Genomic DNA, 144,179 nt, shown 5'->3' on the forward strand with positions numbered 1-144,179 from the left:
GGTATGAGATTTAAATATGTGATCAATATGATCGACAATTGTGATCGCATTATTGTCGGGGACACTTACTCCAACAATCTCCCACTTTTCCTCGACAAGTGTGCGTCACCAATTCTCTTGTCCTATTACTATCTCCCACTCAATGCAAGGTGTCTTTCAGGTCGTACTTGCAAGTGATCATATCGAGAGTGGTTTCCTCGATCTGGAGAATAACTGATTGACCGGAGTTATCTACCATAGATACCATCCGAGCGTGGCCACGCATTTCCAGTTCATTACTCCTCGAGTGGCCCTGAGATATTGTTTTAACCCTGACAAGGGGGTGGACAATTCTTATCGCACTCATTCCTTCGACTAGCCACGACCATCATAACCCAAAATATGCCCATTTGACCCCATTTACGAAGGTCGTAGTAACACAAATCAAAGTTAATCTGAAACTGTGCCACCTTAGGCGAACGGTCTTTAGTCAAAAGAATCGACTCATTAGAATACTATAGTAGCTCTCGCCACGACCAGGCTATATAAATTTGCCAGAACTCTATAAGCGGTCACTGCCCGACAAAGTGTTCCTAACAGTCTGCCTATGTGATCGACTAGTCATCTCACATGACTCTATGGCACTTGAACTTGCCATCAATCACATCACACTCTAGTCACTTCGAGACGTCACCTCATACAAGTGACTATGGGCGAATACTATGTTAATCCGAGTTCACTTTAACGGGGTTCAATTGTCTCTACAACCCGTTTGGATGTAACAAAGTATAAAAGGAGTTTTCAGATATAAAAACTCGAACGATAAATGTGATTATCATATGAGTAGTCAATACTTGATTACTACTTCATATTCTATAATCCAGCTTGATCTTGAATGTAGTTGTTCATCTCAATTCAATTGAAATGACACGACTCATCATGTTAAGCCTATGAGAAGGCTTTGGTTAGTAGGTTTTATCAACTTGTTGTACCTTACTCAACCTTACTACATACTTGTTTTCCTTTGTAATGTATACATTTGCATTACAAAACTTTCTGAGTACGTGTCGATATCCAATCAAGACATAGGCCCTCTAGCCTTAGAATAGCTCCCACTGTTTTCACAGTGTGCGGGACTCATCCTTATTGCACATCCCATGATTGCAAGTGTACTCAATTTCCGTTGTAAACATTTCTCATTGTTCTTTATTGTCTAGACCGATTCTATAAAATCTATTTCTTAAACAACATAGCCACAATGGTATCTTAACCATCCTAATGTGTTTTGATTATGGTTTTGTCGGAAACCATGCACAATCTCAATTGTCAATTGTCACTTGTGTATCACCCTTACACAAAATTGCATCAAAAACACTTTGCATTACATCCTTAATGTTTCTGCAAGCACTTAAGGGTAATCTTCATGGCTTACTTGGTAACTATTACTTAAATTCGATTTGAAACAATTCATCATACTCAAAGTATATGAAGTGTTATACATCATTTCCTATTTAATTGATTCGGCAGCGGAAGCAAATGGAATCAATCAAATATGCTCGATTGAACTAGTCATGAATCTTATCAACATAAGACTTCTTATTTGACGCTAATATCATGTAGTTTTATCTTCATAAATCCTGATATTAAAGATGTATTATAGTACTCCAAAAGTCTTAAATCATTCCCAATGATCAATATGTCATCCACATATAAGACTAATTAAAATTTCCGTAACTCCCACTAAACTTCATGTATAAACACAACTTCTCGACTTATCGAGAAACATTTTACAACATGATCAAATCATTGATTCCAACTCATGGATGTCTTAATTAAGATCCTCTCTTAAGTTTCACATTATCTTAGGATTGCAAGAATCTACAAAACTCAAGATATGTATTGAATACATTCCTTCTAATTGAAGAAGTGGGTTTTAGATTCACTTGCTGTATGTGTATCCTCATAATGAAACATAATCCCTAAGAAGATCCAAATAGACTTAAGCATTTCAATTAGTGCAAAACCCTTTGCAACCAATCAAGCTTTGAAATTTCTCTTTATTAGTACAAAACCCTTTGTCACTAATCAAGCCTTTTATTTCGGATTTTCATGGCTCTAAGCCTTGTATTGAGTTGTGACTTTAAACACTCTCATGTAAGTCATATGTTCATTACTTTCTAGAAGTAATCAACTTGAATCAAACGATTTCTTTGTAAGTTATAAGCTCTTTACTTTCTTAAAAGTAGCATGAATTCATCATCTTCAACAAGTGATGACTTTAACCTCCTAGGTTTTGAAGAAACAACGTCTTACACAAAACGTCTCATGTAGCCAAGAAAGACCAGTTTCTTGCAACATAACATTCTTTGTGGCTCCAAGAAAGACCAGTTTTTTGCAACATAACATTCTTTGTGGCTCTTTGAATAATTTCTCCCACTCTGTCTTCTAGAAATAAACTTGTATTTTAGAAAAACAGCTTCACGAGCCGCAAACCCGTTGTACTCGTGATAATTGAAAGGGAAAAATGAGCATTTGTTTCTTGTGAAAACTTACAAACATGGTACCCTACCATTTCATATCTCATATGATTTGTTTTAGATTTAGTGGAAAAATATTTTAGACAAAATGATAAAATCCCCAAAAGGATCAAGTAACTCAAAATGACTTGATTGAAGTCCAAACCATATCGAATAGCGTTTGATTTCTTATTCAACCACACATTATCCCATAATGCGTGCAAGAGAGATTAATTTGTGATACTATATCACATTTCCTTTGGCTTATATCAAAGTCTTCACTTTGATAATCCCATCACGACTAAATCGTGGTTCCTTGAACTCTTTGAACCTCTTCAAGGATTTCTCTATTTACCTTATTAAGTGAACATATTAGCGTTAACTTAAATCGTTGGTAAAAGAAAATGATCAACCTATTTTGGATCAATGATTTACAACCTCGATCTCCTTTTTAACCAAAAAGGCACGAGACATCTTGCTTTGAATACAAGATACGCATGTACCATAAGATCTATTGGTTTCAAGAGTACTCGATAACTCTTTGCATTAATCATTTCAGAATTTAAGGTTTAATCTTGGGTTACCAATTTGAGTCTTGCATTATCTACATGATATGTCATCCTAGTTTGGTTTAGAATATAATCACCTTGATAATGGGCTAGCCATACATCAAATCGTGGTGTATAGGGCCACAAAAGTGAAACCTCTTTTGTATCTTAACAAGTTTATATTCTTATTTAGAGTTTATGCACTTAATAGTCATAATTAAGTACAACTATAAACCCAAAACTAGATTGATTACACAATGACTCTATCTCTCAACATCATTGTTGCTAGTCGTCATATTATAATCATCCTATGTATCAAGTACAATGATGAAAACCACCACCGGTTTCTAATATTGACGAAGTAGTACTAGCAAAAATTATGTCAATCAAATAAACATTTAAAGAAGAAGGTCCTATTATATGTCCCACAACTAACTTGTTGATTCTTCAATAATTTGGGGTAGTTTCCTTTCTAGCGTCCAACAATTAAGACAATGGAAACTTTATCGGTCGGGATTGATAGGTTTAGTATTGCTATTCTCAATAACGTTACTTTTAACATTACCTTGTATCAATTCCATTCTATTTTTACTTCTTAGAACCTTATCCTTTTCTTAACGGTTTAAGAGAATGCTCCCACTCATTTCAATGAGTCTTTGCTTAGAGAAGCAAAATTTAATTTCATGAAGACTACTCTTCATTCGTTTGTTTTAGTCTTAAAACTTTCATTGAAGTGGCTGCGGTATTTTGGTCTATTACAATTTCCAACAAATCTAATTACCAAAACAATTTATCGCTTCAAGGTACTTAATTCAATTAAGTATATGAAAAACAATCCATTGTAAGTAGATGTGTTAGTCAAGAATCAAAAACCTGTTTGATAATGAATAACTTTTATCTATACTCTTTACAAGAGATCCTTCCAATGGATAATTCGAGGTCTTTAGAAGAAAATTCAAATTTTGTCTTTAGTTACGATGTTTTAATGGACATTTGAATGAAAAAAACGAAATGATATCGTATATGAATTGTGGTAAAGAAATAGAACAATATAATAACGGAATAGTGGAAAACTTAACATTTATCGTTTTAATAATACTTGTAAATATAATAACAAGTGTAAAACATTTACATAGTGACCTCTACCCAACTATGATAAATGATTCCAAGATCCAAATTCATATTAACTTGGGCACGGTAGGGCCGATTCATCCCTTATCAATATAACTCGGTGGATTAACACTTTAATCGATTCTACTTTTAGAACTCTTGGTCGATAAAATTACATTAACATTTATCTTTAGCCCGGAACACATGCGACTACGGTCACGAATACTTCCGTTGAGCTCAATCCAAATTTCGAATAAATGTGTCCATGATCCAAATCCACATCAACTTGGGCACGGTAGGGCCGATACATCCCTTATCAACATGAATTCGGTGGATAGACATTTATCACCCACTTCCCCTACGTAACAAGTTTTGTACCCCGGTAGGGTCGAGTGCACTCCCTCGCGAAATAGGTTTTCATGGTTTCTACTTTTTGGTAAGGCTATGTCTCAATTGATTATTTTAGCGAGAGGTCATGTCAATTTATTATCTATCACGTTTTAAGTGAACTAAAGCGGTGAACTACGATAATTCTAATTGACACGGTCGATAAACTCGATTAAAAGATGATGCATGTTTTAGTTATGGCGATTTAGCGATGCATGCGACATATAAATAAAATGCAAAGCATAAAATAAATCCTAGTATGACCTTCCTAAAATAGAAAATCTAATTAACTATTACATATTCGGAAACCAACTCCATTGGTCCCTTGAACTTCGGTTTTGGCACGCATCTCGAGGTAACACCGTCTTTATGTATCGCCTTCTTGAGTGACACCGTCTTCAAGGAACTCCGGAATAAATAAATTACATAACAAATTACATAATTTCCTATTATACATTTGTAATTAAAATAAAGTAAATCTATTAAATTACAAAACGGTGATACGAGATCACAATAAATTACAACCGAATCGATATTCCCATACATTTCGGGTAATATCAATTAAAAACTAAGGCCATACTAAGTAAAATTACATAATTCAAAAATTACATAAAATAAAATTATGACAATCATAAATAAAATGCAGCATTATAATATGTATGAACATGCCCAATTTTATGCTAAATCGCCTTTAAGGAGCCAATATCGTATATTAAACGGTTTTTACGGATTTGCGTGATTCAACCTTTTAAAATCACAATAAAATACATAAATTCATATTTATGCACAAGTTAATTACCCTAACCAACTTAGGACTCAAAATTAGTCTCCACTAACCATTTGACTATAATTAACTTATATTTCTTAAAATTGTTCATTAATGGACCCAAAATTACAATAAAATGCTATAAACTTCAAATAAATCACAAAAATTTCAAATAAATTCAAAATTCAAAATTTGAACTCATGAACATTCTGGAAAAATACCATGACACTCATAATGTTCAAAAACTTAGGTTAAAAATTTCGAATTTTATCGGGAAAAACAATGTTGCCGTTTATCGGATTTAATAATTATAATCATTAAAACATGAGAAAAATTATATTCATCAACTTTCCAATTTTAGATCTGAAATGGGTAATAAAATGTAACATGTGACGTTTTTCCTTAGTCATGAAGTATGTTTTAGCAATTATTCACTAATTAAGTCACTATTTATGTTATTTTTCATCAAAAATTCATAAATCATGCATAAAGACTTCATTATAGCCAATTATTTTTCACACATCTTGTAAAATAGCATGTGACAACATACTAAATTTCTATGACCAGATTCGAAATTTATCTCATATTAACCCATTTTACATTTAAATTCGATTTTTATCATGAAAAATCCAAATTTCGAGCATAAGAACTCCAAAAATTATGAAAATTTCCAGATCATCTAAAAATAATATATGTGAAAACATATCCAAAACCATTGGAAAATTCGAAGTTTAGCTAATTTTCGTCCAAAAATGACATTTTTATCATAAAAATCACATTTTAATGCCATTATTATATAAAATGATCAATAAAAACCATAAATTAACCAAAATTTCCTAAATACATTTTAGAATCAGAAACTTTAACATGCATAATTTATTTCGTGATATATCATAATAACACAAATTTTACAAGTTTTATATGTTAATCGTATAACTCGGAAAAACTATAACCGATTTGCATGCAAACAACCAAGGCTCTTGATACCGCTTGTTAGAAATCTATATCTCATTACTCAACATATTCATATATGTTTCAAAATTAATTTATTCATAAAATTAATTACAAATCTTATGCATGCAAACTAAATAAGAAGAGATAAAAAAATCAATTTCTCACCATCTAAATTTCGGTCAAATGGGCACCAACAAGATCTCCTTCTTGATAGTTCTTGAGCTTTCCAATAATGGATGAACATTCATGACTTCAAAATAGAAGCCCTCCAATTAGTAGCACCCAAGACTATCCCTTAATCCCACAAACTAACATGTACTAGATGTTTGTAATGTAGTTTACCTTAAAATCGGTTACTAATACTCATATACTACTACTAGTATTATTAGTGTTTGATTTGTACAAATTAGATTCATAAAAATGAATTTTATGAAGAACAAGAGAGAGAAGGTATTGTTTTTATTAAACATAAGAAGAATGAATCAATTGAGAAAATTAATTCTCTCAATTGTGTATGAAAACCGGTGGGTTAGGAGAACCTTTAGGTCCTTCTCCTTTTTCTTTTTATCTTCACAAGACAAATGTGTAAGTCTTTTGCATAGTCATGTCACTATCAATTGTCATAGACAAATGGACAAGACAAATGAATAAGACAAAACTACTAAAAACCCACCTAATTTTGGTTATCATGTAATATGGAGTCCATTTTATTTTTGTCAATTGTACAATTGTATGTCATGTGACATGTCTTATGTCATGTTTTAATTTAAAATGCATATTTAACAAATTAAATATCATTTACAAATTAAATAAATCACATTTAACAAATTGACTAGTAATACAAAATTACTTTCACATAAAATGGTCATTTAATTACTAGTTAGTATAATTCACAACATCTTGTAATTATAACTAACTCATCATTCTTATCTCGCGTGTTTCGCAAACACCGATTAATTTTAGTAATATAACTTCTTAAATTACTAAATAAAATCTTATTTAATCACATTATAATAAGATGTCATTTTCTCTCTTATGGTAATAATTTGTTCAATTTTAAGGAATTAATTAATCTGTATCGGCATACAATTAATTAACCTTTTCAATTAAGAGAATCGTCCTTTAGGTGTGACCTCAAGGGATCAACTGATCACCACCGTCGCACGGCAGTAATGTCAAACTCTAGCCAGCCAATCATTACCGATATGTGTGGACCAGTTGACTATATATGTAATGTATCATCCCTTTCGTATTCTTGGTATGAGATTTAAATATGTGATCAATATGATCGAAAATTGTGATCGCATTATTGTCGGGGACACTTACTCCAACATGAATGACTCCTGATAACCAACTTAGAGGGTGCCGAGACCCTGGGAGTATTACTCTGGCGCTCCAGCCTTCGAGGCCGACTTTCTCCGGCCTAGGAGCTCGAGTAGGCTGCTTCTTACGACGCCCATGGGACCTGTGTGGTACTTGGGTGAGCGTTTGGCTCGACAGTGTCTCCGTGACGTATTCACGGTTCCCATCGATCCTCCGCGGACGATGTTTAGGGAGCCTTCGGAGGATGAGAGGGCAACTGACTTGGCAGGAGCGAGTGGTGAGGCCCTCTTTATTCCCGACCTCGAGTATTCGGAGTTCGTGCAGAGGAGACTGGCGTACTGGCCGATCGTGGTAAGTATACTTTCTACTTAGCCGCTTGAAACGATAGCTTCCGTTGAAAGTAGCTTAAAAATGACAAATTGTGACACCCCCACATACCAAGGTGCCTTACCAGGACCACCCTAGCATGAGAGACCGTCACCATCTCGGTTGCCCGAGGTTATTATATCAAAGTTACCAATCCAAAACAACATTTATTAAAGTATAATAGTTAACGATTACATGTTCCAATACCAAAACCACAATAAAGATTACTAATGTTCAACAACTACAACTGAAAGGTAAATCTCATGACAGTGGAAGCTAGACTCGAGTGATGACTCCCCATCTTGCCCCAAAGCTAATGACCATCATCACCTGTCTCAATCTGCTCACCACCCCGAATGGATCACCACAGATTTATAAAACAACAACGGGGTCAGTTTACTGCATAATCAACATAAGACAAGTATGATAAGATAAACAGCTGATCATCATCCATCTCCACTCCCAATCACAACATGTAACTGACTACACACTAAAGTGTGTAGCCCCACTAGTGGGGGACCGCAGCCGTACCCTCCTAAGCCCCGCTCATCAACGAGCAATAACCCTGTTCATTAATGTGCACATCCCCTCCTGTGGCGGGTTCCACAGAGGGCGAAACTAGGGCGTGAAGCCACTCCCGCAAGTGACTCCACTCAGCCGAGGACGCACCTCGCGAACATCATCAACACCAACACCATACTCCAATCCACCAACAACAATCAATCACATTATCAATCGTACAAACAATCACAACACATATCTTAAAACCAATTAAATAGTAAGTCGAGTAGGGAAACCCTACTTTAGCACAAACTGCAATGAGATAATCAAACAAGCTATAATGGCTCCTCTATGAAGTCTCCACCTAACAACAATCACATAATTCCAATTACCATACGCAAAAACCCCTTTCCCCCAAATCACAAATTAGGGCAAAACTCTAAAAGATAAATCAATGGAACTTATGAAATCGGAAGCTTACCGACACAATCGACGTAAGAAAAGATGAACTAGACACACGAACGATACACGCACTTGAGAGAGAGATTGGAGAGGATTAGAGTTACGTTGTGCTGTTTAGGTTTTGTTAAAATGATTAACAACTGTAAATCGTGTCTTATATAACTCTAATCCTTTCTAAATCAAACCGCGGAAATAATACCCGTCAGACCGGATACTCGGTCGAGTATAGAGTATACTCAGCCGAGTATCCTCTACTCGGTCGAGTATTCCCATACTTGGCCGAGTATTCCTGGGCAGTAGACTGTCCAGAAACACACGACACACTTACTCGACCGAGTAAGTCATATTCGGCCGAGTAACAGACTTAGAAAACCGTGGTATTACAGTCTTTCCTCCCGAAGTTCACACTATACACACAAAACAAGACCCAACAGCCACAACACAACTCCTCAACAACTACTACCAGAACCAAACAACTCCCACTATATAAAACAAAACACTCAACATAAACTGACAAGATGACACAAACATAGCTAAACCAACTCAACTAACTCAAAACAGCATGCGACCATCTCCTACCCCCCTAAAAAGACAACGGTTACGTCCCCGTAACCAAACATACCTGATAAAAAAGGTGGGGAAAATGCTCTCTCATTGCCTCCTTTGGTTTCCATGTGGCCTCTTCCACATTATGATTAGACCAAAGCACCTTAAGTAAGACGGTCTCACCATTCCTTCTCTTGCGTACTTTGCGATCTCTTTAGGAACCTCCGCATAAGATAAAGACTCGTCAAGCTCTATGTTCTCAACCTCAAGCACATGTGATGGATCACTCACATACTTCCGGAGTTGTGAAACATGAAACACGTTATGGACTCGATCCAAAGCTGGTGGTAAAGCTAGCTGGTAGGCTACCTCACCTACACGATCCAAGATCTCATACGAACTGATAAACTTCTGGCTTAACTTACCTTCCTTTCCAAAACTCATCACCCCTCGCATTGGTGACACTTTCAAAAGGACTTTGTCACCCACTGCGAACTCGATGTCCCTGCGGTGCAAATCTGCATAACTCTTTTGGCGATCCTGAGCTGCTTTCATCTTTTGACGAATCAGTCGAACTTGCTCAATCATATCTTGCACCATCTGTGGTCCTAAAACCACTGCCTCTGCGCTGTCATCCCAACAAACTGGACTTCGGCACTTCATGCCATACAACGCCTCGAACGGTGCCATTCCTATACTGGTGTGATAGCTATTGTTGTAAGAAACTCAATCAAATCCAGCCTTTCCTCCCAACTTCCACCAAAGTCCATGGCACAAGCCCTCAACATATCCTCCAAGGTCTTGATAGTCCTCTCAGTCTGACCATCTAAGGTAGGATGAAAAGTTGTACTCATCTTTAAGGTTGTACCCATCAAATCCTGCAACTCCTGCCAAAACCGTGATATAAACCACGCATCTTGATACGACACTATATCCTTAGGCACACCATGTAACCGAACCACATGCTTTCTGTAACCCAAAGCTAGCTGTATCTTGGTCCAAGTATCCTTCATCGAAATGAAGTGAGCTGACTTAGTTAAGCGATCGACGATCACCCAAATCATATTGTTACCTTGCTGTGTCCTTGGTAACCCCACTATAAAGTCCATAGAGATCGACTCCCACTTCCACTCAGGTACCTCAAGTGACTGAATCTTACCTTGCGGTCTTCGTTGCTCACCCTTTACTCTTTGGCATGTCAGACACTTAGCCACGAACTCGGCCACACATCCTTCTTCATGTTAGGCCACCAAAACGTTTTCTTGATATCCTTATAAAGCTTGTCACCTCCTGGGTGAACTGAATAAGGAGTGCAATGAGCCTCTATCATGATCACTCTCCTCAACTATGCATCATCAGGGACACACCATCTCCCATCAAAACGAACACTCCCATCTGTGTGAATAGAAAACCTGGAAACCATGCCACTGTCCACCCTTGACGTCCATTCTTGGATCTTTGGATCAAGCTCTTGTTTTCTCTTGATATCCTCATACAAATCTGGCTCGATCCTCAAATCCCCGGCGGTATCCTCTTTCCGAATCATATGGATCCCCATCTTGGACATCTCTTCCCTCAGCTTAAGCAAAGACATAGTTGTACACAACGAATGAACACTCTTCCTACTCAAAGAATCTCCAACAACATTAGCCTTACCCTCGTGATAGATGATCTCCATGTCGTATTTCCCAATCAGCTCCACCCATCGTCTCTGTCGCATGTTAAGCTCCTTTTGAGTGTATATATACTTCAGACTCTTATGATCTGAGAACACCTTAAAAGTTGCCCCATAAAGATAGTGCCTCCAAATCCTAAGAGCAAAAACAACTGCACCCAGCTCCAAGTTATGAGTAGGATAGTTCTCCTCATACGGCTTCAGCTGCCTCGACGCGTAAGCTATAACCTTCCCATTCTGCATCAAAACACATCCCAAACCATTCTTTGAAGCATCAGTGTATACTTCAAAGTTCTCACTTCCCTCAGGTAAAGCCAGGATAGGAGTTGTGGTCAAACGCTCCTTTAAGGCCTGGAACGCCGTCTCACAACTCTCATCCCACCGAAAACTGATCTCTTTCCTCATCAAAGTTGTCATAGGCCTCGCGATTGTAGAAAAGTCTTTCACGAACCTCTTGTAGTAACCAGCTAAACCCAAGAAACTCCGAATCTCAGCAACATTCTTCGGTGATTCCCACTTGGTCACTGCCTCAATCTTGCTAGGATCCACCGAAACCCCCTCTTTAGATATCACATGACCCAAAAAAGCCACTTCCTCTAGCCAAAACTCGCACTTGGATAGCTTGGCATATAGCTGATTATCTCGCAAAGTCTGCAAAACTAACCTCAAATGCTCCTCATGCTCCTTCTTAGTCTTAGAGTAGACTAAGATGTCATCAATGAAGACGACCACAAACTTGTCCAAGAACGGGCTAATAATACGGTTCATAAGATCTATGAAAGCTGCTGGTGCATTCGTCAAACCAAAAGGCATCACTACGTACTCATAGTGACCATAACGCGACCGGAACGTTGTCTTAGGAATATCCTCATATGCTATCCTCAACTGGTGATAACCCGACCTCAAAATCGATCTTAGAGAATACCCTTGTGTCGCTCAGCTGGTAAAAAAGATCATCAATCCTTGGCAAAGGATACCTGTTCTTCACCGTGACATGATTCAGCTCTCTATAGTCAATGCATAGCCTCATGCTCCCATTTTTCTTTTTCACAAACAACACCGGTGCTCCTTAAAGTGACACACTAGGCCGAATATACCCCTTGTCTAACAGATCATATAGCTGTTTCTTCAACTCTTCCAGTTCTTTGGGTGCCATACGGTATGGTGCTTTAGATATATGACCTGTCTCCGGTTTAAGCTCCACATTGAAGTCGATATCTCTCTTAGGTGGTAACCCCGATATCTCATCTGGAAAGACATCACTAAACTCCCCAACCACATGTATATCAGATGCTGTCAGCTATTCCACACGCTTATCTCGAACTTGGCAAAGAATCAAGGGACACTTCTTCCTCAAACATGACTTTAAGGTCATTACAGCGATGAACTTACACTTTGGCCTCATAACAAACCCCTTATAAGACACTCTAACACCCTTGGGACCGTTTAAAGACACTTTATTTTGTCAGCAATCTATCTGAGCATCATACTTACCCAACCAATGCATCCCGACGATAACCTCAAACCCATCCATAGTAAACTCTAACAAGTTGACCGGTAGATCTACCTCCCCCACCAACATGGACACATCTCTATACAACTTAACACAAGACACCGACTCTCCCGAAGGTATAAACACACTATCTTTTACAAGCTTATACTCCCCCAAACCCATAGATAAGGCATGACCCTTAGACACAAAGGAATGGGTTGCCCCAGAGTCAAACAAAATGAAAGACGGTGTATTATGAACAAGAAAGGTACCGATAACCACATGAGTATCGTTCTCAGCTTCCTGTTTACCCATCATAAAGAGCTTCCCGCTGTTTTTCTGTCCTCCTCCTTGGACCGAGGTGTTTGAAGTAGTCGGCTTAGTTGCCGAGTTCTGCGACACACTGTTGTTTGGGCGCTGATAGGATCCTCCACTGTTGCGGTTGAAGCTGCCATTGTTGTTGTTCTGCCCTCCATGGTTACCCAAAGACCCAGATGGCCTGTTGCTAGCAAACCTCTAGCTCAGAGCCTGAGAGAAACTCCCCTGATAAGCTCCTGAAAACCCTCCAACTTTGGCACTGGTACAGTCGTGCCTCTTGTGACCCACTCCACCACAGTTGAAGTAAGTAAGGTTGAAGTTGTCACTAACACTCCGACCACCACCTCTTCCCCATGCTCGAGATCCCCCTGAAAACCCATATCCTCCCGAAAAAGCCCTAGACTGCCCATAGTTGCTCTTCTTGTGGCCCGACTGATTGCCACTTTCATTCTCTGCTTTCCTTTTTTCTGCAGTTCTTTCATTAGCCTCCTTGGCCAAATCTACCAACCTCTCCGCATGTCCAGCCCGTGCATAGACCTCTTTCAGGTCGCTAAGAAATCCAGCTGGTAATCTATTCATGATCTTAGGAGCCAACCCTTTTTCGAACCGAAGAGCCAAACCTCGCTGACCCAGCTGCATATCTTATGCATATCGGGACAACTCAAGGAACCAGTGATAGTACTCAGTGACAGTCATGGTGAAAGAATCAAACTCGGCTCTCAACTTGTGGTGGATGTGCTTCGGCATAAACTGTTCCCTCATAGCACTCTTTAGACCTGCCTATGGTATAACATCGAGCCCCTCATCCCTGTAGTATCCCCTTGTATCTTCTTTCACATTCTGCCACCAAACTGCGGCCTCACCTCTCAGGTAGTACACCACCTGCTCAACAACCAACTCCGCCGGACACTTCACAACCTCAAGTAGACTCTCCATCTCTCGATGCCAGCAGCTTAGGTTCTCCGGTACCCTCGTAAGTCGATGGGTTAAAGCGGGCAATGATGGTGCTCAGGTGAGTTGCGTCCACCGGTTTCTCAGCCTCCTTACCCATATTCTTAAGAGCCTCAAGGAGTGCATCATGCTACTCAATCATACGGGCTACCTCATCTGTTGTCATCTCAGATGCTTGGATATACGCTGCTGACCTCTTTGGCGGCATTTTGAGCTGATAGAAGCAAGGAAATGTAAGCACATAGCCTACGGCTCAAAATAAACATGACCCTCCGCCAAAGAAGTACTCGGCCGAGTATGGTGAGATACTCGGTCGAGTATGGACTACTCGGTCGAGTACTACTCATACTCGGTCGAGTGTTCCACTCCAGTAGCCAACGTAAAAAACACAGAAAACATACTCGGTCGATTATGCCTCACTCGGTCGAGTATGCTCTATTACTCGGTCGAGTGATCACAACCAGTAGCTACTGCTACTTATACCCCAAACAACACTCGGTCGAGTGCCTGGTTACTCGGCCGAGTATCCCCTACTTGGTCGAGTACCCGCCCTGCTCGGCTGAGTCATGCCAAAAATGAGCTGTACACTATTGTAAACATGCTTTTCTATCAAGATATATATATATATATATATATATATATATATATATATATATATATATATATATATATATATATATATATATATATAAAAATTGAATCTCGTGAGGCACCCTTCTTAGGGTGCGGCAGCTGAACCCTTTCTAAACCATTAGATCTAACTATTGTAGACTCATCAGATTATGACACGTGTTCCCATACAAAACTCAACTAACTGACATTTCGCCCTCAAATTCACTCATTTCGCACTCTTTTACTTTCTCTCTCTTCAACTCATCGTCATTCACTCTAATTTCGATCGACATTTATCGCTCAGATTTGATCGCCATCGCCATCGTCAATCTAATTTATTTTTCGATCTAAGCAATTTCGATTCATCCTAATTTCGATCATCCTAATTTTGTAATTTCGATTCATCCTAATTTTGATGAATTCAACCTCGATGTTGCTCAATACGGTACACAATTTCACTTATCGATTTCTTCTTTTTTTGCACTATCAGCATAGTTTTTGATGTTCTAGTGAATTTGCATATTCTTGATTTTCCAGAAGTTGACTAGGATGATACATTGACGTAGCTGATTGATAGTTTATGCGATTCGATTTCGATTATGTTCAGTTTTTCGATGTTCAGTTAGTTCTGTATTTGTTGTTGATTTAATTTGCTTCTAATTAAGTTTTAGGTTATGACGTCTTAAAAATTACAATCGCGTGATTTTATTGATGACATATGTTATTCATAGTTTTTGATTGAAAAGGAAATGAATTATGAATGCAAAAGTAGGCGAAAGAGTGAATGTGTGTTAAATTAATTTATGATGTTCTTGAGAATTCCGGATTACGAGTAATTGAGAAGCGGTTCTTGAGTGTTCATGAAAATTGCTAGGTTTAGATGTTCAGCTGTGTTCATCCAGAAATTTAAAATGACAAACTCAAAGCTGTGATAATTGTTAGATTTAGCTGTTCAGCTGTGTTCACGAAAATTGTAATCCTAATATAATAGAGTGCGAACTGTTGCTGAAGAAGTATGAGACTGTATATTTGATGTTTGAACTAAATTTGTAGCTTATGTGAACTCTTTACATACTGGTTGTTGTTTGATGCTCGAAGGAGGAGGGTGCTTTCGAAGAAGACTGAATGTGCTCCCAAAATACAAATTTCATATGTCAAGAAATTTGGAAACGCCAAGTGTTGGTGCCGGGGTGATCGTGCCTATGGAAAAGGATTTTCCCTATGTTAGTTGTATTTTGCTTCAACATTGTCTTGGGGAATGTGAGCTTATGCTACATAACGGTCTCCTTTATGCAGACAATTAAGCCATTTACACCTGCTACAACAGGTTAGTTAGGAACATTGTTTACAGTTTTTCATTTATCAGCATTTGTGAAAAAACAAACAAACTATTTCTCGATGATGAAATACATATTTGGAACAGTTATTTTGCAGTGGTTGGTCTGGAGAAAGCAGTTCGACTGGAAAATCTGGGCTGCATTGGTCCCAATCGTAGGAGGGATTCTTCTAACTTCTATTACAGAGCTTATCTATAACATGTTTGGATTTTTAGCGACATTATTTTGTTGTTTAGCTACTTGTACCAAGACTATTCTAGCTGAATCTCTTTCGCATGGTTACAAATTTGATAGGTACCATCTCTTTCCTCATTCTTGATCACCTTTCTTTACCTTCGAACAGTTTTTTGAATTTTCGGCTTAAAGTTTTTTGTTTTGTTGGTAGTTTTTCTCCATTTGTTTTGGACATGATGGCCTTCTACTCAAATAACTGGAGGGATTATATTTGAATTACATTCCTAAATGATTTTATCTTAGAATAACACCTGTCTGTCTTATATGGCAGCAAAACATGACAACGTTACTGTCATGATAGTTGTCTAACTTATCCGTCCTAGTTAATATTATGATTATAAGACTATGATCAAGGTTAGTTTTTTTTTATTTTAAATGGAAATAGCGAGTCGTCCAAAATGGAAAAATGGTAACTTTTGTAAACGTGGTGTGCGTATCAGCCCATTTGTAGCTTGGTTCTGTCTATACAACTATACCTTTACATTTCTGGCAATTCCCGTTCCTCTGTCTGCTTTTGAGTTTGTAATTTTCTTGCAACCTGATCCCAGTGCGTTCATTTTGTGTAGAGCATAAATACAGTGTTCTACATGGCACCTTTTGCAACTTGTATATTAGCAGTCCCGACTTTGGTACTTGAGGGACCTAGAGTTATAGTATGGCTGAATACATACCCTTCTGTCTTCCATTCCTTAATCATCATCTTTGGTTCTGGGGTGTTGGCTTTCTATCTCAATTTCTCTGTCTTTTATGTCATTCATTCTACTACCGCTGTCACGTTCAATGTCACTGGAAATATCAAGGTATACATTTACAGTTTATGGCTCTTGGAACTCTTACTTGTTATCTTCCACTCGAATACACTTGCTTTTTTGGTAGAAACATTTGTTTTTTTCTGTCCCGTAATTGGGAGACATAATTTCAAACCTTTACGCCTTCTTTTGCTTTCTCTGTATTACTCACTTGCTAATTTAGTAAGGAAAAAGTTTGATTATCCGATATTACCCATAGATTGATAAAATTGTATCAAGTCTCTTCAATTTAAGGTTTATGGACTATGGTAGATAGTTGGTCACTTTTCCCAAAATAGAATAGAAAGAAGACGGTAATCCTAATTTGTTTTTGATTTCTTTTAGGCAGCAAATATTTTCAAGGAAGGTGCGGAACAAGCTATAGGTAGCATATTTTTGTCATTTTTAATTCCATAATAAATTTGTACTCCAATAATGTCTCAAAACAAATAGTTAATTGTCATATAGGAGTAGTATCACAAGAGCACCCTGATGTTCAACATGGTAATTATGGAATTGAGCAAGGGGAACTTTGTGCTATTGTGAAATTTGGTCACAAAATAAATAGTTAATTGTCATATATTGTGAAATTTGGTCACAAAATGGTCGAAATCACCTATTTTGCTCTTTTTATTATTTTGTGAATCATAGACCTTGTTTCGTGAATCCTATGCCTTATATTGTGAAACTTGGTCATAAATGGTCAAAATCGCCTATTTTCCTCCTTTTCCTATTTTGTGAATCATATACCTTATTTTGTGAATCTTAGAGCTTGTTTTGTGAAAATAGAAGGTAATATTGTGAAATTTGGTCACAAAATGGTCGAAATCACCTATTTTGCTCTTTTTCTTATTTTGTAAATCATAGACCTTGTTTCGTGAATCCTAGGCCTTATATTGTGAAACTTGGTCATAAATGGTCAAAATCGCCTATTTTGCTCCTTTTATTATTTTGTGAATCATATACTGTTGAGCCTGGAATTTCGCACTCTCGTGGGATAGAATTCTACCCGGCCGACGATCGGGCAGTCCGTCGAGTAGTCCAAGTTTGGCACCAGTTGATAAGTCTAGACTCCCACATCATCTTCAGGGCCATCTTCAGGGTGTCAGGGCGTCAAGCCATCAGGGTGTCAGGACGTCAGGCCATCAGGGTACAAGAAGACGGGCACCAGGCCGGAGAGGACAACGGTCAAGTGTAAGGTCAACATTTGACCAAGTCATGGATAATTATATATAAGATTTTTACAACATTAATATGGTAATTAAGAGCATATTGATGATGAAGATTTTGTCATAAATAAGGAGCATTAATAGGCATTAATGCACAATAAAGACAGCAATTAAGGAGGAATATTCAGCATTAAGTACAAAGATTTGGCAGCCATTCAGCCTGGTTATATAAGGAGCATTTGGAGATCATTTGGCAAGACAAGACATACTTCAACATACACAACACATCCTACACAAGAATACATACTACGAGCTAAATAATACTTAGAGATTATGTTACAAGCATCATCATTATCATTCTTATATTCTCCCAAATACTTAGTGAAATCCTTTCCTGGCTTGGTGCCAGTGGTTTTTTTCCCATTAAAGGGTTTTCCACGTATAAATCATTGTGTCATGTTTTCTTATATCGTTTATTATATTTACATTCGTTTCCACTTATATTACAATCAACCATGCCTAAGTACGATCATGATAACATCAAAATAGGATAATACTAGTTAACCCCCATACTATTCTACCCTGGTCATATTTCCAGCCTTGCGTAAAATATGGACAAAACAATTGGCGCCCACCGTGGGGCTCGAACCAACGACCACAAGGTTAAGAGCCTTGAGAAAAATTGGTACAATGGTTTTTTATAACTCTCGTTTGGAACGAAGAAATGCTAGATCCGAGGGAAAATTACTAAAAACCAGTCAAAAGTCCTTCCAACGATCATAAGTGTTACAACCTAGCGTGTTGCTTAAGGAGAATTCAAGGGCAAATTTGTCACCAAAGAAATTCAAAGATAAGTTTTTCCTATACCTAATACATGTATTACAAAGTATAAGAAATATATCTTAAAATTTTGGTACTTGCTTTTATTCTACGATGAATTTTCCTAATTATAATAATTTGATGTTTTAGGAAATGTAACCTTAAACCTCAAAGAATTCGAGCCTAGCTGGGAAACTTAGTCCTGACCGGAACAGGCTTCCAAGTTAGTTATGAACAGTATCAGTGCAGGCCTGATCATCATTTCAAGCCTGAATATTCAGTTCAACCTTGAACGGTTTTACCAAAGCCAGATTATTCTTAAGATCTGATCAGGACAGGTCAGTCCTTTCAAGGCAGGGAATGCTAGCCTGATTATTTGTAAGATTTGGTCAAGTCAGGCCAGTCCTTCTACCGCCATAGCGCAAAAATCATAAAGGTATTCAAGTATTCCTGCAATGGTAAGTTGTTATTCTTTGCATAACGTTTAAATAAATATGTCATCATACCACATATTGCAAGGTAGATACGAATCAAATACTTTTTAAGTGACCATGTTACATATGATAGTTTTGGTGTCCGATATATGGGGTTAGTCAAGCTTAGCCTGGCCTGACTGACTTTTTGAAAGATGAATCAACCTGACCTGACTCATCGATCCTGATATACTTAGATCTATTATTATATTACTGTTATGAATCCTTATATGGTTACTCATTAGCTTTTCCTTATTATATATCAAGCATGTCTAGCACGATTTAGAACCTTTGATCAATAGAATTTTTAATATTAACATGTTATACACATTACACAACATGAACGTTTGGAGACATAGTATATCCTGGCCTGCTAGTTAACATGGTTGTGATTTATAATTCATGTGTATCATTTATAACCTACTTGTGATATCCTTGTAAGATATTTCGGTCCTGCCAAGTGCAACTTTATGTGACATGTGGTAAGTTTATGAGTTACATGGTGACCAAAGGAGACATGTGATCAACCCTGAACGGATTAAAGCAATCACGGAGTTCCAATTACCAAAACCAGTCGGGGCATCCAAAGCGACATGCGGATTTCGACTGAACAAAAATCAGCCCCTGGATTGTTATTTTGAAACCTTAAAGCCTTCGAGTCGGGTAAGTTTCTCACCTAGCAATTACAGTACCCAGTTAGAGGCATATGTGTAGCATCATCCTGCATGGAAATAGATCAGGTATGAGTACCCTGACATGCATGTCCTAATAAGGTCTCACTCCCCTGAATCTGTCAGGCCTGAATTAGTAAGTTTTTATAAAATATATATATATATATATATATATATATATATAGAGGTAGGATCCGGTGAGAACGAACATTCGGTGAGAACGGTGAGAACGAACTAACTAATCCACTAATAACTAACGGCATTATTACCCATTTTACAAACAATACGACATACCAACCCATATAAACAAACACACTGCAAAATCCAAAATCTAATTCGTCCCCGTCTAACACCACTACCAGAATCCGGTGACCACCACCATCGCCGACACCGAGCTCCGTCATATACCGCCGTTTTCAAGAGGCCACCACTGTCGCAACTCTGGCGAGTCCACTCACAAATTTCCCGATTTGCACAGCCCGGAAGTGGATTCTCCTTCCTCTGATTATTCTCGTCGATGATGAACATCAGAAATGCCAGCGAACATCAATGATTCCGGCATAGATACAGCGAGACAATTTAGCATCACCAACCTCCAAAATTCCCGATTTCCCGAAGCCCATATTTGGATTGTCCTTCCTCCTCGACCACCCTATCTCTGCCGGCATAACATAGGATAGAGCTCGTCGGCGTGGGCATCACATAGGATAGATTACCAATGGTAACTCAAGCACACCGCCTCTGAACTCCTTCCCTTCGTTGGTTTCACATCTATTTCAATTCAATGTATCTACACTAATATTTGATGTATCTAGCAACTATTTTAATGTATCTTACCATTGATACACAAAAATAGTTACTAGGTACATAAAAAATGGCATGAGATACATCAATTAAGAAACCACATGCACACTAATTTCGTATGCCCGACAACAAGAGCAAAGCTGATGAATCAACTTCTTCGAGTCTTCTCTGATCATTGTCGGCCTCAACACCATCATGCATCTCTGATCATTTTTTAATCACGCATAAAGTTACTGCCGACGTTCCCAATCAACTGGCCCTATTATATCATGCCCCAAAAACCAACTCATCCCCAATCTTCATCTTGTTTAGCCGGAAACCAGATTACGACCGACAATTCACTCGTTCCCAATCAGTTACTGTCGGCGTTTTGGGATGCAGAATAACGGCGATGTGGATGCGGAATAATGGCGACACTATACCACCACAACACCACAAAAATTGGAGAAAATAAGTCGACATTAACATGAATAACATCAAACAACTTAATTTAATTTTACATTAACATTATCTAACTCCATACTTGTCGTCAAATGCTCTTCCTCTTCTTTAAACTTCACTCCAACTCAATTTGATTCAAACGAAAAATAGTGCATCTGATTTCTATATTAGTGTATCTACCTACTAACTAATTTTGTGTGTAATCTTAAAGATACATCAAAATAGTGGTGAGGTACACCAAAATTTAGGGTAGATACATTGAAATAGATGAGTAATCACCGAATGGAGGTGGTGAGGTACAGGTGGCGGGGCCATCGGAGTTCCACCGGCGACGGTACCAGCAGCCGATCGAATGATTCGGAGTACTTCGACCAAGATGATTGAGAGCAGGGATGAAAAGAGAAGTGTTTGGTGGTGGCCGGAATGACACTATGGAAGGCGCCGACACAGTGCGAGCATCATCGTGGCAACGGTGAACGACGGTGACGGAGTTGGTGATGGGTGTGTGAAGGAGTTAGGATGTTAGATGAAGATGTGAGATGTAAATTGTGTGGGGTGAGTTTGTGTGAGGGACCCAGACGAGGGAAGGGATGATACTGGGTCAACGAGTTTGATTTTTTTATTTTTGGAATTAATGAATCAATTATCCGCGTTAATATAAGGGTATAATAAGACCGTTCTCACCGAATGTTCGTTCTCACCGGATCCTAAATCTATATATATATATATATAGAGAGGCAAGATCCGGTGAGTCCACCTATATATTTGAGTCCATGAGTCCATAAAACAATATCACGCACTATAAAAAACAATATCACGAAATTTTTTTTTTTGAATTTTTTTTTTCAAAATTTTTTTTTTTTCAAAAAATTTTTTTTTTTCGAATTTTTTTTTTTTTTTTTTGAATTTTTTTTTTTTTTTTTTTTTTTTTTTTTTTTTTTTTTTTTTTTTTGAAAAATTTTTTTTTTTTTTTTTTTTTTTTTTTTTTTTTTTTAATGTAAGCTGTGATATTTTTTAGTATAACGTGTGATATTGTATTACAAAATAATATCACGATTTTTTTTTTTCAAAAACTTTTTTTTTCAACTGTGATATTGTTTAGTATAACGTGTGATACTGTAAGCTGTGATATTGTGTAGCATAACGGGTGATATTATAATACAAAACAATATCACGAATTTTTTTTTTGGAGTATAAGCTGTGATATTGTTTAATATAACGTGTGATATTGTATCATGGACTCACGGACTCAAAAAGATAGAGTGGACTCATGTGATCCTAATTCTATATATATATATATATAAGAGTCAAGATCCGGTGAGAACGATTACTCGGTGAGAACGACCTACAACCATTGGATTAAACTATAATCCAACGACTAATACAACAAACGAAACAAATAAAAAGAAAATCTACAGCCATCCCACAATCTTTCTCTTCTCTCTCTACCTTTACTTTCTCTCTCTACATTCCAGAAAAATCCCGCGAAGTTTCTCCAGAAAACGACGCAATCCTTTATGAAATTGAAGTTAATTAATACTCATTAATCAACGAAATTTATGTACATTTCTTTAATTTTCTAGTTTTATTACATAATTTATGTATGTATCAAACAATTTTTACTGATTTTATTTTTTTTCTAGGGATTTATCGGAGATTGAAAGTTCTAGTGATTTGATTGTTCCTACTTATGCAATTTTTCCAATTGGTAGCAATATTATTGGAAAAAAACGTCTTTTGATTTAGGTATGTATCTACATTTTAATCGTTTCAAGTTGTGTTCAGTTTGTTTTTGTGTTAATCGTATTTCAATTGTGTTCAAAATCATGTATTTCAATTGTGTATGTATTTCAATTGTTTTCAGTTTCTTGTTTGTGTTAAACGTGTTCAATTTAGCTTTGTTAGTACAATCATACTAACTTTGTTAGTGGAATCAATTCATGTTTTGTCATTTTACGTACTTGATTAGTGTATCTAGGAATATAATTGATGCATATTAATTTTGGGATAACGAGACTATATATAGATACTGTTGTTTTTCGGATTTGATTAATGTATCTAGTAATATAATTGTTGCGTATCAGTTTTAAGAAAAAATAGACGATGAATACGCACTGTTGTTTTTCGTATATGATTAGTGTGTCTAGTAATATACTATAATGGATGAGTATCGGTTTAAGAAAATTAGACGATGAATAGGCACTGTCGTTTTTTCATGTTTTATTTGTGTATCTAGTACGTAATATAATTGAAGTGTACTCATGTGTGACACTTGCTGAACGAAAGCCTGAATATATAGACGATTTCTGACATATTTAAAGGATTCAAGGACAAGTTGCTCTCACAAAGTAATATGTCTGATTATAGTAGTAGTAGTAACACATGTGAAAAATTGAAAAACAAAAATGAAGAACTTGAAATGGTTATAGGTACAAAGATATCGACTGAGGTTGTCGTCTTACCTCCCTAACTATCAAAGACTAAGGGTTCTGGAAAAAGAATGGTATCCTAAAAGGAGAAAGTTGTCCAAGAACATGAGAAACCGCTGAGAAAAATGCAATGCTTGTGGTGAAGTAGGATTCCACGACGGTCAGAATTGTCCGGGAGAGTATGAAGTCATAGAAAGGTAAAATATTCAATCTACTACGGAGTATATTTCAAGGGTCCGACTATTTATTTTTTATATACTTGTATCTATGTATCTAATTAGTCGTGCAATTTACCTCTTTTAGGCTTGGATGAAGGGATAAAGGTTATTGTATGAAGTCATAGAAGACACGAAGGATTGAAGGGATAAAGGTTATTGTCAAAAGGATTGAAGATTTGCTTAGTGGCACAAGATTGAAGATTTTAAAGATTATTGGCACATAAAATTTTTAAGAATAAGAAGTGCATCTACATAGATTATTAGTGTAACTAGATAAGTCTAATAGTGTATCTACCAGAATTATGTGTGGTAACAAATATTTTTGACGCTTTTGAGTAGGAGTCGTGGATGATTATGTCGAGGTTGTGCTTTGTCGGTGTTATGATTGTGCATAGGTTGAACTATCATCTTGTTTCATTGTATTAGTTGGATATTGCATTTAAATTCAAGGACGTATTCAGTTTGCCAATGTCTGAGTTGTCTATACATGATAGTTTTAGTATGCTAATTAGATGAAAAGAAATCGGCACATATATAGCATATAACCTGATATGGCTATAAAAATTAGATTTTTTTTAGTTAATATAGCATTAGTTTTCTCTCTGCTTTGTGCATATGCGGCTTAATTTTGGAAATAACTTGTTTTTTTTTGAAGTCATGATTGAAGAGTTTTTGCGCATATTATTAATGTAACTAGATTAGTTTACAAGAGTATCTACAAGAATTGTGACAATTGAGCTGCCTTATTGATTTTTTTGATGCTCCTGGACACGTTAATGTACATTTGTCGTCATGGTAAATTGAGATGTATAAAATGCACTTGGCGCTAACAAGCTTGAATCACATTCTCATAACATAAATTGTAAATGGATAAAGTTCAAATGCCACAAAAGTCGACATTTTCAATTGCTAACGAATTTGGAACACATTTTCATAACAATCCTAAATGAGACTATTACAAAACAACAACCCTAATTGAACAGTCCTAATTGCCACCATTACACATTCCGAATAGGACGATCAATCTCCTTGCTTGATTGCTTGCGGCCAACTTCCACCATCACGCAATCCCACGCCTACTCAAAATTTCTACATAGAAGACATGTAAATAAATACATTAGAATATAATTTAAGAAATTACGGGAAATAAAAAGGTAAATGGGAAAAAAATTAAAAGTAAATCAATAATTAAAAATACCAACAGTAAGAAATAGTCATAAATTGAATAACCCTTGTAATTGCTCTTAGTTTCACACCGCAATCATACCTTCACCGTCAAAACGAATAAAAAAAAGTCTAAGATGATAACATCATTCAAAAAGAAATAAAAGTGATGTACTTTTACCCATTTGGCTGTTGAGAAACGAGTTCATTCGTAAATTCAGATAGCGCTTGTACCCTTGTAAAATCTGGACAACATTACTAACCTTTAAACAGAAAAATAAACTGCCACAAGTTCCTTTTCAGCCTCAAGATCGTTAGTATGTAACGAGTTCAGAATATAGATTTTCTTTAACTCAAGGTGACACACAAAGAAACAAGTGATTATTTTCGATGATAGGGATAAAACATCTATAAAACATAAAAGAGACATATAAGTTGGAGTACTTTCATGGACCAATGGTGTCAACGCTTCAGTTACGCAACATCGAAGTAATGACGGGTTTTACACAAAGAAAATTGTTTGCATATATATTGAGGATTATTGATTAATAAAACAATCACATATTTGTACCTACATATCTGATGGAATTAATATTGTATATACTGTACATATTAAAATTGTTTGCATATTTATTGAGGAATGAAGATTATTGGTTAAGGGGCATTTGTGAGAGATGTACCTACTAGCCAATTAAATGAATCTAGAACCTATTAGAATGTACCTAATACCTATTTGAGCTCTTCAAGTAGGACGAAAAAGGGACATTTGGGGTAAACGTACCTACTAGCCAATTAGACGTACCTAGAACCTATTAAAACGTACCTAGTAGCTAAAAGGGCTCTAAACCCTAAGTCACAAAACCTAAACACTAGAAGGGAGTGATGTCATGTTAAGTCATTAGTTTCATATAGTTCAATAAATGTCAATGAATACATGTAAAACATGTATTCACCGCAATCATGCCTTCACCATCAAAATGAATAAAAAAATAAACTCTGAGATGATAACATCAGTAAAAAAGAAATAAAAGTGAAACGAATAAAAACTGGTGTCATGTTTAGTCATTGGTCTGTATAGTCTATTAAATGCCAAAAAAATGCATGCTTCTGTGTGTTGAAATTATAACACATGCTTGTAGCCTATATTATATTCACAAAATACACATCGTAGCACATAAGAAAACTAGAATATGTAAAAACATACCTATAAGCTAATTAAACGTAACTAGAACACATTAAAGCGTACTTAGCTGCTAAAGAGTACCTTAAGTATATAATAAGTTAATGAATCTCACAGAATGCCAAAAAAATAGCTATTACCATTTCTTTGTGTTGAAATCAATTCTTAGCAAATGTATCAGATGATTCATTTCATTAAGCAACATACCGACACTACCAACGACAACAATAACATGCATTCAGGGGCAACGAGCAACAAAAAATGACAAACAAAAACCAACTAATGCAACCTCAAGAATATAAAGTCAAAACTAATCAATTCAAACGGAATTAATTGAAGGCGACACGAATATGTAACAGGTAAAAACACATTAAATTTACGGAAAATGAAAGTATAAATGAAGTGCCGAAAAATCGATAAAACTAATGTTGCAAACAACGCAAGCGATAAAACAATTTATGCTTTTAGGCTTTTAGCTACTAGTATATTTGCAGAATACACCACAACACAAAACCAGAAACGTACCTAGTAGCTACGGAGCCCCTTAAGGCCTTAAGTGTATAGAATCAGTGGATCTCACAATATAGCACTAAAAATAGATATTACCACACCTTTTTGTTGAAAAAGCTTGCAAAGAAACGAAAATCTACGAAATTTGCATTGATTTTGAAACAATCTATACCATTCCTATCTCTATTTACAGGCTACATCGTACATAAAAATTTGGACCCCAAATTCATAATAAGAGTACGTACGTTCTACTTCTCCATACTCCACTACGCCTAGCCAAATTCTTAATGCACCTAGATGAGTATAATAATGTATCTACAACATAATTACTCAATTAGATCCTATTATATGAGAGCTGCTAAGTTGACCCCTAACATAGTAAAGATAGATACACATGCTTGATAGATACACATGCTTTTAGTAAGCTCCCACAAAATAATTCATGCTTCTAGACACTAGTATATTTACAGAATACACATAGTAACACATACCAAAGCTATGACTCATTAAACGTAACTAGGAGCTAATTAAACGTAACTAGAAGCCATTAAAACGTACTCAGTTGCTAAACGGCTCCATAAGTATATAAATTAGTGAATCTCACAGAATGCCACCAAAATAACTATTATCACTTCGTTTTGTTGAATTCTTATTCTTAGCAACAGTCTCAGATGATTCATTGAACAACGTACCGCCATTACCAACTACGACAACAACTTACTTTCAGAGGCAAACGAACAACAATAATTGATAAATGAAATAATGCGAAATCGATGAAAATAAGGTTGTAACCAATGCAATTTTCAGAAGAACATAATAATTGTAGAAATAATAAATTATATGGATAACAGCGAAAAATTATCGAAGTACAAAACAATTAGGGTTAAGATAATACCTAATTGAGCAGATATGTCGACAATGTACTTTAACTAGAGCGAAAAAAATAAGGCAATCAGGAAACAACGACGAATACACAAATAAAATAAATGTATAAATCGTACGAAACGAAACGGAAAATTAAATTAATTACGACAATGAAAATATTACCTAATTAACAAATACTCAACGAAAACGCAAAAAAATTGATCCTGCACATGTGAATTCAAGTATGAGGAAGAAAATAAAGTAGATAGTTGAGATCGAAATCATAAAATTGAACAAAATCAAGTAATACAATTGAAAATCAAACTCAAACAAAAAAAAATTACCTACGAAAAATGAGAGAAATTGTTCAATTACGGAATCTAAACTGAAAAATTGCAGTCGAATGATCGTCGTTCTTCATCGTAATCGTTCGATTCACTGGAATTTTGACGAATGATTAAATTGGGGGAAATTATTTGGGGAAATCTAATTTTAGGGGAAAAAGGCAGAGAGGTTGAAATGCAGGAAAAAAAATGAGAGGAGAGAGAAAGAGATTGATCAGAATTAACGTTTTACGCACAAAAGGTAAGGTATGTGGGTTGTGTGTGTTATTCTCAGCCGTTCAATTTACTTTAATCCAATGGTTATAAGTCGTTCTCACTGTTCTCACCGAGTATTCGTTCTCACCGGATCCTAAATCTATATATATATATATATATATATATATATATATATATATATATATATATATATATATATATATATATATATATATATATATAAATATAGCTTTGCTTGATCTCATTTTTTATACAATTGAAGTAAATGCTAATGTTATCACCTATAGGCTCAATATTGACACATCTTTGAAGTCTCGTCTTTGGAAAAGCAGCGCAAATATGCCCCTGAAAGAAATATAAATATCTACGAGGAAGTTAAAAAACTCCTGACGAGGCAACATTATCCAAGGATTAGAAGCTATATTTATCATCGCCTCCATTTTTACTAGCTAAGCCAGGTAAAGGAAAACCCCCTGCCGGTTTATCCCTCTCTCATTGACAATACTGTCAGTGGCTAGTTAAAATACAGGAAGGTCAGCAACATCATGTCTACGATGTAAGTAAAAGTCTACTAGATGCTGAAATGAGATATGATTTACTTGAAAAATATGTTTTAGCTTTAATTATATCGTAAACCAAGTTGCGCCCTTATTTTTAGTCTCACCCTATATTAGTTAAGACTAACCTACCCATAAAGTCTGTCCTACGAAAGCCTGAACTGTCAGGCAGGATGGCCAAATGGTCAGTACAGATTAGCACATACGATATCACCTTTGAACCCAGGACAACAATCAAATCATAGGCCTTAGCAGACTTTGTGGCTGATTTCAGCCCTAACCTAAAATTAGACCTGGCCAAAGAAGTTAACCAATTAGAAGATAAAACCCCATACCAGTAATGGACCTTGTTCATAGATGGGGCATCAAATGCCAGGGGACAGGGTTAGGACTAGTGCTTAAATCGCCACAGGGGGACGTTATAGCTCAGGCCATAAGCTGTGAGTTCAAAGCTACCAACAATGAAGTAGAATATGAAGCTCTAATAGCAGGCTTAAAGGTATGTCTAGACCTCGGTGTTCGAAACCTAAAGGTAAAAACTGATCCACTTTTAATTGCAAATCAAATAAAAGAAATTTATGCAGCAAAGGATTCAAAATAAATTTTATGTTTAGAATACGTTAAAAAGTTTGCGCTAAGTTTCATTCATTTGATATTGAACAAATACCTAGAGACACGAATATCTAGGTGATGCTTTGTGACCTTGATTCAAACTTCACCCGCAATTTTTAAACAAGGTACCTATTCTCGCATTTATTTGAACCTCCATCAAAGCAAGCTTTGAATAGGTGAACCCCATCAATCGACAATGATTCATAGATTAAGCCTTATCATGATTGGTTCCTGCGAGATATACTACCTCAGGCCAGGCATATGGCTAGATCATTTAGAATTAGAGCTTCTATATTTCGGTCCATCCTCCATAAAATGGACTATCATTTTATTTTGTCAATTTGTCAATTGTCACACAATATGTCACATGTACTATGATACATGTTATTAATTAATTTAATGCATATTTATCACATAAATAACATTTTATAAATTAATCAAATTACATACGATAAATTTACTAGTGATACTTGATCACATAAATAAAATGGGTCATTTAATTATAATTCACAACATTTTGTAATTATAATTAACCATTTATTCTTATCTCTATTGTTTCTCAAACAATAAACAATTTTAGTAACAAGTCATTTCAATTACTAAAATAAATCTTATTTAATCCCATTACAATAATATATCAATATTCTCTCTCACAAATGAATTGTTCAATTTTAAGGTGTAACAACCCGGATTATAAAACAAAGGAAAAACTTATATAAAATAAATATCAGAGTACGATACTGATAAAAGGGTCAAGGTGGCGGAAATACCTGACCAATCCGATTCGCTACTAAATCCAAAACTAAACTAATACATTATTCAAAGGTTCTTAAAACATAAAGTAAACTCCTATTTTATTATTAAACTCGCTTCGCACAATCCCCAAGCAAGCATCAACCGGTCAGCAACAGTCTGAACAACCTGAGAATGGGGGTCGACAATCAGTCGGGAGTAACTAGATGCTCTCCCAGTCATGTTTACAACTATTGAATGTAATTAACAATCATTAACAATTGAAAGGCATAAACAGTAAACATGTGAGACCATCTATACTCATGAAAAACCAAATACAACTTACCATGACTTTATCAACCTTAGACGAATGCAATCGTGCAAACCTAGACCATATGCAACCACTAGACCATGACACTTACAAGACTAGTAGCGACAAACGAACCACAATAACTTAAGGCACAAAGCTAGCATTAAAGCATAGCAAACACGGTAACACACAATCCACAGCAACAGAAGGCACAAAGCTAGCAATCAAGCGTAGCGAATAGAGTGAACGCCCGTTAGAGCGTATAACCACTGCCTCTAACTTGCCAGAGCATATAACCACTGCCTCTAGCTGACGGAGCGTATAACCACTGCCTCCATCGGTGTGGAGCGTATAACCACTGCCTCCACGGTACTATGTATAGCGTATAACCACTGCCTATATGTCTAAGACCTGGCCACACTCTCGGTGCAATAACTGTATACCGAACGACACTCGGGAACCAGAGCGTATAACCACTGCCTCTGGCTAGTTCCGAACACAGACCAAAACAAATCCCGCATCAACGGGTGGCGTTGGTTCATTCCGATAGTATATAACTGATACTACCGTCATCTATTCAAACTAGCGACAAACCAATGCACAGTATAACTGACTGTACTAACATGCGTGAACAACATCACGACTCAACCCATAAGATAGTATAACTGACCATCCTACTTATCATATGAACAAGAGTAACCAAATATATATGCAAACACAACGTCGTATAATAACTGAACACAACACAACATGTGAGCAAGTACCAACCATTCAATGTTATAGTACTCCAGCTATAACTTTAACATTTAACCATTCAATGTTATAGTAACCCTAACCATAACATAAAATCTGGATGTGAGGTTATAGTAACCTCTACTATAACTTCAGTATATATAACTTGAAGTTATACTACCTCAACCATAACCTTGACACGAAACTCAAAGTTATACTAGCATTAACCATAACCTTGAGCCATAAATCTCAGGGTTACATTAGTTACAGCTATAACCTTGACTCGCACTTCAATGTTATAGTAGGTTCAGCTATAACCTTGATTCATATTTCCAAGGTTATACCTGTTTCAGCCATAACTAGAGTAACTACCCAAAGTTGTATTAACTTTAGCTATAACACTTGAATCATCATCAAGGTTACACTAGCTTTCGCTATAACTTTGGAGAGAACTCTTGGCCGCCTATCATGCCGCCATTAGGGTTCATTCGTAAACCCTAATTACGCTCATGGCACCCATAATTTAATGCATAAGCAACATATGATATATAATTAATGCACAAAACGTACACAAACATGCGAAACATATTTAATCACGATAACAAATAATCAAACATGTACCAATCATGCAAAACAATCATTAAATCATATTAATTACATCAATTGGCATAAACACAATTAAAAGAAAACACCTAGTTACCTTTTTAGCAATTAACGATGCGAATTAATAATGAAAACCTCTGTGAAAGACACGACCATCAAATCCTTGTCTCCAACACGTGTCAAGGTCCTCAAAATCGACAATAAAGAATATACCCGAATCAAATCCATTAAATCACCATAAAAGACTCTTCTTCTTCTTTACTCATTAAAAATAAGAGACCTTAAAGGTAGGTCAAAAGGTCCATACAAATAATTCCCATAAAATTATTTGGAGATAAATATGATGTAGAGGTAAGAGTAAGGATTGTGGAAATATATTTTGTGTATGAGTTTGGAAGAAGGAAAGATATTCAACAATGAAGTCAAAGGGAGAAAAGAAGAACAAAAGAGAGAAAGAGAGGAAAGCCGTGCGGCACTTTTATTCGTGAAACCAAAATAGGTTGACCTAGTTGCTTGCTAGGTTAATTCTATTTATAAGGAGAATAACTAATGGGCTTTGGGTCCATTAGCTCATACAATGGATTATCTGATTATAAATCCGATTGGACCATATTAAAACATAACGAGAGCTTATATAAGAAAAGTAATTATTAAATTAAAATAATCAAATCATGCTCGGACATTTTAACCCTTCCAAAAGTAGATTAAAATGAGAAATAATAAAATAGAGAACGAAGACGATAAATATAAATATTTCCAAAATACATTAATATACTTCGAAATAATTAATTTAATAAAATACTTTTATAATAAAATATTATCATAAAATACGGGGTGTTACATAAGGAATTGATCAACTTGTATCGTCATACAATTAATCAACTTTACAGATAAGGGCATCATCCTTTAGGTGTGACCTTAAGGGATCAACTGACCACCACCGTCCCACGACAGTAACGTCAAACTCTAGCAAGCCAATCGTTACCGATTAATGTTGATCAGTTGACTATAAAATGAATCATCCCTTACGTATTCTTTAAAATGAGATTTTAAACATGTGATCAATATGATCGACAATTGTGATCGCATTATTGTCGGAGGACACATATTCCAACAATCTCCCACTTGTCCTCGACAAGTGTGCGTCATCAATTCTATTGTCCTATTACTATCTCCCACTCAATGCAAGGTGTCTTTCGGGTCGTACTTGCAAGTGATCATATCGAGAGTGGTTTCCTCGATCTGGAGAATAACTGATTGACCGGAATTTATCTACCATAGATACCTTCCGAGCGTGGCCACGCATTTCCAGTTCATTACTCCTCGAGTGGCCCTAAGATATTGTTTTAACCCTGACAAGGGGGTGGACAATTCCTATCGCACTATTCCCTTCGACTAGCCACAACCATCATAACCCAAAATATGCCCATTTGACCCCATTTACGAAGGTCGTAGTAACACAAATCAAAGTTAATCGATCTTTGTGCCACCTAAGGCGAACAGTCTTTAGTCAAAAGAATCGACTCATTAGAATACTATAGTAGCTCTCGCCATGACCAGGCTATATAAATTTGCCAGAACTCTATAAGCGGTCCTTAGCCCGACAAAGTGTTCCTAACTTGATCTGCCTATGTGATCGACTAGTCATCTCACATGACTGTATGGCACTGAACTTGCCATCAATCGCATCACACTCTAGTCACTTCGAGACGTCACCTCATACAAGTGACTATGGGCGAATACCATGTTAATCCGGGTTCACTTTAACGGGGTTCAATATTGTCTCTACAACCCGTTTGGATGTAACAAGGTATAGAAGGAGTTTTTAGATTTTAAAAACTCGAACGACAAATGTGATTATCACATATGAATAGTTAATGCCTGATTACTATTTCATATTCTATAATATAATTTGATCTTGTATGTAGTTATTCATCTCAATCCAATTGAAATGACATGACTCATCATGTTAAGCCTATGAAAAGGCTTTGGTTAGTAGGTTTTATCAACTTCTTGTACCTTACTCAAACTTACTACATACTCGTTTTCCTTTGTAATGTATACATTTGCATTACAAAACTTTCTGAGTACGTGTCTAGATCCAATCTAGACATAGGTTTTATAGCTCCCACTTTTTTCACAGTGTGCGGGATCCATCCTCTTGCACATCTCATGATTGCAAGTGTACTCAATTTCCGTTGTAAGTATCTCTCATTGTTCTTTATTGTCTAGAACGATTCTAGCAAATCCATTTCTTAAATAACATAGCCACAATGGTATCTTAACCATCCTAATGTGTTTTGATTATGGTTTTGTCGGAAACCATGCGCAATCTCAATTGTCAATTGTCATTTGTGTAACACCCTTACACAAAATTGCATCAAAAACACTTAACTTTCCATTCTTAATGATTCCTCAAGCACTTAAGAATAATCTATATGGCTACTTGGTAACTATTACTTAAATTCGATTTTGAAACTATTCATCATACTCAAAGCATATGAAGTGTTATACATCATTACTTATTTAATTGATCCGGCAGCGGAAGCAAATGAAATCAATCAAATATGTTCAACTCGATTGAACTAGTCATGAATCTTATCAACATAAGACCTCTTATTTGACGCTAATATCATGTGGATTTAACTCCATAAATCCGGATATTAAGATGTATTATAATACTCCAAAAGTCTTAAATCATTCCCAATGATCAATATGTCGTCCATATATTAGACTAATTAAAATTTCCGTAACTCCCACTAAACTCCATGTATAAACACAACTTCTCGACTTATCGAGAAAAGTGTTATAACATGATCAAAACATTGATTCGAACTCATTGACGTCCTACTTAAGACCCTCTCTTAAGTTTCACATTATCTTAGGATTGCAAGAATCTACAAAACTCAAGACATGTATTGAATACATTCCTTCTAATTGAAGAAGTGGGTTTTAGATTCACTCGCTATATATATCTCATAATGAAACACAATCCCTAAGAAGATCCAAATAGACTTAAGCATTTTAACTAGTGCAAAACCCTTTGCCACCAAACAAGCTTTGATATCTCTCTTTATTAGTGCAAAACCCTTTGTCACTAATCAAGCCTTTTATTTCGGATTTTCATGGCTCTAAGCCTTGTATTGAGTTGTGACTTAAACACTCTCATGTAAGTCATATTTTCATTACTTTCCAGAAGTAATCAACTTGAATCAAACAATTTCTTTTTAAGTTGCAAGCTCTTTACTTTCTAAAAGTAACACTAATTCATCATCTTCAACAAGTGATGACTTTAACCTCCTAGGGTTTGAAGAAACAACGTCTTACACAAAACGTCTCATGTAGCCAAGAAAGACCAGTTCCTTGCGACATAACATTCTTTGTGGCTCTTTGAATAATTTTTCCCACTCTGTCTTCTAGAAATAAACTTGTATTTTAGAAAGATAGCTTCACGAGCCACAAACCCGTTGTACTCGTGATTATAATAAGGAAAAATGAGCATTTGTTTCTTTTGAAAACTTACAAACATGGTACCCTACCATTTCATATCTCATATGATTCGTTTTAGATTTAGTGGTAAAATAATTTAGACAAAATGATAAAATCCCCAAAAGGATCAAGTAACTTAAAGTAACTTGATTGAAGTCCAAACCATATCGAATAGCGTTTGATTTCTTTATCCAACCACACATTATCCCATAATGCGTGCTAAGAGAGATTAATTTGTGATACTATATCACATTTTCTTTGGCTTATATCAAAGTCTTCACTTTGATAATCCCATCACGGCTAAATCGTGATTCTTTGAACTTATTCAAAGATTTCTCTATTTACCTTATTAAGTGAACACATTAGTGTCAACATAAATCGTTGGTAAAAGAAAATGATCAACCTATTCTGAATCAATGATTTACAACCTCGATCTCCTTTTCAACCAAAAGGCACGAGACATCTTGCTTTGAATACAAGATACGCATATACCATAAGATCTAATGGTTTTAAGAGTACTCGATAACTCTTTGCGTTCATCATTCTAGAATTTAAGGTTTAATCTTGGGTTACCAATTTGAGTCTTGCATCATCTACATGATATATCATTCTAGTTTGGTTTAGAATATAATCACCTTTGATAATGGGTTAGCCATAAATCAAATCATGGTGTATAGGGTCACAAAAGTGAAACCTGTTTTGTATCTTAACAAGTTTATATTCTTATTTAGAGTTTATGCACTTAATAGTCACAATTAAGTATAACTTTAAATCCAAAAACTAGATTGAGTACACAATTACTCTATCTCTCAACATCATTGTTGCTAGTCGTCATATTCTAATCATTCTATGTATCAAATACAATGATGAAAACCATCATCGGTTTCTAATATTGACGAAGTAGTATTAGCAAAATTTATGTCAATCAAATAAACATTTAAAGAAGAAGATCCCATTAGATGTCCCACAAATAACTTGTTGATTCTTCAATAATTTGGGGTAGTTTCCTTTCTAGCGTCCAACAATTAAGACAATGGAAACTTTATCGGCCGGGATTGATAGGTTTAGTATCGTTATTCTCAATAACTTTACTTTTAACATTACCTTGTATCAATTCCATTCTAATTTTACTTCTTTAAAACCTTATCCTTTTCTTAACGGTTTAAGAGAATGCTCCCACTTATTTCAATGAGTCGTTGCTTAGAGAAGCAAAATTGAATTTTATGAAGACTACTCTTCAATTCAATCGTTTTAGTCTTAAAACTTTCATTGAAGTGGTTGCGGTATTTTGGTCAATTTTGATTTCCAACAAATCTAGTTACCAAAATGATTTAACGTTTCAAAGTACTTAACTCAATTAAGCATATGAGAAACAATTGTAAGTAGATATGTTAGTCAAGAATCAAAAACCCTTTTGATCACAAATAACTGCCATCTATACTCTTCACAAGAGATCCTTACAATGGATGATTCGAGGTTTTAGAAGAAAATTCATATTTGTCTTTAGTTACGATGTTTTAATGGAGATTTGAACTAAAATCGAAATGATATCGTATATAAATTGTGGCAAAGAAATAGAACAATATGACAACGGAATAGTGGAAAACTTAACATTTATCGTTTTATTATTACTTGTAAATAACAAGTAAAGCATTTACATAGTGACCTCTACCCAACTATGATAAATGATTCCGAGATCCAAATTCATATTAACTTGGGCACGGGGTAGCCGATTCATCCCTCATCAATATAACTCGGTGGATTAACTCTTTAATCGATTCTACTTTTAGAACTCTCGGTCGATAAAATTACATTAACATTTATCTTTAGCCCAAAACACATCCAACAAGGGCACGGGGTGGCCGATTCATCCCTTATCAATACTTTTGTTGAGTTCAACCCAAATTTCGAATAAATGTGTCCATGATCCAAATTCACATTAACTTGGGCACAGGGTAGCCGATGAAACCCTCATCAACATGAATTCGGTGGATAGACATTTATCACCCACTTCCGCTACGTAACAAGGTTTGTACCCCGGGGTGGCCGAGTGCACTCCCTCGCGAAATAGGTTTTCATGGTTTCTACTTTTTGGTAAGGCTATGTCTCAATTGTTTATTTTTTAGCGAGAGGTCATGTCAATTTATTATCTATCACGTTTTAAGCGAACTAAAGCGGTGAACTACGATAATTGTAATTGACACGGTCGATAAACTCGATTTAAAATGATAATGCATGTTTTAGTTATGGCGATTTAGCGATGCATGCAACATATATAAAAAATGCAAGGCATAAATTAAATCCTAGTATGGCCTTCCTAGAATAGTAAATCTAATAAACTATTACAAATTCGGAAACTAACTCCATTGGTCCCTTGAACTTCGGTCTTGGCACGCATCTCGAGGTAACACCGTCTTTAATGGATCGCCTTCTCGAGCTTCAAGGAACTCCGGAATAATAAAATTACATAATAAATTACATAATTTCCTATTATACATTTGTAATTAAAATAAAATAAATCTATTAAATTACAAAACGGTGATACGAGATCACAATAAATTACAACCGAATCGATATTCCCATACATTTCGGGTAATATCAATTAAAACTAAGGCCATACTAAGTAAAATTACATAATTCAAAAATTACATAAAAATAAAATTATGACAATCATAAATAAAATGCAGCATTATAATATGTATGAACATGCCCAATTTTATGCTAAATCGCCTTTTAAGAGCCAATATCGTATATTAATCGGTTTTTAAGGATTTGCGTGATTTAACCTTTTATAATCACAATAATTACATATAATTCATATTTATGTACAAGTTAATTACCCTAACCAACTTAGGACTCAAAATTAGTCTCCACTAACATATTGACAATAATTAACTTAAATTTCTTAATATTGTTCATAAAAGGACTTAAAATACCAAAAATTTCCATAAACTTCAAATTAAATCATAAAATTTTAAATAAATTTGAAATTTGAAATTTAAACTCATGAACATTCTGGAAAAAATACCATGACACTCATAATGTTCAAAAACTTAGGTCAAAAATTTCGAAAATTATCGAGAAAAACAATGTTGCGGTTTATCGGATTTATCAATTATTACCATACAAATATGAGAAAAATTATTTTTATTAACTTTTCACTTTTAGATCTGAAATATAAGATAAAATTCAACATGTGACGTTTTTCTTTAGTCATGAAGTATGTTTTAGCAATTTTTACTAATTAAAGTCACTATTTATGTGATTTTTCATCAAAAATTCATAAATCATGCATAAAGACTTCATTATAGCCAATTATTTTACACACATCTTGTAAAATTTCATGTGACAACATACTAAATTTCTATGACCAGATTCTAAATATAACTCATATTAACCTATTTTTCCATTTAAATTCGATTTTAACTTGAAAAATCCATATTTCGAGCATAACAAATTATTTTATTATGAAAATTTACAGATCATCAATTGATAATATATGTGAAAACGTATCCAAAAAATACTGAAAAATTCGAATTTTAGCTATTTTGTTTGTCCAAAAATGACATTTTTATCATAAAATCACATTTTAATGCCAATATTATATAAAATGAACAATAAAAATCCATAAATAAACCAAAATGTCCTAAAAATCACTTAGGACCAGAAAATTTTAACATGCAAAATTATTTCATGATTTATCTTCATAAATCTTAAATAACAAGTTTTATATGTTAATTAAATTAACTCGGAAAAACTAACCCGATTTTGCATGCAACAACCTGGCTCTGATACCACTTGTTGGAAATCATATTTTATATATCACATATTTTAGTTTAAAGTTTTAGTCATAAAAACTTAAAGATCTTATGCATGCAAAACTAGAATAAGAGTAAGGAAAAATCGTTTCATACCATATGAAAATTTCGGCCAAATGGGCACAAATGAAGTCTCCTTCCTCACTTGTTCTTGAGCTTTTCATATATAAGTATGATCCTCCAAATACCTCAAGTATAGAAGTCACTCCTCTTGATTGCACCCAAGATTATCCCTTATCCCCACTAAATAATATTAGCTAGATATTAGTTTAGTAGTTTACCTTAAAATTGATTACTAATACTCATATATTACACTAATAATATTAGTAATTTGATTGAACAATTTGGATCATGACTTCTCTAATTTTAGAGAAAGATGAACAAGGTATATGAGAGAGTTTGCATGTGTTTTGAATGGTTAAGTGTAAGAATCAATTAAGAGAACAAAATCTCTCTAATTAAAAGGAGGAGCACGGTTGGAGTAGTCCAACTAAGGGCATCTACTTTTTTCTTTTTGTCTTCACAATAAATAGATGTGTAAGATGTGTAAGAGTAGGTGTAAGGCTAGTTGTAGGTACGCATCATCATGCCATTTTATCAAATAAAATAAAACAACCAAAACCCACTAATACTCCCTCCATATTTCGGTCCATCCTCCATAAAATGGACTATCATTTTATTTTGTCAATTTGTCAATTGTCACACAATATGTCACATGTAGTATGATACATGTTATTAATTAATTTAATGTATATTTATCACATAAATATCATTTTATAAATTAATCAAATTACATACAATAAATTGACTAGTGATACTTGATCACATAAATAAAATGGGTCATTTAATTATAATTCACAACATTTTTTAATTATAATTAACCATTCATTCTTATCTCTATTGTTTCTCAAACAATAAACAATTTTAGTAACAAGTCATTTCAATTACTAAAATAAATCTTATTTAATCCCATTACAATAAGATATCAATATTCCCTCTCACAAATGAATTGTTCAATTTTAAGGAATTGATCAACTTGTATCGTCATACAATTAATCAACTTTACAGATAAGGGCATCATCCTTTAGGTGTGACCTTAAGGGATCAACTGACCACCACCGTCCCCGACGTGGAACGTCAAACTCTAGCAAGCCAATCGTTACCGATTAATGTTGATCAGTTGACTATAAAATGAATCATCCCTTACGTATTCTTTAAAATGAGATTTTAAACATGTGATCAATATGATCGACAATTGTGATCGCATTATTGTCGGAGGACACATATTCCAACAAAAAGCACGATCATACTTGTGGTAATATCTCCCCTGCATGTTCTAGGTAAAAATTCCAAACTTATTCATCTGAATTATGTGCTATGTCATGCCTTTCCTGAACATGTTACGTGACAATGTGCATTCATTTCCTGCCTACTTGTTTGCATTTCACATGCTGGATGTTCTAACCAAATTTGTTTTACTTGAATCCTGAACAATTATACATGATAAATGTTTATATGCATAAATATTCAGGATTGAGGGCTACTCTACTATATATTTCCGAAACAAAACTTTGCACTTAACTGTGCCTGACGAGTTGGTAACCACCACCAGATACAGTAAATGTCAGGACCAATCAGGCATGAAATAATTGCCACGACTTTGACTAGGTTTCTTGCCACGGATTACAACCTTTGGGACGACGCAGCAAAGAAGACAGTGCAAGGGTGTTCTGTACCAACCACTTAGTCTAAATGCCCTCCTGACAGGCCGAATACCAAGCCCTCCAGCTAGGTAGGGGACATAAGCCCTCCTGACAGGCCAGTTTTCCCACCCCTTCAACCACTATGGCAAAACCCATACATGGTTGAATTACTTACGACGACTTTAATCGCAAGACAGGAGCAAACACTAAAAAAAAAAAAAAAAAAAAACAGGTTAAACAGGTTAACAGGTTTGAAAAGAATGACGGGATTAAACAAAGCAAGCCTGAAAGACGATCTTTATATCATTAATAAAACCCTTACCCTCTGGGGCAAAGGTAGCAAAATGTATATCTATCCTATCAGGGATAATCTCCCTGACTAGGACCAATAAAATATAAAATTGTCTTTACAAGGACATTCCCCCGGGCAAACGTACAAAATGATTAATGATTCTATCAAGGACATTCTCCTTGGTTAGACAAAATACCATTGCTTGACGTTTCTGCGAATGATATCCCTCTTGTCAGGGCTAGATACTAACACCGATCAGAAATTATTCCTCGCCTGACCGAGCGCCATAATTCCTCTTTCTCAAGAAACATACTAGCCTTCATCGGCTCAGGATACTTTTCCAATATAATCCTTGTCTTACCCTGCCTTGTCGCAGCAATGAACATTGACTCAAACACTCCGCGAATACACTTGATAAAAAAGCAAACATTACTGGTTCATATGGTGGGGCAAAGACAAGCCAGGTCAACTGTACGTAGGCTACATGACTGAATCATACGAACAGGGTAACATACTGAATATACCGAGCAGGAATGACTGGGGCATCAGTCATATCAATTAGCTTATCAAGATCAGCTCCAGTACTAAATACAAGCCTACTGCCTGTGAACCTTCTCCTTAACTTTGGCAAGCCTGGCATTTAAAGTCCGCTATGATGAAATTCACAATTCTGAGAAAAGAAAGCCTTACTGCCAGAAGTTGAAGCCCAAGCATCCTTAACATGCTTATGAACCTTGAAGATACCTTCAGCCTGTAAACAACGAAGAAAGCATTCCACCCTATAGCAGAATGGCCACGACTACTCCATAAGAAAAATTGCCCTGAAAGAAGTTACCCTTTCAGAGGGATAATAACTATTTGACAGCTAATCGTCAACTCCAAAGAAGATATATCCTGTTAAATATTTCCTGCTTTCCTTTGTACTAACAAAATTTGTGCAGGACAAACAAAAATTGAAGGGTACTCACCACCAACGCATGCATCGAAATTAAGATACGCCAGGTCAGGCCCAACCAAGTTGGCCCTGATACATATAACCAATCCACCCAAATGGGAGAATTTTCAGGAATCCATACGCCAGAATCAGCAGGAATGATCCCTTCATCCTTCAAAATTTTCTCAAACTTAGGTTTGAGACGATTGAGGAAAAAGTGTTGTTCATCGAGAACCTTCGTCGGCTCAATTTTTTGTAGAAGATGGTGACATTATCAACAACTAGAGCAGGGATGCATCTCCAAGAGTGATGGGTTGATTTCCAGAAGATTCAGGCTTATTTTCAAGGATATTTTCAGGGTTTGGGACGAAAGGTGTGCCAGGAGCCATGGCAACCCTGGTTGATTTTCTTTTTACAGCCATAGTTAGATTTTCTGGTAATTAATGGGAAAATAGACGAAGGTTGAAGACAAAGATCGAAGAAAGATTGGGAGAATTATAGAGGAATTGATCAAGTTTTGGTGGATAATAAAGCATGAAGTGAAGAAATTATTTATAGACGGTAAAGATTGGGATTTACTACAACTAGCCGTTTTCTTAATGATAAAGCACGCTGAATCGTCCTGAAGAAGTTATCCAAATATGAAAAGAGAAGGTTATCTCCTTATTTCTGGCCTGACCCAACGATAATAAGGAGATAAGGGGCAATTGTTGGGCCTGGAATTTCGCACTACTGACAGGATAAAATTCTACCCTGGCCTGACGATTAGGACAGGTCTGTCAGGGTAGTCCAAGTTTGGCACCAGTTGATAAGCCTAGACTCCCACATCATCTTCAGGGTCATCTTCAGGGTGTCAGGGCGTCAAGCCATCAGGGTGTCTGGACGTCAGGCCATCAGGGTATAAGAAGACGGGCACCAGGCCGGAGAGGACAACAGTCAAGTGTAAGGTCAACATTTGACCAAGTCATGGATAATTATATATAAGATTTCTACAACATTAATATGGTAATTAAGAGCATATTGATGATGAAGATTTTGTCATAAATAAGGAGCATTAATACGCAATAAAGACATCAATTAAGGAGGAATATTCAGCATTAAGTACAAAGATTTGGCAGCCATTCAGCCTGGCTATATAAGGAGCATTTGAAGATCAATTGGTAAGACAAGGCATACTTCAAAATACACAACACATCCTACACAAGAATACATACTACGAGCTAAATAATACTTAGAGATTATGTTACAAGCATCATCATTATCATTCTTATATTCTCCCAAATACTTATTGAAATCCTCTCATGGCTTGGTGCCCATGGTTTTTTCCCATTAAAGGGTTTTCCACGTATAAATCATTGTGTCATGTTTTCTTATATCGTTTATTATATTTACATTCGTTTCCACTTATATTACAATCAACCATGCCTAAGTACGATCATGATAACATCAAAATAGGATAATACTAGTTAACCCCCATACTATTCTACCCTGGTCATATTTCCAGCCTTGCGTAAAATATGGACAAAACAATTGGCGCCCACCGTGGGGCTCGAACCCACGACCACAAGGTTAAGAGCCTTGTGAAAAATTGGTACAATGGTTTTTTATAACTCTCGTTTGGAACGAAGAAATGCTAGATCCGAGGAAAAAATTACTAAAAACCAGTCAAAAGTCCTTCCAACGATCATAAGTATTACAACCTAGCGTGTTGCCTAAGGAGAATTCAAGGGCATATTTGTCACCAAAGAAATTCAAAGATAAGTTTTTCCTATACCTAATACATGTATTGCAAAGTATAAGAAATATATCTTAAAATTTTGGTACTTGCTTTTATTCTACGATGAATTTTCCTAATTATAATAATTTGATGTTTTAGGAAATGTAACCTTAAACCTCAAAGAATTCGAGCCTGGCTCGGAAACTTACTCCTGGCCGGAACAGGCTTCCAATTTAGTTATGAACAGTATCAGTGCAGGCCTGATCATCATTTCAAGCCTGAATATTCAGTTCAACCCTGAACGGTTATACCAAAGCCAGATTATTCTTAAGATCTGATCAGGACAGGTCAGTCCTTTCAAGGCAGGGAATGCTAGCCTGATTATTTGTAAGATTTGGTCAAGTCAGGTCAGTCCTTCTACCGCCATAGCGCAAAAATCATAAAGGTATTCAAGTATTCCTGCAATGGTAAGTTGTTATTCTTTGCATAACGTTTAAATAAATATGTCATCATACCACATATTTCAAGGTAGATACGAATCAAATACTTTTGAAGTGACCATGTTACATATGATAGTTTTTGGGCTGTCCTGATATGCCAGGGTTAGTCAAGCTTAGCCTGGCCTGACTGACTTTTTGAAAGATGAATCAACTTGACCTAACTCATCGATCCTGATATACTTAGATCTATTATCATATTACTGTTATGAATCCCTACATGGTTACTCATTAACTTTTCCTTATTATATATCAAGCATGTCTAGCACGATTTAGAACCTTTGATCAATAGAATTTTTAATATTAACATGTTATACACATTACACAACATGAACGTTTGGAGACATAGTATATCCTGGCCTGCTAGTTAACATGGTTGTGATTTATAATTCATGTGTATCATTTATAACCTACTTGTGATATCCTTGTAAGATATTTCGGTCCTGCCAAGTGCAACTTTATGTGACATGTGGTAAGTTTATGTGTTACATGGTGACTGATGTGACCATAATTAGAGCATATTTAGCCCCCGAATTAGCCTTGTTCCCATGCTTTTTAGTGTATATTTGGGTCATTTATTGTCTTTAGTTCTTTGTTTTGCATATTCTTTGAGATTTTGATCCCTTGGTAGGAAAGGAGTATAAATCTTGCATTTTCATGGCAAAATGAGACTAAATTGATTGAATTCAATAACCAAGCATCAAGGAGAGACAAGATTAGAAGGCCTTTGTACATATTATAGTAGATGAGCAATGATGAGGATAGATCCTTGCATCCCCAAGGAAATCCCCAAGGATTTTATGAAAAAAAGGGAAGAAAAGAAGAAGAAACAAGACTGAGCTACAATCCGTGAGGATTGTCCTGAAGACGCCCGTCCCTAGCACCACAATCCGTGCGTCTTCCTTACAAGACGCCCGGGCAGCAGCATCCAGAAGACGTCCGTCTTCTCCCAAAGACGCCCGGGCAGAGACCCCTGAATCCGCACGTCCCGTGCCTAAGACGCACGGATTCCAAGACAGCACAACTTCGTCCCTTCAAGCTTCAAGAAAGATGCCCATCCTTCTAAAAATACCGGCGTTTCCTTAAGTAGGGACTTAATCGTCATTTAAGCCCTTAGTTAACCCTAATGCATCCACCTAATTTCCACTATAAATACCCCATTAGTCTAATTGGAAGAGCATGTTCTTCTTAGCAATCTCTAGTGTAGTTAATATCAATCAAATCTCTCTTTAATCTTGTAATCAACAATTAATCAAGTTTTAATACAAGTTTTATTTCCTTAATCTCTCTCTTGTTCACCCTGTATTTTGGGTAATTGAAGATTATTTGGGTTGTTATTGGGAGATTGACAACCTCTCAATCAAGCATCAAGTACTTCTTTTATTCTTGCTTTATTATTGGAATCATTAGTAGGTATAATTCTCTTAATCCCTTTTTAATTATTGTTAATTACTTTCATTTATTCATCATGTTTCATTTTGTTGGTATGATTGAAAACCTTGCTAGCATGTTCAACATGATAATGAGTGAGTAGTTCCTTAGCTAGGGTTAATGGGTAATTAGGGGAAATCAACATGGGGGATGATTCATGCTTAAATTAATATGCTTTCATAGTTTATTTGCTTGCTTGTTGTGAATCTCGACTCATGCACATGTTATGTTTGATGAAATGCGAGCCTATGAATCCTTGCATTTTTTTACCCATCACCTATCTTTTCAATGAGACTTGTAAGACATAAACCAACTCGAGTCTCATTAGACCATGCATGTTGTTGAGTAGGGAAGACTAAGTCGACTTGTAGGTGTTGTACAATCTAATCGATTCGGCTCCGAGACCCAAACTTTCCTAGGATTGTAAGATATAACCCAACTCGATCCATCACAACAATAATTGCTTGCTTATAATTTGAGAACATGTTTGTATGATCAATTCCCATGATTCCCCTATGACCCCATGACACCCTAGTGCTTTTTATCAATTTTTTACAACCCTTTTACTTCATCTTGCTTGTTTACTTTCATTGCTATTTAGTTTAGTGACCTTCTACCTCAACCCCAATTGTGACACCCCTAAGACACCACTAGTTGCAATAGAAATCTCATCTCAATTCCCGTCCCTTGGGATCCGAACTTTACCTGCCTCTTTAATAATTGTAGAGTGTTTGTGAAGTTATAAATTGTGTTTTGGTCTAGGTGCTCCTAACGACAAGCTACCGAAAAGATTGTGTCCGACCAAAAATGGCGCCGTTGCCGGGGACGGTGTTAACTTGATTTAGATTTTCTTGTATTGTTATTAGTTGTGTCTTTCTTTGCCTTGGGGAAGTAAAACTCCTCAAAGGTTTGTTCTAATTGTTTTCAAGTTGTTCTATATTTTGCAAGATGGACCTTATAGATTGTTTTGTAGAGGACCACTTAAGTATACCTTTCTTCAAAGATCCCATGCAAGCATTGGAAGCCTTGGAAGCAAGTGAGGCTAAAAATATGTATTGGGAATTGGAGGTAGATCTTTTTGAGGCCGCTCTAAATAACAAAGAACTTACTCATTCACAATCCGAATTAGTGCATAACATCCTTGTGGAAGCATGTCAACCCATAGAGGATGAACAATCCATTCTAGAAGATATTTTACAAGCTCAAGAGCAAGAGGAATCCACCATGGAATTCGAATGTGATGAGATTGATGAGAATGAAGAACAAGTTGAATATGCCATGAGAATGGAATGTCCAATGGAGATGGAGCAAATTCTCAATGAAACTCCAAAGGAGGAAAGTGAGGTACAAACTCCTACTTTAAAACCCCTTCCCCCAAATTTGAAATATGCTTACCTTGATGAATCAAAGACTAAACCCGTGATTGTTAATGATAGACTTGATGAGAACCAATTGGGAAAATTGCTTGATGTGTTGAAACAACATGAGAAGGCTATAGGTTATAGTCTAGATGACCTTAAGGGGATAAGTCCCAACTTTTGCATGCATAGAATCCATCTAGAGGAGGACCATAGACCTACCATTCAACCTCAAAGAAGATTAAACCCCCACATGCAAGAAGTTTTCAAAGGAGAGGTTATGAAATTACTTGATGCGGGTATCATATATCCCATATCGGACTCTTTGTGGGTTAGCCCCGTTCAAGTGGTACCTAAGAAAGGAGGTACCACGGTAGTGACAAACGAAAAGAATGAGCTAATACCCACAAGGATGATCACCGGTTGGCGTATGTGCATTGACTATCGAAAATTGAATTCCGCAACAAGAAAGGATCATTTCCCCCTACCATTCATTGACCAAATGCTTGAGAGGTTAGCCTCCAACAAATTCTTTTGTTACCTTGACGGGTATTCGGGATTCTTCCAAATCCCTATACACCCGGATGACCAACATAAGACCACCTTCACATGCCCTTATGGTACTTTTGCATATAGGAGGATGCCTTTTGGTTTATGTAATGCCCCCGCCACTTTCCAAAGATGCGTGATGAGTGTCTTCTCCGATTACTTAGAGACCATAATGGAAGTTTTTATGGATGATTTTAGCGTTTATGGAAAGGACTTTGACTCATGTTTGCATAATCTTTCTCTTGTATTGCAAAAATGTGAAGATGTTAGTCTTGTTTTAAATTGGGAAAAGTGTCACTTCATGGTCAATGAAGGAATTGTTTTGGGTCATTTAATCTCGGAAAAGGGCATCGAGGTCGATAAAGCTAAAGTTGAGGTGTTAGAGAAACTCCCACCTCCCGTGAATGTTAAAGGGGTGAGAAGTTTTCTCGGTCACGCGGGTTTCTATCGCCGTTTCATAAAGGATTTTTCAAAAATAGCGAAACCTCTCACTCAACTCTTGCTTAAAGATGCCCAATTCCTTTTCACTGATGAGTGTGTTGAAGCCTTTAATAGAATCAAGGAAGCACTAATCTCGGCACCGATCATTCAACCTCCAAATTGGGAACTACCGTTCGAGATTATGTGTGATGCTAGTAACTACGCCGTTGGAGCGGTTCTTGGCCAACGGGTAGGAAGAGCTCTTCATGCCATCTATTATATAAGCAAGACTCTTGATCCCTCCCAAGTGAATTATGATACCACCGAGAAAGAGCTTCTTGCCATTGTCTATGCTTTAGACAAATTCCGTTCCTACTTACTTGGATCCAAGGTGATTGTCTTTTCGGATCACCGTGCTCTCCGACATCTCTTGATAAAGAAGGAGGCAAAACCAAGGTTGTTGAGATGGATTTTGCTTCTTCAAGAATTTGACTTGGAAATAAGAGACAAGAAAGGAGCCGAAAATGTAGTAGCGGATCACTTGTCAAGGATCCGGTTTCATGATGAACAAGGAGAAACCCCGATCAATGACTCATTTCCCGATGATATCTTGATGGCCATTCAAACACAACTTGAAAGGCACATCACCCCATGGTTTGCCGATTATGCCAACTACATTGTTGGAAGAGTACTCCCTCCAAACTTGAACCACAACCAAAGAAAGAGGTTCCTATTCGAAGTAAAGAGGTACTTTTGGGATGACCCAAACCTCTACAAGGAGTGTAGTGATGGGCTCTACCGGAGATGCATCCCTCAATGGGAAGTCCAAGGAATCTTGGAAGGGTGTCACTCATCACCCTACGGTGGGCACCATGGAGCGAGGAGGACCATTGCAAAAATTCTTCAATCGGGCGTCTATTGGCCTACAATGTTTCAAGACACAAGGGAATTCATCATTCATTGCGATGCTTGTCAAAGAACGGGGAATATCTGTTGGAGGAACGAAATGCCACAACGGGGCATTCTAGAGGTGGAGATCTTCAATGTTTGGGGGATCGACTACCAAGGTCCCTTTGTGATATCCAATGGGAACAAGTACATCCTTGTGGCCGTAGACTACGTCTCAAAGTGGGTAGAGGCAATTGCCACTCCAAATGATGATGCAAAAACGGTCACCAAGCTCTTTAAGAAAATAATCTTCCCAAGATTTGGAGTTCCTAGAGCAATTATAAGTGACGGAGGAACGCATTTTCATGAGAAGAAACTTGCATCTCTTTTGACCAAATATGGTGTCCAACATAGGACCGGCTTGGGATATCATCCTCAAACAAGCGGTCAAGTTGAAGTTTCAAATAGAGAAATCAAGCAAATCCTTGAGAAAGTTGTAAACAAGACCCGAAAAGATTGGAGCACAAAGCTTGATGATGCTCTTTGGGCCTATAGGACGGCCTATAAGACTCCCATAGGGGCCTCCCCTTACAAGCTTGTCTATGGAAAAGCATGTCATTTGCCAATCGAATTGGAGTACAAAGCTTTTTGGGCAATCCGAGCACTTAATCTTGATCTCAAATTGAGTGGTCAAAAGAGGATGATTCAAATTCACGAGTTGGAAGAATTCCGACTACAATCCTATGAGAATGCAAAGACTTACAAGGAAAGGACGAAATTGCTCCATGACAAGAGAATTAGACAAAAGGCCTTGCACAAAGGGGACAAAGTCCTTCTATTCAATTCCCGCTACCGACTTTTTCTGGGAAAATTGAACTCTAGATGGATGGGTCCCTATGTGATAACCGAAGTTGGAAAATATGGAGATTTTGAAATCAAGGCGGAATATGGAACCAAGTTCAAGGTCAATGGTCAAAGATTGAAGCCATACTATGAGGGAGCATTTATTGGAGAGGTCGAGGTCACCTACCTCGGGCCTTCTCATCCTTGAAAGAACCATCAAAAGGGAGAGTTTGGTGGAGTCCTCCCTAAACCACCACTTGTAAATATACTAACCCTTTAACTTGTATTTATTATTTTATTGCATTTCTTTAATAATAAGCATGAACTCTTTTCACGAGAGTAAGTGAGGGAGGGTTACTAACGAATTTTGAATGAAGGAAGGAACCAATTTTCAAGTGTGGGTGTAGATACCCGTATCCGTCGATATTGGAATTTATAGAGAACCCGACAAACACCCGATGATGATAGGACACATGTATTCTTTAGTTTTCATTGTCATTATTTGGGTTCGTTTTACGATGTAGAATGAGCGTTGTCGACGGAGTATTTTATTAATTTAAATGATATTTAAATTAAAGCTTTTTTTTAGGTGAATTCAATTTATTTTATTTTATTTTGAATTTATTTCCTCAAATTTATTTTATTGAAAATAAAATAAATAATTGATTTGAAAAATCATTTTATGAGTATATTTGATTTGAAAAGTCATTTATTTTAATGTGTTAATTGATTTGAAAAATCGATTTAAAAATCGAAAAAAACTCGTTTCAAACACGAGTTTTGGAGCTCGATTATAGCTCGGTTTTTGAGCCCGTTTTCTTTACGAATTGGCACGAATCTCGAGTACACTAACCAACCTAAGTCTCTACCCATCCAACCCCAGTTTGAACCCCATAACCACGGCCCAAGCCGTCCTAAACATCTCCCCAACAGCCCGCACAAAAGCATGAGCAGCCCCCTGTTTTGCGTACCAAATCCCGAGCCCAAAACCCGCTCCAAATACCACCAAAACCCGTGCCCATTAACCCTAACACATACCCTAATATCCTACCCATATTACCTTACCTTAACCACCAAGAAAACCCCCCATACAAACCCTAGAAAACCCCACAAAAGCTGCTGGACAGCAGCTATGCTCAGCCGAGCCCGTCTGCCTCTCCTCCCTTTTACCCTACCTTAACTCCTTATAAATACCCCCCCTTCACCATACATTCATTCCTCTAAGTTCTCCATACATACTACCTTCACTTACAAGCTTTAAACTTCAGAAACAAACCCTAATTGCCTCTCAAAAACCTCCACAAAACCGACTTACAAACTGAAACAGTTTGTGTGTCCTCTTCGAAAAACAATTCGTTCCTCCATCAAACCTCCATCAAAATTCGAGTTTCTTGTTTCAAATTAACCATACAACATCCATCCACACATTAGACAAAGATTTACGGGCCAAATTGCCCTTGAGAGTACACGAATTCCCTCGAAAAACAGAGTGTTATACACTCTGTTTTCGCGGCTTTTCCTGTCTGTCCAGTTCTGTTTGTGCTCGTTTTTTCGTGCCCAATAACTCAAAACGAGCAGGGGTTGTTTTAAGATCTCTGTTCTCCTCTCTTTCTAGTTTTCAAAACATCTTTTAAATCGAATTTTCACCGTAAAACGAGAGAGAAATCGCTGTTTGAAAGTCACTGTCCAGATTCGATAAAAACGTGTTGTTTGCTTTGTTTCTTCGTCGACGACGGCCTCTCGAGATAAAATCTACCATCGATTATGACCCAAGACGGTGTCAACGATACATGTAGGTTGAGGGTGCATCAAATCCTCCTCTTTCTCCCTTTTATTTCGTTTTTTTATGTTTGCTTTTTATTGTTTCGTTTTATTTCGTTATCGTTTTATTTATCGTTTAAATTAACTATGAAACTAGTTTAGTCCGAGTATGAGTTAAAGTACCACCATGAACACCCGCGTTGACTTGAGATGGGAAAAGAAACCGCTACATCAGTCGGTCGTACACCCCCGTCTCATTTACATATCCTCGTGTTCAAGGTAGGGCATTAATAAAACGGTTTCTGACTTCGTTCTTCGTCTTTTGACCCCTCTCTTCTCTCGTGTGATTCGACCTACCCCTGGACCTTTTACATGTTAATACGACCTCTGATTGTTAACATATGACTTATCTAGACGACATACGATCATTTAAACAACCTAATTAGACACGTTAGGGTGCTTCGACATAGCTTCTAAAATCAATCGACGATTCTGTAACTTAATGAACGCATCTCTCTCTTTCACATAATTTCTCGCTAGTATAAGAGTGCGTGATTAGCACCTTCTTATTAACACTCGATGAGTTAATTTAATTAGCGAGTTTGACCTAATTTGACCCCTTAGGCCGTGTAGAACACCCGGTTTTAGGCGAAGCCTTCTGACCTCCTTTTGTCATCGATTTCTAATGTATTTTTCGCATCGCTTTGCAAATTCATCTAACCTAATGAATCTAACCTAGGAACTAGGATAGCCGTGTATGAGGTCGTGTTTGGCCGTGTCTTTTGTATCCCTTTTCTCGTTTGTTTTATCTTAGTCTCATTGTTTGTATCTTGTAATCAATTTGTGTTTATCGAGTCGCGTTTTGTAACTTGTTTGTAATTAGTTCTCCTTTATCGAGTCAAACGATTTCTAAAAAACCTTGGTCTTGTTTAGTTAGACGGTTGTGCCCCAATGCAAGTGAGAGCGTAGTAAATCGCATGTTGTTTAAAGCAACATGGCCCGATTTATGCTAATGCATGCTTTGGTGTGTGACCCAATGTCTAATTCGATAAGATTAAGTGCAAGCACGCATTACGAGGAGTGACCCAAGGCCGTGGGTCATGTAAGCCGTGGGCCACCCCTCTTGTGCACGTCTCCCTAGGCCGAATTGGCCGTGTAATGTGTCGTGTACGGTTTTGTATTTAGATCGAGTTGTATCTTTAATTTATTGTTGTGTCGGCATGAAATGCCTGGTTTGTAATAGGTAGATCCCACGGCTCCCCCATTCCCCCTTAAGCCTTGTTTGCTTTGTTTTTTATGTTGTTAGATTAATTAACCCACATGCTAAATTACAACTTTGACAAAGTTAGTTTAGTTGCATCTAAATCGACATAGGAACTTCACATGTTAGGGTTAAAACGATGTTTGCATTTCATATATCGTAGTAGCTATGACCTTGTTTGAAATTCGACACTTGACTTAGTAGAGGCCGTTATTGACGGGCGGGGTTGGGTGTCCTTATGGGCTTCCCAACACGTACCCTCACCCCTTACTCAAGATCTATGGTTTGTGGATCCGTCTAAATACCATTGGATTACGAGAGTCATTCAAATCGAGTGATATAGGGTACAAGTCTTTATCTTTAATCACTCGTAGTCGATTGGCTTTATGCTTTTCGATGAAAGGTGTAAAGTTGACTTGAACGGTTCCAAGTTCCCAAAAAAACTTGGTGGCGACTCTAATATGTATTAATTCGATTCGAAAGAACCTCGAGTCGATTATGCCTGGTGTGGATCCCGCGGGACGCAGATTCCCGAGGGCCTTGTCCTGATTTGGCGACTCTTTGGGGAAAAGAGGACTAGTTACACTTTGTTTCTAGGGTCTTTTCCTCCGAGGTGAAACTTGAAAAGAAAGTGTTGGAAAGTAAAACACTACTCATAGTGCTACGATTCATGCATAAACCCTTAAGGACTTGCCCGGGCCGTCCCAGCGTTTCTTCGTGATGCGTGGGGGGCGACGTCCCACTATGCTAGGAAGCTGCACATTGCTCGCTTCCACTTCACCTCGCGTGGTTCTTGATGGTGGGGACGCTCTTCTAGGTACTCTACCTTAAGGCACCTTGCTCTATAAGACCGCAAAAGGATGAAGGGCATAGACCTTCTTGTAGAAGACTTGCCGAGACTTAGAGATGTCTAGGAGCATACATCCTTATAACATGAGAATGACAATGTGCAAATTGTTTTCCCGAGTCTTTTCAAAATTTTCCATGTCCTTTTCAAAACCGAACTTTTGAACAACTTACTTTCAAACTAGCATGGTTTTAAAAACGCGGAATGCTGCCCAAATAGGACTAGAATTTTCGGCCCAAAATGAGCTTTTATAGCCGGCATGCTGCCCATTTCAAATCTCATTTTCGAATCAATCTTTCCTTTTTTCAAAACCAATCCAAAGTGCCTCTCGAACCTCAACCAAGCATGAAATGCGTCAAGTCGTGTCCGGGTCGTGGCCGTGTTAGGCCGGGTGTGGTTCGTTCTAAGAGTCTAGAACACGACCTTGTTGGGTCACCCAAGCTCACCTCTTGGGCCTTGAGTCATGTTGGTCGACCTTTTGGTCTAGGATAGTCCACAGAAACGCCCAAGCTTGGCCATTTAGGGCGTTTCACCCGAACCTATGGGTTATGTTAGTCCAATCACGGGTTTAGTCACACCGAGTCCGGTTTATAACCGATTTATGACAGTTTGAGTCATGTCGTTTTGTCGAGTCTAGGATGAACCAAGGTCTAAATCCAACCGTGAGTCGAACCTTTGGTTAGTCAGTCTCAAGTCGAGTCTTTGTTTGAGTCAAGTTGGGGTCGTGTCCTTAAGTGTGCAGGGGCTCTTACTTTAAATATTGACTCAGTACGGGGTTTTCTTGTATAAAGGCCGCCAAAAACCCGACGTCAAGCAATGGAAGATGCTGTTAACAAGCTCACTGAGGTCGTGAACCTCATGATGACCCGCATGGATGCAATCGAATCTAAGCTGGGTGAAGATTCCCCTCCATTTACCCCACCTCTGACTGATCTGGAGAAACGGTTCAAGTTCATCGAAGACCGTCTGAAACTCTCCCAGAGGAAGAACATCCACTATGAAAATGCTAGGGCCTATGCCCCGGTTCAGGATAAGTTGCCCACGAACATGGTACTCACTGACATCCCAAAGTTCAAGGGCACCGAAGATCCAGTCCACCATGTTAAGGCCTATAAAGGGTACTTAGCACTGAAGGGAGTACCTGCTGACATGCTCTCTGAAATTTTTGCCCAATCTCTGGATTAACACCCGAAGGCGTGGTTCTATAATCTCGACCTGAAAAACTTCCCCACTTTCGAAGATATTACGGTGGAGTTCTGTAAGCACTATGCTGACAATGTCGAGATTCAAACCAACATAAGAACTTTAGAGGTTATGACCCAGAAAGACAAAGAAGGCTTTACGGAATTCCTCACAAGGTGGCGTGCTGAAAGCGTGAAATTAGCCAAGAAGCCTGATGAAGTCGAAATGGTAGATAAGTTCGTGAAGAATTTATGATCTGTTTACCGTAATGCTCTGAAATACCAGAATTTTGGTTCTTTCAAAGAATTGATAAGAATCGGGATAAAGGTAGAGGACGATGTCCGAATGGTCAAGCCGAGAAGCCAAAAGGATACCCAAGGGGCCTCGTCATCTAAAGCAAAAGCACCAAATAGGCCCATTTTGTTGAAACTGTCAATCTCTTAGATGGACAGTCAAAAAGGCCTCCGCGCCAAGCTCCGAGGGTATTCACCGATATCGGGTGCACTTACGCCTACGCTCTCCAAAGGCTCATGGCCCAAGGAACGTTGAAGCCCATTGGTCCAACTCCGGATCCACCTGCTGAACAACAAGGTAAATGGTACAAACCAAATGCCTACTGTGCTTTCCATCAAGGGAAGGGACACGATACTGAAAGGTGCTTTAGACTGAAGCACGAAATCCAAGACATGATTGAGAATGGAACACTCCCGATCCCAACTGTTAAACCCAATAACATCACCAATCCATTTGGCGATCACGCTAACTTTGTTTCTGTCTAAGACAATGTCGATTATTCCCATCTTATCCGCCCATGTCACTTGAAAGGGGTGTTTATCGGGAAAATATTTGTGGATTGCTTTGAATTCTTGCCAAACCCGAAGAATGAAATTCAAGTCGGGAGTCTTGCTCTAGAATGTACTCCTCTCATTAACGAAGTTAATAAAAGGGATCAAGGACCAGAGCCGAGCATCTAAGATGACATCTGAACAAGGGAAAGCTCAAGACCAGATTTGAAAATTATGAGTCGGGATCTGTTTTCTTATCTTAGTCGAGTCGAGTCTAGGACTTTCTTTTCTTGAATTTGAGTCATTTGTTCCGCGATCACCTAGGGTGTGTCCTAGGAATCGTTCCTTCGAGTCTGTTAAGCATGTGTCATTCCAATAAAAGTTGCAGTTTCGTTTCCAAATATGTCTTGTTTTCAATCCTCAATCATTCCGAAAACATGATAAAATGCACAACATACTCAAAGGCATCCCTGGGGTAGAAATATGTCCCGTTTCAAAATTTAAGGTACACTAGGATCCCATGTTTGATTCATTTACTTATTCGATGTCTGGTGGTAGAAAACCTCCATCTGAACCAATGTTTGTGACAAGCTTTTAGATGATTCTATGACGAACCCGGACTAGCTCCTTGTTTCCCCTATCGATGACGGAAGGCAAGCCTTTTCCCTATAGAATCATCCCCTCTCAAAGAGAGAAGAAACCAACCCGTTCTAACAAGGAATTGTTAGTTCTGACCCAAATTAGTTGGCGAAGCCCAGTTTTCAAGGTGTATCCATTTATGACTAAGAGAATGAATAGAAGATCATTTTCAAAGAGAGAAAAAAGATGAAAAAGAATGAAAAGAAGAAAAAAAGAAAAAAGGATGAAAGAAAAGAAAAATGAAAAAAGAAAAGTGATGAAAGAAAAAGAAAAAAAAAAAGATGTTGAAGTTATTGCAGAATGCTTTTGGTTGAATGTCGAAGTTACAGAGGCCAGAAGTGAAGTCAAGTACCCATAGTCAAAGTTCAGAGGGCGAAGCCCAAAAGCTTAAGTAGTAACCTCTTTACCCCTAAGTCCTTCCTGAGACAGTTACAAGGGGATAGTCGGGAATTTTGAGAATCATTCTGCTTGTGTTGTTATACCTAGCCTTTAGGATCCAGACATGGAAATTTGAACCCACGTCGATTCCCAACCCATTTGCACTCGGGTTTCATCAAACCTGAGACACCATTTCCAACCACGTTATAAGCCATAGCCCTTGGCCTTAACACCACAAAACGAACCTTCAGAATGATTGTTTACCTTGCTAACCTATTTTTACCAAGCTCCACATCCCAAAGAACCACAACCTTTTGTACCAACCCTAGACATGGGATTTAACGGTACCTTACAGGCTAGAATGGGATACGACATGATACCTTAGGTGAAACCTTTGAGTGTGTACACACAATCAAAATGCCATGTTTATGCACCTTGATCGAACTACGTCAGATTTGATTTCGCTCCACGCGAATACGTAAGCAGTCCTTCAGAATAAGGGATTCAATCCACTCATCAACCAAGTTGTCGTCTTGTCGGTTTATTACGGGTCTTAACCAAGTCCAAATGAAGCCACCTTTGTTTGAGTCAGTCTTAGCACTCGATGTAGGCTAGGATAAAGATATAGGTTCCGATGAATAGTATCAAGTCTCAGAATGAGCTTTATCTAATGCCTTAGGCAAAGATGCTGAGTCACATAGATGTGGGTTTGTGTTGGGAACAGAAAATATGAAAACCCCGCTGAAAAGAATGAAGGCGTGGAAGAAAAATAGTAAAAGCCCGCTGAAAAGAAAGAAGGCGGTGGCAAGAAATGATGAATACTCGCTGAAAAGAAAGGAGGCGAGGAGAAGAGTGACAGAATGTTCTCAACAAGAGTGATGTGTGATGTCTAAGTGTTCTCTTAAAATCAATCTATGTTTAGTGTCTGGGCGAAGCCAACGTTGTTGCTCTGTGAGTTTAATCCGCCTTGTCAATGTCAAGTGATCTTGACTCCCATGTGTCCTCGGGAGCACGCCCATGATATACGATATCTCCGTCCCAAGTTCGACGACCTTGTGATTCCCATTTGCCATCTTTTGAGCGCCAGAACGGCCAATTTACATTTCTACCCTCAACAAGTCAATATTTGAACTAAAACCCATGCACACTTACGGTTTTAGTTTCTTTTTTTGTTTTACGGTAGCGGACTACGCCCACGTTGTTTACGGGTCATACAGAGTGTCCGTGTCATGTTTCATGCTCACCCATCAAGGTCCGATTTCAAAAAAATTCAAAATTTCAAAATTCCAAAAACTTTTTGCTAATTGTGGATAGATGATCCAAGTAGTAGAAACTTCGGGTCGATGGCCCAATTATTCAAAATTTTCAAATTCAATTTTCAGGTCGATGGCCCAATCATTCCAAATTTCAAATTCAATTTCGAAGGGTCGATGGCCCAACATACCAAGTGATGACAAATTCAAAATTCGGGTCGATGACCCAATTATTCAAAATTTTCAAATTCAATTTTCGGGTCGATGACCCAATCTTTCAAATGATCCAATTTTAAGATTGATGATCCAAAATGTGCTTATGTGATGATTATTGCTAGTACGTTTTTTTGTTTCAATTATAGCAGGATATGCTTCAACTGGGGGCTCTAAAGTCTTCGACTTTAGAGCCATTACAAACTGGGGGCTCTGAAGCCGTTGGCTTCAGAGACCATTATCAAGATGAAAAGGATGACATCCACTCAGAATTCGATTCAATACAAGAGTATGAAATGGAAGAATTCCGTAGCTGAAAGCAAATGATGAAAGCGGCGGCAACCTCCTTGGAAAGTCCCGTCCCATTTGGGCACCTGCCAGCAGATGATAAGCTTTGGGCAAATGTCAACAGATGATGAATTTTGGACATACGCCAACAGATGATAAACTTTGGGCATGTGTCAGCAGTTGCCGAACTACGACGCGGGTTTGATTCCGTCAGAAACGGATACGTAGGCGCCTAAGGATAAGGCTCAATCCACCATATATGCAATTTATGGGTCGACGACCAATGATTATAATTTGGCGCAACAGAAGCAAGAGTTAATCCCCGACGAAGTTTCAGGTATGATCTCTTCTTATGGCTGGCGAGCTTATATACGCAAGTCTAATGGACTATAAACGACCCGCAGAATCCTCAGGTCGAGAGGGACCTGGGGTATACTTTGACTTTCGCCTTGTCCAAGCCTCAGTCAAAGTGGGGGCTATGTAGATACCCGTATCCGTCGATATTGGAATTTATAGAGAACCCGACAAACACCCGATGATGATAGGACACATGTATTCTTTAGTTGTCATTGTCATTATTTGGGTTCGTTTTACGATGTAGAATGAGCGTTGTCGACGGAGTATTTTATTAATTTAAATGATATTTAAATTAAAGCTTTTTTTTAGGTGAATTCAATTTATTTTATTTTATTTTGAATTTATTCCTCAAATTTATTTTATTGAAAATAAAATAAATAATTGATTTGAAAAATCATTTTATGAGTATATTTGATTTGAAAAGTCATTTATTTTAATGTGTTAATTGATTTGAAAAATCGATTTAAAAATCGAAAAAAACTCGTTTCAAACACGAGTTTTGGAGCTCGATTATAGCTCGGTTTTTGAGCCCGTTTTCTTTACGAATTGGCACGAATCTCGAGTACACTAACCAACCTAAGGCTCTACCCATCCAAACCCAGTTTGAACCCCATAACCACGGCCCAAGCCGTCCTAAACATCTCCCCAACAGCCCGCACAAAAGCATGAGCAGCCCCCTGTTTTGCGTACCAAATCCCGAGCCCAAAACCCGCTCCAAATACCACCAAAACCCGTGCCCATTAACCCTAACCCATACCCTAATATCCTACCCATATTACCTTACCTTAACCACCAAGAAAACCCCCCATACAAACCCTAGAAAACCCCACAAAAGCTGCTGGACAGCAGCTATGCTCAGCCGAGCCCGTCTGCCTCTCCTCCCTTTTTCCCTACCTTAACTCCTTATAAATACCCCCCCTTCACCATACATTCATTCCTCTAAGTTCTCCATACATACTACCTTCACTTACAAGCTTTAAACTTCAGAAACAAACCCTAATTGCCTCTCAAAAACCTCCACAAAACCGACTTACAAACTGAAACAGTTTGTGTGTCCTCTTCGAAAAACAATTCGTTCCTCGATCAAACCTCCATCAAAATTCGAGTTTCTTGTTTCAAATTAACCATACAACATCCATCCACACATTAGACAAATATTTACGAGCCAAATTGCCCTTGAGAGTACACGAATTCCCTCGAAAAACAGAGTGTTATACACTCTGTTTTCGCGGCTTTTCCTGTCTGTCCAGTTCTGTTTGTGCTCGTTTTTTCGTGCCCAATAACTCAAAACGAGCAGGGGTTGTTTTAAGATCTCTGTTCTCCTCTCTTTCTAGTTTTCAAAACATCTTTTAAATCGAATTTTCACCGTAAAACGAGAGAGAAATCGCTGTTTGAAAGTCACTGTCCAGATTCGATAAAAACGTGTTGTTTGCTTTGTTTCTTCGTCGACGACGGCCTCTCGAGATAAAATCTACCATCGATTACGAACCAAGACGGTGTCAACGATACATGTAGGTTGATGGTGCATCAAATCCTCCTCTTTCTCCCTTTTATTTCGTTTTTTTATGTTTGCTTTTTATTGTTTCGTTTTATTTCGTTATCGTTTTATTTATCGTTTAAATTAACTATGAAACTAGTTTAGTCCGAGTATGAGTTAAAGTACCACCATGAACACCCGCGTTGACTTGAGATGGGAAAAGAAACCGCTACATCAGTCGGTCGTACACCCCCGTCTCATTTACATATCCTCGTGTTCAAGGTAGGGCATTAATAAAACGGTTTCTGACTTCGTTCTTCGTCTTTTGACCCCTCTCTTCTCTCGTGTGATTCGACCTACCCCTGGACCTTTTACATGTTAATACGACCTCTGATTGTTAACATATGACTTATCTAGACGACATACGATCATTTAAACAACCTAATTAGACATGTTAGGGTGCTTCGACATAGCTTCTAAAATCAATCGACGATTCTGTAACTTAATGAACGCATCTCTCTCTTTCACATAATTTCTCGCTAGTATAAGAGTGCGTGATTAGCACCTTCTTATTAACACTCGATGAGTTAATTTAATTAGCGAGTTTGACCTAATTTGACCCCTTAGGCCGTGTAGAACACCCGGTTTTAGGCGAAGCCTTCTGACCTCCTTTTGTCATCGATTTCTAATGTATTTTCCGCATCGCTTTGCAAATTCATCTAACCTAATGAATCTAACCTAGGAACTAGGATAGCCGTGTATGAGGTCGTGTTTGGCCGTGTCTTTTGTATCCCTTTTCTCGTTTGTTTTATCTTAGTCTCATTGTTTGTATCTTGTAATCAATTTGTGTTTATCGAGTCGCGTTTTGTAACTTGTTTGTAATTAGTTCTCCTTTCTCGAGTCAAACGATTTCTAAAAAACCTTGGTCTTGTTTAGTTAGACGGTTGTGCCCCAATGCAAGTGAGAGAGTAGTAAATCGCATGTTGTTTAAAGCAACATGGCCCGATTTATGCTAATGCATGCTTTGGTGTGTGACCCAATGTCTAATTCGATAAGATTAAGTGCAAGCACGCATTACGAGGAGTGACCCAAGGCCGTGGGTCATGTAAGCCGTGGGCCACCCCTCTTGTGCACGTCTCCCTAGGCCGAATTGGCCGTGTAATGTGTCGTGTACGGTTTTGTATTTAGATCGAGTTGTATCTTTAATTTATTGTTGTGTCGGCATGAAATGCCTGGTTTGTAATAGGTAGATCCCACGGCTCCCCCATTCCCCCTTAAGCCTTGTTTGCTTTGTTTTGTATGTTGTTAGATTAATCAACCCACATGCTAAATTACAACTTTGACAAAGTTAGTTTAGTTGCATCTAAATCGACATAGGAACTTCACATGTTAGGGTTAAAACGATGTTTGCATTTCATATATCGTAGTAGCTATGACCTTGTTTGAAATTCGACACTTGACTTAGTAGAGGCCGTTATTGACGGGCGGGGTTGGGTGTCCTTATGGGCTTCCCAACACGTACCCTCACCCCTTACTCAAGATCTATGGTTTGTGGATCCGTCTAAATACCATTGGATTACGAGAGTCATTCAAATCGAGTGATATAGGGTACAAGTCTTTATCTTTAATCACTCGTAGTCGATTGGCTTTATGCTTTTCGATGAAAGGTGTAAAGTTGACTTGAACGGTTCCAAGTTCCCAAAAAAACTTGGTGGCGACTCTAATATGTCTTAATTCGATTCGAAAGAACCTCGAGTCGATTATGCCTGGTGTGGATCCCGCGGACGCAGTTCCCGAGGGCCTTGTCCACAGTGGGGAAGCATTTATAAGAGGAAAGGAAATCAAAGGAAGGATTCGCAGCTTGAACCCGAGCGACTTCATTGGAATCCGCCCATCCTGCTGGAATCCGGGCATATTGGGAAGAATCCGTCCGTCCTGCTAAGCTGCGAAATTGAAAGATTTGGGACTGTAGAAGAATCCGAGCGTCTCAGGAAGGAAGACGCTCGTCCCAGAGAATCCGACCGTCTTTGCAGAAAGCCGCCCGTCTTTTTGCCTGTGCAATTCAAGAAATTTCGCTGTCTCAGAATCCACCCGTCTATGTGAAAAGACGCCCGTCTCCTTTCAGAAGAATCCGAGCGTCTTAGGGTCGGGACGCCCGTCTTTGTGGCGTCATATTTTTGGAAAGTTAGCTGTGACAGAATCCGGGCGTCTTACCCAGAATCCGCCCATCCCGATAAGACAGAATCTGAGCGTCTTCTGCTCGAATCCGCCCGTCTTCCTGCGGTGATTTGGCTCGACCTTTCTTAATTAAATTACACCCCACCACACATTTAGTGACACATCACCCTTCCTTCCACTTGCATTATAAAAACCCACTTCCTTATGACTCCAAAGCATATCCAAATCACTCTTTTACCCCACAAAATCAAAAAGCCCCAAATTTCTAGGGTTTCAAAGGCAACACTCAATTCACAAGGAGCATCTTTATTCTTTAGCAAATCAAAAAAATTCCAGCTCAATAATCAAGGAATGGCACCAAGGAGATCTTCTTTTAGGAATGGAAGGAGACCAAGGATGAGGGGAAGTTCTTCTACCTCCCATGTCAACACATTAAGAAGGGAGCATGAAGAGATTGTAGATCTTACAAGGCTTGATGACTTCTCAAATGTGGAATTTGTCAATGATGTGCAAATATTAGTCTTCCATCGGCTTCTAAGTAAGAACATTCTCCCCACTAAGTTTTTATGTCATGATACCTTGAGGAAACTTGGAATTTATCACCAAGTGGAAGCTCTCTTTGAAGTATTTGGTCTCTCTACCCTTTTCCGCATGTATGAACAAACTTACCGATCTCTTGTGCTTGAATTTTTGAGCTTTTTGAAGATTACAACCTTGAACAAAACAATATGCATAGAATTTAGGTTGGAGAATGTTTCTAGGATGATGACCCTTGTAGAATTCGCAAATGTGCTTGGTCTCGATGTTTCGCCTACCCGGACATCGAAGCCAAAGAAGTATAGTGTTGAACCTTTGTGGAGGGCCATGACCGGCCGGGATTTCATACACAACAAGGAATGTCTCACTTTTCATATCCAAAATCCTATCTTGAGACTTGCCTATCGATTCCTTTCCGGCACACTACTTGCTCGCCGAGATCCGGCCATTGTGAATCAACTTGACCTTGTATTCATGGAATCCTACCTCAATATTCAAGGAAGGAGTGTGTACCACTTCAATGAGCCCCTTGTGCTACTCGAAAAATGGGCAAAGTTTAGGAATGGCGATGATGATGGGAAGAAACACATTGTAAATGGAGGACTCATTACTAGGCTTGCGAAGCATTTCAACCCGAGATTCAATGAGAATAATGAGTATGCTCCTCTTTCGGGAAACACGAGGATAAATGAAGATCTTCTTCTTATCCATCATCATTGGATAACCCTTGAGGGGGTCGATAAGCGGATCAAGTGGTTAACGAAAGGAAGCGATCCGATTTATCTTCCAATAACCGGCCTACCACGTATCTCCCCAAGAAGAGGACCTTTAGCTCCAATCCCATCCTACCTCATCCCGAATCAAGCAAGGCAAGCACCACCACCTCCGAACCCACAACAACAACAACAAGAGCAACAATCTCAAGATGAGAAGATCAAAGTGCCTCCCTACCCATTTCCTTATCAACCGTACAACCATCCCAACCCCTTCATCCTTCCCCGTGATGACTTTGTCACGGGAATCCTACAAGATTTGCACTACCGACAATACGAGACCTCCGTGGACAATTACTATGCACTTTATCCTCAATTCCACGATATGGTTCGAAGGGGAAAGATTAGTGAGGAAGGAGCATTTCCCTCATGGGCTCAAATGGACTTACTCTTCCCCAATTCGGAAAGGGCAAATGAAGGGGCAAACGGGAGACAAGAGGAAGGGAGCAACAACTCTTGCGGAGGGGACACGATGGAGCTTGAAAGTGAAGAGGACGAGTTCATGGACCCGAATATGAGTGATGCATCAAAGGAGATATGGGATAACGATCTAGAGGGCGATGATGCCGATCTCTAGAGGATCACTTCATGGCTAGGTGGAGCGGGCATGAGGCACCCATCTAAGTTTAAGTGAAGTTTCCTCATCTCCTCTCTTTAATTTTCAAGTTTCATCAAAAGAAGTTTGTGTTTTGTTAACTTGTATTTATTTATCTTGATCATGGTTGGAGTAGTCCTAGGAACATAGAGGACTAACACCTCGACCCCATTGAGGTGTTCTTATTTCATTGTTCCCACTTTTGAAAATCCAAAATGACAAATTTAGCTTCATGCATTACATTTGTGTGCATGAACTACACCCAACCTTAGGACATTAGAAATAATGTCTAACTCGGTTTGGGGAAGTACATGCATACGCAACGGGAGGTAATCTAAATTATCCTCTTCGTCATAAACAATAACCCATGCATCATGTAGTGTAGAGTAGTGTAGCTTGCATTTAGTGTAGAAATCATGCATCATGTTTGCATAATTTCCCATCATTTTTGGCCATTGAGGACAATGCCCATATTAGTGTGGGGATGGGGAATTCTAACTTAACTTTTATTCAAAAACCAAAAAAAAAAATTGAAAAATTTCGAAAAACCATAAAAATTTGAAAAACCCAAAAACAAGTTCATTTCTTTTGTAGTGTAGTCATGTATATATTGTGTTTGTTCTATCCTTGTTCACATTGATCGACTACGCCACATCCGAGACATGAGGATATTGAAGACCGCATGGTATGATCTTTCCAATCTCCTTTTTCCTCTTTATGTTAATGACTATGTGGCTTCATTTTGATTGATGCGGTATAACAATGTGAACTTAGGACTTGCATTTAGTTTATATGGCATATTAGTTGGTAGAAGCATTTGCATTAGGATGTATAAATATTAGTTGCATCATGGCATATAGTTGCATGTTAGAAACATTTTGCGAAACCGTCTACTTGGGAAGCTTGACAAGTGTATATAGGCCCTAGTAGATGCTTTTTGTTCTTAAGACTTTGCTTGTTAGAATGCTTGTAAAACACCCTAGGATGTGTCATGCTAGTATCCTTTGACCCATGGATTAAGGCCTAGTGAAGAATACCTTGTGGTGTGATAACTCCTTGGCTACCGTTTATTCCAAGGTGACCCTTGAAACCATGCATCCATCCATCATCCATGTTCTACCACATTTTTGTCATCAAAGGGAATGTGCACAAAAAGAAATCAATTTGAGTTCAATGAAATGAAAAGTGAAAGAAAGTTTGCAAAATGCATCAAATGAAAAGAGGAGCAAAAATAGAACTCATAAAGCTTCAAATATAAGCCACCCTCCCTACATATGGGGTGACTTTGAAAATGTTCAAAAGAAATGCAAAGAAAAGTTGAAAGTTGTCAAGTATTGAAATGCCAAAAATCAAAAAGAAATGGCAAGAAAGTGTTCTCAAATGTTATATGCCACAAGAAATTGGGGGGAAAAACAACAAACAAAAGCAAACTCCCAAACTGAAACTCAAATTCTATCGATCCCTTTATCCATCGTATCCATTTTTGTGCATGGTAGAGAGGGGACGACCCTTCTTCTTGTCTAGGCAAGAGGGGGAATTCCGCGATCCTCCAGTGTTTCTAACACCATAGGGAGTCTACTCTTGACAAAAGCATTTAACGATTGAGGACAAAGGTACCCTAGCTTGACACAACTTGGAGGTGATTTATTGGTATCCTTCTAGGCTTAGTAGTTTGAAGAAATTGCATCTATGAAGGAGTGTGTACCCTTGAATTGCTTCCCTTGTAGATAATTTCCGCCACTTAGATGAGGAAAGTGGCTATTCTTTTGTAGATGCATCCATTACTTGATTCTGTGTGCTAAATGTTTGGATGTGTCGCCATTTTGGCAAGACCCACCTTGCCTTGCAAGAAGGCATCCTACCTCATGGTTGTCTTGTTGTGAGTTGAAGGGGCGGAGTGAGACCCGCTAATTGTCTCATATCGGCTATGTTATTAGGTTAGTTTAAATAATGGTCCTAGTCTTTGTCACCTCTTTACTCGGGACGAGCAAAGGTTCGGTTTGGGGATATTTGATGTGACCATAATTAGAGCATATTTAGCCCCCGAATTAGCCTTGTTCCCATGCTTTTTAGTGCATATTTGGGTCATTTATTGTCTTTAGTTCTTTGTTTTGCATATTCTTTGAGATTTTGATCCCTTGGTAGGAAAGGAGTATAAATCTTGCATTTTCATGGAAAAATGAGACTAAATTGATTGAATTCAATGACCAAGCATCAAGGAGAGACAAGATTAGAAGGCCTTTGTACATATTATAGTAGATGAGCAATGATGAGGAAAGATCCTTGCATCCCCAAGGAAATCCCCAAGGATTTTATGAAGAAAAGGGAAGAAAAGAAGAAGAAACAAGACTGAGCTACAATCCGTGCGGATTGTCCTGAAGACGCCCGTCCCCAGCACCACAATCCGAGCGTCTTCCTTACAAGACGCTCGGGCAGCAGCATCCAGAAGACGCCCGGGCAGAGACCCTTGAATCCGCACGTCCCGTGCCTAAGACGCACGGATTCCAAGACAGCACAACTTCGTCCCTTCAAGCTTCAAGAAAGATGCCCATCCTTCTAAAAATACCGGCGTTTCCTTAAGTAGGGACTTAATCGTCATTTAAGCCCTTAGTTAACCCTAATGCATCAACCTAATTTCCACTATAAATACCCCATTAGTCTAATTGGAAGAGCATGTTCTTCTTAGCAATCTCTAGTGTAGTTAATATCAATCAAATCTCTCTTTAATCTTGTAATCAACAATTAATCAAGTTTTAATACAAGTTTTATTTCCTTAATCTCTCTCTTGTTCACCCTTTATTTTGGGTAATTGAAGATTATTTGGGTTGTTATTGGGAGATTGACAACCTCTCAATCAAGCATCAAGTACTTCTTTTATTCTTGCTTTATTATTGAAATCATTAGTAGGTATAATTCTCTTAATCCCTTTTTAATTATTGTTAATTACTTTCATCTATTCATCATGTTTCATTTTGTTGGTATGATTGACAACCTTGCTAGCATGTTCAACATGATAATGAGTGAGTAGTTCCTTAGCTAGGGTTAATGGGTAATTAGGGGAAACCAACATGGGGGATGATTCATGCTTAAATTAATATGTTTTCATAGTTTATTTGCTTGCTTGTTGTGAATCTCGACTCATGCACATGTTATGTTTGATGAAATGCGAGCCTATGAATCCTTGCATTTTTTTACCCATCACCTATCTTTTCAATGAGACTTGTAAGACATAAACCAACTCGAGTCTCATTAGACCAGGCATGTTGTTGAGTAGGGAAGACTAAGTCGACTTGTAGGTGTTGTACAATCTAATCGATTCGGCTCCGGGACCCAAACTTTCCTAGGATTGTAAGATATAACCCAACTCGATCCATCACAACAATAATTGCTTGCTTATAATTTGAGAACATGTTTGTATGATCAATTCCCATGATTCCCCTATGACCCCATGACACCCTAGTGCTTTTTATCAATTGTTTACAACCCTTTTACTTCATCTTGCTTGTTTACTTTCATTGCTATTTAGTTTAGCGACCTTCTACATCAACCCCAATTGTGACACCCCTAAGACACCACTAGTTGCAATAGAAATCTCATCTCAATTCCCGTCCCTTGGGATCCGACCTTTACTTGCATCTTTACTAATTGTAGAGTGTTTGTGAAGTTATAAATTGTGTTTTGGTCTAGGTGCTCCTAACGACAAGTTACCGAAAAGATTGTGTCTGACCAGTGACCAAAGGAGACATAACAGTCAACCCTGAACGGATTAAAGCAATACTGGAGCTCCAATTACCAAAACCAGTCAGGGGCATCCAAAACTGACAGGCCGGATTCTGACCTGGACAAAAATCAGCCCTGGATTGTTATTTTGAAACCTTAAAGCCTTCCGAGTCAGGTAAGTTTCTCACCTAGCAATTACAGTACCCAGTTAAAGGCATATGTGTAGCATCATCCTCCATGGAAATAGATCAGGTATGAGTACCCTGACATGCATGTCCTAAAAAGATCTCACCCCCTGATTCTGTCAGGCCTGAATTAGTAAGTTTCTATAAAATATATATATATATATATATATAAATATAGCTTTGCTTGATCTCATTTTTTATACAATTGAAGTAAATGCTAATGTTATCACCTATAGGCTCAATATTGACACATCTTTGAAGTCTGTGCTGCAGAAACAGCGCAAATCTACCCCTGAAAGAAATATAAACATCTACGAGGAAGTTAAAAAACTCCTGACGAGGCAACATTATCCAAGGATTAGAAGCTATATTTATCATCGCCTCCATTTTTACTGGCTAAGCCAGGTAAAGGAAAACCCCCTGCCGGTTTATCCCTCTCTCATTGACAATACTGTCAGTGGCTAGTTAAAATACAGGAAGGTCAGCAACATCATGTCTACGATGTAAGTAAAAGTCTACTAGATGCTGAAATGAGGTACTCCCTCCGACCCAGACCAAAGGTAACAGTTACCTAAAATGGACGAACCATACCAAAGGTAACATACTATAAATGACATATTTTTGGACAATATAATCCTTATACCCTCCTCATATTTACACAAATGTCATCATGTGGTCCACCCACTAACTCCTTATTTAACTCATCTAAACCCATTTAATAATACCCACTACTCATGTGGCCCACTCACCAATCTTTCCATCTTTGCCCCTCCTTTTTACCTCTTTTCTTAAATAACCCATTTTTCACCATGTTACCTTTTGTCTGGGTCGGAGGGAGTATGATTTACTTGAAAAATATGTTTTAGCTTTAATTATATCGTAAACCAAGTTGCGCCCTTATTTTTAGTCTCACCCTATATTAGTTAAGACTAACCTACCCATAAAGTCTGTCCTACGAAAGCCTGAACTGTCAGGCAGGATGGCCAAATGGTCAGTACAGATTAGCACATACGATATCACCTTTGAACCCAGGACAGCAATCAAATCATAGGCCTTAGCAGACTTTGTGGCTGATTTCAGCCCTAGCCTAAAATTAGACCTGGCCAAAGAAGTTAACCAATTAGAAGATAAAACCCCATACCAGTAATGGACCTTGTTCATAGATGGGGCATCCAATGCCAGGGGACAGGGTTAGGACTAGTGCTTAAATCGCCACAGGGGGACGTTATAGCTCAGGCTATAAGCTGTGAGTTCAAAGCTACCAACAATGAAACAGAATATGAAGCTCTAATAGCAGGCTTAAAGGTATGTCTAGACCTCGGTGTTCGAAACCTAAAGGTAAAAACTGATCCACTTTTAATTGCAAATCAAATAAAAGAAATTTATGCAGCAAAGGATTCAAAATAAATTTTATGTTTAGAATACGTTAAAAAATTTGCGCTAAGTTTCATTCATTTGATATTGAACAAATACCTAGAGACCGAATATCTAGGTCGATGCTTTGTGACCTTGATTCAAACTTCACCCCTGCAATTTTTAAACACGGTACCTATTCTGCATTTATTTGAACCTGCCATCAGCAAGCCTGAATAGGTGAACCCTGTCAATACTGACAATGATTCATAGATTAAGCCTTATCATGATTGGTTCCTGCGAGATATACTACCTCAGGCCAGGCATATGGCTAGATCATTTAGAATTAGAGCTTCTACCTATTTTATCACCAATGATAATTTGTTTAAAAGATTTCAGGTCGGACCATACTTGAGATTTCTCATACCACATGAAGCAAAGCAAAGTTCTCAAGATTGGCTATATTGGTCAACCCTGAGGGCTGACTACCTGGACAACAACATGAAATGCAAAGCCTGCCATAAGCATGCTACGACTATTCATCAACCGCCTACGTCATTACATTCAATCTCTACACCCTAGCCATTTGTGAAGTGGGGCATGGCTAACCTAAAGCAAATGGTCAAGCTGAATTAAATGAAAAGGTGGTCGTCAAAAAAAAAAAAAAAATTGCCAGCCTGGCCAATCAGCCTGAACCCAACAGATTGAAGAACCTTACATGCCACAAACACTGCAAGGAGACATGATTCCAATATCTTGGAATGTCATCCACCTTGTGGACAATGGGGGCCCACGCCGGCGCTTGGGAGAGAGAGAACAAGCGTTTGCATTTTTGTTGGAGTCGCCACCAATTTTTATGGGAAATTGGAACCGTTCGAATACCTCGTGTCATGTCAAGACACAAAGTAGTGACATGAACACTAAGCAATCGTTACCCTTAGCATTCTATGTCTAGAATGACTCTCGTGGATGCCAATGAACACGGGTGTTCACAGAGATCTGGAGTAAGGGGTGAGGGTACGTATTAGGAAGCTCTTTTGATCGAACCCCTAATCCCGCCCGCCTCGATAGCGGCCTCTACTAATGATTAGGGACATCATCTATACTCGATATATCGTCGATTGTATGCATGCAATGCAACATCCAAGTTTTAGTCCTAACATGTGAGAATTAGACTAAGTCGGTGAACAATTAGTTTAGCATTCAATAATGTCAAAGTAGGATTTAATGTTCAATTACATGTGAAAACATACAAATGATACAAAGCAATAAATATTACAATGAATAAAATTACAATAATGAAAATTACAATAATTACAATGGGATTTGGTGATTTATGTCGAAAATACCTTTAAAACGGATAATTTGAGAAAAAGAATAAAAGAAAGAATAAAAGAATAAATTAACGAACCAAACAGTAGGCGATAATACGGTTAATAGTCAATTAATACGTAATCTAAATAACTAAGTCAAGGCAAAACGGGAGTTCAGGGACATAAATCAACCCGGAACAGGCGCAGCAGAGCTGCGTCCTTTGGAAGAGGCGCAGCAGTGTTGGAATATGTGTCCTCCGACAATAATGCGATCACAACTGTTGATCATGATGATCACATGTTTAAATCTCATTTTAAGAATACATGTGGGATGTAATATTTTACAGTCAACTGGTCCACACATATCGGTAATGATTGGCTGACTAGAGTTTGACATTACTGTCGTGCGACGGTGGTGATCAGTTGATCCCCTTAGGTCATACCTAAAGGGTAACACGTTAATTTTAGGTAATTTAATTAACTCGTATCGTCATACGATCAATTAAATAATCAATTAAGAGTGTTACCCTTTAGGTATGACCTAAGGGGATAACTCGATCACCACCGCCGCACGACGATAATGTCAAACTCTAGTCACCAATCATTACCGATATGTGTGGACAATTGACTCGTAAAATATTACATCCACATGTATTCTTAAAATGAGATTTAAACATGTGATCATCATGATCAACAGTTGTGATCGCATTATTGTCGGAGGACACATATTCCAACAATCTCCCACTTGTCCTCGACAAGTGTGCGTCACCAATTCTCTTATCCTATTACTATCTCCCACTCAATGCAAGGTGTCTTTCGGGTCGTACTTGCAAGTGATCATATCGAGAGTGGTTTCCTCGATCTGGATAATAACTGATTGACCGGATTTATCTATCATAGATACCTTCCGAGCGTGGCCACGCATTTCCAGTTCATTACTCCTCGAGTGGCCCTGAGATATTGTTTTAACCCTGACAAGGGGGTGGACAATTCCTATCGCACTTATTCCCTTCGACTAGCCACATCCATCATAACCCAAAATATGCCCATTTGACCCCATTTACGAAGGTGGTAGTAACACAAATCAAAGTTAATCTGAAACTGTGCCACCTTAGGCGAACAGTCTTTAGTCAAAAGAATCGACTCATTAGAATACTATAGTAGCTCTCGCCACGACCAGGCTATATAAATTTGCCAGAACTCTATAAGCGGTCATAAGGCCCGGCAAAGTGTTCCTAACAGTCTGCCTATGTGACCGACTAGTCATTCTCATATGACTCTATGGCACTTGAACTTGCCATCAATCGCATCACACTCTAGTCACTTCGAGACGTCACCTCATACAAGTGACTATGGGCGAATACTATGTTAATCCGAGTTCACTTTAACGGGGTTCAATTGTCTCTACAACCCGTTTGGATGTAACAAAGTATAAAAGGAGTTTTTTAAAGTAAAAACTCGAACGACAAATGCGATTATCACATATGAATAGTCAATGCCTGATTACTATTTCATGTTCTATAATCTAATTTGATCTTGTATGTAGTTGTTCATTTCAATTCAATTGAAATGACATGACTCATCATGTTTAGCCTATGAGAAGGCTTTGGTTAGTAGGTTTTATCAACTTCTTGTACCTTACTCAACCTTACTACATACTCGTTTTCCTTTGTAATGTATACATTTGCATTACAAAAATTTCTGAGTATGTGTCGAGATCCAATCAAGACATAGGCCTTCTAGCCTTAGAATAGCTCCCATTGTTTTCACAGTGTGCGGGACTCATCCTTCTTGCACATCTCATGATTGCAAGTGTACTCAATTTCCGTTGTAAATATTTCTCATTGTTCTTTATTGCCTAGAACAATTCTAGAAAATCTATTTCTTAAATAACATAGCCACAATGGTATCTTAACCATCCTAATGTGTTTTGATTATGGTTTTGTCGAAAACCATGCGCAATCTCAATTGTCAATTGTCACTTGTGTAACACCCTTACACAAAATTGCATCAAAAACACTTTGCATTATATCCTTAATGCTTCTGTAAGCACTTAAGGGTAATCTTTATGGCTTACTTGGTAAAGATTACTTAAATTCGATTTTAAAACAATTCATCATACTCAAAGCATATGAAGTGTTATACATCATTACTTATTTAATTGATCCGGCAGCGGAAGCAAATGGAATCAATCAAATATGTTCAATTTAATTGAACTAGTCATGAATCTTATCAACATAAGACTTCCTATTGACGCTAATATCATGTGGATTTATCTTCATAAATCCCGATATTAAAGATGTATTATAATACTCCAAGAGTCTTAAATCATTCTCGATGATCAATATGTCATTCACATATAAGACTAATTAAAATTTCCGTAACTCCCACTAAACTTCATGTATAAACACAACTTCTCGACTTATCGAGAAATGTTTTATCACATGATCAAAAATGTTGATTCCAACTCATTGATGTCCTACTTAAGACCCTCTCTTAAGTTTCACATTATCTTAGGATTGCAAGAATCTTCAAAACTCAAGACATGTATTGAATACATTCCTTCTAATTGAAGAAGTGAGTTTTAGATTCACTCGCTATGTATTTCATAATAATGAAACACAATCCCTAAGAAGATCCAAATAGACTTAAGCATTTCAACTGGTGCAAAACCCTTTGCAACCAATCAAACCTTGAAATCTCTCTTTATTAGTGCAAAACCCTTTGCAACTAATCAAGCCTTTTATATTGGATTTTCATGGCTCTAAGCCTTGTAGTGAGTTGTGACTTAAACACTCTCATGTAAGTCATATGTTCATCACTTTCTAGAAGTAATCAATTTGAATCAAACGATTTCTTTTGTAAGTTATAAGCTCTTTACTTTCTTAAAAGTAGCATGAATTCATCATTTTCAACAAGTGACGAATTTAACCTCCTAGGTTGTAAAGAAACAATGTCTTATACAAAACGTCTCATGTAGCCAAGAAAGACCAGTTTCTTGCGACATAACATTCTTTTAACATTCTTTGTGGCTCTTCCCCATTTTCGGTTTTACCATAAGAAAAAGAGCAAATTTTTTGCTTAATTTTTCCACTACAAGACTACATGGAAACTAGTGTGTGCATTATTCATTCAACACATCTAAAACAAATGTATTTTAGAGAGATAAAATTACTCCAAAATTCCTCTCCTCTTGGCCGAAAATTCAAGAGCACAAAAATATTTTGGGTCAATTTTAGTAAGATTAATACTGTTCTAGATCTAATAATATTAGTCTTTTAAGAGGTTATCTTGGGTATTCATCTTTGGGAGAGATTCTACCTTTGAATCTTGTTCATCCATAAGGAAAGCTCAAGAACTAAGTAAGGTAGGTGACCTTACTAGTGTCCAAATATCCGAAACATGCAATGTAAGGAACCGATTTCTTCTCTTAACTATTGATGTTTGCATGCATAAGATCACCAATTAATTTTATGATTAAATTAACATAAAACATATATGAATATGTTGAGTATGTAGATCTACTTTTCCTTCAAGCAGTTGCTGCGTCTGTTCCTGACCTAAATTCTGGCTGTGAAGCCGGAATTGCGTGTTGTTAATACTCGTTGGTGAATTTAATGATTGATTAAATTATTTACTCGGATGAAAGTGATTAATAGGTTATTTACATATGAATGATGGTCATAAAACAATAAACATGGATGAGACGGAATTAAACGAATTAATATAAGATTAATGAGGATTATTAACAAGTTAACAAACTAAATCAATTAATTAGGTTAAATACAACGGATTAAAGACGAATATATGATAGATATGACAAATAACAGATGTAAATATGTCAATGATGAATTCCAGAAACTCAATATTGATGAATTGAATCTCTAAAACCCGAATTGAATTTAATGACGAAAACCCGCAAATATTGGTTACTTGGGATTTAAGTTGAATTTATGATAAATTATGTGCTAATGAATGATAAACAATATACATGTGAAATTATTGTGCTATGATATCAAAGAATTAAAGAACAAACGAAACAAAACAAATACTTGACGAATTACAGAGGACGAAGGAAGAAGAAAGGAAGCGAGAAGCTGCAGCGGACCTCACGAAGAGGCGCAAAGCAGAACTGCGCTCCTTCAAGAGGCGCGGCGATTCTTTGCGTCCTTTCTCGACGGTTTGTCTTCTGAAAATCCGTAAAAAGGGTTCTAAACAAAGGGTTTTAGAAATCGGTTTTAATGATATTTTCGACATAAACCTTACATTAATGATACAAAAAGTAAAATACAATAAATAAAAGAGAGATTGTACACCCTCAGACTTACATGTTTGACGAAACGAGATGAACTAAGATATCGATTAGTGATGCTCGACTCGAACTATAAAGAAAGTGCCCTCGTAAGAGGAAAACGAATAGATTAATTAAGTTGATTGATTGTGGAGTTGGTCAAATTGGTCGGTCATGCAAACGAGGCTGGTACTCAGAAGGATCCGAGCTTACGTGGTCGAATGTTCAAGCACGTAGACGCCAAAAAGTAAGAACAAAGGTCTAGAATGCAAAGGGAGAAGAGAAGGGCGGACACTCGCGTGAGAAATATGAGGAGCGAAGGCTCCTATTTATACTAATCACGTGAAGGAATTAGGGTTTCGGAGAGACTTTGGAAGTGAATCTCGGAAAGATATGAAAAAGATACGAGAAATACGCAAAAAAGGACCTGGGAAGAGGCGCAACAGCCGCTGCGTTTCTTGGAAGAGGCGCAGCACCTGCTGCGTCTGTTCCCAAGTGGTTTCCTCCTGCGAAAGAAAGATTTCCGTGCTTAAATTATGGGAATAAAGAGATAATTCGGTTTTCCTTAATATTTTGTATGAATATTACGGGAAATTGTTTACCAAAGATTAAAGATTGTGAAATATTTATTAAAATATGGAATAGAAATATCCGGAACATTCCAGAACATTCTGACTCGGGATTTAACGGCTATCAGAAAATGAAGACGGTTTTAGGCCCGGACTCCAAATGTACTCAAATTACTGTCGAAACGACCGTATCGGCGCACAAATGACAACTAAGAGGTAGACATTAATATTTGAGCAATCACTTCACGATAAACTTACGAACTGTCACAAATCGTTCCGCGTACCAAACATGCGGCCCAATCATCACCGGGTGGTTTGCGAGAGGTGCAGAAATGAGGTATCTACAGAGCCCCCACTTTGACTGAGGCTTGGACAAGGCGAAAGTCAAAGTATAGCCATCAGGTCAATCGAAGATTACAACCTGACGACTATGGCGACGCGAGGCGGCTCAAGGGGTCTGAGCCAAGGACCTATCGTCGGGAACATTTTAGAGTATGTCGACTATCGGGGAGGGTCGTTTAAAGTCCATTAGACTACGTAAGGAAGCTCGCCAGCCATAATAAGAGATTTTACCTGAGACTTCTTTGGAACTCCAGGGAAAACAAAATGCGATATCAGGGGTAGACAACAGGACACAATCGGGAACTGCTGGGAGAAAACTGCTTGGGTAGTCTTCGAGAAATATCGGAAGTGGCAGGACACAGGCGGGAACTGCTGAGGAGAAAACTGCTTCGGTAGTCTTCAAGAAATATTGGAAGGGGCAGGACACAAAGGGAAGCTGCGAGGAGAAACCGCTTGGGTAGTCTTCAAGAAATATTGGAAGGGGCGGGACACAAAGCGGGAAGCGAGGAGAAAATCGCTTGGGTAGTCTTCAAGAAATATTGGAAGGGGCAGGACACAGACGGGAACTGCTGAGGAGAAAACTGCTTGGGTAGTCTTCAAGAAATATTGGAAGGGGCAGGACACAGGGGGGAACTGCTGAGGAGAAAACTGCTTGGGTAGTCTTCAAGAAATATTGGAAGGGGCAGGACACATGCGGGAACTACTGATTTTGCGGTCCTCATCCGCTTCATGAGGGCCATGGTTCGTCCGGAGTTGATGGAGAAGGGGACTTCTCCTGGCGTTGTCGGACCTGGACTACTGCTGGAGGTATGAACCTTCATTTAGACTAAAATGAATTCTTTCCTTTATTAAATGTTGAAAGATCGTCATTAACCATCTCGTTTTACAGGCGTGGGTGTACTCCTACTTTCCGGGCCTCGCGCCCAAGAGGACGGAGCCGCTGGAGAAGGCCTATCCCGTGGTGAGGGATTGGGTGATGTGCAGGACGAAGAGCAAGCGTTCTTCTCACGGCGTCTATCAGCGAGACGTGAACGCTCTTCAGCTGGATAGCGTGAGCATCTCACTTATATTCATTTTCTTCTTCATTGCTTTTATCGATCATAAGAATGATCCTTTGTTTATCTTGTCCCAGTGGGTACCCAGGCCTTGGGCAGAGTACTCTGACGTGCCTCCTTTTGTGGCTGAGGTCCTTCGACCTAGGAGCTTGAGCCGGCTGCTGTTGAGGACGCCGATGGGTCCTGTGTGGTACTTGGGCGAGCGTTTGACTCGTCAGTGCTCTCGGGATGTGTTGACGGTTCCCATCGATCCTCCTAGGACGATGTTCAGGGAGCCTTCTGAGGCAGAGAGGGAGGCCGACTTGGCTGGCGTTGGTGGTGACGCCCTGCTTCTTCCGGGTGAGGACTACTCAGCGTTCCTCTACGGGAGGTTGGCTTACTGGCCGGTAGTTGTGAGCATTTTTACTCTTCTCTATTTGATTTTTGAGAGCTTATGATGAAAGATCATCAATTAACGAGAACCATTTGACTTTGCAGGAGGTTGAGGCGGCGGGCATCGAGCCCCAGAGTACCCCGAGACCCTCGAGTACACTGACGCAACCGGGAGGACGACGCTCTCCGAGCTGCGTGACTTTGACGTGGCTGTTAGAGATGCTGGCCTGGACGATTGGCAGCATCTGATTCGGAGGGTGAGCCTCTAATTCGCATGATTTTTGTGTAAGAACACATTTGGTTGAACTTATTCAATTATTGAGAACTTCCTTTCTTTTTGAAAATGCAGGTTGCGCCGTCTCGATTCGTGGCGTTATGGAGGGTGGCCAACCGGCTGCGAGCTACTGCCGTCGAGGCTCTTGTCAGCGGTCGAGGCCGTCAGGTGTGAACCTTGTGCTTATTTCATTTTTGAATTTTTGATTTCCCCATTTTCTCGTAAGTGCTTGAAATGATTGACATGAGCCAATTCTGTTGTTTATAGGGGGGCCGTGAGCTGGAGCGAGAGTTGGCCCAGTCCCGGGAGGAGACAGCTCGCTTGCTGAGGGAGCTCGAGGTTCGAGACGCCGAGATTGCTGCTCTTGCGGCAAGAGTCGCGGAGCTGGAGGGCGACCATCAGTAGTTTTGTTTGGTTTTTGTTTGTATTTTGCACATCTGTACATTTTGGACCTTCATTTTGAACATTTCAGACTTTGTTTGGGGCGAGAGCCCCCAGTTTGTTGTACATTTCTCTTTTTGGTTGTATATAAAATGGCCTGAGTGCCTTTGCTGCTGGGTTGTGTTGCTTGTATCTGCAGGTTAGCTTTGAACAGGTCTGGTAGATGACGGTTTACGCCGTCATGCTGCCGAAATTTACATAGAAATTACGCAAAACATACATTTGTATATACACATGGCCTAAATTAGCGCGAAACGAAAGACTCAAAAGCATGCAAAAATGCAAAAATTTTGCCGGAAATGACCGGACGGTAGGAAGGATTACCCCAAAAAAAAGAAAAAAATAGAAACCTATAAGTTAGAAGTTAAATCAAAAGAGGAATAAAAGAAATATAAATGAAATAAATATTATTTCCTGAAAAATAAAAAATGAATGAAAATGAAAATTATTTCTTAAAATGAAAATGTGCAAGTGTGGTGAAATGACGAAAATGTCGATGTCGCCTCGAAATGCGTGTCCGCGAAAATAGGAAACATGAAATATGGTAATTTCCACGTATTTACCAAAATAATAACCCGTAAGAATAGGAAATTATTCGTCACGGAATTAGGAAAGATCCAACGCGGAAAATCACAGAAGTCAAGCTGGGGAAGAGGCGCATCATGAGCTGCGTCTCTTTGAAGAGGCGCGGCCCAGTCTTTGCCTGTTTGTGTGATTCCGTTCAGCGATTTTTGGAAACAGAAATTAGTATAAATAGAGACGTCGATAGAGCTTTTATTCACACAATTCGTCCGTCTCTTCTTCGTCTTATTACATAAAATTCTCAAAATAATCTCTCATCATGAATACTTTGGAGATTCGCTTGAAAGAATGGACCAACGAGTTTTCAAACATGGAGAAATACGATATGGGCGCCTATAACCTTGGATCATTGTTGAGTTTAAAGCTTATCAAGGTTGTCAAACCGTTCTTGGATGCTTGTCTTGATTATTGGGACCCGAATTACCATGTTTTTGCGTTCCCTGGAGGCGATATTTGCCCATTTCCTGAAGAAATTGTCGCTATTGGTGGGTGGGACCCTGAACATTTGCCTGCCATTCCTGCTACTTCGCAAGGGTACAAAAGCAAATTTAGAGACTTGCTTGGGTTGACTAGGCTCGAGGTGGACCGTTTAGTGACCTCGAAGGGAGTGCGAATTTGGACTTCATAGATCGATTTATTAATAGGGCCGACCCCACCGTTTCTTATGTTGCTAGGCGAAGGGCATTCGGGTTTTGCTTGTTGCATGTGTATGTCTTCCAAGGGCATGTTGATGAAGACTTGAGAGGTGATCCTCGTCTTCTGGGCCTTGTTGAGCAAATGGAGCTGCGCAGGAGCCCAGCTTGTTTATGTCTAGGAGAGATCCTGTTGGGCTTGGATAATAGGAAAGCCAACCGCAACCTACCGTATTTGGGAAGTCCCGTCATTCTGCAGGTAAAAGAACATTTTCTTCTTTTTCCTTTTTTTTCGTTTTTTTTTCTTTTTTCGTTTTTTTTTTTTTTTTTTTTTTTTTTTTTTTTTTTTTTTTTTTTTTTTTTTTTTTTTTTTTGATGTCTAATACCTGCTTTTGGTAGGCGTGGCTTATGGAACGGCTTCGATTGATCGAGCCCCCAGTTCATGTTCCTTCTTATCATGCTCGTTCGATTGCGATGAGGACCAGGCTTTACATGGTGGACTTCACCCGAGTCTGCAATTATTGGGAGAACAAACTGAAGAGTGATGATGGCCCTTTGATTAGGTGGATTGTACCGTGGTGGCACCTCAAATCTGTCATTGGAGTGTCTTCTTTGGATCCTACTCGATCCGTGCGCATCTCTGGTCTGGAATTCATGGTGTGCATCTTCCCGGAAAGGCTGATGAGACAGGTTGGACTAAAGCAGACTATCCCGAAGCTTGATACTGTCCCGCAGACCGCCGTGGCGCTTACTACGGAGAGCCGAAGGGAGTGGGCCATTATAAGGGCTCAAAGAAACATGTGGTTTTTGAACTCTTCTGCGAATGCCTTATGGGTGTCGGATTCTTATCTGCGATGGAGGAAGGCTACTACTCCGGAAGAGCGCGAGAGGTTGAGGAAGCGCGAGCCCGTTGACTACAAGGTGCGCGAGGTGGAAAAGGAGAAAGAGAAACATCTGACCGAGGGAGAGGAGGAAGCCGGGTTTCGAGTTGTTCATCCTTCGAAGAAACCGAAGACCTCTCCTGTCGTGGAGATGGTGATTGGCAAGAACGGGAAGTCGAGGCCTCGAGAAAGACCGTTGGTGATTAGGTCTGAAGTGGTGCAAGAGCGTCCGGCTCGAGGTCGTGACAAGAAATATGACAAGAATGACAAGGGCAAAGGGAAGATGGAAGAATAGCCCGAGTCTTTACTTATTATTTATTATTATTATTATTCTTGTAATAAAAAGGTGGGGTTTTTAGAACCCTATCCTATTTTATTTTTATTATGTAACGTATTATTATTATTAGAAAATGAATGAAATAAAAAAGGTTAATTGGTTATGAAACCGTTGCGATTTTCTATTTATTATTCTTGTCGAATTCCAAATGCAATGCAAATGTCCTTCTATTTACATTTTTAAAATAATGGGTTGTATCCTGTGAAGGATTGCCTACGTATTCATTTAGAAAATGAAATCAAACCATTGCGCGTAGTTCGAGAAATGTAAAAGAATAATTGTTCTAAGCAAGAGCTTGTAATGAACTTAGAAAGTAAGCATGAGCTTTTTACTTACTCTGAAGGTGCGAATTTAGTTTATTTGATGATATGAGGATGACAAATTTGTCAGAATGCAAGAGCAAAGTGACATTAGCTTATTTTAGCTTGGCCAGGGGCCATTTATTTAGTGTCACAAGAGCGACACGTGGTGTTACGCGAGGCGCGTTTTTGTTCCTATTCTAGGCATAATACCGTTTTTAGTTGGTCGAGGTTTGTTGGGTTGGAAAACTCATTCCCGTCTAGGTCTGTGATTCTAACCGCACCCCCTGGAAGTATGGATTTGACTAGAAATGGTCTGGCCCAATTAGGTTTGAATTTTCCCCGTGGGTCGACAGGTAAAAGAGCTCTAACCGATTTAAGTACTAAATCTCCTTCCTTGATGTTTCTTGGCCTAACTCTTTTGTTGAAAGCTAGTTTGATATGTGCTTGATATGTTTGGACATTATGCAAGGCGCGTAGCCCACGTCATCCACGAGGATGAGTTCTTCATATCTATCCCTTTTCCAGTCGGCTTCTGGGATTTGACTTTCGAGTAAAATACGCAAGGATGGTATCTCTAACTCGACTGGTTGTACAGCTTCCATGCCGTATGTCAGGTAGAAAGGAGTAGCCCCAGTGGGCGTCCTAACAGATGTACGATATCCCCACAAAGCAAAGGGTGTCTTGCTTGGCCAATCTCGATAGTTGTCGATCATTTTCTTGAGAATCGTGACAACATTCTTGTTTGCCGCCTCTACCGCGCCGTTAGTTTGTGGTCTATAGGGCGATGAGTGGTGATGCCTAATTTTGTACTTGGCTAGTAATTGCTCAGTCTCGGCTTGGAAATGTGATCCATTATCGCTAATGATCTCATGTGGGCAACCATATCGACAGATGATGTTGTTTTGTATGAATTTTGCCACATTTTTGGCTGTAAGACTAGTGTAGGAAGCCGCTTCTACCCATTTGGTGAAATAGTCGATTGCCACTAGGATGAAACAGTGACCTCCTGTTCTGGCTGGGGTTATCTTCCCGATTATGTCAATTCCCCAGGCAGAAAATGGCCAAGGAGATGTCATCGTATAGAGCAATGAAGGAGGGACATGTCGTACATTCCCGAAGATTTGGCAATTGTGGCAATGTCTTACATATTTGATGCAATCGGATTCCATTATGGTCCAATAATAACCCAAACGTGTGATTTTCTTTGCCATCATGGGCCCACTCATGTGAGGACCGCATTCTCCATCGTGGACTTCTTCCATCACTTTCCGTGCCTGTGAATGATCAAGGCAGCGTAAGATTACACCGAGAGGTGTTCTTTTGTACAACTCTCCTTGCATGAGAACGTATTGGGAAGCTAGTAGGCGTATAGCACGTTGTCCCCTTTTGTCCATATCCGGTGGATAGGTAACGTTGAGCTTGAAATTCAGGATTGCTTGGAACCAGGGTTCCTGTGCTATTTTCTCTTCATCGGTGATTTGGTGGACGTAAGCTGGCTCTGACCGTCGTGCGATGCACAAAGGCATTTCCACCATGTTATGTGGCATATTAATCAAAGATGCAAGTTTCGCAAGAGCGTCTGCAAATTGATTTTCTTCCCGAGGTAGGTGTAGATAGGTCACGTTATCAAAGAATTGGGCAACTTGGTCTATTCTAGCTTGATAAGGTGCTAGGCTTTCGCTTCGGATTTTCCACGATCCCGAAACTTGATTGATGATCAGTGATGAGTCCCCATGTACTCGGAGGTTCTTAATGCCTAGGCTCACTGCCGCTTGTAGTCCAATGAGACAAGCTTCGTATTCTGCAGCATTGTTTGTCACCTCGAAGTCGAGTTTGACAGAGATTGGTGTATGCTCGCCTTCAGGAGAAATGAGCAACACCCCTATTCCAAATCCTCTTAAATTTGATGCCCCATCAAAGTAAAGGTCCCAGGAGTCTACATCAGTTTGGAGGATATCCTCGTCTGGAAATGACCAAGTATCTATTGTTTGTGCGTCATTGATGGGATTTTCTGCGAAGAATTCGGCGACGACACGACCTTTTATAACTTTCAGAGGCATGTATTTGAGATCAAATTCTGAGAGCATCAAAGTCCATCTTGCTAGGCGTCCGTTGAGGATGGGTTTCTCGAAGAGGTATTTGACTGGATCCATTTTGGAGTATATTTTGACGGAATAGCTAAGCATGTAATGGCGTAGCTTCTTCGTTGCCCACACAAGAGCGAGGCATGTCTTTTCGAGTTGTGAGTATTTACACTCGTACTCCAGGAACTTCTTACTAAGGTAGTAGATAGCCCTTTCTTCACTTCCTACAGTTTGAGCTAGCATGGCACCCATGGCGGTTTCGGTTACTGTGAGATATAAACCAAGAGGTTGATCTCGTTGAGGTGGCATGAGCACTGGCGGTTTAGCTAATATCTCTTTGATTCGATCAAATGCCTTTTGACAGTCGTCATCCCACATGGTGTGATCCGTTTTCTTGAGCTTCTTGAAATAGGTTCGCAAATCATGGTGAGTTTCGATATGAATCGACTTATATATTGCACTTTTCCCAGGAATCCTCTGACTTCTTTTTCTGTTTGAGGTTGTGGCATTTCGATCAGAGCCTTGATTTTGGAAGGGTCTATTTCTATACCTCGTTGGCTAACAACGTATCCCAGGAGTTTACCAGATGTTACTTCGAATGTGCATTTTTGAGGATTGAGCCTCATGTTGTACTTTCTTAGCCTTGCGAAAAATTTGCGAAGGTTCGCAATATGCCCCTCTCTTTCCTTGGACTTGAAAATCATGTCGTCTACGTATACCTCAACTTCTTTGTGCATCATGTCATGTAAGAGTGTAGTTGCGGTGCGTTGATATGTAGCTCCGGCGTTGATCAATCCGAACGGCATGACCGTATAGCAATAGGTTCCCCATTGAGTGACAAATGCGGTCTTATGCATGTCTTCTAAGGCCATCTTGATTTGGTTATAACCCGCATATCCATCCATGAAGGATAGCAATATTGTCCACCAATATGTCGATGTGTGGTAGAGGGAAGTCATCTTTAGGGCTTGCTTTGTTTAAGTCCCTAAAATCAACACAAATACGGATTCTCCCATCCTTTTTGGGTACAGGTACTATGTTGGCTACCCAGTCAGAATACTCGGAAACTTTGATGAACCCGGCTTTGAATTGCTTATCAACTTCTTCCTTAATCTTGAGAGCCCATTCCGTTCTCATTCGTCGAAATACATTTCTGAGTTTGAAACCTGGCTTAATCGGGATTCTATGTTCGGCGATGTCCCTGTCGATCCCCGGCATGTCTTTGTAGGACCAAGCGAAAACGTCTTTGAATTCGTTTAGGAGGTCTATGAAATCGGCCCTTTCGGTAGAGCTCAAGGTAGTCCCTATCCTAAGTTCTTGGGGTTCTAGTTCGGTACCTACATTGATGGGTTCGGTGTCCTCTATTACTGGTCCCCCTTCCCCTTCTTGTAGTATTTCTTTGGCTACGTAGGGAGGTATTTCGATTGAGTCTGGGTCTTGGTCATCCTCAGTATCATCGTAAACAGAATTGCACTCAAGATAACGCAAAGAGTAAGCAGAACCTGATTTATTCATATTAAAATTTTAGAAAAGTTGAAACAAGGAAGCCATCTGATCTGTGGTCAGTGGCGGCAAAGGGACAGTGGTTGGGACATTTCCCGAACTACTGTGACTACTCGAGGCTAAGCTAGGAGAAACGGAGGGAATGGGGATGACGACAGGAAGAGACTCCCTAGTGACTTCTCTAGACTCTGACTCTAACTCCGACTCAGACTCGAACTCATCGTCTTCTGGTTCTCCTTTGAACATCTCTCCTTCTCCAGTGGTGAGCTTGAAGAGTCTTCCTTGATTGTTGGTCCATTTGATTGATTTTCTCCATCCTTTCTGCTGACTTGCGCTAGTTTCTGTGATTAACGCGGTAGGGTTGAAGTGGTCGTCTTGAAGTATCATGGTAATGATCTCATCCTGCGCGGCTCTAACAAATCGATCTTCTCCAAATAAAAGACTAACGGCTTGTTCGTCTAAGCAAGGTGCTTGACGAGTTTTGACGGTAGGAACCGTTTCTGGAGGGAGGCAATAACAATCGTGAAAGATCTCGATTCCGGCTAGCTTCCTTTCGAGATAGTGCCAAGGCTCGGGAAATCCGTGAAAGAGCTCTAGACTTCCTTCTTTGACGAAGTACCCATTTAATGTGGGGAGATAGGGTCGCATTTGGACTCCTACATACTTACGGTTTTGAACTTGAGCAAGCATTTCGAGAACCTCCTCTTTAGTGGGTTTGTACCCTAGCCCAAGTGGTATTCTCTTTGAGTTGCCTTCCTTGTATGGTGCGAAGGTGTTTTTCCGAATAGGGTTCAAAGGCATTCCGGGGAAGTATCCCTCGGATTTGAGTATGTGGTTGACCACCAAGTTAGAGTATGGATCATAGTATAAGGGTGCCAATTCGCTTTCTATGACGCTTACGCTTTGGAAGCCCCCAAGTTCATATACTGGGTCTGCAAGGACTTGATTGTTTGATCTCTTCTCGATTATTGCTTTAATGGGTGACGAAGTGATCGTCACTACTTTGTCATTTAGTGGGATTTTGATCTTTTGATGAAGAGTGGATGTCACCGCTTTGGAAGCGTGAATCCAAGGTCTTCCTAGAAGTATGTTGAAGGAAGCTTCAATGTCCACTATTTGGAAGTTAACCTTTCGCTCAATTGGCCCTGTGGCTATGGTTAGGTTAACAAGTCCTACTACCTTTCGTCGTGTACCATCATATGCGCGAACACCTTGATTGGTAGGGGTCCAATCCGACTCTTTTATGCTTAATTTGTATGCCGTTTTGAGGGGTATGACGTTGACCGCAGAGCCATGATCTACCAAGGTCATTGGCACGTTCTTCTTTAGACAAATGACAGTGATGTATAGAGCTAGGTTGTGACTAGCACCAAAAGGTGGAAAATCTTCGTCTGAGAAAATAATAGGATTACTTAGCCTCGGTGATTCTTGGAAGACCAAGTTGACTACATCTTCGGGAGTCGAGTTATGTGCTACATTTAATTTGGCCAAAGCTTGCAGTAAAGCTTGGCGATGTGGGAAAGAGCTTGCTACCAATTGCCAGACTGAAAGATCAGCCTTTGTCTTCTGTAATTGCTTGATCAAATGGTCAGTGGAGTCATCTTCGTTATCATTTGGTGTGACAACGTTGGTTGGACCATTTTGAGTAGTGTTTTGATATGGACAGCCCGAACGAGTTAGGTGGTCCACATCTTGGTCTTCACCATTTTGGACTATTTCTTTGACTAGGGAGTTTTCAATGAGATACTCGTCCTCATCATCATCGGCCCAAACTCCATGGATCGTAGCTAGTTGCCTCATTTTCATGATATCATCTTCTAGTCGTATGATTTGGTCGACTAGTTTATCAACCATGGTGACTATTTCTTGCATAGTGGCATTTTGAGAGAAGATTAGTGGCACATGCTCCTTGGGTGTTGCGTTGGGATCATGTAAAGTTGTCACCACATTTTCTAATTCCCAAACTTGTCTATCTACACTCCTTGCCCATATGATGAAGTCGGAAACGGTAGGGGTGATAGTAGAGTAGAACCCTTCATTCTCGATTGCATGGATCTCATCTTCAATTGGAGAAATGAGGTGTGAACAATCTAAGGTAGATTCGTCACTTGTAATCACTAGAACTCCAAGAGGATTCTGAGTGTTGTTGGGTTTACCTCCCGGCGGTATTGGTAGTCGACCATCTTCAATCATGTCTTGAAGCACATTTTTCAATTTGTAGCATTTTTCTGTGTCATGCCCCTTGCCCCTATGGTATTCACAGTACGAGTTCTCGTCCCAGAATTTGGATTTCCTTTCGGGTTCGGGAGTAGGTCCAATGGGCTGGGGTTTGCCCTGTTTCATTAACCTCTTAAGAGCGTTGGAGTAAGTATCCCCAAGATTTGTGAATTTCCTTGGTGGGGTGCTTTTCTTGGATGGCTCGAGAAGGTTAACTTCGTCGGTCTTGCTAGTGGAGCCGTATGAACGACTCGTTGAGCCTTGGTATCCTCGGCCTACCGTTTTGGACAAGAGCCCTTTACGGATGTCATCTTCAATCCTTGTTCCTAGTACGGTTAAGTCCTTGAAACTCTTGATGTTTTGATATCTCAAATGGTTGGCATAGATGGGTTTGAGATTATCCACAAACTTCTCCACAAGGGTAGCCTCATCCGGGCGTTCAACTAGTTGGGTACTAGTCTTCCTCCACCTACTTAGGAAGTCGGTGAATCCTTCTTTGTCATTTTGGGTAAGAACCTCTAGAGTGCGCATGTTAACTTGGATCTCGGCATTATCCGCATATTGCTTGGCAAACTCGATCGCGGCATCTTCCCAAGTAGCGATCTTCTTGTGGTCTAAAGAGTAAAACCATTGTTTTGGGATTGTGTCGAGAGATGAAGGAAAGATCCTTAAGAACATCTCGCCTTTGATAGACATGTAATCCTTGAAGGCACGAATTTGGTTCAAAGGGTTCTCGTGCCCCTTGAATTTAGGGATATCCGTCATATTGAAATTAGTTGGCAATTTGGAATTGACGGCCTCATACTTGCGGTTGTTTTCCCTATAAATGTCATCCCCTTTAAGGTACATCAATTGTTCCTCTAAGTATTGGAGCCTTTTCTCGGCTACAGTTAGTTGCATGGGAGGATTTTCGTCCCTGGATTCATCCGCGGAGTCACCTATTACTTCACTTTCATGAGGAGGCAATCTCGCCTCTACGGTATAGATCCGGCCCTCGATGGTCTCAAGGCGATCATAAACTTGGTCCTGGGTAACTTGGATTTGGGATAGCGCGGCTAGGATTCGATCATTACCATCTTGAAGTTGGTGGAGGTTTGTCTCGCTGGATCCAGGCATCTTGAAAACTGGACAAGAGATCGATGACGAATCAAAACACGATCGACCATTCTAACATACTTGCTAAAAGAAGAAATGTTTTGACTCGTGAAGTGGGTGTGTGCCACTTGTGTTGAGTGAACTTTGAAGAAAGGACCGAATTTTGAAGATGTGTATCCTAGTCAACTGTAGTGTAGTTGTAGGAGTGGACTCGAAGTGAGGTTTTGAAATGGGCTTGGGCCCGAATTTTGACTCGACAAACGGACAGAGTTTTGACTGGGCTTTGCGCTAATCTAGGCCTTTTTCGAAATTTTGATTAAAAAAGGGGTTTTGATTTTTGAAATCGTCATGGTTTAGTTTAGAAATGGTGATCACGTAAGGTACAAACATTTATACAAGCATTATAACGGGATGCTGAGTGCATTTAAAAGGGTTTTGGCTTAAAGGGTGGGTTGCCATACCGAACCATCAAACCCGAAGTCCATGGAGAGGCTCGTACCAAACAAGAGTAAGGCCGAGTCCTAGTCCATTTCCTCAAGTAGTGAAGGTCCTTGATACAAACAAGAGTAAGTACCATGGTATGGATGACGTCAATCGCTATCCATCCTTAGGCCCAAATAAGAATTAGGACCGTTTAGACGGGACGATTGGTCGAATGGGTTGGGTTGGGCCTAGGAAGGCCGAATAAAACGATCTAGGAAGACCGAGTTATGAAAACCGACAATTGTCTTGTACAAACTATTCCCTAACCTTGTTCAAGTTTCACCCTTAGCTACACGTAAGTGTATATTCCCCAGCGGAGTCGCCAAACTGTGGACAGCGGGGGCCCACGGGGGCGCTTGGAGAGAGAGAACAAGCGTTTGCATTTTTGTTGGAGTCGCCACCAATTTTTATGGGAAATTGGAACCGTTCGAATACCTCGTGTCATGTCAAGACACAAAGTAGTGACATGAACACTAAGCAATCGTTACCCTTAGCATTCTATGTCTAGAATGACTCCCGTGGATGCCAATGAACACGGGTGTTCACAGAGATCTGGAGTAAGGGGTGAGGGTACGTATTAGGAAGCTCTTTTGATCGAACCCTTAATCCCGCCCGCCTCGATAGCGGCCTCTACTAATGATTAGGGACATCATCTATACTCGATATATCGTCGATTGTATGCATGCAATGCAACATCCAAGTTTTAATCCTAACATGTGAGAATTAGACTAAGTCGGTGAACAATTAGTTTAGCATTCAATAATGTCAAAGTAGGATTTAATGTTCAATTACATGTGAAAACATACAAATGATACAAAGCAATAAATATTACAATGAATAAAATTACAATAATGAAAATTACAATAATTACAATGGGATTTGGTGATTTATGTCGAAAATACCTTTAAAACGGATAATTTGAGAAAAAGAATAAAAGAAAGAATAAAAGAATAAATTAACGAACCAAACAGTAGGCGATAATATGGTTAATAGTCAATTAATACGTAATCTAAATAACTAAGTCAAGGCAAAACGGGAGTTCAGGGACAGAATTCAACCCGGAACAGGCGCAGCAGAGCTGCGTCCTTTGGAAGAGGCGCTGCAGTTGCTGCGTCTGTTCCTGACCTGAATTCTGGCTGTGAAGCCGGAATTGCGTGTTGTTAATACTCGTTGGTGAATTTAATGATTGATTAAATTATTTACTCGGATGAAAGTGATTAATAGGTTATTTACATATGAATGATGGTCATAAAACAATAAACATGGATGAGACGGAATTAAACGAATTAATATAAGATTAATGAGGATTATTAACAAGTTAACAAACTAAATCAATTAATTAGGTTAAATACAACGGATTAAAGACGAATATATGATAGATATGACAAATAACAAATGTAAATATGTCAATGATGAATTCCAGAAACTCAATATTGATGAATTGAATCTCTAAAACCCGAATTGAATTTAATGACGAAAACCCGCAAATATTGGTTACTTGGGATTAGAGTTGAATTTATGATAAATTATGTGCTAATGAATGATAAACAATATACATGTGAAATTATTGTGCTATGATATCAAAGAATTAAAGAACAAACGAAACAAAACAAATACTTGACGAATTACAGAGGACGAAGGAAGAAGAAAGGAAGCGAGGCTGGCGGCCTCACGAAGAGGCGCGGCGAGAATGCGCTCCTTCAATAGGCGCGCGGCGATTCTTTGCGTCCTTTCTCGACGGTTTGTCTTCTGAAAATCCGTAAAAAGGGTTTTAAACAAAGGGTTTTAGAAATCGGTTTTAATGATATTTTCGACATAAACCTTACATTAATGATACAAAAAGTAAAATACAATAAATAAAAGAGAGATTGTACACCCTCAGACTTACATGTTTGACGAAACGAGATGAACTAAGATATAGATTAGTGATGCTCGACTCGAACTATAAAGAAAGTGCCCTCGTAAGAGGAAAATGAATAGATTAATTAAGTTGATTGATTGTGGAGTTGGTCAAATTGGTCGGTCATGCAAACGAGGCTGGTACTCAGAAGGATCCGAGCTTACGTGGTCGAATGTTCAAGCACGTAGACGCCAAAAAGTAAGAACAAAGGTCTAGAATGCAAAGGGAGAAGAGAAGGGCGGACACTCGCGTGAGAAATATGAGGAGCGAAGGCTCCTATTTATACTAATCACGTGAAGGAATTAGGGTTTCGGAGAGACTTTGGACGTGAATCTCGGAAAGATATGAAAAAGATACGAGAAATACGCAGAAAAGGACCTGGGAAGAGGCGCAGCAGCCGCTGCGTTTCTTAGAAGAGGCGCAGCACCTGCTGCGTCTGTTCCCAAGTGGTTTCCTCCTGCGAAAGAAAGATTTCTGTGCTTAAATTATGGGAATAAAGAGATAATTCGGTTTTCCTTAATATTTTGTATGAATATTACGGGAAATTGTTTACCAAAGATTAAAGATTGTGAAATATTTATTAAAATATGGAATAGAAATATACGGAACATTCCAGAACATTCTGACTCGGGATTTAACGGCTATCAGAAAATGAAGACGGTTTTAGGCCCGGACTCCAAATGTACTCAAATTACTGTCGAAATGACCGTATCGGCGCGCAGATGACAACTAAGAGGTAGACATTAATATTTGAGCAATCACTTGACGATAAACTTACGAACTGTCACAAATCGTTCCGCGTACCAAACATGCGGCCCAATCATCACCGGGTGGTTTGTGAGAGGTGCAGAAATGAGGTATCTACACACCTAAAAGCACGATCATACTTGTGGTAATATCTCCCCTACATGTTCTAGGTAAAAATTCCAAACTTATTCATCTGAATTGTGTGCTATGTCATGCCTTTCCTGAACATGTTACGTGACAATGTGCATTCATTTCCTGCCTACTTGTTTGCATTTCACATGCTGGATGTTCTAACCAAATTTGTTTTACTTGAATCCTGAACAATTATACATGATAAATGTTTATATGCATAAATATTCAGGATTGAGGGCTACTCTACTATATATTTCCGAAACAAAACTTTGCACTTAACTGTGCCTGACGAGTTGGTAACCACCACCAGATACAGTAAATGTCAGGACCAATCAGGCATGAAATAATTGCGACCGACTAGGTTTTTCGCCACGGATTACAACCGGCTGGACGCAGCAAGACAGGTGCAAGGGTGTTCTCTCCCAACCACTTAGTCTAAATGCCCTCCTGACAGGCCGAATACCAAGCCCTCCAGCTAGGCAGGGGACATAAGCCCTCCTGACAGGCCGGTTTTCCCACCCCTTCAACCACTATGGCAAAAACCATACATGGTTGAATTACTTACGATGGCTTTAATCGCAAGACAGGAGCAAACACTAAAAAAAAAGAAACAGGTTAACAGGTTTGAAGAAAACAGGTTAACAGGTTTGAAAAGAATGACGGGATTAAACAAAGCAAGCGTGAAAGACGATCTTTATATCATTAATAAAACCCTTACCCTCTAGGGAAAAGGTAGCAAAATGTATATCTATCCTATCAGGGATAATCTCCCTGACTAGGACCAACAAAATATAAAATTGTCTTTACAAGGACATTCCCCCGGGCAAACGTACAAAATGATTAATGATTCTACCAAGGACATTCTCCTTGGTTGGACAAAATACCATTGCTTGACATTTCTGCGAATGATATCCCTCTTGTCAGGGCTAGATACTAACACCGATCAGAAATTATTCCTCGCCTGACCGAGCGCCATAATTCCTCTTTCTCAAGAAACATACTAGCCTTCATCGGCTCAGGATACTTTTCCAATATAATCCTTGTCTTACCCTGCCTTGTCGCAGCAATGAACATTGACTCAAACACTCCGCGAATACACTTGATAAAAAATCAAACATTACTGATTCATATGGTGTGGCAAAGACAAGCCAGGTCAACTGTACGTAGGCTACATGACTGAATCATACGAACAGGGTAACATACTGAATATACCGAGCAGGAATGACTGGGGCATCGGTCGGATCAATTAGCTTATCAAGATCGGCTCGATCGAATACAAGCCTACCGCTTGCTGTGAACCTTCTCCTTAACTTTGGCAAGCCTGGCATTTAAAGTCCGCTATGCTGAAATTCACAATTCTGAGAAAAGAAAGCCTTACTGCCAGAAGTTGAAGCCCAAGCATCCTTAACATGCTTAGGAACCTTGAAGATACCTTCAGCCTGTAAACAACGAAGAAAGCATTCCACCCTACAGCAGAATGGCCACGACTACTCCATAAGAAAAATTGCCCTGAAAGAAGTCACCCTTTCAGAGGGATAATAACTATTTGACAGCTAATCGTCAACTCCAAAGAAGATATATCCTGTTAAATATTTCCTGCTTTCCTTTGTACTAACAAAATTTGTGCAGGACAAACAAAAATTGAAGGGTACTCACCACCAACGCATGCATCGAAATTAAGATACGCCAGGTCAGGCCCAACCAAGTTGGCCCTGATACATATAACCAGTCCACCCAAATGGGAGAAATTTCAGGAATCCATACGCTAGAATCAGCAGGAATGATCCCTTCATCCTTCAAAATTTTCTCAAACTTAGTTTTGAGACGATTGAGGAAAAAGTGTTGTTCATCGAGAACCTTCGTCGGCTCAATTTTTTGTAGAAGATGGTGACATTATCAACAACTAGAGCAGGGATGCATCTCCAAGAGTGATGGGTTGATTTCCAGAAGATTCAGGCTTATTTTCAAGGATATTTTCAGGGTTTGGGACAAAAGGTGTGCCAGGAGCCATGGCAACCCTGGTTGATTTTCTTTTTACAGCCATAGTTAGATTTTCTGGTAATTAATGGGAAAATAGACGAAGGTTGAAGACAAAGATCGAAGAAAGATTGGGAGAATTATAGAGGAATTGATCAAGTTTTGGTGGATAATAAAGCATGAAGTGAAGAAATTATTTATAGACGGTAAAGATTGGGATTTACTACAACTAGCCGTTTTCTTAATGATAAAGCACGCTGAATCGTCCTGAAGAAGTTATCCAAAGATGAAAAGAGAAGGTTATCTCCTTATTTATGGCCTGACCCAGCGATAATAAGGAGATAAGGGGCAATTGTTAGGCCTGTAATTTCGCACTACTGACAGGATAGAATTCTACCCTGGCCTGACGATCAGGGCAGGTCCGTCAAGGTAGTCCAAGTTTGGCACCAGTTGATAAGCCTAGACTCCCACATCATCTTCAGGGTCATCTTCAGGGTGTCAGGTCGTCAAGCCATCAGGGTGTCAGGACGTCAGGCCATCAGGGTACAAAAAGACGGGCACCAGGCCGGAGAGGACAACGGTCAAGTGTAAGGTCAACATTTGACCAAGTCATGGATAATTATATATAAGATTTCTACAACATTAATATGGTAATTAAGAGCATATTGATGATGAAGATTTGTCATAAATAAGGAGCATTAATAGGCATTAATGCGCAATAAAGACGGCAATTAAGGAGGAATATTCAGCATTAAGTACAAAGGTTTGGCAGCAATTCAGCCTGGCTATATAAGGAGCATTTGAAGATCATTTGGCAAGACAAGGCATACTTCAACATACACAACACATCCTACACAAGAATACATACTACGAGCTAAATAATACTTAGAGATTATGTTACAAGCATCATCATTATCATTCTTATATTCTCCCAAATACTTAGTGAAATCCTCTCCTGGCTTGGTGCCCGTGGTTTTTTTCCATTAAAGGGTTTTCCACGTATAAATCATTGTGTCATGTTTTCTTATATCGTTTATTATATTTACATTCGTTTCCACTTATATTACAATCAACCATGCCAAAGTACGATCATGATAACATCAAAATAGGATAATACTAGTTAACCCCCATACTATTCTACCCTGGTCATATTTCCAGCCTTGCGTAAAGTATGGACAAAACATATACCTTATTTTGTGAATCTTAGAGCTTGTTTTGTGAAAATAGAAGGTAATATTGTGAAATTTGGTCACAAAATGGTCGAAATCACATATTTTGCTCTTTTTATTATTTTGTGAATCATAGACCTTGTTTCGTGAATCCTAGGCCTTATATTGTGAAACTTGGTCATAAATGGTCAAAATCGCCTATTTTCCTCTTTTTCTTATTTTGTGAATCATATACCTTATTTTGTGAATCTTAGAGCTTGTTTTGTGAAAATAGAAGGTAATATTGTGAAATTTGGTCACAAAATGGTCGAAATCACCTATTTTGCTCTTTTTCTTAATTTGTGAATCATAGACCTTGTTTCGTGAATCCTAGGCCTTATATTGTGAAACTTGGTCATAAATGGTCAAAATCGCCTATTTTCCTCTTTTCCTTATTTTGTGAATCATATACCTTATTTTGTTAATCTTAGAGCTTGTTTTGTGAAATTAGAAGGTAATATTGTGAAATTTGGTCGAAATCACCTATTTTGCTCTTTTTCTTATTTTGTGAATCATAGACCTTGTTTCGTGAATCCTAGGCCTTATATTGTGAAACTTGGTCATAAATGGTCAAAATCGCCTATTTTCCTCTTTTTCTTATTTTGTGAATCATATACCTTATTTTGTGAATCTTAGAGCTTGTTTTGTGAAACTAGAAGGTAATATTGTGAAATTTGGTCATAAAATGGTCGAAATCACCTATTTTGCTCTTTTTCTTATTTTGTGAATCATAGACCTTGTTTCATGAATCCTAGGCCTTATATTGTGAAACTTTGTCATAAATGGTCAAAATCGCCTATTTTCCTCTTTTTCTTATTTTGTGAATCATATACCTTATTTTGTGAATCTTAGAGCTTGTTTTGTGAAACTAGAAGGTAATATTGTGAAATTTGGTCATAAAATGGTCGAAATCACCTATTTTGCCCTTTTTCTTATTTTGTGAGTCATAGACCTTGTTTCGTGAATCCTAGGCCTTATATTGTGAAACTTGGTCATAAATGGTCAAAATCGCCTATTTTGCTCCTTTTATTCTTTTGTGAATCATATACCTTATTTTGTGAATCTTAGAGCTTGTTTTGCGAAACTAGAAGGTAATATTGTGAAATTTGGTCATAAAATGGTCGAAATCACCTATTTTGGTCTTTTTCTTATTTTGTGAATCATAGACCTTGTTTCGTGAATCCTAGGCCTTATATTGTGAAACTTGGTCATAAATGGTCAAAATCGCCTATTTTCCTCTTTTTCTTATTTTGTGAATCATATACCTTATTTTGTTAATCTTAGAGCTTGTTTTGTGAAACTAGAAGGTAATATTGTGAAATTTGGTCGAAAAATGGTCGAAATCACCTATTTTGCTCTTTTTCTTATTTTGTGAATCATAGACCTTGTTTCGTGAATCCTAGGCCTTATATTGTGAAACTTGGTCATAAATGGTCAAAATCGCCTATTTTCCTCTTTTTCTTATTTTGTGAATCATATACCTTATTTTGTGAATCTTAGAGCTTGTTTTGTGAAACTAGAAGGTAATATTGTGAAATTTGGTCATAAAATGGTCGAAATCACCTATTTTGCTCTTTTTCTTATTTTGTGAACCATAGACCTTGTTTCATGAATCCTAGGCCTTATATTGTGAAACTTTGTCATAAATGGTCAAAATCGCCTATTTTCCTCTTTTTCTTATTTTGTGAATCATATACCTTATTTTGTGAATCTTAGAGCTTGTTTTGTGAAACTAGAAGGTAATATTGTGAAATTTGGTCATAAAATGGTCGAAATCACATATTTTGCTCTTTTTATTATTTTGTGAATCATAAACCTTGTTTCGTGAATCCTAGGCCTTATATTGTGAAACTTGGTCATAAATGGTCAAAATCGCCTATTTTCCTCTTTTTCTTATTTTGTGAATCATATACCTTATTTTGTGAATCTTAGAGCTTGTTTTGTGAAACTAGAAGGTAATATTGTGAAATTTGGTCATAAAATGGTCGAAATCACCTATTTTGCCCTTTTTCTTATTTTGTGAATCATAGACCTTGTTTCGTGAATCCTAGGCCTTATATTGTGAAACTTGGTCATAAATGGTCAAAATCGCCTATTTTGCTCCTTTTATTCTTTTGTGAATCATATACCTTATTTTGTGAATCTTAGAGCTTGTTTTGTGAAACTAGAAGGTACTATTGTGAAATTTGGTCATAAAATGGTCGAAATCACCTATTTTGGTCTTTTTCTTATTTTGTGAATCATAGACCTTGTTTCGTGAATCCTAGGCCTTATATTGTGAAACTTGGTCATAAATGGTCAAAATCGCCTATTTTCCTCTTTTTCTTATTTTGTGAATCATATACCTTATTTTGTGAATCTTAGAGCTTGTTTTGTGAAATTAGAAGGTAATCTTGTGAAATTTGGTCATAAAATGGTCGAAATCACCTATTTTGTTCTTTTTATTTTTTTGTGAATCATTGACCTTGTTTCGTGAATCCTAGGCCTTATATTGTGAAACTTGGTCATAAATGGTCAAAATCACCTATTTTGCTCCTTTTATTATTTTGTGAATCCTATACCTTATTTTTTGAATCTTAGAGCTTGTTTTGTGAAAATAGAAGGTAATATTGTGAAATTTGGTCACAAAATGGTCGAAATCACCTATTTTGCTCTTTTTATTATTTTGTGAATCATAGAGCTTATATTGTGAAACTTTGTCATAAATGGTCAAAATCGCCTATTTTCCACTTTTTCTTATTTTTTGAATCATATACCTTATTTTGTGAATCTTAGAGCTTGTTTTGTGAAACTAGAAGGTAATATTGTGAAATTTGGTCATAAAATGGTCGAAATCACCTAATTTGCTCTTTTTCTTTTTTTTTGTGAATCATAGACCTTGTTTCGTGAATCCTAGGCCTTATATTGTGAAACTTGGTCATAAATGGTCAAAATCACCTATTTTGCTCCTTTTATTATTTTGTGAATCCTATACCTTATTTTGTGAATCTTAGAGCTTGTTTTGTGAAAATAGAAGGTAATATTGTGAAATTTGGTAACAAAATGGTCGAAATCACCTATTTTGCTCGTTTTATTATTTTGTGAATCATAGACCTTGTTTCGTGAATCCTAGGCCTTATATTGTGAAACTTGGTCATAAATGGTCAAAATCGCCTATTTTTCTCTTTTTCTTATTTTGTGAATCATATACCTTATTTTGTGAATCTTAGAGCTTGTTTTGTGAAACTAGAAGGTAATATTGTGAAATTTGGTCATAAAATGGTCGAAATCGCCTATTTTGCTTTTTTTTTTTTCTTATTTTGTGAATCATAGACCTTGTATTTTCAGTGTTTGTGAATATTGGAGCTAATATTGTGAACCTTGAAGCTAGTTTTGTGAACTTAGTACCTGATAATGTGAAATTTCGACTTGATTTGTGAAGAATGATTTTGTGAAACCTGGATTTCATTTTGTGAAACCTAGATCTGATTTTGTGAAACCTAGACATGATTATGTGAACTCTAGACCTAATTTTGTGAAACTTGTTTATGTGAAACCTGGACCTGATTTGTGAACTTTGTACCTTATTATGTGAAATCTCGACTTGATTTTGTGAAACCTGGATTTTATTTTGTGAAACCTAGATCTGATTTTGTGAAACCTAGACATGATTATGTGAACTTTAGACCTAATTTTGTGAAACTTGTTTTTGTGAAACCTGGACTTGATTCTGTGAAGGTAGGACTTAAATTGGTTAATTTCATAGTAAGAAATACTTGTATAAGCCAGTGTGTCATGTTTCACATGTACATGAAGTTACTAATGTTTTCATGTCTTTGTTACTTGTTGATGCATAATTTAATTTTGGTACAATATCATCTATTAGCTCTAAAGGTAGAGCATTGTGCTATTGCGCAAGGTGTGGGTTCGAGACCCACATAGATGAACAAATATAAATATACGATTATTATATAATAATTACCATTGCCAATGTATGTCTAAAGTCACCTATTTAAGTCTTAGATTCACAAAATAAGGTCCAAGATTCACAAAAACATGCATAGGGTTCACAAAATCAGGTCCAAGCTTAGATAAATCAAGTAGTCTCACAAGCTGTAGCTTAAGAATTTTGTTTGTTATATTTTAGAGACATAGAGTAAAGTATTTGGGCTTTTGTGTGTGAGAAAATATTTGGGCCAAAAGAAAAGTTAGGAATGACCCTAAGTTTCCAGCCCAATAAACATTGAAAATTAGTCCATGAAGGAATATGGTGAGGTCGGCCGCCTCGCCATAATTAGCGGCCTCACCGGATCCGGCCTCTCTCTCTCTCTCTCTCTCTCTCTCTCTATATATAAATATATATATATATATATATATATATATATATATATATATATATATATATATATATATATATATATATATATATATATATAGAAAAGGGTTCATCTAAGTCCCCTTCTATTAGATAAGTCCCTAAGTCCAATCCTAAGCCCTTGGATCATAAAAATTGGATGGTTGAGATTTTAACCAGAAAAAACACACATCCAATTCCCCATGCATGACATTAATCATGCAATTTCATTTCCCCACGTTTACCCACTTCACATTTTTCTAAAACAAATTTCAAAACACATTTTTATGATTTTTCCTCTCTTCTCTCTTATTTTCCAGTTCAGCCAAGACCTTTCAACTTCCCCATCATTCTGTAAACTTGAAGTCGTCACTTCTCTCTTATTGTCGCCATTTTTCAGCAAACTTGAAGTCGTCACTTTTGTCGCTATTATTCTGCAATTTTGAGTTCGCCATTTTCCTACAATTTAGGATTTGACATATCATAATTCAGGTATAAAATCTCCATACTTTCTTCTTCTTCTTCTTCTTCTTCTTCTTCTTCTTATTCTTATTCTTATTCTTATTCTTATTCTTATTCTTATTCTTATTCTTATTCTTATTCTTATTCTTATTCTTATTCTTATTCTTATTCTTATTCTTATTATTATTATTATTATTATTATTATTATTATTATTATTATTATTATTATTATTATTATTATTATTATTATTATTATTATTATTATTATTATTATTATTATTATTCGGCAAAATTGAAGTTGTTGTTACTGTTTGTCGTCTTCCTTGTTGATCAAACTGCATGTTATTTTTCAGGTTTTGAATTATTGTTATTTATCTCCTTCTGCTTATTAGTTATCTCAGCTTTGTTTTCTTGTTTTCCTTTTTGTTTTTTTGGTTACCCAGTTTAATAAGATGAACAAGTTTTAGTATTGTGTTAAGAAGATTAAGTTTCAGTATGTTAATCCAGTCGTAACTTCAATTGGAAAACTTTAATTTATTTATTATGAAACTGCTATGTTATATTTTCGTAACTGTTTCAAATTTAGGAACTTCAATTAATCAATCAATTAGGTTTCTGGCATAAAACACCAAATTAGATGATAAAACATCAAATTAGATCTGATTGTATTGTTTAATAAACCCTAATTATCACTCAAATCAAAGACAACAACAATTTCACCTGAATTAGGGTTTGTGATTTCCCAACTTTATGTCATTCACTGAATTTATGTAAGTCCATTCAATATTTTATCTTTTTTTATGATTAAATTGCATAAATTGTGTTTTTTTGTGATTTATGTTGTAATGGGTTTGGATTAATTCATCTTTTAGTTCATGGGGTGTCTTTGATTTTGAGTTGTTTGAATGTCTATGTTAATTTGCTGCAAACTAAGCAATCCTAAGGTGATGTGTTCATGTCATGCTCTGTAAAGTGATGTGTACATATTTGCTTTTAGCTAATTTGTTTTGGTAAAGAATTGTGCTTTTTTTTTACCTGCTTAGCCCTTTCATAAATTCAGTTAATCATTCAAAGTAGATGTGATTGCATTGTTTGCGTTCAATTAATCCATATTATGCAATTTCAGTTTATATTGTATATCTGATTTTTGAAGATCAGATGGCTGGTGAAGATAAGACTGATGGTGAAGATAAGATTGTCGGTGAAGTTCAGACGATGATAGCAGTTGAAGATCAGACGGATGGTGAAGTTGTTGTTGCTAATCCCACGCCCTCGATAGTGGTAAAGTGTCGATGTAAGAGACTTTCGAAATTGATAAATGAGCTGAATGATAAGCAGCGAGCAACGGTGAAGCGTATCGGGTTTGGTGGACTGCTTGAGTTGAGTCTTGTAAAGTACCCTCTTGAACATGTAGACCTGTTTTATGAAGCTTTTAATGATGGGACGTATGTGTTTAGGGCTTCCGAATTGAAAGAGTTCATGTTGAGTAAGCATGATGTTCATGATTGATTCCTGCTACCACGCGGTCCTAAGGAAGTCGAACTAGTACCTACTGGTCGTAAGAAGGAGGCAACCGAGGTTGTGATTAAGGAACTGAAGGCTCGGTGGAGAAAGAAGTACAACGTGTCAAAGTCATCTGATCCAATTCCCCTAGGAAAGGTATTAAAAGACATTGAGGAAGACATAGAAGGGGGCGACCAATTTTGTCGGTTATTTGTACTGTTTAGTATGGCAACATTCTTAGCACCCACGTCAAACGGGGTCGATATGAAGCTTTTATCAGCTATTGAAGACGTAAATCTTATTAGTCAATATGACTGGTGTACATATGTGCTTGATCAGATGGTCGTTGCTGGTCTCGAATATAGGAAATCGCCGACTTGCTTTTGGGGCTGTATTCCTTTCCTGATGATTACATATTTCCAGAGATTTGACTTTCGCGGTAAAGTCTCACGTCATGACCTCCCACTTATAAAACATTGGGATGACAAGAGTATTGCCGATAGGATAAAGGGAGAGCTTGTTAGTGGATCTTTGGGTAAACAGATATTCTCGGAAGTGTGTTATCCCCGCTGCATTCAACCTTCTTATAAGCCAAATGCTATCACTGCTAATAGAACTCCTCAGTTATTACTGGCTTCTACATCACACTCAACCCCTGAGACGAAATTCATTCAGATAGAACTACCTCCAGGTGTTGAGAATGACCAGGAGTTGCAAGCTAGAGTTGTGGATGTAAGTCGAGTTTTTCTATTTGTCATTCTGTCTAACTATTTCAATTTCAACTGGCTAAATCATATTATTTTTAGTTATAATTGTGTAGATTGTAACTCTATGCTTATATTATGTAACTTCAAAACTCAGTTCCTAAAAGATAGTTAAAGTTATGATGGTTGTAAAATAAAGTTTCATAAAACATAGTTAAAGTTTTACTGACAGTGAAATAAAGTTTCATAAAAGATAGTTAAAGTTTTACTGACAGTGGGATGCTTTTTTTTGTAATATAGGATAGTTAAAGTTATGCTGGTTGTGAAATAAAGTTTCATGAAACATAGTTAAAGTTTTATTGACAGTGAAATATAGTTTTATAAAAGATAGTTAAAGTTTTACTGACAGTGGGATTTTTTTTTTTTAATATAGGGTCTGCATGAGCTCTACTTAAAGATGCAGCGGAACGCAATTGTCTTCCATGCGTGGTACTCAGATGCAACATCAAAGATCAAACGTCTAACAACTCCGCATATTGACCCAACTGATTACGTTCCTTCACAGTCTACACAAGCATTCTTTGAATCTGATGTGCTTCATCGATACGTGGCTGAAGTAACTGTTATAACCCAGCGAATGAAACATTCTGTGGATAAAGCACCTGTTTTTCATGAAGCTTCGACGAGTACCCCAATTCGTCCTGATGATGACTTACATTCGAGTTTGCAGCAAATTACTGGCGTTTTACGTGATCTAGCTGGTGATAAAGATAACAAAGAATGTGATGGCTTGGAGGTTCATGAATCTGCTGACGAGGTACATGTAGACTGCTCCGCTCAATATTTGGACGATATAGGTATTTGTACACCCGTTGTAAATAATCAGAGCGTATGTGAGCTGCGGGGGGGAGAGGCTGTTATGGAAGTAGATCATGTGGAAGTTGATGAAGTTGCAGCAAAGGTACCGGAAGTGTCTATTACCCAAATGATGAAATTAATGTCGTTTTACAAGACGTGCGAGAGTCGGAGATTGAGTTTGAGGCGCTGTTGGGAGGGGGTACTTTGGAAGCGTATGACGAGAGAAATAAAGAACCTCGTTCAACTTACGTTCCACATACTGAGGCTGTACACCATCCCTTAACTAATGCGTTAGTTCACAGTTTGTGATACTTCAATCCTCTATCTTCCTTTTTAACTTTACAGCTTGATTTTCAAAACTCTAAGGTTGTATTCAGAAACATTAGAATGTAACTTTCGTAACTTTAATACTCAACATTTGTTTTCCAGTTGTCATGTATTTTTATAACTTTAAATCTTTCTCCTGAAACTTCAATACACAATTTTTATAACTTTATTACCGTTTTTGGTTGGGTCAATTAACATAATTTTTTCTCTAGACTAGAAGCCTGTTATCTGAAACTTTATTTCACATCTGATGTAACTTTATTAGTCTCCAATTAACTTTTCGTATTTAATACCTTCAAGCTGTTAGAAATCTATATCTCTTTACTCAACATATTCATATATGTTATAATTTTAATTAAGTCATAAATTAAAAGATAATCTTATGCATGCAAACTATAAGTAAAATAAGGAAGAAATCTTCATTCTTACATTGATATTTCGGATCAAAGGGCACAAGAGAGTTCTCCTACTCTCTTGTTCTTGAGCTTTCCTTAATTGGATGAACAAGGATTCAAGTGTAGAATCTCTCCCAAGATTTTATACCCAAGGTAAACCCTTAACAAAATTAATATTATTATTACTAGAACAATATTAATTTAACTAAAATGACCCAAAATATTTATATTTGGCTCTCTTAATTCGGCTAAGAGAGGAAGGAGTTTGGAGTTTTTATTTCTCTAGTTTTCTTAGAGAGCTTACTAATTTCTCACACTAGAAATCTTGTATGAATGTGAATGAATAATAATAGAGCAAAAACTCTCTATTTGGTCCTTCACAAAACCGGTGGAAGAGGAGAGAGAGAGGGAGCCAATGCATGCACAAGGTTGTCTTCACAAGAACAAGTAGGCATGCATGGCTAGTATTAGGCTAATATGATCATGTTTTCCACTAACTCAATTAACATAATATATTGCTAATACTACCCCCATTATTTCGGTCCAAATAAATAAAATTGACTCCATTTTATTTTTGTCAATTTGTCACATGTCATATGTCACATAAAATTGTTATGTATTTTTAACATATTAAAAATCAACGCATTAATAAAAATACGTCATATACAAAATCGACTTAGTAATTCATAATTACTTGTACCAAAATAATTTACCAATTATAAATCACAACATCTTGTATTTATAATAATTTATTCATTCAAATGCAATTGTTTCCTTAAACAATAATTTCATCTAAGTAATAAAACAATTCGATTACTTAGACCGTATCTTATTTAATCAAATTTCAATAAGACACGTAAATATTACTTCCAAAATCGCCCGTCAATTTTAAGTAATTTAATTGACCCGTATCATCATACGATCAATTAAATGATCAATTAAGAGTGTTACCCTATAGGTATGACCTAAGGGGATCAACTGGTCACCACCGTCGCACGACAGTAATGTCAAACTCTAGTCAGCCAATCATTACCGATATGTGTGGACCAGTTGACAGTAAAAATACTTCCCAATTGTATTCTTTCAAATGAGACTTAAACATGTGATCATCATGATCAACAGTTGTGATCGCATTATTGTCGGAGGACACATATTCCAACACAAGCATGCCTTGTTCAACTGTCTGATTTGAACCATATTGGAATCACTTACAGGTCAATGAAATGGACAAGTACATGCTTTCCAAAGGGTTAAGCAAAGGTTCTAAGGTTAGCGAGTTTAAGTTCGTGAACGTTAACTTCAGATGGCAAGGTTTAGGCTACTCAGCTAACGATTGCGGTACATATACCATGATTCACATGCTTCTTTATACTGGGGTTGCATTTGATTGCGGGTTAGGCACCATGGATGCTATGAACTTGTGCAGAGCTGAAATTGCCGCGACACTAGTTCTAAGTGACATTAACCGCTCAAGACAAAACGTGTTAGACGCGGTGAAGTCCTTCAAAGAGTACAAAGCTCTTGTGTGTTCAAGTTCAACAAGGGAGGATTCCTTCAAAACACCTCCTCAACCAAACCCCCCGAAAAGAAATTCTGATTCTCATGTTTTGAATGAAACCGCTAAACGCCCCCGGTTTAGTAGATCTGATTCAAATACCCCTGCAGCTAAGTCCTCCGTCGCTCCTTCATCTTCTAGTGCACAACTATCTTCTATTAGTAGCCGTCCTCGTGGGAAGGGATATGGCCTTGGTTGCTCTCTTGACTGCGATGTTGCTGATTTAGGATTGCTTGTGATTTCCAAGACTCTAAGGAACAACCAATTATTACTCAAAGATGTGCCAAATTTAAGGAAGAACATTGCAGACTACTGCTTCCTTGACGACCACACAATGGACCCTAGGTACGTTCATGTTCTATGTCTACTCAAAATGATTTACTTGAATTCATAAGGTTCATAGGTAAACTACTATATTCGCCTTACAGGGAACACCTAGCTGATTACGGACTCAATGCCATGCTTTGTAGGGATGATATATTGTCAATGCTACCGGAATCAAAAATGTCCACAAGAGTGATTGAATGCTGGTCCAAGTTGTTAAATCGGATAGAGTCAGAGGACAATAAGGTCGCAAGGATGGCTTTCTTCGGATTACGCCATACGATATGCATCTAATATCTACCTTTGAAACAAAAGTACAATGTTGGAGATAATATGGCCACTTCCCTGTGTATCTCTACTGGCTTCATCATAAACTTCTTTTGTAGGATGTGATAATGAGACTGATGGATTGTCAAGATCAGGGCACACCCTATGATACCCACTATGATACACTTTTCCATATTTGGGACCTGTTCATAAAGGGCTGTGGGAGGACGTTTAACTTGAATGCAGACTACCTTTTCATACCGGTTAATGTTGACGATCATTTTGCTTGCATTTGTATCAACTTCATCTCAAAGACAGTCGATGTGCTTGATCATCAGTTTCATATTGACAGTGACACGTCTGAGATGTTCAGAGTGTCTCGTATAATTGTAAGTTTGAATTTCATAATTTTGCAATACTTTTGAAACTTTAATCATCATCTTTGAAATTTTATCCAATACTTTTGAAACTTTAATCATCCTCTTTGAAACTTTAAGCAATAATTTTGAAACTTTAATCTCGAAACTTTCAGCATACAGTTTGAAACTTTAAGGCTAATTTTTGCAACTTTTATCATTACTTTTGACACTCTATTTTCGAAACTTTAAGCCTCATTATTTCTCACATTTGATGTAACTTAGTCTGATATTACTTTAATTATGTCTCGTATAATTGTGCTTGACAATCCGTTTCATTCTTTGACTTGTAGTCTGGTGCATTGAGCGACTTTTTGGAATCACGAAACGTTGATAGAGCAGATGCTGTTGCTACGTTCCCCCACCGACAGATTAAATTTCCATGGCAGTCCTCAAAACAAAATTTACTAGAGTCTGGTATATTCACCATGATGCATATGCTATTCTACGAGGGTGCAACTTTCGAGCACGAAGACCTTGTGAGGAAGGTTAATCGGTGTTACTTGGTCATCCAACTGGCAGCTACCCTTGTCGTAGCTGATATGAACAAAATACGAGAGGAAGTTTTGGACAACGTGAAATCATTTGTGGCTCACAAAGAAGACTTATGGAAAATTGTATACGCTAGGCGCAAAATCTCTAAGATTTTGCCTAAAAATTAAGTAGAAGTAAAACGTTAAGAATGATGTATTAATACTGGTTACTTGATGGTTTTGAATATTTTGAATGCTAAGGCACATGATCAGTGGCATCATTTTGATTGTATCTTTAATACTATTACATGAAACTCTACTTCACTACTTCTGCAACTTTAATCATGTCTTCAGAAACTTTAAAGTCAAAAATACAAAGTTTTAGTAATAATAAACTTTGTATTTTTAACTTTAAGCGTCCAGATTGAAACTGTAATTCACTAACTTCGGCACTTTATATAGTTTGAAACTAACTCACTCGCTGTAATCATTAATTTTGTAACTTTAAAAGTTAATTTTCAAACTTTTATTTTGAAACTTTAACTTTTAAAACTTTAAACCTCATTTTTGAAACTTTAAGCATTACTTTTGAAACTTTAATTTGTAAACTTTAAGTCGTCAACCTGAAACTTTAAACCTTATTTTTGAAACTTTAAGCCTTATTTTTGAATATTTAAGCCTCATATTTGAAACTTCAAGCTTACATTTTCGAAACTTTAAGACTCATTTTTGAAACTTTAAGCCAAATTATTGAAACTTTAATCTTGAAACTTTAAGCCTCTTTTTGGAAACATTAAGCCTCTTTTTATGAAACTTTAAGACTCATTTTTGAAACTTTAAGCCAAATCATTGGAACTTTATTTTTAAAACATTAATCCTCATATTTGAAACTTCAAGCTTACATTTTCGAAACTTTAAGACTCATTTTCAAAACTCCAAGCTTTCATTTTCGAAACTTTAATTTCGAAACTTGAACTTTTATTTTTGAAACTTTAAGCCTTTTTTTGAAACTTTAAGCCTCATTTTTGAAACTTTAAGCCTCTTTTCTGAAATTTTAAGACTGATTCTTGAAACTTCAAGCTTACATTTTTGAAACTTTAAGCCAAATTATTAAAACTTTAATTTTGAAACTTTAAGCCTCTTTTTTGAAACTTTAAGACTCTAATAACTTTAAGCCAAATCATTGAAACTTTATTTTTGAAACATTAATCCTCTTTTTTGAAACTTTGAGCCTCTTTTTTGAAACTTTAAGCCTCTTTTTTGAAATTTTAAGACTGATTCTTGAAACTTCAAGCTTACATTTTTGAAACTTTAAAACTCATTTTTGAAACTTTAAGCCAAATTATTGAAACTTTAAGTTTGAAACATTAATCCTCTTTTTTGAAACTTTAAGCCTCATTTTCGAAACTTTAATTTCTAAACTTTAATTCTCATTTTTGAAACTTTACGCCTCTAATTTAAAACTTTAATTTTATGTCGCACAAAAAAACTTTAAGCACTAATTAAGAAACTTTAAGCATTCATTACGAAACTTTAATTCACATTTTCCAAAGTTCCAAAACAACTGTAACGTTAATAAGCAAGCTTCCAAAGTTCTATTTCATAACTCTTGTCAAAAGTTAACACCCAAAAACATCCAATTGTTTCTACAATTTTCAAACTTCAAGCCTCCAATTTCGAAACAAAAAACATCCAATTGTTTCTACAGTAAACTTAAAAATGCAAAACATACAAAGAAATAGCTTGCTATTTGAAAAAAAAACATCCAATCGTCTGACACAAGCTATTCTTCATCCTCCTCTTCTTCTTCTTCCTCCTCTTCCTCCTCTTCTTCTTCACTTGATTCTACCAATGGTGGTGGACGCTCTGCAAACGGGTTAGGGCAGTTCCTCTTGTCGTGGTGTGCCATTTGTTTGCAATTTTTGCACATACGTTTCGGCTTACGTGCAATTGCAATAGCTTTCGACTTACTAGATACAATCCTTTTCCCACTTCCCTTATTTTTCGAAATTTTAGGTGGCAGTATGGTGATCTCCTTACTTACCTTACAACCAAGTAACTTTTCCAATTCTTCTTCTTTACTCAATTTCTCACTTGACGGACATAGCTTTTCCTTGAACTCTCTTATTAAATTGGTAAGGTTCTCAATATCCTCCTTCTCCTTCCCACCAAGAATTCCAATGGTCTCGTGAACTTCCGACCACAATTTTGTCATCTCAAGTTGTTTTGCGTCTATGATATCCACAAATTCCAGTCCATTAAAACTGCACTCAATTCCCCGATATGCATTCTTCGTCCATCTTCTAGCAACTCCACATTCCGGCAATTTTTTAACACCATTACCACAGTAGATCCAAATTACATGACTACATAGGAGTCCCTTTCGCTCAAACAATCCGCAACTACAGCTCGCCTGCAATGTACCTGTGGCATCCATTAAAAACAGGAAATTAAACTTTTATCTTGACGGTTGGTAACTTTAATAGAATTACCTTAAACTTTAAATCAGCCATCATGGAACTTTTTAAACGTAATGATTCATTACTAAATCTCGTAACTTTAACTTGATTATATGAAACGTTGTAATAGACAAAGCAAAACTTTATGACATTCAGACATAATTTACAGGAAAAAGCAAATAAAAAAAAACAGTGAGTTTCATATTTGGGTTGAACTTAACTTCAAAATTACGATTCCTCTCCGAGTCCTGCACGGTACTCACCTCTATGTTATCCAATACAATGAAACCCTTGCAACTAAATGTATTAGTGGAGTACTTCAGCTCCTGTTGAAACTCCTCAAACATGTTGTGTGTGTAAACCCTAGCTGCATCACTCTCTAATGCCATCTTACTAGACAACTTAGGGTTTGATTGCCGGTTTTCGTTGTCAAGTCTCTTCTGATTGTGCCTCTGTTGTTCCATAGCACTTTCAAAGCGCATCAGAAACTCAACCAAAGTACCAGATTTGTGCTCAAACCTCTTAAAAAACCTATTCTCACTCTCCGACCTCTGAGTAGTCCTCATTATAGCACCCATTCTCAAGTATTTACAATGGGCCATCACCCATTGCCTCCTTTTAGAGTAACATTCAGTAAACCACTCAACGTCACCAACGTCGTGTTGAGCCATAATTTCCAACAATTTACCATCAAACTCATCCGGTTCAAGATCCTCGTCTCATATAATAGTATTTAATTTCTTCAAGAAATCTTGGTAATCGTTTCTTGTGCTTCCATACTTAATAGGCACCTTATTCATAATATGCCACATACAAAACCTATGTCTTGCGGTCTTAAAAACAAGGGGGAAAGATTTAATAATTCCCGGGTCCTGATCTGTTATTATATATTCTGGTTCCTTACCCCCCATTGCAATGAGAAACCTATCAAAAACCCACTTAAATGATTCACGATTTTCCTTAGCAATAATTGCACAACAAAAGGTTACTGACCGTTTGTGGTTGTCAACCCCAGTGAATGGGGTGAAAACCATCGAGTACTTGTTGGTAGAGTAAGTCGGGTCGTAAGAAACGGCTTCACCAAAGGCAACATAGTTCCTCCTAGCAATACTATCTGCCCAAATTGCCTTCCGTAGACTGCCATCTTCGTCAACATCATAGTCGAAGTAGAAACCTAGTTGAGTTTCTGCCAAGCTCTTGAAACGATCAATGAAAAGTTGTCCGTCTCTTTCATGAATAAAACACTTAATGTCTCTCTTAAAATTCTTGAAGTCGTTCAAACTAGCTCCAATATTATCGAACCCCTTAACAAGTTCCTTACACATTCTGTAAGTCCTTGTTGGACCTATATTCAGCTGCCACAAAAAAAAAAAAACTGTTACTACAAGTGATCAATTCTTTACTCTGTTATGCCCTATTCCAAATTGATAACTTCAAGCATTCTGTCTGAAACTTTAATTCACTAGTTTCAACACTTTGACACCAGACAAAATTCTTATATTCAGTTTTCTATTTTCTACCATTAATAGCCACACTTTTTACATAAATTAAGTAACTTCAATCATATATTCTGAAACTTCTTTTCACTGGTAACTTCCTGTCATTTGAACACCACAGTTTCAAACTTTAATTCAAAAGTTACAACACTTTAACTAGGAATTCTAAACCTTTATCTAGGAAAAAAGAAAAGCTCCAAACTCAAATAATTATCACGACTTAATAATTTCAGTTCACTCACCCTTGAATTTGCGACGATCAATCCCATGTGATACTTCGAAATATTTCTTGATAACTTCTGAAATTCTCTATCTTTCACAGATACAAGCTCATGATTATGATCCGCGTCAAACCTATCTACTACTAAGAGCCCGTTCTTCAAAAATAACCTCATCCTAGCCTTGCACCCCACCCTCTTTAACTTAGCTTTTCTTTCCTGCTTTTCTCCATCAACCTCTATACACATGCTCTCCTGTTTTGTCTTAGTAAAACCTTCACGATTACACACCAAAAGCTTCGATTTTATAGTGCCATCACGCCACTTCTTGGTTGTGTACTTACGCACATCGAACCCAATACCAAGCGCGTAAACCTTATAAAAAGTGATAGCCTCCTCCATGTCCCCGAATTGCATACCGACATACGGTGTAAAAATATCTTCCACTTGACGACACAATTCCTCCTCGGTTACCGGGGCTGTTGGTAAATCATCACCTTTAACAAAACTGAAGCAAGTATAAAATTACTGACTAACGTGTTAAAGTGATTGCTTAAAATTCCAAATTTAAAGTGTTAAACTGATTGCTTAAAGTTCCGGAACAGATGCTTAAAGTTTTCAGTTAGAAGGCTTAGTGTTTCATAATCAATGCCTAAAGTTTTATTGACAGTAGAAGGATAGCTTAAAGTTTTCAGTTAAAGTTTTCATTGCTTAAAGTTCCGGAACAGATGCTTAGAGTTTTCAGTTAGACGGATAGCCTCCTCCATGTTAATCTTCATGTCATGCACATTAACATTGTTAATCTTCATGTCATGCATAAGTTTAAACAAGTAGAAAATAAAAACACACAGCAAAAACATGAGCAAAAAAAAAAGGAATACAATGACTGTAAATAAAACACGTAAACAAGAGCAAAAAAAAAGGATGAAAACAAAGGATGAATTGGCAACCAAACAAGGAACAAAGGAGAGCAACTTACCATTCTCGACTGGTACAATTTCCATTCCAGACATGATATAAGCAAAATAACGCGCGTGAGAATGAAAAATAAGGGTTTCAGCTGTCTGTGCTCTTCGAATTTCTTAATGAATGTAGGTAGAATGGATGAAGATGGAAATAAGGAGGAAGAAGAAGAGTTTGTATTTAGTAAACGTGATATTATGGAAAATAGGAAGGAGGAAGGATTAAACCGTTATTATGATTGCAAGGTAATCAACATCGATATGATAAAAAGTGTATTCCTTTCATTAACTATTTTTATTTTCTTTTTTTGCTACCAACTAATCCCTAATAATCTCATCCATTGATTTCCTCTAATCCAATGGCTAACAATAGGACTTAGGGACTTCCATATTATGATGGACTCATTTGAACCCCTCTCTATATATATATATATATATATATATATATATATATATATATATATATATATATATATATATATATATATATATATGCACAACTACACTTTTAAAAGCCACATAGTAACATATAACATGCTCAAGATCTATCACATACAAATTCACAATTCACCTTTCATATACTACCATGTTCCAAATCGTTCATCATTTCATCCAACTACTTCAATGGATTCAAGTTACAAATACTACACACATGACTCAAAGTACACACGGTTCCCACGATTTCCCCATGTGACCGGCTCGAGATCGTAAGGGCCTTAATGTGACTACGGAACGTCTCCCAAGTTTTTGCGGTAGCTTCAAACAACTCTCCACGGGTTCATTTTATTTAGACTCCCTATGTTCGTTGGGTTCATTAGTTTTAGGTTCCAGAATCGTCGCTCTGATACCACTTTGTGACACCCCCACATACCAAGGTGCCTTATCAGGACCACCCTAGCATGAGAGACCGTCACCATCTCAGTTGCCCGAGGTTAGTATATCAAAGTTACCAATCCAAAACAACATTTATTAAAGTATAATAGTTAACGTTTACATGTTCCAATACCAAAACAAAAATAAAGATTACTAATGTTCAACAACTACAACTGAAAGGTAAATCTCATGACAGCGAAAGCTAGACTCGAGTGATGACTCCCTATCTTGCCCCAAAGCTAATGACCATCATCACCTGTCACAATCTGCTCACCATCCCCGAATGGACCACCACAGATTTACAAAACAACAACGGGGTCAGTTTACTGCATAATCAACATAAGACAAGTACGATAAGATAAACAACTGATCATCATATACCTCCACTCCCAATCACAACATGTAACTGACTACACACTAAAGTGTGTAGCCCTGCCAGTGGGGGGCCGCGGCCGTACCCATCTAAGCCCCGCTCATCAACGAGCGATAACCCTGTTCATTAATGTGCATACCCCCTCCTGTGGCGGGTTCCACATAGGGCAAAACTAGGGCGTGAAGCCACTCCCGCAAGTGACTCCACTCAACTGAGGACGCACCTCGCGAACATCATCAACACCAACACCATACTCCAATCCACCAACAACAATCAATCATATTATCAATCGTACAAACAATCATAACACATATCTTAAAACCAATCAAACAGTAAACCGAGTAGGGAAACCCTACCTTAGCACAAACTGCAATGAGATAATCAAACAAGCTAGAATGGCTCCTCTATGAAGTCTCCACCTAACCACAATCACATAATTTCAATTACCATATGCAAAAACCCCTTTCCCCCAAATCACAAATTAGGGCAAAATCCTAAAAGATAAATCAATGGAACGTATGAAATCAGAAGCTTACCGACACAATCGACGCAAGGAAAGATGAACTAGACACACGAACGATCCACGCACTTGAGAGAGAGATAAGGAGAGGATTAGAGTTACGTTGTACTGTTTAGGTTTTATTAAAATGATTAAGAACTGTAAATCGCGTCTTATATAACTCTAATCCTTTCTAAATCAAACCGTGGAAATAATACCCGTCAGACCGGATACTCGGTCGAGTATAGATTATACTCGACCGAGTATCCTCTACTCGGTCGAGTATTCCCATACTCGGCCGAGTATTCCTAGGCAGTAGATGATGCGTGTATTTTATATAAGGTTTTTACTTTATTTTTACACGCATTTCTGTGTTATTTACGTGGCATCTAGCTAAATTCCCCCCAATAAACTCATTTGGTCTGTCTTGTGTAAATTGCAGGTACGGACCAGAAAGGAGCAAAATCAAGCCAAAACTTGTTATTATCGCATGCATTTTGGAGAACAAGGAATCGGAGCTCGGAATCTGCCACTTAGAGATGCGTGAAATGGCCTCGGAAGGTGCCTAGGAGTCCATCCGTGCTTATATAGCTCGATCGACCAGTTTTGCTACTCATCATGGTCGATCGAATGCTTTATCCATCAAGAATCACTCGATCGAGCTCTGCTGTTACTCGATCGCGATAGCTGTTATTTGAAGTGTTTGATCGAGCTCCATCTTCATTCGATCGAATGGATTGTCAGGGTTTTCTCTCGATCGAGTTGTTTCAAGTCACTCGATCGAGAGCCTATGTGTCTTAGGCGGATTTTTGGTTATTCGCGAGATTTGCTTTTGTATTTTAGAATATAAGGTTATGGCGATAGGTATAATAGGGCTCTCTCTCTCCTTCCTCTCTCCTTTCCTTCGACACTTTCTCTCTACTCTCTTAGACTTTTGCTCTTGAACCATAACTACGGATTTTCTTGCTTGTAATCGGTATTCTATACTCTACTCTTGATCTATAATCAATTACTTTTTTTGTTTCCTATTCTTCCCTTTAATCTTTATTGTTGTTTCTCCCTTTCATACCTTTACTATGTCGAATTTCTGCGGTTTGTGTATTGTTGTTGCTTGTTCAATGATTATGCATAGCTAATTCTCCCTTGCTAAGACATATGGGAGCCATGATTTTAAGGAAATTGTGAAATAGGTTATTAGACTTGATGCGAATTTGATCTATGTTGTTAATCGTTACATATAACTGTTCTTGTCTATTTGAGTCGACGCAATTAGGTAATAAATCACGGTACACCTTGACCTAGATCGGAAGATTGGAAAAGGTAAGACCGATAACAAACATTAGGACACTCTAGTGAGGGCGGAAGCTAAGCTAATAGTTTCTTAGGGTGAATTGAGACCGGAAGGAGATATTCGCTACCCTGTAGATCGAGTTTGCATTGACCTGAGACCCTAGATTATGTTTCCCAAGAATCATGGTGAACCGACTGTCTTAGCTACTCTCTCTCTGTTTATTATTACTACCGACTTTCTCCTTTTTTTCTCTTACTCTACTCTTTTCTTTTAAACTTCATTAGATTAGAACAACCACTTAAAACCCCCCCAAGAAATTGTGACTCAGACAGACTTAGTTTAGTAGACATTTTCCCATCTCTCTGTGGAGACCGACCCTACTTACCGCTGACTTCTGTTAGTAGTACTTAGGTATTTATTTTTGGTACATAACGACCTTATCAAATTTTGGCGCCGTTGCCGGAGAGGTGGCGTAATTTTGTTGCTTATTTTAAGTTTGTCTCTCGTCTCAAGGAAATTATTCCTTGAGACTGATCTCATACTTTTCCTAGTGCTTTAATTAGTTTTGCAGGAAATCTGTTCTAGAAGAGAACATTGTCATACCTGCCTTGCTGTAGATTCTATTTGCTAAGATGCCGAATATCGCCAGTCACTCAGAACCTACGGCGGATTCTCTGCCTAAAGGTTTCTTGCTACCCACTACAGATTCGGGGACCTTTGGGATCCATCCATCTTATATACAGCTGGTTGAGAGAAATCTCTTCAGGGGGGTACCTGGCGAAGATCCATGTAAGCATATAGAGCTGTTTACAGAGTACTGTTCCACTATTCCTTTAGATGCTGGGGTGACGCATGATAGGGTTAAGGGAGTCCTTTTTCCCTTTTCTTTGACTGATGACGCCTGGGAATGGTTGAGAGATTTGGACAGGGAAGTTGCCGGTGTTACTGACTGTAATTCCCTTGCTCTAGCCTTTTACAGACGATATTTCCCACCACAGCGCACTAATGCGTTGAGAGGCCAAACTACATCATTTGAACAATTGCCTACTGAAGATTTGAATGGGGCTTGTACTAGGTTCAAAAGACTTGTTCGATCTGTACCTCATCATGGCTTCAAGCGTTGGTTTCTATGTACCCAATTCTATAATGGGTTATATCTTGATCAGAGAGCTATTCTTGAAAACGCGGCAAAGGGGAGGTTCCAGAAAAATGTTGAAGATGATCAAGGGTGGCACCTTATTGAATAAATGGCAATCCACGTTGCTGAATATAGAAATCCCAGAGGAGGTAGGCGCGTAAATGAATTTGTGGTGGCTGAGGTGGAAAGTCCTAGTGGAAGGTTAGATAGTCCGGAGATTTTACAAACTATGGTTGTGCATGAACAATTTTTTACCATAACTGAACAGGAAGTGATTTGTGGTAGATGCGGTACGGAGGGGCACATCCCTATTACTTGTATGGCAGATGTAGAGCGCGTCCGCGCCTATCAAAAATTCAAGCAAGGAGTGCCATTCTCTAAGCTATATGAAGATTTGAAAATGACAAGTACTTCTAGTCCCTCTAAACCAACGCCACAACCAGATGATTCATCCTCTATAATTGAAGAACTGAAGTCTCTAATGCTGAACTTAACACTTCAGTTTGAAAAGAAATCTGACAAAAATGACAATGCTATAGAGGAGCTGAAAGGCCAAGTTGCGCATCTTTCATTCGCGCAAAGTCAAGTGAATCACTCACCTCCACGTGACCCGATCAATGCCATAAATCTCCGAAGCGGTCTTACTTATGACGGACCAAAAATGCCGGATGATGATGATGTTGTAACTGCTGATGAGACTCCGGATATTGATTTAGAGAAGTTAATCAACGATGTCCCTGCTGAACATCGTCCTGTAGCTCGATCGAGTGATATAAAAGCTCGATTGAGTGATATCTCCTCCACAAATACTCGATCGAACACTACATCTGTTCGATCGAGAGATGCCCAGATTGAAGAGTTTGATCGAGGAGATCACTCCTCTCGATCGAGTAACTCGGCCAGAAATACTTTTCGATCGAGTGATTCAGGCCCTCGATCGAAAGATGCTGCAATTGATGAATTCGATCGAGAGGTGCACAGTCCTCGATCGAGTACTTTGCCTGAAGAAACAGTTCGATCGAGTGAGAATAGTACTCGATCGAACACCTGTGTTAGCGGAAGTTCAATTTCGACGCCTAATTCCGCTACCGTGTCATCTTCCCCTGATGCGGAGACGTCATGTAATGCTAAAGGTAAAGAGAAGGTCGCAGGCCCGCTTATTGCTACCAGGGTTCCTTATCCGGGACACCTGAAAGATGCTAAGGTCGAGCGACAATACGGTAAGTTTGTGGACGTGGTCAAGAATCTTCAGGTAACCGTCCCTTTTACTGAACTTGTTACCCAGGTACCTACTTACGCAAAATTTATGAAAGACATTTTGACGCGTAAGAGAGAGCTTAGTGAATTCGAGATTGTTGCATTTATGGAAGAGTCTAGGAATTTACTTCTTAATAAAGCTCCACCGAAAATGAAATACCCGGGTAGTTTCTCTATTACCTGTACCATAGGGAATGAAGTGATAGATAAGGCTCTATGTGACTTAGGAGCCAGTGTCAGTGTCATGCCTCTTTCTGTCTGCAAGAAACTTAATATGGGTCACCTTAAAATGACTAACATCACCTTACAGTGTTGGAGTTAGTGTCCTCCACAATAGTGCGTTAACATATTAAATCTCATTAATGGAATATCATCAGATATTTAATTATTTGATCCTCGTCAGTTGATTAACGTAAATCGATAACGGTTGGCTGACTAGAGTTTGACGTTATTGTCGTGAGACGGCGGTGATCAACTGACCCCTTTCGGTCACACCTATAGGAACGAACCCCAATAGACAACTAATTAATTGTATGAGATACAATTTATTTAGTCCCTTGATTTGAAGACTAAAAAGTTAGTCGATTATTTTTAGAGAGGTTTCGAGTTGCGAACTCGAGGAGTGGCAGTTATTATTTAATTATGCGATAATTGAATAATAAGTTTTGGGAGACGGGTTTTAGTTAATTAACTATTAATTTACTAAAATTGTACTAATTGATTAATGTGATTAATATTAGTACGTAAATAATATGTGTAGTGGTACACGTATATTTACGGAGTGAATTGGACGAATTAATTATTGAAGTATTTAAACATGAAACGATGTTTAAAATAAAAATTACACGGATTTGTGCGACAAATATAAGAACCAACATGGACCCGTAAATGGGCAAGTGGACCGTGTAAAATAAGAGTAGTGGATGATTACTCACATAATCATTTCACCTTATTTTGTATACTACCATAATTTATCTTATATAAGATTTTGCATGTGATGTAAGATAAAAAATATAAGACAAAATTTGTCCACTACCTCACTCCACCTCCACCCACCCGGTCCTGGTATTATTCCTTGGGAGGGATTCTATACTTGAATCCTTGTTCTTCCACTTTAGGAGTGCTCAAGAACAAGTAAGAAGTAAGTAAGAAGGAGATCTTACTTGTGCCCAATAATCCGAAATCTTCAATGTAAGATGATGATTTCTTCCTTATTCTTATTATTGTTTGCATGCATAAGATCTATTTAATTTTATGACTAAATTAAATTTGAAACATATATGAATATGTTAAGTAATGAGATATTGATTTCTAACATGTATTAGGAACTAGGAAGTACTTTTACTGAACACCTAATCCAGCCCGTCTCGATAGCGGCCTCTACTAATGATTAGGGAAATCTTACGTATTTGATATGTTGTCAATTATATGCATGCAATGCAACATCTAACGTTTTAGTCCTAGCATGTGAAAATTAGGCTATGTCGGTGAACAAATAATTAGCACTTATTAATGTCGAATCGGGATTTAGAATTAATTATATGTGAAAGACAAGTAAATAAACCATATATAAATAAATACGATAAATAAATAGCGATAATTGAAATTACAATGAATTAAAATGAATTAATTGATTTACGTCAAAAATATACTCGAAAAGGAAATTTGAAGAAAAGAAAAGAAAATAAAAAAGGTTAGAAATTAGAGTGACAAAATAAGGCAGATTAAGGGTGATATTACGATTAATAGTTAATTAATTACGTAATTAAAGGCTACGTCAAAGCGAAAACGAAAATTCAGGGACAGAGGTCACCTTAGAACAGGCGCAACATTTGCTGCGTCCCTTCGAAGAGGCGCAACTATTGTTGCGTATGTTCTTGAGTTGAGTTATGTCTGTGAAGTCAGAACCGCGGGTTTTTAATATTCGTGGGTGTGTTTTACGATTGATTATCGACATTAGACTCAAGTTGAAGTGATTTAATTGATTAATTACGTCTAAAATCATCATAAAAGAAATAAACACGGATTAAAACGAGTTAAGAACGAATTAAAACGATTTACAACGAATTAGGTTTATTTACGAAGACGGAAGCACAAAAGGAACGAACTTTGAAAGAGTTTGATAAACTGAAAATAGACAATGGAAATATGTACAAAGGACGAATTCCAGAAACTTGATATGAACAAATCGAGCTTCTAAAATCCTATTTTGTTTTAATGACGAAAACCCGCAAATATTGATTACAAGAGATTTAAGTCGAAATAAAAACATGATAATTAAAAGGAATATATTAAAATCTATTTTATGTACAAAGGAAAGAAAGAAAATAAGAAGATAAAACAAAAGGAACTAAAACAACAGAAAAACCGAGGAAGAAGAAGAAGAGCAGGAGCAGCGGCAGCCTCTGGAAGAGGCGCAGCAGATGCTATGACCCTTCGAAGAGACGGAGTTGCTGCTGCGTTTCTTCTAGACGACTGGTTGCTGCTGTTTCGTAAAAACAGTTTGATAAAAGGGTTTTAAAGTCGGTTTTAAACATACTTTTGACGTAAATCTTACAATAACTGATACAAAAATAAAATACGATAAAAAAGATGAGATTTACACCCTCAGACTTACATGATTGATGAAACGAGATTGATTAAGTTAACGTTAGTGATTTCTCGACTCGAATGTATGTGGAAAGTGCCCTCGTTAAAGCATTTAGATTAAATTAATTAATGTGTAGTGGTCAAATGGGTCGGTCATGCAACATGACTGGAACTCAGAATGATCTGAGCTTACATGGTCGATTGATCAAGCACGTAGGCGTCGAAAGCTTAGAGCAAAGTCTAGAATGCAAAGGGAGAAAAGAAGGGCGGACACTCGAGTGAAAAATATGGAGACCGGAGGTCTCTATTTATACTAAAACATGTGAAGAGTTTTGGAATGACTCAAACTTTGGAAAGAAATCACGGAAATATTCTGTAAACAGGCATAAACGAGCTGGGGAAGAGGCGCAACAGCTACTGCGATCCTTCCAAGAGGCGCAGCATCTGCTGCGTCATTTTCCCAGAGGTTTCCTCCTGCGGAAGAAAGATTCCCGCGTTTTTTTAATGGAATTGCGGTGGATCTCTACTTCCTTATTCCGTAAAATAAGATTTATGGATAATATTTTGCCAAAAGATATAAAATTAAATTATGGAATAAATATCTGGAATATTCTAGGACATTCCGACTCGGCATTTTAACTGGTTTTTTAGAAAATGAAGCGGTTTTGACCCGGACTCCAAATGAACTCTAATTACTGTCAAAACGACCGTATCGACGCGTAGATGACGACCAAGGGGTAGGCACAAGTATTTGAGCTATCACTTGACGATAAACTTACGGATTGTCATAAATCGTTCCGTGTACCAAACATGCGGCCCAATGATCACTGGGTGGTTGGCGGGAGCTGTAGAAATGAGGTATCTACAGATTCGATTTCCTACTTCTAAATTTTTTATTAAAATGCTTTAATATTGCATGCATGTTACATACATAAACTAAACACAAATTATGAGATAATTTGATATTTAATTAGAGAGTCTAATTGGGATATATGATCCTTCAAGTGGTATCAGAGCTTAAGCTTGTAATTTGCATGTTAATTTTTAGCATATTTAACAAATTATGAGATAATTTGGGAAAATCAAAAATGGTGTTAAAAGAGGTTTTAGCATGAAAATTTTTGAGCATGCATACCTACTGATCTCAAAGAGTTTGTGGTAAAATTTGGTGACTTGTGAAATTATTTTGCTATTTTTAATGTTTTGTTATAGAAAACCGAATCAAAAATGCCGTATTTTGGATAAGAGTTAACTAAATATATTTAGCAGTTGATTCGGGTCTTGAAATTTTTATATTTTTTCATATATATGTTATACAGATTGTATGTAAAATTTCGAAGGTTGGTTTGGAGTTTTGCATGTTTATTGATTTTATGAGATAAAAGTCGATAAAAGTGAATTATTTTAATCATTAATTTGAAACGAATGTTTCTTCCCTTGATAAATTTATGTACATTCAAAAATATGTTTTAAAAGTTGAAAGTGAAATTTAAAATGTAATTTCACCTTGTTTTGATGTTTATTGGTTTTAATGGTTAAAAACCGATAAATATCGATCTTTTTCTTCATAAAATTTATCCGAAATTTTTGGGCATTTTTTTTTACCTTTTGGTGTTATTGGAAGTGTTCTAGAATACTCAAAATTTTTAGTTTTAATTTTTGGTAATATTTTCAGTTATTTTGGATTTGTTACTTAAATGATATGATTTTACCGATTAAATTAGCAAATAACACCAAATCAAACTAATTATTCATCATCAAATTAGTGAAGACTAATTTTTGAGGTTCAAAACAGTTTTGGACAATTAGTTTGGACTTAAATGAGATTTAAGTGTTAATTATTGATTTTTAACTAGTTAGAAATCGATTAAATCCACAAAACCGAGCAAGATACCAACGATTGTGCGATAGGGCGATTTTGGCATCATTTTACAGCATTTTTAAGAATATTTATTTATTTTTAATGAATGAAAGTCATTTATTTAAAGTATTTATTTTATTGTACCTAGTATGACCTAGTTATTTTAATCGTTATTTCCCGAAGTGTATGGGAATAGCGATTTGTTTGTAATTTAAATACGATCTTGTATCGTCGGTATGTAATTAATTAATAGTTTTTATTCATTTTTATTAATTAATGATATTAGGAATAGCTATGTAATTTGATTGTAATAGTTATTTTTACCGGCATTTCCAAAAGACGGATTTACATCGAGACGGAGTCTATTTTTGGAAAGGTGTTCCAAATCCCAAAAGAAGGAGCCACTTTTGGAAGATGTTCCTATGAAGAGGCAAGGGACCGAGGAGTTGGTTTCCGATATGTAATAGTCTAGTTATTTTTAACTAGGAGGCCATACTAGGATAATTCATATGCTTGTTTGCTTTTTATTTTTCCGCGCATGCCAAAATCGCCATTCACATGCATTTTATTTTGGCGATTGTCAATTCATGTCATTTACATTCATCGACTTAGTTCACTTATAGGAAATTTATGACTAAATTGACAAGATCTCTCACATAACTAAAATTGAGATTAGCCTTACCAATTAGTAACACCTATGAATCCCTTGTTCATTAGAGTCACGCTCGCCCAAGCGGGGTGTTCTCTTTTTACCTCAGGTAAGTAGGGTGATAAAAGGTTATCACGCGCCAAACTTGGTTGGACTCAATGGGATATTAAGACGGTCTTGTATTCCGGGGCTAGTAGATGGGTTTAAGGAAATCCGTCGACCGAGAGTTCTAAAGGTAGAATTAGTCAAACATTGTGATGCGTGTCATTTATATGATGTTTTACACCTCATTTTACACGCATTTCAGAGCTCATTTATGTAGTTTGTGCTACTATTTGCCCCATTTCGTCTATTTTCGCATTTTTATGTAATATTGCAGATTTATGCGGAAATGAGAAGAAATCAAGCTAAATCCGTCCCCAATTACTTGGCATTTTATTTGACATGGAGTATTGACTCGAGAAATAAACTTGGTGCGCATTTCAAAGCCTGAAAGACAACTTTATGAAGAATTTAGAAGCGGACTATCAGCTACTTCAGTCGATCGACCAGAGCACGGCTTACAGGAACTCCTGTGCATTGCAGACTAGTCGATCGACCGGTCCCAGTGGTCGATCGACCAAGCCGCTAATCTGACGCAAATAAAAAGATCGAGAATTAAGAAGCCCATTGTATATTAGGTTTAGGAATAAGAAGTTGCGTGATATGGCTATATAACGTAACCTTAGTTTTCATAATAATCATCCAGTTTTATCATCATAAAAGTTCTTAGCATACTGTTGAATATTGATTAGTTTAGTTTGTTTTTCCGTCAATAAAGTATTCGTCGCATTCGGTTTTGATCTTCCTTCCTGCTTCCATTCGGTATTCTTCTGTTCTTAGTTCAGTTTCGTTACTTTGTTCGTTCATAGATTAGAAATTGCTAGAGTAGTTTTCCCGAAAGCCAAATTATTGTTTTATGTTAATTGTTTATTTAGGTATTTCAATCATGAATTCTATTGTTTTATTAGTCAATTTTATTGTTGTTATTATTCCTAGTATGAGTAGCTAAATTCCTTGTGCTAGGATGTAGGGAATCTGTAGGTTAGGCGGCATTAGAATTAGGAAGACCTGAAATCGCGTGCCGGTCGATCGACCGCCTTACATGGTCGATCGACTGGCCTCGTGAGATTACCTTCGTTTTAATTAATTACATTGTTATATTTGACGAATCGAATGCATGCGACTAGTTAAATGTTTAGTGTTTGGCCGACCCAATAAGATCGAAAGATAGGGGAGGGAATTAGACTACCTAATTAAGACGACTAGATTAATGAGATCGAAAGATGACTTAATTTAGACTTATAAATCACTTTTCAGGACGAAAGTTAGCATTAGTGATATTAGGGACCTGTAGCTAGATCGAAAGATGCTACTTGTTAAGAATGGACCGAGAGGACTTCTTATTTTCCCGTCTCACGTGATTGTTTTAGACTTACTTAGTATGATGCCGCCGAAACTACAGTTAACCGACCATCCTAGTACCTTTCTTTATATTTGATTTAATCCAGTTTCTTTTATAGTTCATTTGTTGCCATTAGTTATAGAACAAATCAAATCAAACCCCCCCACACACTGTTACCGTAGACTAGAATTAGACAACTGATAATTGCATCTGCCTCTCTGTGGTTCGACCCTGCTACCGCTATCTATAGTTGCAGTTGGAATTATAAATATTATTTTTGACACCTTACGACGGGTATCAAATTTTGGCGCCGTTGCCGGGGAGGCAATTGTTTAAAATTATTGGTTGTTTTATTTTTAGTCTTTTCTCAGTTTAAGGGACATCTGTTCCTTAAACTCTTCTTATATTCTACTTGTAGTTTCTTCTTATGCGCAGGTCACAGGGTGGTGAATTACTACCGTCCAATCCTGAGATTGAGAACACTTTGCGTGAGTTAAGACGATCATCTAGAGTATTGCCGACAGAGGAAGAGCTGAGTACTTTGTCTAGTTACTACGAGAACGCATTATTTGAAGAGGATCCACCTTCATCTCCTGTTTCTACTTCATCAGCAGAGACTGTCACATCTCCAGACATGGCCGAAGAAGCGAGTATAGCCAGTCACTCTGAGCCGACAGCTGAGAATCTCTATAAGGGATTCGCATTACCAGGGACGGATAGAAAATTTGAGCCGAAGCCGTCCTATATCAACTTGGTTGAGAGAAACCAATTCGGGGGAGCTGCAAATGAAGATGCAGCCAAACACATGGAGACATTCATTGATTATTGTTGTTCCATACCCCCACCAACCGGTGTGACCCAAGATCACGTGAAGGAGACTATGTTCATATTCTCTCTTCGTGATGCTGCAAGGGAGTGGTACCGAGACCTGGATCGAGCTGCTAACGGGATCACTGATTGGAAGTCGCTGGCCCTGGCATTCTACAAGAAATATTTCTCTGCCTCGAAGACGAATGCCATTAGAACTCATATCACGAGCTTTAAACAGGGTCCAGATGAGAATTTTCATGAGGTGTGGGTCCGTTTCAAGAAGCTGGTGCGAACTATTCCGCACCATGGGTTCGAAAAATGGAGCCTATGCAATCAATTTTATAATGGGCTCTATGACGATCAGAGGGCTATCTTGGATGCGGCAGCTAATGCCAGATTCCAGGAAAATGTGGGAGAGACTAAGGGGTGGAAAATTATTGATGATTTGGCCACCCATAAAGCTGAGTATGGAAATTCCAGGGGAAATCAAAGGAGGAGTCTTTGAATCCCCTTCGTATTTGCATTAGAGGCTCTTACGGCGAGATTTGATAAGTACGAGTTGGGAGGAGCTTCAAAAGGAGGGATCTATCATGTGAATGCTGTGTCAGACGGTCCTTTCGTCTGCAAAAGATGTGGAGCTGAGGGACATGTTTCAGATCATTGTCCTAATCCCTATGAGTCTTGTGGTGCTTTTCAACATTATAGGCAGACAAACACTTATTTTGAGCCGAATGTCCATCCAAACTTGAGGTGGACTAGCCAGAATGTCCAAAATCCGACTCCACCTCCACAGCAGCAGCAGCAACAGAATTATGTACCTCCACATAAGCAGCAACAACAGTTCCAAAAGCCTCCGTATGTTCCTTAGCAGCAGCAGCAATTCCAAAATTCCGATCTTACTGAGTTGAAGAATTTGTTGTTGAAAGAGTCTCAAGCTAGAGAGGCCAGGATGAAAATGTTGGAGAGCCAAATTGCCCAATTAGCTAGCAATAATACAACTCGAGCTCCGGGACATTTACCGACGCAGACGGATCAAAAGGAGACCCTTAATGCTATCCCTTTGAGGAGAGGGTCTACACTCGATGGGCCCGCTATGGTCGAGGACATTGCTGAAAATAAAGAGGCGGAACCAAGTCAAAAGAAAGTTGGAACGAACAGTGGAAAGAAAAAGGCGATTACCAGGTATATCAGTCGATCGACTGATATACCCAGTCGATCGACCAGTCTGCGAGATACAGTAGCTTATGGTCCTGTAGAAGTCAGTCGATCGACTGACATTCATGGTCGATCGACTGACAGCGCGGCTGATGGTGAGTCTTTTCGTCCTCCAAAGCCAAATAACTTGAGGGACCACTTGTTTCGGGGTACGACTACTCCGAAAATATTGAGGCAAGACCCGAATGCTGATGGGTCAGTCCCAGTTCCAAAGTATGACCCGATGACGATCAATGGTTCATTTTTGAGACGGTCTGAAGAAGGTTCGAGCTTCAACAAGGAGAAGGTAGTGGATTTTCAGCCTAAATCCACTGACGCCGGCATGAAAGATTTAGAGGAGAGGGCTAAGTTGCTTCTTACAGCCCCTTATCCGGAGAGATTGGTGCCGACAAAGGAACAGGTATCATTTAATAAGTTTGAGAATGTTATTCGTAGTTTAAACGTACAAGTTCCTTTTCTTGAATTAGTTAATCAAGTGCCTGCTTACACGAAATTTATGAAGCAGCTTTTGTCCAAAAAGAAGTCACTTGATAATGTGCAAACTGTCGCACTAACTGAGGAGTCATGTTCTTATTTGACCCATACTGCACCACATAAGTTAGCTGACCCAGGTAGCTTTTCCGTTCCATGTAATATTGGTACCTTCTCAATTGAGAAGGCATTATGTGACCTAGGAGCCAGTATTAGTGTTATGCCTTTGAGTCTAGCTAGAAAATTGAAATTGATTAGGTTTGCAGTTACTAGCATGACAGTACAGATGGCTGATCGTTCTGCGGTCCAGCCTATAAGAGTCTTAGAGGACATACCTGTGCAAATAGGAAAGTTTTTCTTCCCTGTTAACTTCGTTGTACTAGATATACCCGAGGATGCTCATATTCCTATCATTTTGGGTAGACCATTTCTGCACACTGCTGGTGCAGTTATAGATGTAGGCTCAGGGACTTTGACCTTTAAAGTAGGGAAACAGTCCATCGTTTTTGCCCAGCCTGCTAAGAAGAAGGATCCTATGTGGCCAGTCACTTGTAATACGATTTCTGAGAAGAAATCTTATTTTGTTCTTTCTGACATGCCTACCTCTATGCCTATTCCTGTTGTAACACCTCCGCCCCAGATTGGGAGCAAATTGGAGGAAGATTCGTCTGTTTTAGATATTGCAGGAGCTGGTTTGGGGAAGGAAGAGCCGCATAATGCTCCAGCAGTGAAGGAGCCAATCGTTTCAAGAGGCGGTTTAGGATGTCTTAGTTATGGCACTGATGAGGAGCCTGATGATGAGCCAGTCAAAGTGACGGAGTCCGATTTGGATTTTGATGAGCCAGAAGAGGTCATTGATTGGGAAGATGTCAGAGAAGATGATCCGTCGAGTTCTGCGGATGTTGGAGTTGAGATGAGTGCAGCTGAGAAGATGAGCACTGTTGAGGCTACCTCTTGTAGCCAGAAGCCGAGCAAGTGGGCCATTCCGTGGCCATTCTTGATCAACTATTAAGTTGATTAAGACTTTCTCAAAAACTTTCATTTTATTGTTTCGTTAGACTATTTATTGCTTTTGTGTGCGCGAGACTTCGCATTTTAATAAGTTTGCTTAGGATTTTAAGACCTTTAGAATGTTACTTTGGGTTTTGCGCAATTTTGGGCGCGGTATTATGTGCATTTGCAGGTTAAAAGACCATATTAGCTCAAGTTATTGAGCAAATTCGAAGAATTCAGGAAGGTGCAATGACTATTTGATCGATCGATCGCGGTATGGTCGATCGGCGATCTGAAGTTCCAGGAGCTTATGTTCTGTTCATTCAGTCGATCGGTGGGTGATGTGGTCGATCGACCGCCCAGTATTCTTTGTACTGTTTTCGATCATTCCCTTGCTGTGTTGGGTCGATTTGCGGAGTTGAGGGAGTCTTTTCTCCACTTTATTCTCCGCTTAATTTCTGTTTTCTTCCGTTTTCTCATTCTCGCACATAATTTTACCGTCCCAATTTTGCTTTCTCGGAATTACGCGTGGTATCTTTTGTTTGTCTTTTCAGGTACTTATTGGTAGCACTGCTGGCTACTGAAACCTCCTAGCTAACGCTGGTTTGGGGAGGTTTCCTTTTGCTGCGCTTAAAGTCTTGTGAGTTTCCGAGTTCTTTCTTTATGTAAATTTTAATTATAATTTCGCAAAATCCCATTTCCTTCTGCTTCTTTTTACATGATTTTGCACAATGGGGACATTGTGTGATTTGGTTTGGGGAAGGGTTTTGCGTCGCATTCATATGTTTTATTGCATTTCTGTTTCATGTTTATTGCATTTCAGTTTGCCTTTGTTTATTTCATTTCTCTTATATATACAGAAAATCCAAAAAAAATTGAAAAATTTCAAAAAAATTCAAAAAATGCATGTTTATTTTAGCATATAGGTCGAGTCGGAATGGTAGTATTTCCATGATGACATTGCGTTTTCAGCTGTTTTTGCCTAAGCCGTGCTTAATTGACATGTTATTAGTAGAATCGTATATGCATATCTACGAGTTTTCGTTAAATTATTTGCTGAACTTGAGACTTGACTTAGATTTTGGCAAACTACTTATATTTCTGAGATTTAGAGCTTATAACTGGTGACATTTATGACCAGTTTATTTAGGAATGTGAGTAGTTACTCCTTATGAGACATGTTATATTAAGATGCATAAATATGAACTTGATCTGCTTAATACCTGTATGCATTCGGTTTGTGGTTTGTTGACACATGTGGTAGAGGTTTTCCTTTATTCATTTTGCCCATAAGATCCACACTGCCAAAAATAGCCTTTTTGTCCCGTTACTACATCCTACATTTAGCCTGCCCTTGTCAAGCTAGTAGTTTATGTTCTTGGGATTGTTAATTCGTTTTTGGTGGCAAATGCTCATTTTGAGATGATGTTGGGAAGATGGAAAAAGGAAAGAAAGAAAAAAAAATAGAAGTGAAAAAATGATTCGAAGAAGAAAAGAAAAAAAAGAAACGTGTGTTGTACTGTAGAGGGCGGTCGATCGACTGGACTCATTGGTCGATCGACTGGAGTCCGAGAAAAAAAAATCAATTTGCATAATTCAAAGTCCTTATTAAATGGCGATTTTTGCTCCCATGTTGCATTTATATCTTATGGGGAGTTGATTAATTATTATGGAGATTGTGAGATTTGTGCTTGCTATTAGCACCATTTCGATTGAAATTTTGAGCAAGAAGTTGGATGTTGTCATATGGTTCCGTTTAGGTACTAGCTTGATCACCTATACCTTCACATTCCCATAATTGTTTTGCCTCTTCTTACCCATTACCTCACATATCCATATATACCTCGGCATGTGTCATGGTCATCTGTTTGGTTGGAATGCATATGTACGGTTGTAGAGATCATTTTCATATTAGATTGCAGGCATGTTCTTATAAGTCGTAGTTATGTGAGAGTCTTTACAAGGTTAATTCTTTCTATCTTTTACATATATTCACCTGTGCTCCTGAGTGATATGAGCGACCCGTGAGAGTCCGAATTGATAAGTCTCTACAGTTGACGGTTCAGCGATTTTTAACGACTATATAACTCGTTTGCATGATTCACATTGCTAATTGATTGTTGATTTGTTGCATTAAACTGGTTTAGGCTTTACATGTTTGCATTTCGCTCTGAGATTGAACTCGTTCCATTAGGTTTTAGGATCGAGTCTAGTTCTTGCTTGGGGACAAGCAAGGGTTTGGTTTGGGGAAGTTTGATGCGTGTCATTTATATGATGTTTTACACCTCATTTTACACGCATTTCAGAGCTCATTTATGTAGTTTGTGCTACTATTTGCCCAATTTCGTCTACTTTCGTATTTTTATGTAATATTGCAGATTTATGCGGAAATGAGAAGAAATCAAGCTAAATCCGTCCCCAAGTACTTGGCATTTTATTTGACATGGAGTATTGACTCGAGAAATAAACTTGGTGCGCATTTCAAAGCCTGAAAGACAACTTTATGAAGAATTTAGAAGCGGACTATCAGCTACTTCAGTCGATCGACCGGTCCCTATGGTCGATCGACCAGAGCACGACTTACAGGAACTCCTGTGCATTGCAGACCAGTTGATCGACCGGTCCCAGTGGTCGATCGACCAAGCCGCTAATCTGACGCAAATAAAAAGATCGAGAATTAAGAAGCCCATTGTATATTAGGTTTAGGAATAAGAAGTTGCGTGATGATGCGTGCATTTTATATAGACCTTTTAGGCCATATTAGCACGCATTTCCATGCTTATTTCGTAGTAATTTTACTACAAATATCCCCCGAATAGTCTACTTTGGTTTGTTTTGTATTATTTGCAGATATGAGCCGGAGAAGATCATAATCAAGCCTAAAACATGTCCCTACGCATGCATTTAGGAGATGAGTTGAGTCAGAGCTTGGAAAGTGCTATTTTGAGATGCGCATTGGAGTAAGGAAGTTAGGCGAGCCAAGAGAGTGCCTCAATTTGCTAGTTCCTGCTTGTAAGAGCCATATCTCGAGTTCTACAACAGATATTAAGGTGATTCTAGTTTGAGGTGAAAGCTTATTCTCTTAGCTTTCCAACGCCACCAACCACGCCCTATTTGTACAAGTAACGAAGAAATGGCGGCCATTTGAAGTTTGGTGCGCAAAGCAGAGTTACGCGCTGAGCTCGATCGAGAGCTTATGTACTCGATCGAGAGGTCTAGTGACTCGATCGAGAGGGGTTATCGCGTGGGCTTTAATTCCGTTCTGTAATTAGGTTTGTTTAAGTTAGTTTTAGTATAAATAAGAGGCGAGAAGTCAGAATTAAGCCTCTCTTACTCTCTCACGCCTTATCACTGTTCCTGTAGCGAGGAAACGGAGGAAACTCCGTCTTCCATTCTTATTTATTTTTCGGATCTAAACTCTTGCAATCATTATTTATCGGTATTAATCTTAATTCCTTCTCTCTTTTCTTCTTTTATGCTTTGGTCCTTTATTATGCGTAACTAATTTCCTCGCTAGGACTTAGGGGACCCGCGATTATGATAGAATAGTAATCACCTTATCAGGTTCATGCTATTATAATCTATGTTGTTAATTGTTGCATTTAATTGCTATAGTTTAATTGAGTCGACGCAATTAGCCTATAGACCGTAGTAAACCTTGACCTGGACCGAAAGGTTGGAAAGGGTGAGACTCGCAGCGATACATTAGGGCACGATAGTGAGGGCGAAAGCTAAGCTATTGTCGCTTTAGGGTGAATTAAGGACCGAAAGGTGACGTTCGCTACCCCATAGATCGTATTTGTTTTGACCTGAGACCAGATTGTTAGACTTGATTAATTATGGTGAACCGACTGTCGTAGCTGTTTCCTTTCCCTTGATCTACTCTTTATTTCTCTTGCCCTTCTCTCTTCCCTTTTCTTGCTGTAGTTTAGAAATCATTTTCAAAATCCCGTTTGTGACCGAATAAACGAACCGTTAAAACAGATATCTTGCCTCCCTGCGGATCGACCCTTATTACTACCTTTTGGTAATTTGGTTTTATAAATATTATTTTTGATACTAAAACGACGGTATCAAATTTTGGCGCCGTTGCCGGGGAGGCAATTGTCCTATTTGTTTTTCTTGTTTCGTTTATTTCCCCTCCGTCTCAGGGAATTTTATTTCCTGAGACAGTTTCTATCTTCCTTGCTAGTGTTGTTTGATAGGTCCTACAGGTCCTATGGCGATGCTTCAGGAGGTATTTTGTGAGAGATGCGGTACTGTGGGACACGATGCAGTTCACTGCCTTGCAGATCGTGACCAAGTTTATGCTTATCGACAGTATAAACAAAGTCACTATGTTTCGTCCCCACCTCACAGTTATGCACCACCGCATCCGTACTATCAACGAGGCTTCCAAGAGCCCTCCTATTCTTTTTCACCACCGCAACAACCAACCCCTCCCGCTGTCAACAATGAAGAGTTCGACGAGTTGAAATCGCTATTAGCGCCACTCACTCTTCAATCGCAACAAATGGAACAATCGAGGAATGCCTCAATTGAAAGTCTTACGCACCAGGTCGCTCAGGTAACAGTCGAGACGGATTTTGATGTGTACAACTCGGACTTCGAGGACGATTACTTTATTGCGACATTTGACAAGGAAATCCCAGCAGAAAATTTGGTCGATCGAGCTGTTACCATTGCTCGATCGAGTGGATTTGGTGAAGAAGAGTCTCGATCGAGTGATTTAGTTGCTCGATCGAGCACAATAGCTGCGGGCAGCATTGAGTTAGCATCCGACTCTGTCCAGATTGGCGATGAGAAGGTGAACGAAGACCATACCGCTTCAATGAAAGGTAGTATCACTCCTTTTGTTGACATTAGTACGACTACTTTTCATCCTTCCGTTAATTCATATACTGCCTTTGAATTGACACCTCCGCCCCAACTCGGGAGCAATTTGGAGGAAAATCGCTATATTTCTTCTTATGCAGGTCTAACGAGTTGTGACCCGGGAAAGGGATCGAAAGATTCTATCCCGCCTAGGAAGAAAGCACGACAAAGAGCTGATAGAGTCATGATGGATGCTATGATAGGCCGCTGCCTTGCTGCTGCTATACTATGGAGGACGGTAGTGAAGCTGTCGATGGCTGAAATAACTGCTTTCAGTCAAAAGCCTCGAGGAGGGGCGATTTATTTCGTTATTCGTTAAGCCGGGTTTGCAACCCCGTGCAATTTGTAATAAATTATATACTTAAAACCATTTCTGTTTTTGTTAGGCATTTCTAAGACAATGTTTTGCGTGAAACAATTATTTGGTATTTGGATACATTTTTGTGTTTAGTTTTGCAGGTAGCTGATAAAGGATTTGGTCGAGTAGTTTACTACTCGATCGAGGGGAAATTGGAAAGTCAAGGCCTCGATCGAAAGGCCATTCTGGTCGATCGAGGAAGCAGACCTGAGTGAAGGCTCGATCGAGTAACTTTGTTACTCGATCGAGAGGATTATGGAGGAAGAACATCTCGATCGAGAAGATAGGGGAGTTTTCGACTTTTCTTATTTCTTTTCGCCTTATTTCCTCCTCTTGTTACTTCCCAATTTCGTGCACCCCCTCCCCCTTAATTTTCTATCTGTTTATATTAGCCCAGAAAATACCAAATAGGACTACGGACCCTTCTGTTGCCGTAGCCACCTCTTCTGCTATGCTTTTGTCTCGTGCGCGCTTACTGAGTGGTACGCTGGCTACTCGTCCCCTTAGTTTGATGTTGGTTTGGGGAAGCCGTCCTGTGAGTACCGCCTTTCCTTGTTTTTTCCATCTCATTTACTGTATTTTAGGAACATGTATTAGGTTTGCGTACCCCATCTCCCTTTTTGCTGCTGTTGGTTAGCTGTGAAGACAATGAGGACATTGTCTGTTTTGGTTTGGGGAGGGTTTATGCATCCTTTTGAGTCTGCATTTGCATTCGTTTTGCATTCATATTTCTTGCATTTCCGTATGCATTGTATTTAATTTCGAAAATTTTTAAAACCCATAAAAAACTCAAAAACTTCGAAAAATTCAAAAAAAATCACGTTTAATGTTGCATTTAGGTTGTGTCGGAATGGAATAATTCTATGTTGAAATTGTTCTGTCTTAAGCCTTGTAAATTTCTCACGTCTTTTAGTAATTTTCAAAGCTTTTTCTCGAATTTCGTTTCTAAATATGTTGAACAATTAGGCTTGACTTGAAATTTTGGCAAGCTACTTATAATTTCTGAGATATAGAGCCTATAACTGGTGACATTCATGACCGGTTAATTTAGGAATGAGAGTAGTACTCCCATCATTTCATGTTTTGCATGTGTATGAGTTTTGATTGCTTTCTGCCTATACGCATTGGTTTGTGGTCGGTATTGCATGTTTTGAGAACTATTGCATCTCCCCCTTTCTCATTTTACCCCATTTAACTCCACTATAAGCCATATCTGCCAGTTGTCCTTAACTACATCCCATACTTAGCCTACCATTGTGCCAAGCTAGGTAGTAGTAGAAGAATTTTATTGAATTGTAGCAGTTTTGGCTCGTTCCTACTGTTGGAGTGAGTATTTTTGAGAAATGTTGGAAGAATGCTAAAGAGGGTGGTCGATCGAGAGGTAATATCCTCGATCGAACCACTAATGGTCTTAATTGACCTCGATCGACTGGTTTATATGGTCGATCAAGGGATTTGAGTTGGAACCTCTCGATCGAGTGACATCTTAGCTCGATCGAGAGGGAGTTGCTGTGTCAGCCATGAAAAAAAAAAAAAAAAAAAAAAAAAAACTGAGAAAAGAATGAAAGAAAAAAAAAAAAGAGAGTTAATAAAAAATGTATTTATATGATAATAACTCGGCTGAGTCGAGAGTACACCTCATATGCTATTTATATGATTTGGAGGTGTCCATTTTGGGATATTGTGTTGAGATTTGCCTAGACATTTAGAGGCAATGATTTATTTTTCAAGTTGGAAGAACGGGATACGGTTTCTAATGGTTTGTTAGGTACTAGCTTGGCTATTTACCCCACAATTCCATACTTGTTTTGCCCCTTCTTTCCTATTTAGCCTCACATATCCATATCTTGCAATAGTCCGGCATGTGATAGTCCTTGATGGTGGTTATGCGTGTGTACGGTAGCTAGAATCATTATTCATGCTAGTTAAGCATACATGTTTTGTCGGTCGTAGTCTAGGTGAGCGACTATATTTTCCTTCTCTCTTACATATAATGCTTACCTTGTGTTTAATTGAGAGAGAGTGACCCGGGAGAGTCCAATTTTGAAGGTCTCGCAAGGTCGAACGTTCAACTATTTATGAAGTATGTATAAATTCGTTTGCTTTGTTATTGCGCTATTAGTAGTTGACTCTTTTGAATTAAATTGGTTTGAGTAAACGGTTTCAGCTTGTCCTAGTTTCTGTTCCTTTCCTTTAGCTCATTAGTTAGTTGCATTTAGTTTGCTTGAGGACAAGCAAAGGTTTGGTTTGGGGAAGTTTGATGCCTGCATTTTATATAGACCTTTTAGGCCATATTAGCACGCATTTTCATGCTTATTTCGTAGTAATTTTACTACAAATATCCCCCGAATAGTCTACTTTGGTTTGTTTTGTATTATTTGCAGATATGAGCCGGAGAAGATCATAATCAAGCCTAAAACATGTCCCTACGCATGCATTTAGGAGATGAGTTGAGTCAGAGCTTGGAAAGTGCTATTTTGAGATGCGCATTGGAGTAAGGAAGTTAGGCGAGCCAAGAGAGTGCTTCAATTTGCTAGTTCCTGCTTGTAAGAGCCATATCTCGAGTTCTACAACAGATATTAAGGTGATTCCAGTTGGAGGTGAAAGCTTATTCTCTTAGCTTTCCAACGCCACCAACCACGCCCTATTTGTACAAGTAACGAAGAAATGGCGGCCATTTGAAGTTTGGTGCGCAAAGCAGAGTTACGCGCTGAGCTCGATCGAGAGCTTATGTACTCGATCGAGAGGTCTAGTGACTCGATCGAGAGGGGTTATCGCGTGGGATTTAATTCCGTTCTGTAATTAGGTTTGTTTAAGTTAGTTTTAGTATAAATAAGAGGCGAGAAGTCAGAATTAAGCCTCTCTTACTCTCTCACGCCTTATCACTGTTCCTGTAGCGAGGAAACGGAGGAAACTCCGTCTTCCATTCTTATTTATTTTTCGGATCTAAACTCTTGCAATCATTATTTATCGGTATTAATCTTAATTCCTTCTCTCTTTTCTTCTTTTATGCTTTGGTCCTTTATTATGCGTAACTAATTTCCTCGCTAGGACTTAGGGGATCCGCGATTATGATAGAATAGTAATCACCTTATCAGGTTCATGCTATTATAATCTATGTTGTTAATTGTTGCATTTAATTGCTATAGTTTAATTGAGTCGACGCAATTAGCCTATAGACCGTAGTAAACCTTGACCTGGACCGAAAGGTTGGAAAGGGTGAGACTCGCAGCGATACATTAGGGCACGATAGTGAGGGCGAAAGCTAATCTATTGTCGCTTTAGGGTGAATTAAGGACCGAAAGGTGACGTTCGCTACCCCATAGATCGTATTTGTTTTAACCTGAGACCAGATTGTTAGACTTGATTAATTATGGTGAACCGACTGTCTTAGCTGTTTCCTTTCCCTTGATCTACTCTTTATTTCTCTTGCCCTTCTCTCTTCCCTTTTCTTGCTGTAGTTTAGAAATCATTTTCAAAATCCCGTTTGTGACCGAATAAACGAACCGTTAAAACAGATATCTTGCCTCCCTGCGGATCGACCCTTATTACTACCTTTTAGTAATTTGGTTTTATAAATATTATTTTTTGATACTAAAACGACGGTATCACGTGATATGGCTATATAACGTAACCTTAGTTTTCATAATAATCATCCAGTTTTATCATCATAAAAGTTCTTAGCATACAGTTGAATATTGATTAGTTTAGTTTGTTTTTCCGTCAATAAAGTGTTCTTCGCATTCGGTTTTGATCTTCCTTCCTGCTTCCATTCGGTATTCTTCTGTTCTTAGTTCAGTTTCGTTACTTTGTTCGTTCATAGATTAGAAATTGCTAGAGTAGTTTTCCCGAAAGCCAAATTATTGTTTTTTTGTTAATTGTTTATTTAGTTATTTCAATCATGAATTCTATTGTTTTATTAGTCAATTTTATTGTTGTTATTATTCCTAGTATGAGTAGCTAAATTCCTTGTGCTAGGATGTAGGGAATCTGTAGGTTAGGCGGCATTAGAATTAGGAAGACCTGAAATCGCGTGCCGGTCGATCGACCGCCTTACATGGTCGATCGACTGGCCTCGTGAGATTACCTTCGTTTTAATTAATTACATTGTTATATTTGACGAATCGAATGCATGCGACTAGTTAAATGTTTAGTGTTTGACCGACCCAATAAGATCGAAAGATAGGGGAGGGAATTAGACTACCTAATTAAGACGACTAGATTAATGAGATCGAAAGATGACTTAATTTAGACTTCTAAATCACTTTTCAGGACGAAAGTTAGCATTAGTGATATTAGGGGCCTGTAGCTAGATCGAAAGATGCTACCTGTTAAGAATGGACCGAGAGGACTTCTTATTTTCCCGTCTCACGTGATTGTTTTAGACGTACTTAGTATGCTGCCGCCGAAACTACAGTGAACCGACCATCCTAGTACCTTTCTTTATATTTGATTTAATCCAGTTTCTTTTATAGTTCATTTGTTGCCATTAGTTATAGAACAAATCAAATCAAACCCCCCCACACACTGTTACCTTAGACTAGAATTAGACAACTGATAATTGCATCTGCCTCTCTGTGGTTCGACCCTGCTACCGCTATCTATAGTTGTAGTTGGAATTATAAATATTATTTTTGACACCTTACGACGGATATCACGTTGACTTACCGAATTTACACGATTATGAGATGTTTCGCCCAAGCGATGCTCATTTTTGTTTAAAAACGGATCTTGGAATCATTTATATATTTAGTGGGAGATCATTATATAAATGTTAAAACTTGTTAAAAATGTTTCACAAGTAAATTTAAAACAATGAATGTTAATATTCCTTGTTTTGTTGTAGCATTTTAATTCGCAATGGCATCTCCGTCGACTACTCCACTAGGCAAAGATTCATGGCTAAGGTCCGTAATGGACAAATGTACCTTAAAAGATGATGGTAGTAACTTTCTTGAATGGGAATCCAACATCAAAAGCGCCGCGTTGTCCGACAACGTACTGGCTTACTTGACCGATGCCCCTCCCATCGAGCCCGGTCCAAGGGCTTCATCGGTGGTGCGGACCACCTATGATGACTATATGAGGATGTCCAATGATATCAAAAATGTATTGATATGGTTGATGTCCCCAAGTCTCAAGCTTTCATGCATTTCCTTGAATGCGTACGAGATATTCACTCGTATGACTACTATATTTTCACAAACACCCAAAGTTCGCCAATACAAAGCGGCAGCACGCTTCTTTGAAGCAAAGCTTGAGATGGGCCAAAAGGTTGGTCCCCATGTACTAAAAATGGTCGAAAATGTCGACACCCTAGAGCGTCTAGGGTGTAAAATTCCTAAAACTCTTGTGGTGGATCGCATCCTCCACTCACTTCCTACCATGTTTGCCCACTTTAGGGTAAACTATAAAATGAATGGCATGGATAAGAGTTATCATGAAATTCATGCACTCCTCACCCAAGCGGAGATGGATATGGAAGCTAGTGGGAGTGAGAAAGGGGATGTTCTCAGTATGAAGTTAAAGAACATGTCCCTTAGAGTTATGAAGGGAAAGGGGAAAGAAAAGTCCCAATTCAAGAAATCGTCAAAGAAACAGAACAAGGGAAAGGGGAAAGCCATTGAGAATGGAAAACCCAAGGTAAAGAATGTCAAACTCTCGGAGGCCGAATGTTTCAATTGTAATGGGAAGGGGCATTATAGGAGGATTTTTCCCAAATACTTGGAGGACCTCAAGGAAGGGCGTGTGACGCCTATTGGTATGATTTACTCTCTCTATGTGATAGATGTTAATTATTCTTGCACTTCCACTTGGGTATTAGATACCGGATGTGGCTCTCACCTTTGTAATCATTTGCAGGGTTTAAGGGACGTGAAAGCTCTAGCAAAAGGTGATGTGGATCTCCGCATCCGGAATGGAGCTAGAGTAGCGGCCGTTTCCGTGGGGACCTATGTGCTCACTTTAGCTGGTGGTTTAGAGTTGTTTTTAAATAAGTGTTATTTTGTACTAACTTTAACCAAGAACATCATCTCCATTTCCGCGTTAGACGCGGAAGGCTTTTGTTTTATGATTAAAAACAATAGTTGTACTTTTTCGTTGAATGATTTTGTTTATGGCAAGGCCATTTTAATTGGAGGAACTTATGTTTTAAATGATAACGACGTTTATCATGTGGAAACCAAAAAGTTCAAAACGGGTGATCTAAATGAATCCTACCTTTGGCATTGTCGTTTAGGTAACATAAACGAAAGACGCATTAAGAGACTTGCTTCATCAAAAGCGCTCAAACCATTTGATTTCAAATCTTATGGTATATGTGAGTCTTGCCTTTTAGGCAAGATGACTCGTGCACCTTTTGCGGGAAAAGGGACACGAGCAAGTGAGGTTTTGGCTCTCATACATACGGATGTGTGTGGACCATTAACCTGTTGGAAATCATATTTTATATATCAAATATTTTGGTTCAAAGTTTGAGTCATAAAACTTAAGGATCTTATGCATGCAAAAAAAAATACAAGAGTAAGGAGAAAAACGGTTCCTTACATTTGATATTTCGGATATTTGGGCACAAGTAAGGTCTCCTACCTTCACTTGTTCTTGAGCTATGATGAGTATTAGGATGATCCTCCAAAGACTCCAAGTATAGAAGTCACTCCTCTTGATTGCACTCAAGACTATCCCTTATCTCTACTAAATAATATGTGCTAGATATTTGTTTCGTAGTTTATCTTAAAATTGATTACTAATACTCATATATTACACTAATAATATTAGTAATCTCATTGAACAAATTAGATCATCATTTCTCAAGTTTTTTTAGAGAAATGAATTATGGAAGAGAGATGTGTATGAATGATAAGATGAGATAATAAAAATGAATACTACACTAGTAAACATAGAGCACACCCACTCCATATGTAAAGGAGGGTCACGGTTTTTGGTGTGTGGGAGGACCAATATATGATCTTTCACTTTTCCCTTTTGTTCTTATCAAAACCTTAGGCATGTAAGGCTAGGTAAGTAGTGTCATAATGATGTTATTTTAGCTTATTAAAATAAATCACCACCATCCACTAAACCCTCTACATTTCGGTCCACTTATAAAATGGACTACCATTTTATTTTGTCAATTGTCACACAATATGTCACATGTAGTATGTTACATGTTATTAATTAATTTAATGCATATTTATCACATAAATATCATTTTATAAATTAATTAAATTACATACAACAAATTGACTAGTGATACTTGATCACATAAATAAAATGGGTCATATAATTATAATTCACAACATCTAGTAATTATAATTAACCATTCATTCTCATCTCTATTGTTTCACAAACAATAAACAATTTTAGTAATAAAGTATTTCAATTACTAAAATAAATCTTATTTAATCCCATTACAATAAGATATCAATATTCTCTCTCACAAATTGAATTGTTCAATTTTAAGGAATTGATTAAATTGTATCGTTATACAATTAATCAACTTTACAGATTAGGGCATCATCCTTTAGGTGTGACCTTAAGGGATCAGCTGACCACCACCGTCCCACGACAGTAACGTCAAACTCTAGCAAGCCAATCGTTACCGATTAATGTTGATCAGTTGACTATAAAATGAATCATCCCTTACGTATTCTTAATATGAGATTTAAACATGTGATCTCAATATGATCAACAATGTGATCGCATTATTGTCGGGGACACTCCAACAATCTCCCACTTGTCCTCGACAAGTGTGCGTCACCAATTCTCTTGTCCTATTACTATCTCCCACTCAATGCAAGGTGTCTTCCGGGTCGTACTTGCAAGTGATCACATCGAGAGTGGTTTCCTCGATCTGGAGAATAAATAATTGACCGGAATTATCTACCATAGATACCTTCCGAGCGTGGCCACGCATTTCCAGTTCATTACTCCTCGAGTGGCCCTGAGATATTGTTTTAACCCTGACAAAGGGGTGGACAATTCCTATCGCACTATTCCCTTCGACTAGCCACAACTCATCATAACCCAAAATAAGCCCTTTAACCCCATTTACGAAGGTCGTAGGATCATAAATCAAAGTTACTCTGAAACTGTGCCACCTTGGGCGAACAGTCTTTAGTCAAAAGAATCGACTCATTAGAATACTATAGTAGCTCTTGCCACAACCAGGCTATATAAATTTGCCAGAACTCTATAAGCGGTCATTAGGCCCGACAAAGTGTTCCTAACAATCTGCCTATGTGATCGACTAGTCATCTCATATGACTCTATGACACTTGAACTTGCCATCAATCGCATCACACTCTAGTCACTTCGAGACGTCACCTCATACAAGTGACTATGGGCAAGTACCATGTTAATCCGGGTTCACTTTAACGGGGTTCAGTATTGTCTCTACAACCCATTTGGATGTAACAAGGTACAAAAGGAGTTTTTTTTTTAGATTTAAAAACTCGAACGACAAATGTGATTATCACATATGAATAGTCAATACCTGATTACTACTTCATATTCTTATAATCCAATTTGATCTTGTATGTAGTTGTTCATCTCAATCCAATTGAAATTACATATGACATGACTCATCATGTTAAGCATATGAGAAGGCTTTGGTTAGTAGGTTTTATCAACTTCTTGTACCTTACTCAACCTTACTACATACTCGTTTTCCTTTGTAATGTATACATTTGCATTACAAAACTTTATGAGTACGTGTCTAGATCCAATCTAGACATAGGCTATCTTGCCTTAGAATAGCTCCCACTGTTTTCACAGTGTGCGGGACCCATCCTCTTGCACATCTCATGATTTCAAGTGTACTCAATTTCCGTTGTAAGCATCTCTCATTATTCTTTATTGCCTAGAACAATTCTAGCAAATCCATTTCTTAAATAACATAGCCATAATGGTTCTTTAACCATCTTTAGGTGTTTCGAATACGGTTTTTGTCCGAAACCTTATGCAATCTCAACAGTCATTAGTGTAAGCCCTTACACAAATTTGTGAATTGCATCAAAAACACTTAACTTTTCATCCTTAATGCTTCTTCAAGCACTTAAGAATAATCTATATGGCTATTTGATAACTATTACTTAAATTCGATTTTGAAACAATTCATCATGCTCAAAGTATATGAAGTGCTATACATCATTACTCATTTAATTGATCCGGCAGCGGAAGCAAATGGAATCAATCAAATATGTTCAACTTGATTAAACTAGTCATAAATCTTATCAGCATAAGACTTCTTATTTGACGCTAATATCATGTGGATTTATCTCCATAAATCCAGATATTAAAGATGTATTATAATACTCCAAAAGTCTCAAATCATTCCCAATGATCAATATGTCATCCATATATAAGATTAATCAAAATTTCCGTAACTCCCACTAAACTTCATGTATAAACACAACTTCTCGACCCATCGAGAAAAGTTTTATAACATGGTCAAAATATTGACTCCAACTCATTGATTTCCTACTTAAGGCTATCTCTTAAGTTTCACATTGTCTTAGGATTGTAAGAATCTACAAAACTCATAACATGTATCGAATACATTCCTTCTTTGAAGAAGTGGGTTTTAGATTCACTCGCTGTATATCTCATCATAATGAAATACAATCCCTAAGAAGATCCGAATAGACTCAAGCATTTCAACTAGTGCAAAAACCCTTGCAACCAATCAAGCTTTAAAATCTAATAATTCCATTTGGAATTTGTTTCGGGGTTTCATGGTTCTAGGCCTTGAATCGAGTTGTGACTTAAACCCTCTTATGTAAGTCATATGTTACTTTCTGGAAGTAACATGAATATGTAAGTCATATGTTACTTTCTGGAAGTAACATGAATCAAACAATTGCTTTGTAAGTTGTAAGCTTCTTACCTTTTAAAAGTAACACTAACTCATCATCTCCAACAAGTGATGAGTTTAACCTCCTAGGTTTCGAAGAAACAACGTTTTACACAGAATGTCTCATGTAGCTAAGAAAGACCATCTTCTTGCGTCATACAATATAATTCTTTTGTGGCTCTTGAATATTTTCTCCCACTCTGTCTTCTAGAAATAAACTTGTATTCTAGAAAGACAGCTTCACGAGCCATAAACCCGTTGTACTCGTGATTATAGTAAGGAAAAATGAGCATTTGTTTCTTGTGAAAACTTACAAGCATGGTACCCTACCATTTCATATCTCATATGAATCGTTTAGATTTAGTGGAAAAATAACTGACAAAATGATAAAATCCCCAAAATGAGATCAAGTAACTCAAAGTAACTTGATTAAAGTCCAAACCATATCGAATAGGGTTTGATTTCTTTATCCAACCACACATTATCCCATAATGCGTGCTAAGAGAGATTAACTTGTGATACTATATCACATTTCCTTTGGCTTATATCAAAGTCTTCACTTTGATAATCCCAGCACGACTAAATCGTGATTCCTGGAACTCTTTGAACTTCTTCAAAGATTTCTCTATTTACCTTATTAGGTGAACATATTAGTGTCAACTTAAATCGTTGGTAAAATAAAATGATCAACCTATTCTGGATCAATGATTTATAACCCCGATCTCCTTTTCAACCAAAGGTACGAGACATCTTTCTTTGAATACAAGATACGCATATATCATATAAGATTAACAATCTAATGGTTCCAAGAGTACTCGATAACTCTTTGCGTTCATCATTCCAGAATTTAAGGTTTAATCTTGGGTTACCAGTTTGAGTCTTGCATCATCTACATGATATATCATTCTAGTTTGGTTTAGAATATAATCACCTTGATAATGGGCTAGCCATACATCAAATCGTGGTGTAAAGGGTCACAAAAGTGAAACCCCTTTGGAATCTTAACAAGATTATATTCTTATTTAGAGTCTATGCACTTAATAGTCATAATTAAGGTACAACTATAAATCCAAAACTAGATTGAGTACACAATGACTCTATCTCTAGACATCATTTGTTGCTAGTCGTCATATTCTAATCATCCTATGTATCAAATACAATGATGAAAACCACCATCGGTTTATAATAATGACGAAGTAGTACTAGCAAAACTTATATCAATCAAATAAACTTTTAGAGAATAAAGTCTCATTAGATGTCCCACAACTAATTTGCTTATTCTTTCAATAATTTGGGGTAGTTTCCTTTCTAGTGTCCAACACTTCCAAAATGGAAACTTTATCAGTCGGGATTGATAGGTTTAGTATTGTTATTCCCAATAACTTAACTTTTACCATTACCTTGTATCAATTCCATTCTAATTTTACTTCTTTGAACCTCGTCCTTTTCTTAACGGTTAAGAGAATGCTCCCACTCATTTCAATGAGTCTTTGCTTAAAGAAGCAAAATTGAATTTCATGAAGACTACTCTTCAATTCATTCATTTAGTCTTAAAACTTTCATTGAAGTGGTTGCGTTATTTTGGTCAATTTTGATTTCCAACAAATCTAGTTACCAAAATGATTTAACGTTTCAAAGTACTTAACTCAATTAAGCACATGAGAAATAATCCATTTCAAGTAGATATGTTAGTCAAGAATCAAAAACCATTTTGATCATGAACAACTTTCATCTATACTCTTCATAAGAGATCCTTCCAATGAATAACACGAGTTTTTAGAAGAAAAATCATATTTGTCTTTAGTTACGATGTTTTAATGGAGATTTGAATTAAAATCGAAATAATATCGTATAATTTGAGGTAAAGAAATAGAACAATATGATAATGGAATAAAGAAAAACAAAACATTTATCGTTATAATAATACTTGTAAATAATTTAACAAGTAAAGCATTTTCATAGTGACCTCTACCCAACTATGATAAATGATTCCGAGATCCAAATTCATATCAATTCGGGCACGGTGAGCCGATTCATCCCTTATTAATATAACTCGGTGGATTAACTCTTTAATCAATTCTACTTTTAGAACTCTCGGTCGATAAAATTACTCTAATATTTATCTTTAGCCCGGAACACATGCGACTACGGTCACGAATACTTCCGTTGAGCTCAATCCAAATTTCGATGTAATAAAAATTTACTACCCCACTTCGCCAACGTAACAAGGTTTGTATTACGGTAAAGCCGGCTCAACTCTCTTATGAAATTGGTACTTCATGGGTTCTACTATTTGGTAAGGCTATTTCTCAATTATTAATTTAGTGAGAGGTCCTGTCAATTTATTATCTATCACGCTTTAAGTGAACTAAAGCGGTGAACTACGATAATTATAATTGACACGGTCGATGACTCAATTAAATAAAATGCATGTTTAGTTATGGCGATTTAGCGATGCATGCAAACATATAAAGAAAATGCAAAGCATAAATATAAAGTCCTAGTATGGCCTTCCTAAAATATTAAATCTAATAAACTATTACAAATTCGGAAACCAACTCCTTTGGTCCCTTGAACTTCGGTCTTGGCACGCATGTCGAGGTAACACCGTCTTCATGGAAACTCCAGGAAATTACAAATAATAAATAAAAATTACATAATTTCCTATTATACATTAGTAATAAAAATAAATCTATTAAATTACAAA

The 144,179-nt window shown here is 37.9% G+C and overlaps 3 protein-coding genes across 3 annotated transcripts; 1 reads left to right on the forward strand and 2 right to left on the reverse strand.

The window, feature by feature from the left end:
- The first annotated feature begins 13,944 nt into the window (after nucleotides 1-13,944).
- Nucleotides 13,945-100,475, forward strand: LOC141651826 (UDP-galactose transporter 1-like). Its single transcript, XM_074459520.1, has 6 exons — nucleotides 13,945-13,955; nucleotides 15,560-15,611; nucleotides 15,707-15,833; nucleotides 15,930-16,137; nucleotides 16,646-16,877; nucleotides 100,125-100,475. Exons 1-6 carry the CDS (start codon nucleotides 13,945-13,947, stop codon nucleotides 100,473-100,475), a joined length of 981 nt encoding a protein of 326 aa, XP_074315621.1.
- A 5,629-nt stretch (nucleotides 100,476-106,104) lies between these two features.
- On the reverse strand, nucleotides 106,105-108,918 carry LOC141651827 (protein FAR1-RELATED SEQUENCE 5-like). Its single transcript, XM_074459522.1, has 4 exons — nucleotides 108,511-108,918; nucleotides 108,281-108,388; nucleotides 107,721-108,201; nucleotides 106,105-106,145 (listed from the first exon to the last, which is right to left on the reverse strand). Exons 1-4 carry the CDS (start codon nucleotides 108,916-108,918, stop codon nucleotides 106,105-106,107), a joined length of 1,038 nt encoding a protein of 345 aa, XP_074315623.1.
- A 48-nt stretch (nucleotides 108,919-108,966) lies between these two features.
- LOC141651828 (protein FAR1-RELATED SEQUENCE 5-like) lies at nucleotides 108,967-110,974 on the reverse strand. The gene is made up of 3 exons (XM_074459523.1): nucleotides 110,941-110,974; nucleotides 109,986-110,458; nucleotides 108,967-109,602 (listed from the first exon to the last, which is right to left on the reverse strand). Exons 1-3 carry the CDS (start codon nucleotides 110,972-110,974, stop codon nucleotides 108,967-108,969), a joined length of 1,143 nt encoding a protein of 380 aa, XP_074315624.1.
- Nucleotides 110,975-144,179: the final 33,205 nt, after the last annotated feature.

This window comes from Silene latifolia, chromosome 4 (genome assembly GCF_048544455.1).
Source record: "Silene latifolia isolate original U9 population chromosome 4, ASM4854445v1, whole genome shotgun sequence".
NCBI classification, from domain to species: Eukaryota; Viridiplantae; Streptophyta; class Magnoliopsida; order Caryophyllales; family Caryophyllaceae; genus Silene; species Silene latifolia.

Excerpts from the sequence above, each read along its gene's own strand:
- LOC141651826 (XM_074459520.1), top strand. Across the intron at positions 15,612-15,706 it reads TTGATGCTCGAAGGAGGAGG|CTATGGAAAAGGATTTTCCC; the intron begins GTGCTTTCGAAG and ends GGGTGATCGTGC. Across the intron at positions 16,878-100,124 it reads ATGTCACTGGAAATATCAAG|ATGGCTGGTGAAGATAAGAC; the intron begins GTATACATTTAC and ends TTTGAAGATCAG.
- LOC141651827 (XM_074459522.1), bottom strand. The coding sequence starts at position 108,918 with ATGGCTCAACACGACGTTGGTGACGTTGAGTGGTTTACTGAATGTTAC. Across the intron at positions 108,389-108,510 it reads TTGTATTGGATAACATAGAG|TTTTGCTTTGTCTATTACAA; the intron begins GTGAGTACCGTG and ends AATGTCATAAAG. Across the intron at positions 106,146-107,720 it reads AATTGCACGTAAGCCGAAAC|TTTCTGAAGACATGATTAAA; the intron begins GTATGTGCAAAA and ends TTGACTTTAAAG.
- LOC141651828 (XM_074459523.1), bottom strand. The coding sequence starts at position 110,974 with ATGTCTGGAATGGAAATTGTACCAGTCGAGAATG. Across the intron at positions 110,459-110,940 it reads AATTGTACCAGTCGAGAATG|GTGATGATTTACCAACAGCC; the intron begins GTAAGTTGCTCT and ends GTTTTGTTAAAG. Across the intron at positions 109,603-109,985 it reads TGATCGTCGCAAATTCAAGG|CTGAATATAGGTCCAACAAG; the intron begins GTGAGTGAACTG and ends TTTTTGTGGCAG.